At 44.2% G+C, this 144,179-nt stretch overlaps 4 protein-coding genes across 7 annotated transcripts in view; 2 read left to right on the top strand and 2 right to left on the bottom strand.

The window, feature by feature from the left end:
• The window catches only part of LOC130293487 (F-box only protein 6-like), a 34,747-nt gene extending 16,161 nt beyond the window's left edge, over window positions 1-18,586 (bottom strand). Inside the window, exons 1-2 of one of the 2 annotated variants that reach the window (XM_056542225.1) lie at window positions 18,394-18,586; window positions 1,965-2,224 (exon numbers count right to left, since the gene is read on the bottom strand). In XM_056542225.1, coding sequence (XP_056398200.1) covers window positions 1,965-2,223 — 259 coding nt within the window. In that variant the 5' untranslated portion in view covers window position 2,224; window positions 18,394-18,586. Of the gene's footprint in view, window positions 1-1,964; window positions 2,225-11,563; window positions 11,573-18,393 lie in introns of those variants that run through there. The other variant, XM_056542226.1, reaches the window with a different exon arrangement.
• Window positions 18,587-20,400: 1,814 nt separating this feature from the next.
• Window positions 20,401-36,305, bottom strand: MAD2L2 (mitotic arrest deficient 2 like 2). 2 transcript variants are annotated; one of them, XM_056542228.1, is made up of 9 exons: window positions 36,089-36,305; window positions 35,781-35,828; window positions 33,456-33,574; window positions 30,947-31,018; window positions 30,581-30,681; window positions 28,165-28,259; window positions 24,838-24,911; window positions 22,607-22,699; window positions 20,401-20,757 (listed from the first exon to the last, which is right to left on the bottom strand). In XM_056542228.1, exons 1-9 carry the CDS (start codon window positions 36,129-36,131, stop codon window positions 20,716-20,718), a joined length of 687 nt encoding a protein of 228 aa, XP_056398203.1. In that variant the 5' UTR covers window positions 36,132-36,305; the 3' UTR covers window positions 20,401-20,715. The 2 variants fall into 2 exon arrangements, with proteins under 2 accessions (XP_056398203.1, XP_056398204.1); XM_056542229.1 differs by having other exon boundaries at window positions 36,148-36,302.
• A 7,284-nt stretch (window positions 36,306-43,589) lies between these two features.
• Window positions 43,590-116,879, top strand: DRAXIN (dorsal inhibitory axon guidance protein). Of its 2 annotated transcripts, none has more exons than XM_056542219.1 (7): window positions 43,590-43,698; window positions 86,768-87,187; window positions 103,075-103,265; window positions 106,736-106,844; window positions 109,021-109,098; window positions 111,384-111,473; window positions 115,937-116,879. In XM_056542219.1, the coding sequence occupies exons 2-7, from the start codon at window positions 86,785-86,787 to the stop codon at window positions 116,047-116,049; spliced, it is 984 nt and encodes a 327-aa protein (XP_056398194.1). In that variant the 5' UTR covers window positions 43,590-43,698; window positions 86,768-86,784; the 3' UTR covers window positions 116,050-116,879. The 2 variants fall into 2 exon arrangements, with proteins under 2 accessions (XP_056398194.1, XP_056398193.1); XM_056542218.1 differs by lacking the exon at window positions 43,590-43,698 and adding an exon at window positions 86,513-86,659.
• A 23,894-nt stretch (window positions 116,880-140,773) lies between these two features.
• AGTRAP (angiotensin II receptor associated protein) overlaps window positions 140,774-144,179 on the top strand; it is a 19,569-nt gene continuing 16,163 nt past the window's right edge. Inside the window, exon 1 of the mRNA XM_056542237.1 lies at window positions 140,774-140,897. Within this exon, the coding sequence (XP_056398212.1) occupies window positions 140,871-140,897 (27 nt within the window). The 5' untranslated portion in view covers window positions 140,774-140,870. The remainder of the gene's footprint in view (window positions 140,898-144,179) is intronic.

The raw sequence follows: 144,179 nt of genomic DNA, 5'->3' as shown, positions 1-144,179 counted from the left end.
TACAGAAGTCGTAAAGACACAGTATGCTTGATGGTTACAGAAGTCGTAAGGACACAGTATGCTTGATGGTTACAGAAGTCGTAAAGACACAGTATGCTTGATGGTTACAGAGGTCGTAAAGACACAATATGCTTGATGGTTACAGAAGTCGTAAAGACACAGTATGCTTGATGGTTACAGAAGTCGTAAAGACACAGTATGCTTGATGGTTACAGAAGTCGTAAAGACACAGTATGCTTGATGGTTACAGAAGTCGTAAAGACACAGTATGCTTGATGGTTACAGAAGTCGTAAAGACACAGTATGCTTGATGGTTACAGAAGTCGTAAAGACACAGTATGCTTGATGGTTACAGAAGTCGTAAAGACACAGTATGCTTGATGGTTACAGAAGCCGTAAAGACACAGTATGCTTGATGGTTACAGAAGCCGTAAAGACACAGTATGCTTGATTGTTACAGAAGTCGTAAAGACACAGTATGCTTGATGGTTACAGAAGCCGTAAGGACACAGTATGCTTGATGGTTACAGAAGTCGTAAAGACACAGTATGCTTGATGGTTACAGAAGTCGTAAAGACACAGTATGCTTGATGGTTACAGAAGTCATAAAGACACAGTATGCTTGATGGTTACAGAAGTCGTAAAGACACAGTATGCTTGATGGTTACAGAAGTCGTAAAGACACAGTATGCTTGATGGTTACAGAAGTCGTAAAGACACAGTATGCTTGATGGTTACAGAAGCCGTAAAGACACAGTATGCTTGATGGTTACAGAAGCCGTAAAGACACAGTATGCTTGATTGTTACAGAAGTCGTAAAGACACAGTATGCTTGATGGTTACAGAAGTCATAAGGACACAGTATGCTTGATGGTTACAGAAGTCGTAAAGACACAGTATGCTTGATGGTTACAGAAGGCGTAAAGACACATTATGCTTGATGGTTACAGAAGTCGTAAAGACACAGTATGCTTGATGGTTACAGAAGTCGTAAAGACACAGTATGCTTGATGGTTACAGAAGTCGTAAAGACACAGTATGCTTGATGGTTGCAGACGCACAGCTAAACTCAACTTCCTCTCTTCTTGAGCCGTTCTTCTCTCTGGCTGGGGACTGTGTTATCCTCCAGTGCTCTATAGAGAGTCTGCGCTCAGAGTGGCTGTCGGCTTTCGCCCATCCTACAGTGCCGATGTGAGTCCTCGTTGGTGTTACCCCATATTCTCAGCCTGCCCAGCCTAGCCACCCTGTATACTTCTGGAGGCCTTGTGGGCATAAATGGGGAGATTTATCAATACTTGTGCAGTGGGAAAGTTGAATAGTTGTTTATAGCAACCAATCAGATTGCTTCTTTCATTTTTCAGAGGCCTGTGTAAAAATGAAAGCAGCGATCTTATTGGTTGTTATGGGCAACTGGTCAACTTACCTACCCTACCTCTGCACAGGTATTGATAAATCTCCCCAAAAATCTCTGAGAGACCGGGGACTGTGTAAGGAAGTGTTTTCCAATCAGGGTGCCTCCAGATGTTGCGAAAAGACAACTCCCAGCTTGCCTGGACAGCAAAAGGCTTCCACAGCAATACCATCGTGTGAAAAGTGCAGCAGAATCCTGGTGAAATCAATGGGATTCTGCTGCAGCGGAATGTCTGTGCGGAATATTCTGATGGAATTCTGCTGTGCAAACATACCCTAGCAGAGCTACCTAGTAGCAGCTTTCTCCTCTCTCTTTGTTGAAAACACATGTACTCTCAACCGAGCTGAGCGTGCATGCATATGGGGAATGAGGAGGAATTGCTTTCAGCTGAATGAGCATTTACAGTAATTTAATGTGCATGACTAGCTGTATGTATGTAAAGGGTATGTTCACATTGGGCAGACCCTCAGCAGAGCCCCACAGTGGCCCTATTACACCTGGTAATGTTTTTTCCCTCATATTTCAGACCAGACTATTATTCTGCGTTTCTTACCGGCTGCGCAGGGATTTTCTAGTAAATTCCTCTTCTTGCTGGATAAATAGTAGAAAACCTTCCAGTCTTTGGGGGTTCTTGTGCACTCCCTGGAGATGTACCCCATATCCTGACATTTCATTTTCCACAGTGTTGGAGACTTGATGACGTCCCTCCACAGGGTGCAGACCAGCGCACAGTGACGGATCAGGTCTGTAGCCGGGACCAGGGACAAGATCTGCAGCAGAACCTCCTCCGGGAGACGACTGGAATCAAACATACTGCGAGGGACAGAAACATAGTGGGACTTAGATACACCGGCTCACAGGACAGTATCGCACCTGGCAGGCTTAGCTACAAGGACAGTATCGACCCTGACAGGCTTAGATACACAGGCTCAAAGGACAGTATCGACCCTGACAGGCTTAGCTACACAGGCTCAAAGGACAGTATCGCACCTGACAGGCTTAGATATACCGGCTCACAGGACAGTATCGCACCTGGCAGGCTTAGCTACACCGGCTCACAGGACAGTATCGACCCTGACAGGCTTAGATACATCGGCTTACAGGACAGTATCGCACCTGACAGGCTTAGCTACACAGGCTCACAGGACAGTATCGCACCTGACAGGCTTAGATACACAGGCTCACAGGACAGTATCGCACCTGGCAGACTTAGCTACACAGGCTCACCGGACAGTATCGCACCTGACAGGCTTAGATACACAGGCTCACAGGACAGTATCGCACCTGACAGGCTTAGATATATTGGTCCCATAGGACAGTACTGAGTTAAAAAGATATCATCACGTCACATATGTGTCACACATCATAGACTTAGATCAGTGTTTCCTAGGGGTGTGAATCGCCAAGAATTTGGCGATTCGATTCGAATCGCGATACCAGTGTGGCGATTCGATATATCCCGATATATCGCGATACCGTCTAGGTGACGATACATCGCGATATATCGCCCACCTGGGAGCATTCATAGATCCCAATAGACGCCGCTGTCAGCTTTGACAGCGGCGATCTAGTACTCCGGCGCGCACTTTTCTCATGTTATCCCGTCCGGGCTGCAAAATAAAAGAAAACGCACTTTATCTTACCTGCCAACGAGCCCCCGGAGCTCCGGTACAGGTGTTCGGTCCCCGGGCTGTATTCTTCTTACTTCCTGTTAGTCCGGCACGTCACATGGAGCTTCAGCCTATCACCAGCGGAGGCGGGACATCGCTGCGGCCAGTGATAGGCTGAAGCTCCATGTGACGTGCCGGACTAACAGGAAGTAAGAATACAGCCCGGGGACCGAACACCTGTACCGGAGCTCCGGGGGCTCGTTGGCAGGTAAGATAAAGTGCGTTTTATTAAAAATTCCACATCCCTAAAAGAATCGATTCAAAAATATTTTGAATCGATTCTGTATCGGCAAATGAAAAATCGCGATTATCGCGAGAATCGATTTTTTCTTACATCCCTAGTGTTTCCCAACCAGGATGCCTCCAGCTGTTGCAAACCTACAACTCCCAGCATGCCCGGACAGCCGAAGGGATAGTGCTGGGCAGTATACCAGTTCATACCGAATACGGGAGTGTTTATTTTTTTTTTATGATATAAATTTTTCATATACTGCAATACCGGTGAGTGCATACAAAACGTTGGGAAAGCAGAGTGGTGGAACGTCGCGCCGCGGGACATTGTTTGAGAGGGGCCTGGTTTTGCAGTTGCACCAAACAAGCACCATGTGAGTGAAAACGCGGCAGCCTGAGCGGTGAACAAAATGGACAACCCCGGCGTAAACGGGCAGAAAATGAAACAGAAGAACTGGTACCAAAACGAGGAGCCATGTCTGTTGTATTAAACCTGTCTTAAAGGGGTACTCCACTGCTCAGTGTTTGGAACAAACCGTTCTGAACACTGGAGCCAGCAGCTTGTGACGTAATAGCCCGCCCCCTCATGACATCACGCCCCGCCCCCTCAATGCAAGTCTATGGGAGGGGGCGTGACAGCCGTCATGCCCCCTCCCATAGATTTGCATTGAGGGGGCGGGGCGTTACATCACGGTGGACGGAGCTATGACGTCACCAGCTCCCTGCGCCGGCTCCAACGTTCAGAACAGTTTGTTCCAAACGCTGAGCAGCGAAGTACCCCTTTAATACTAGGGTGAACATTTATGTTTTTCTACAAATATTCATGACAGTAAAATAGGTAATTGTAAGGCAATTTACTTAAGTAATTACTGTCTAAATTATTAGAAAATGTCGTACATGAGAAAAAAAAATACCGTTAAATACTGTGAAACCACCATCATTTAGAAAAGTTCGGTGCTATCCATTTTTGGTCATACCGCCCAGCACTATGCTGGGAGTTGTAGTTTTGCAACAGCTGGAGGCACCCTGGTTGGGAAACACTGACTTAGATATTGAACGACAGTGTCACACACAGCAGGCATGGATAAAGAGACAGCAAACAGTATCACACAACAGGCTTAGATACACCAGTTTAGCAGACAGTATCCTGCATTGCCTGCTTAGATACATAGGGTTGTCTGTGGCGTAGTCACGTGTATATATATATATATATATAAGCACTCATCTGGTAGATCGGCGCTTATTTACAGGGGTAAAGTCGGCCTCATAATAAACGTTATTTGCAGAAGGAGGAGGGTTAATACAGACTCCAGTGTCCAGTGACTGGAGTGTAACAACCCTTTAGTTAGATGACAGTTCACACTAACCACTACTTCAAATAAAGCAGCTGTCATGTCTGTCTTGGTCTGTCTTCAGACATGGCCATTGGATTTGGTTGTGTTTTAACAGTGATATGTTCCTCGGTCAGGAAATAGTTAAAGCCTTTGGCTTTCTATCCAACAGCTCTTAGGGTATGTCTAGATAAGGTGAGCTCAGTCTAGCTTCTGAGCTGGTGATTTACATATTGACTTCCTGACATCTTTTTATGCCTGACATGCTGCTATGGAGCTTTTGGTGAAACACTCCTTTTAATCTACTATCTCTGTTTTAGCATGCACCTTGCATTTATCTTTGATATGTTTTGGGCTTTTACCTATGGTTAGTTAGCATGCTCATAACAGATTTTAATCCGTGTTTGTATAGTCGGTTTTCGGATTTGTATGTCCTTTCTGCTATGTATCTGTTCACACTGTGTTTTCTCTTGTATCCAATTTCTGTGTTTCTATAACTAGATATTACCGGTCCGTGGGGACTCGGGGAGATTCATTCCTGTGTCTACTGGAGGTTTAGGGATTGTGATTATTTCCGTCTAGCGATAGATCCCGTTTTACCTTTGTGTGGGGGACTCAGAGGGTATTGTTATTCCTGTGTCTACCGGAGGTTTTCTAGGGGATTATGCTATATTCCTATCTGTTCCTGGAGTCTGTTTAGACTCATCCATTTTCCTGTCTTGTGTTCAGTGTGAATAGTGTTCTATAATTATTTCCTATTGTATCCGTGTTTCTGAGTTGTAACTAGGTATCCCTGTTACCGGTCCATGGGGACTCTGGGAGATTCATTCCTGTGTCTACTGGAGGTTTATTTCTGTTTAGTGATAGATCCCGTTTGCCTTTCTATGGGGGCTCTGGGGACTTGAGAATTAATTCAAGATATCTCTGTGCTCGATCCTGGACTCTGGGAGAATGAGTTTTAATGTCAAGACATTCCTGTGCCTACTGGAGGTTTTCTTTTGGATTTTGAACTCTATGGGGGACATTTATCAAAGCATTTAGTAGTTTTTTTTTTCTTGCTTAAAATTGTCGCAAAAAAATTTGCAAGTGCTACTACTCTCTTTTTTCTGCGACTTTTTGATTGTGCAGTGTCCTAAGCAAAAAATAAAAATCTTGCTTACCAAAGCAAAAAGTGATTTTTGACTTGCAGTGTTCAGATTTGTCATGTGCAAAAGTCACAAAAAAGTCGCATTGCATGAAAAAACCTTCTAAATTTACTCCAGCTCAGACATGGAGCAGAAAATGCCACTACCAAAGTAAAAAAAAAAAAAAAAAATTGCTTACGTGAAAGAAATTTATCAACAGGCTGAAACCAGTCGCACATAAGCAAAAAAAATTGTAAGAAAAAAATAACTAAAAAAAGGAATACATAAGCAAACATTGATAAATGTCCCCCTATATGTTTATTAGTTCTTCATTTCAGATCTTTGGAGATTTTGTTCATGCACTGATCATAGAGTACATGATCACTTAGCTGGTGTTTTCCTCTGTGCTTTACCATAGGTCTATAGTGTCCTCTGTGCTGCTCACTGATCTGTGTCCTCTGAACTTAATCTGTTTTGTGTTTATTATCGGAGTCCAGTTATTATAGAGTTCTATGTTCCTGTTATGCTTCTGGCTTGTGACCGACTGTTTATTAGTATGTGTTTTTAAGGCCACTGCACTTTAGCTCAGGGAGGGACCGGCGCCCAGTTGTTGATCCACCGTTTAGGGTGGATGGGCAAGTAGGCATGGAGAGATGTTTTAGGGTCAGTTTAGGGCTCACTCTCCCTGTCCCCTGGTCAGTCTCTGACATTATCCTTATCAAAGCCCCGGGAATAAATACTTCAAAAACCAGGATGTATAAATAACAACTTGTTCTTTACTACAGATCTAATACAGGAGAAGACACCTGTAATGATCCAGACTGGGGATACAGTACTTGGTATACACTTCGGAATTTGAAAAGTAACAGGTAACTTGTCACTGTCACAGTCCTTTAGTAATTTAACAGCCTTGAGAATTGGCACTATGTGACCTGTAGTCCTCCTTTGGTAAACTGGTTCTTTATCTATAGGGGTACATGCCGGGCTCAGAGACATGCAGTGGTTCTAGCCTTTACTACACTGCACTCACAGGATGAGACTTGACACATAAGACTTTTGGCTCCGGCTTGAGTTGACTTAGCTCAGCTTTCAGGCTCAAAGGCTTGGAGTCCTGGGATCTACTGCTACGAGTAACCTCTGTGGGTACCAGGTTTGCCCGTCACGGCCCTACATGTATCTATGGATACACCAAACTGTAGACCTTAGGCTGTACTTTTATTCTGGCAGGTATCCTAGTCTGGTAAACTTGCAAAGATCTCCTCCCTCACTTATGTTTCCTTAGGTCACTCTGAGACGTCACTGACCTGAGGACATCCCGATGGGGGTCTCCAGACATTAGTCTGTCACTTTAGACTGGCCAGCCCAGAGGATACCCGAACCTAATCCTAACCCAAAAGCATCCACTTGTGTTGGTACTGTCCCTGTAGCGGGACATGCCAGAAGGTGGCAGCTTGTTGCTGTAACAATCGTACCGGGCCAAGCTTTGCAGGCTGCCCTCTGGTAAGTTAGTAGTTACAAGCCCGGGCCAATCAGCAGCTGAAGCCGGGTATTTGATTTTTGCTTTCGGCTTTGTTCTGGTTTTAGTCCTGTTGGTTTCAGTACAGATTTGTTACTTTGTGCTTTGTATGTTTGACCCGTTTGACTAGTTTTTAACCTTTGCCTGTTAATCTAGTTGTCTGCACTGTCGTCGATTTAATCCTGTCTAGTGTGTTTCTGTGTTTAGAACCTACCCTATGCACCTGCCTTCCTGATATCTGTTACTACTTTGCATTACTGCTGTTTGCTCCCTGTCTGAATTTGCTCTAGCTTGTTAACCCTTCGTAATCCGGGCCCGTTTACCCGACCTCCGTACAGTTCTGTTTATAATTTTGACTTGACTCCCCGGGCCTTTGGTCCAGCAAAGAGACTGGCGCCCAGTTGTGGATCCGCTGTGTAGGGCAGAGACGCAAATAGGCAGGAAAAGGGGTCGTACAGGAAGCATTGACTCTTGGGTAAGGAAAGTTAACCTGTCACACTTGTAGAGGCTCAGCGCATGCAGAAAACACATAAAGACATAGAAACACACCTGCAATACAATACAAGGCAACAGCCACCCGAACAGTGCTCATGGCAGCAAAAGGTGACCCTGCTCCGGGACACCACACTTATATCTCCAGGACCTGGTTTAACACTCCATCATACATCGCCCTCACACTCCAGCACAGTGTTTCTCAACCAGTGTGCCTCCATCTGTTGCAAAACTACAGCTCCCAGCATGCCCGACAGCCTTTGGCTGTCCGGGCATGCTGGGAGTTGTAGTTTTGCAACAATTGGAGGCACATTGGTTAGGAAATACTGCTTCCACCATCACCGGCTTCTCACCTCCTCAGGTTCTAGTTGTTTCTCCGGCCTTGTCTATCTCTGATATGAGTCACAGCAGCACAGGCTCAGTTTGGCAGCACAGGCACAGTTTGGCAGCACAGGCACAGTTCGGCAGCACAGGCACAGTTTGGCAGCACAGGCACAGTTCGGCAGCACAGGCACAGTTCGGCAGCACAGCATCAGCTCGGCAGCACAGCATCAGCTCGGCAGCACACTGTCACTGTCCTGTGCATTCCTGTCATTCAGTATTTTGGGATGGGCTCTGCAGAGATTCCTGTAAATCCCCTGTGCACTGTATGGGGGTATTATATGAACTCTCATCTGCACACTGTATGGTGGTATTATAAGAATTCTTATCTGTGCAATGTATGGTGATATAGTATGAACTCCTATTTGTGCACTGTATGGTGGTGTTATATGAACTCTCATCTGTGCACTGTATGGTGGTATTATATGAACTCTCATCTGTGCACTGTATGGTGGTATTATATGAACTCCTATTTGTGCACTGTATGGGGGTATTATATGAACTCTCATCTGCACACTGTATGGTGGTATTATAAGAATTCTTATCTGTGCAATGTATGGTGATATAGTATGAACTCCTATTTGTGCACTGTATGGTAGTATTATATGAACTCTTATCTGTGCACTGTATGGTGGTGTTATATGAACTCATGTGTGCACTGTATGGTGGTATTATATGAACTCCTATTTGTGCACTGTATGGTGGTATTATATGAACTCATGTGTGTACTGTATGATGGTATTATATGAACTCCTATTTGTGCACATTATGGTGGTATTTTATGAACTCCTATTTGTGCACTGTATGGTGGTATTATATGAACTCATGTGTGCACTGTATGGTGGTATAGTATGAACTCTTATCTGTGCACTGTATGGTCGTATTATATGAACTCGTGTGTACTGTATGGTGGTATTATATGAACTATTTGTGCACTGTATGGTGGTATTATATGAACTCATGTGTGTACTGTATGGTGGTATTATATGAACTCCTATTTGTGCACTGTATGGTGGTGTTATATGAACTCCTATTTGTGCACTGTATGGTGGTATTATATGAACTCATGTGTGCACTGTATGGTGGTATAGTATGAACTCCTATTTGTGCACTGTATGGTGGTATTATATGAACTCCTATTTGTGCACTGTATGGTGGTATAGTATGAACTCTTATATGTGCACTGTATGGTGGTATAGTATGAACTCTCATCTGTGCACTGTATGGTGGTATTATATAAACTCATATCTGTGCACTGTATGGTAGTATTATTTATATGAACTCTTATCTGTGCACTGTATGGTGGTGTTATATGAACTCCTATTTGTGCACTGTATGGTGGTATTATATGAACTCATGTGTGCACTGTATGGTGGTATTATATGAACTCCTATTTGTGCACTGTATGGTGGTATTATCTGAACTCATGTGTGCACTGTATGGTGGTATTATATGAACTCATGTGTGCATTGTATGGTGGTATTATATGAACTCCTATTTGTGCACTGTATGGGGGTATTATATGAACTCCTATTTGTGCACTGTATGGTGGTATTATATGAACTCCTATTTGTGCACTGTATGGTGGTATTATATGAACTCATGTGTGCACTGTATGGTGGTATTATCTGAACTCATGTGTGCACTGTATGGTGGTATTATATGAACTCATGTGTGCACTGTATGGTGGTATTATATGAAGTCCTATTTGTGCATTGTATGGTGGTATTATATGAACTCCTATTTGTGCACTGTATGGTGGTATTATATGAACTCTCATCTGTGCACTGTATGGTGGTATTATATGAACTCATGTGTGCACTGTATGGTGGTATTATATGAAGTCCTATTTGTGCATTGTATGGTGGTATTATATGAACTCCTATTTGTGCACTGTATGGTGGTATTATATGAACTCTCATCGGTGCACTGTATGGTGGTATTATATGAACTCATGTGTGCACTGTATGGTGGTATAGTATGAACTCCTATTTGTGCACTGTATGGTATTATTATATGAACTCATGTGTGTACTGTATGGTGGTATTATATGAACTCCTATGTGTGCACTGTATGGTGGTATTATATGAACTCATGTGTGCACTGTATGGTGGTATTATATGAACTAATGTGTGCACTGTATGGTGGTATTATATGAACTCATGTGTGCACTGTATGGTGGTATTATATGAAGTCCTATTTGTGCATTGTATGGTGGTATTATATGAACTCCTATCTTTGCACTGTATGGTGGTATTATATGAACTCTCATCTGTGCACTGTATGGTGGTATTATATGAACTCATGTGTGCACTGTATGGTGGTATTATATGAACTCCTATTTGTGCACTGTATGGTGGTATTATATGAACTCATGTGTGCACTGTATGGTGGTATTATATGAACTCATGTGTGCACTGTATGGTGGTATTATATGAAGTCCTATTTGTGCATTGTATGGTGGTATTATATGAACTCCTATTTGTGCACTGTATGGTGGTATTATATGAACTCTCATCTGTGCACTGTATGGTGGTATTATATGAACTCATGTGTGCACTGTATGGTGGTATTATATGAAGTCCTATTTGTGCATTGTATGGTGGTATTATATGAACTCCTATTTGTGCACTGTATGGTGGTATTATATGAACTCTCATCTGTGCACTGTATGGTGGTATTATATGAACTCATGTGTGCACTGTATGGTGGTATAGTATGAACTCCTATTTGTGCACTGTATGGTGGTATTATATAAACTCTCATCTGTGCACTGTATGGTGGTATATGAACTCATGTGTGCACTGTATGGTGGTATAGTATGAACTCTTATCTGTGCACTGTATGGTGGTATTATATAAACTCTCATCTGTGCACTGTATGGTGGTATTATATGAACTCATGTGTGCACTGTATGGTGGTATAGTATGAACTCCTATTTGTGCACTGTATGGTGGTATTATATAAACTCTCATCTGTGCACTGTATAGTGGTATTATATGAACTCATGTGTGCACTGTATGGTGGTATAGTATGAACTCCTATTAGTGCACTGTATAGTGGTATTATATAAACTCTCATCTGTGCACTGTATAGTGGTATTATATGAACTCATGTGTGCACTGTATGGTGGTATAGTATGAACTCCTATTAGTGCACTGTATAGTGGTATTATATAAACTCTCATCTGTGCACTGTATGTTAGTTTTTAGATTTTTGTTAGACTATTGCAGGGCTCCTGGTCCTTTAACACAATGTATCATACACACATCTCTTGCTGGTTCACTTAACCCCTTCCTTCCCTCGTTCTCTATACAAGGTGTCTCCCCTACACTCACACTTGGTTCAGACCTTGCAGTTTTCCAGGAGCCCATATTGTGTAGATGCCCCATGATATCTCTTCTCACCTCGGAGCCTTGCTGTGACCTGTCCCCATGTCCGCACGTTTTCTCCAATCACCCCGGATCCTTTTTCTGCTCATACCAGACATAAGACCCCTGCTCAGCAGAAAGTGATCCAGCCGGGCGTCATACACGGGGCCGTCTGTGAGGGACAGCCTTCGTTATAAGGGGCGGCCTTCGTTATAAGGGGCGGTCTTCGTTATAAGGGGCGGCCTTCATTATAAGGGGCGGCCTTCGTTATAAGGGGCAGCCTTCGTTATAAGGGGCGGCCTTCATTATAAGGGGCGGCCTTCGTTATAAGGGGCGGCCTTCATTATAAGGGGCAGCCTTCGTTATAAGGGGCGGCCTTCATTATAAGGGGCGGCCTTCATTATAAGGGGCGGCCTTCGTTGTAAGGGGCAGCCTTCGTTATAAGGGGCGGCCTTCATTATAAGGGGCGGCCTTCATTATAAGGGGCGGCCTTCGTTATAAGGGGCGGCCTTCGTTATAAGGGGCGGCCTTCGTTATAAGGGGCGGCCTTCATTATAAGGGGCAGCCTTCGTTATAAGGGGCGGCCTTCGTTATAAGGGGCGGCCTTCGTTATAAGGGGCGGCCTTCGTTATAAGGGGCGGCCTTCGTTATAAGGGGCGGCCTTCGTTATAAGGGGCGGCCTTCGTTATAAGGGGCGGCCTTCGTTATAAGGGGCGGCCTTCGTTATAAGGGGCGGCCTTCGTTATAAGGGGCGGCCTTCGTTATAAGGGGCGGCCTTCGTTATAAGGGGCGGCCTTCGTTATAAGGGGCGGCCTTCGTTATAAGGGGCGGCCTTCGTTATAAGGGGCGGCCTTCGTTATAAGGGGCGGCCTTCGTTATAAGGGGCGGCCTTCGTTATAAGGGGCGGCCTTCGTTATAAGGGGCGGCCTTCGTTATAAGGGGCGGCCTTCGTTATAAGGGGCGGCCTTCGTTATAAGCGGCAGCCTTCGTTATAAGCGGCAGCCTTCGTTATAAGGGGCGGCCTTCGTTATAAGGGGCGGCCTTCGTTATAAGGGGCGGCCTTCGTTATATGGGGCAGCCTTCATTATAAGCGGCAGCCTTCATTATAAGGGGCGGCCTTCGTTATAAGGGGCGGCCTTCGTTATAAGGGGCGGCCTTCGTTATAAGGGGCGGCCTTCGTTATAAGGGGCAGCCTTCGTTATAAGGGGCAGCCTTCGTTATAAGGGGCGGCCTTCGTTATAAGGGGCGGCCTTCGTTATAAGGGACAGCCTTCGTTATAAGGGGCAGCCTTCGTTATAAGGGGCGGCCTTCGTTATAAGGGGCGGCCTTCATTATAAGGGACAGCCTTCGTTATAAGGGGCGGCCTTCGTTATAAGGGGCAGCCTTCGTTATAAGGGGCGGCCTTCGTTATAAGGGGCGGCCTTCGTTATAAGGGGCGGCCTTCGTTATAAGGGGCGGCCTTCGTTATAAGGGGCGGCCTTCGTTATAAGGGGCAGCCTTCGTTATAAGGGGCGGCCTTCGTTATAAGGGGCGGCCTTCGTTATAAGGGGCGGCCTTCGTTATAAGGGGCGGCCTTCGTTATAAGGGGCGGCCTTCGTTATAAGGGGCGGCCTTCGTTATAAGGGGCGGCCTTCGTTATAAGGGGCGGCCTTCGTTATAAGGGGCGGCCTTCGTTATAAGGGGCGGCCTTCGTTATAAGGGGCGGCCTTCGTTATAAGGGGCGGCCTTCGTTATAAGGGGCGGCCTTCGTTATAAGGGGCGGCCTTCGTTATAAGGGGCGGCCTTCGTTATAAGGGGCGGCCTTCGTTATAAGGGGCGGCCTTCGTTATCAGGGGCAGCCTTCGTTATAAGGGGAGGCCTTCGTTATAAGGGGCGGCCTTCGTTATAAGGGGCGGCCTTCGTTATAAGGGGCGGCCTTCGTTATAAGGGGCGGCCTTCGTTATAAGGGGCGGCCTTCGTTATAAGGGGCGGCCTTCGTTATAAGGGGCGGCCTTCGTTATAAGGGGCGGCCTTCGTTATAAGGGGCGGCCTTCGTTATAAGGGGCGGCCTTCGTTATAAGGGGCGGCCTTCGTTATAAGGGGCAGCCTTCATTATAAGGGGCAGCCTTCATTATAAGGGGCGGCCTTCATTATAAGGGGCGGCCTTCATTATAAGGGGCGGCCTTCATTATAAGGGGCGGCCTTCATTATAAGGGGCAGCCTTCATTATAAGGGGCAGCCTTCATTATAAGGGGCAGCCTTCATTATAAGGGGCAGCCTTCATTATAAGGGGCAGCCTTCATTATAAGGGGCAGCCTTCATTATAAGGGGCGGCCTTCATTATAAGGGGCGGCCTTCATTATAAGGGGCGGCCTTCATTATAAGGGGCGGCCTTCATTATAAGGGGCAGCCTTCATTATAAGGGGCAGCCTTCATTATAAGGGGCAGCCTTCATTATAAGGGGCAGCCTTCATTATAAGGGGCAGCCTTCATTATAAGGGGCAGCCTTCGTTATAAGGGGCAGCCTTCGTTATAAGGGGCAGCCTTCGTTATAAGGGGCAGCCTTCGTTATAAGGGGCAGCCTTCGTTATAAGGGGCAGCCTTCGTTATAAGGGGCAGCCTCCCAGGCCTAGGAAAAAACAAAAGTGACAAGTGGGGGGACAAGTGGTGGCGACCGAGCTCTAGTTTCGCACACTTGGTGTGCTTCGTCCGGCCATCAGACGGAAACTAGAGCTTGGTCGCCACCACTTGTCCCCCCACTCCCCTCTCTTCTGTACCCCGCATGTGAGTATGTCTCAATAAAGAAGACCCTGCAGCCACACTGGTGAGTGCCGATATTTTCATTTCTCTTCACGGATATCATGAACTTTGCTTATTATAGTATCTGAGCACCACCAGAGGCATTACAGCTACACCAACTCCCACCTGCCATTCCTAATCCAGCACACTCACGCAGTGCCGCACTACCTCCTTTGTGAGATTTGTAAATTACTTCTATTAAAAAATCTTAATCCTTCCAATAGTTATTAGCTTCTGAAGTTTTCTGTCTATCTGTTCAATGATGATGTCACGTCCCGGGAGCTGTGCATAATGGGAAAATATCCCCATAGGAGCTGGACAGCTCCCGGGACGTGAGTCATCAGAGAGCAGTTAGACAGAAAACAGCAACTCAACTTCAGAAGCTAATAACTATTGGAAGGATTAAGATTTTTTAATAGAAGTAATTTACAAATCTGTTTAACTTTCCGGAGCCAGTTGATATATAAAAAAAAGTTTTTGCCTGGAATACCCCTTTAATAACTCTGGAATGCTTTTACCTTTCATTCTAATTCCGAGACTGTTTTTTCGTGACATATTCTACTTTATGTTAGTGGTAAAATTTTGTCGATACTTGCATCATTTCTTGGTGAAAAATTCCAAAATTTTATGAAAAAAATTTAAAATTTAGCATTTTTCTAACTTTGAAGCTCTCTGCTTGTAAGGAAAATAGACATTCCAAATAAATTATATTTTGATTCACATATACAATATGTCTACTTTATATTTGCATCATAAAATTGACGTGTTTTTACTTTTGGAAGACACCAGAGGGCTTCAAAGTTCTGCAGCAATTTTCCAATTTTTCACAAAATTTTCAAAATCGGAATTTTTCATGGACCAGTTTAGGTTTGAAGTGGATTTGAAGGGCCTTCATATTAGAAATACCCCTAAAATGACCCCATTATAAAAACTGCACCCCTCAAAGTATTTAAAATGACATTCAGTAAGTGTGTTAACCCTTTAGGTGTTTCACAGGAATAACAGCAAAATAAAGGAGAAAATTCACAATCTTCATTTTTTACACTCGCATGTTCTTGTAGTCCCAGTTTTTGAATTGTTACAAGGGGTAAAAGGAGACAAATCCTCTAAAAATTTGTAACCCAATTTCTCTAGAGTAAAGAAATACCTCATATTTGTATGTGAAGTGTTCGGCGGGTGCACTAGAGGGCTCAGAAAGGAAGGAGCGACAGTGGGATTTTGGAGAGTTAGTTTTTCTGAAATGGTTTTTGGGTGGCATGTCACATTTAGGAAGCCCCTATGGTGCCAGAACAGCAGAAAAAACCCTCATGGCATACCATTTTGGAAACTACACCCCTCAAGGCACGTAACAAGGGGTCCAGTGAGCCTTAACACACCACAGGTGTTTGATGACTTTTCGTTAAATTCGGATGTGTAAATGAAAAAACATTTTTTTTACTAAAGTGAAGTTTTTTTCCCCAAATATACCATTTTTATAAACGGTAATGGGAGAAAATGCCCCCCAAAATTTGTAACCCCATCTCTTCTGAGTGTGAAAACACCCCAAGTTAGGACATAAAATGCTCTGCGGGCAAACTACAATGCTCAGAAGAGAAGGAGTCACATTTGGCTTTTTGAAAGCAAATTTTGCTGAAATGGTTTTTGGGTGGCATGTTGCATTTAGGAAGCCCCTATGGTGCCAGAACAGCAAAAAAAAAAAAAAAACATGGCATACTATTTTGGAAACTACACCCCTCAAGGAACGTAACAAGGGGTACAGTGAGCCTTAACACTTCACAGGTATTTCATGACTTTTTGTTAAATTTGGATGTGTAAATGAAAAAAATAAAAAAAAATTCACTAAAATGCTGTTTTTCCCCAAATTTTACATTTTTACAAGGGGTAATAGGAGAAAATTACCCCCAAAATTTGTAACCCCATTTCTTCTGAGTATGGAAATACCCCATGTGTGGACGTCAAGTGCTCTGCTGGCGCACTACAATGCTCAGAAGAGGAGGAGCGCCATTGAGCTTTTGGAAAGGGAATTTGTTTGGAATTGAAGTCAGGGGCCAAGTGCGTTTACAAAGCCCCCCGTGGTGCCAGAACAGTGGACCCCCCCACATGTGACCCCATTTTGGAAACTACACCCCTCACAGAATTTAATAAGGGGTGCAGTGAGTATTTACACTCCACTGGTGTTTGACAGATCTTTGGAACAGTGGGCTGAGCAAATGCAAAATAAAATTTTTAATTTTCACAGACAAATGTTCCAAAAATCTGTCAGACACCTGTAGGGCGTAAATGCTCACTGCACCCATTATTAAATTACGTGAGGGGTGTAGTTTCCAAAATGGGGTCACATGTGGGAGGGGTCCATTGTTCTGGCACTATGGGGGCTTTGTAAACACACGTGGCCTTCAATTCAGGACAAATTTTCTCTTCAAAATCCCAATGGAGCTCCTTCTCTTCTGAGCATTGTAGTTCGCCCGCAGAGCACTTTACATCCACATATGGGTATTTATATACTCAGAAGAAATGGGGTTACAAATTTTGAGGGGGCTTTTTTTTCCTATTTTCCCTTGCGAAAATGAAAAATTTAGGGTAACACCAGCATTTTAGTGAATTTTTTTTTTCCCCATCCAACCTGTGTGGTGTTAAGGCTCACTATACCCCTTGTTACATTCCGTGAGGGGTGTGGTTTCCAAAATGGGGTCACATGTGGGTATTTATTTTTTTGCGTTTATGTCAGAACCGCTGTAAAATCAGCCACCCCTGTCCAAATCACCAATTTAGGCCTCAAATGTACATCGTACGCTCTCACTCCTGAGCCTTGTTGTGCGCCCGCAGAGCATTTTACACCCACATATGGGGTATTTCCGTACTCAGGAGAAATTGCGTTACAAATTTTGGGGGTCTTTTTTTTCCTTTTACCTCTTGTGAAAATAAAAAGTAAAGGGCAACACCAGCATGTTAGTGTAAAAAATTTTTTTTTTTTACACTAACAGGCTGGTGTAGACCCCAACTTTTCCTTTTCATAAGGGGTAAAAGGAGAAAAATACCCCCAAAATGTGTAGTGCAATTTCTCCCGAGTACGGAAATACCCCATATGTGGCACTAAACTGTTTCCTTGAAATACGACAGGGCTCCGAAGTGAGAGAGCACCATGCGCATTTGTGCACTAAATTAGGGATTGCATAGGGGTGGACATAGGGGTATTCTACGCCAGTGATTCCCAAACAGGGTGCCTCCAGCAGTTACTAAACTCCCAGCATACCTGGACAGTCAGTGGCTGTCCGCAAATGCTGGGAGTTGTTGTTTTGCAACAGCTGGAGGCTCCGTTTTGGAAACACTGCTGTACAATACGTTTTTCATTTTTATTGGGGGGGGGGGGACATTGTAAGGAGTGTATATGTAGTGTTTTACCCTTTATTATGTGTTAGTGTAGTGTAGTGTTTTTAGGGTACATTCGCACTGGCAGAGGTTTACAGTGAGCTTACCACTAGGAGTTTTCACTGCGGCGCAGCTCATACTTGAAGCAGGAAACTTACTGTAAACCTGCCAGTGTGAATGTACCCTGTACGTTCACATGGGGGGGCAAATCTCCAGCTGTTTCAAAACTACAACTCCCAGCATGCACAGACAGACCGTGCATGCTGGGAGTTGTAGTTTTGCAACAGCTGGAGGCACACTGGTTGGAAAACCTTCAGTTAGGTTCTGTTACCTAACTCAGTATTTTCCAACCAGTGTGCCTCCAGCTGTTGCAAAACTACAACTCCCAGCATGTACTGATCGCCGAAGGGCATGCTGGGAGATGTAGTTATGCAACAGCTGGAGGTACGCAACTACAACTCTCAGCATGCCGAGACAGCTGTTTGCTGTTTGGGCATGCTGGGATTTGCAGTTTTGCAACATCTGGAGGTCTACAGTTTAGAGACCACTGCACAGTGATGTCCAAACTGTGGACCTCCAGATAATTTGACCCTAACTGTACTAGCTACATTGAGAACCGTACAACACTTTGATGTACGATTTTTACATATAGAAAAAGAAAGCGAGAGTATGTATAATGAATAGTTAAAGAAACTTAAGTGATAGTTAAAGAAACTTACCTTCCAAAACTTCTCACACCCCTCTGTGGTTTCCTCTGCAAGCTACAGAATCTTAGGGGAATGTCAGGGCGTCGTCAAGAAGTGAAGTCATTATTTTCACTGGAACGACGACTCCCCATCCACAATGTGACTGATCTCAATGATTAATAGGGCTGGAGCTGCAGATGACGCCTCTGATCTTCCCTTTACTACACGTATGTATCTAGAGGAGGAGGTGGAAATCTTGTGACAATGTTCATCGCTTCATTATTAACAGTAAATTATCTATTTCCCCTTATAACACATACCTGTACTTATAAGAGAATTAAAAAAAAACTTCCCTGGTTTTATTCGCTTTAGACTTCAGTGGTGACAAGGTGATGTTAATGGCGTCACGGCTGTCACTGAGCTCCTATGAGCCTCCTCCATGAAGCACACTGAACAGCTATTTCTCCTTCTCTCCATTTCAGGTAGCGGGCCAGAGCTGAGCCGTTTGCCAGTAGTACACACATAGTTACTTCCTCATTTTTTTTTGTCTGGTCAATCACAGCACAACACATTCTCCTCTCTGCTATGCCATAGTGCCACTAAAAATGCACTGCAAACCAGACTGTCATTGTGCTTCTGGTCGACTTAAAATAAAATACTATAGATGGCGTTTGCAAATAGAAACAGCACAAGTTACATCATAAAAGCAGCCCTGGTGCAAGCAAGTGAACTGCGAGATGAGAGGGAAGATTTAAAAGGGATACTCCGCCGCTAGACATGTTATCCCGTATCCAAAAGGATAGGGTTTGGGTGCTGGGGACCCCCGCGATCTCCATCGCAGCACACCAGTCATCCGGTGCATGAAGCGAACTCTGCTCCGTGCCGGATGACTGGCGATCACAGCCATCACGCCCCCTCCATTCATGTCTATTGGAGGAGGCATGACGGCTGTATACTAGCCGCCACGCCCCCTTCCATACACATGAATGGAGGGGGTATGGCACGACATCACGATCACAGAAGCCACAGGCTTCCATGACCGTAACACTGCAGCACCGATCCGGAGATTGTGTCTGACCCTGCGATCAGACATGTTGGGGGACATTTCCTAATCTAGTCTATTCTGGGCATGCTTATAGACCAGCGTATGTGGTCGTCTCCTGTCTATTGTGCTCCTAATTTATCAAAGGTCTCACAGCCCTTAATAAATTATGTGCACAGACTTCAGGGTCTACAGCTTAGACTGCATTTAGACCTGTTCCAACATGGTCGGACATTTCGGCGTATTTTGGGCAGATGCGACTTGTCGCACAAAAGTCGCACTTGATAAATTCAGCACCAATGCATTTTCCAATGCATTTATCCGTCTAAAATAGACTTGCATGCATCATGTTCTAAAAATCCTCTACAGCAAAAGTCGCAGAAAAGTCGCACATATTTAGACTGCGACTTTCTGTGTGACAAATTTAGACAGGAAAAAACAGTCTAAATCCTTTGATAAATCTCCCCCGTTATCCCCAATCCTTTGGATAGGTGATTAAAGTACCCCTTTAATCATGAAGCCTCTGGAAGAGGCAGACAGACTCAGTTGCATACACACAAGATAAGGCTCTCTCTTGTACACATCACAAGCTAAGCCCCACCCCCACTTCCTGTTTGCATTCTGGGATTGAAAAGTCACAACATCAGTATTTTTGGTGCCCCGTGATGCAGTTGCAAAATAGAGGGTTCTTAAACATGTCTTTTGCGTGCTTCTCCTTACAAGTGTAGTGATTCTTCAATAAAGTTTTACAGTGAAGAATGTGAAAAAAATGCCGCAAAAATTATAAAAAATAAAAAGCAGATCTTGCAAAACTACAACTCCCAGCATGCCCGGACAGCCAAAGGCTGTCCGGGCATGCTGGGAGTTGTAGTTTTGCAACAGCTTGAGGCACCCTGGTTAGGAGACATTGAACTAGAGGCTTGCGTGTATGGTACCTGCACAGCATGATGGGAACGTCCTCACTCAGAGAGGAAGAAAGTCTAAGACGATCAAGAAAGTACCTAGAGCTTTGTTTTAATAAGCCGAAACATGGCCGTCTGTACATTCACATCATAATACGGAGGACTTTAAACAGAATGTTTGTAAAAAGAAACAATGTATCATTCAAATACAAAGTAACAACAAGTAACCTATGTACAATAAATAGTCGTCAGTCTGGAAACGTCTTGACACGACCACATGATGTCACGTCAACGTCCAGTCTGCGCAGGTGGATGGAGGTCTGTCATACAGACACTAAAGAGGGAGGAGCTTCAGGTACCGCCACCTGATCACATGACACGCCTTGCGATAGATGCGGTCTCCTCTGGATGTCAGGTGCTCTTGCGTGCTCGCTCTTCTACATAAAGCTGCATCTACAAAACAAAGAAAAAAAAAAGTCATGGGCATATGAACTGATAACCGATAGCATATCACTAGGACCCCCAAAGAATAAATGAATAAGGGGCCGCAGTGCTGCACAGTCGCCCTCCTGACCACGTGGTTGTGTAAGGAACTGCAGCCAGACGCATTTATTCACAGTGAGCAGCCTATGTGCGAGGCAAACAGAGGACACCCCGGGGCTGCAACCCCTGCATTCTTAGGATCAGTGGGGGTCCCAGAGGTCAGACCCTCAAAAATCATAAACAGATATTGCAATTATGTTATAAAATAGGAAAACCCCTTTAAAGAATAGGAATATCTATAGGGGAGTATTCACACCTGGGAACAAGTACGTAAAGGGGTAATCCGGAGGAAAACTTAATTTTTTATTTTTTTAAATAAACTGGTGCCAGAAAACAGATTTGTAAATTACTTCTATTAAAAAAAAAATCCTAATCCTTCCAGTACTTATCAGCTGCTGTATGCTCCACAGGAAGTTCTTTTCTTTTTGAATTTGCTTTCTGTCTGACCACAGTGCTCTCTGCTGATACCTCTGTCCATTTTAGGAACTGTCCAGAGCAGGAGCAAATCTCCATAGCAAACCTATCCTACTCTGGACAGTTCCTGACATGGACAGAGGTGTCAGCAGAGAGCACTGTGGTCAGACCGAAAAGAACTGCACAACTTCCTTTGGAGCATACAGCAGCTGATAAGTAAAAGAAAGATTAACATTTTTTAATAGAAGAAGTCATTTACAAATCTGTTTTAACTTTCTGGAACAAGTAGAGTTCAAATAAATAAATACGTTTTCCACCGGAGTACCCCTTTAAGGAGCTAATAGCCCCTCTCCCCCATAGATGAGTTATAGAGCTGCTGGGACAGGTTTTCTATGTAATGTTTTTTCTCCTTTTCACTCTCAGGACTCTGCTTAAAAGGGTAACGGTCACTTGTTCACCCGCACTATAACCCGATACACCGAGTGCGGGTGAACGCGATACCGATGCCGGGTCTCAGACTGCTATACCTACCTGCAGTCCGGAGCCCCGATCCTCCGAAGGTCCCCCTCTTCCAGGGCTGACTTGTGCTTTGAGGCGGGCACGTCGGTTAGATTTAAATATTCATACTACCCAAACCATGTATCTGAATAGGCTTTGATACACAGCTCTGGGTAGTATCACACTGAATCAGCTTAGATACAAGGCTCTGGGTAGTATCACACTGAATCGGCTTAGACACAAAGCTCTGGGCAATACCACACTGAATCAGCTTAGACACAAAGCTCTGGGCTGTATCACACTGAATCGGCTTAGATACAAGGCTCTGGGTAGTATCACACTGAATTGGCTTAGATACAAGGCTCTGGGTAGTATCACACTGAATCGGCTTAGATACAAGGCTCTGGGTAGTATCACACTGAATTGGCTTAGATACAAGGCTCTGGGTAGTATCACATTGAATCGGCTTAGATACAAGGCTCTGGGTAGTATCACACTGAATTGGCTTAGATACAAGGCTCTGGGTAGTATCACACTGAATTGGCTTAGATACAAGGCTCTGGGTAGTATCACACTGAATTGGCTTAGATACAAGGCTCTGGGTAGTATCACACTGAATTGGCTTAGATACAAGGCTCTGGGTAGTATCACACTGAATTGGCTTAGATACAAGGCTCTGGGTAGTATCACACTACACAATCCACAATAATATAAGTTCCCCATTTCTCATCTACACAGGAGGTAAACAAACCAATCAATACATTTCTGAAGATCGGAAAACTGGGAAACCAAGGGGACACCTGCAGACAATACCCCGAGGAGAACCTACCCTGCCCTGCATACTGACCTTTAAGATGTCAGAGGTCATGGTTTTGAGAGGTATAAGGCGCGGCTCCTGCATATGGACGTCCTGTTCATCGGCCAAAATCCAGGGGAAATCCTAGAGAAGAAGGAGACGTTATATATATATATACACACAGCCATGACAGTCATCACATACACAGCACAACGTCCACACGGGAGACTGTGTCCCCCACCAGGGGAATCATTTTGTTGTATGTCAGATTAGACCCCTCTACAGGTATCATCCTGTCATGTCAGATTAGACCCCTCACACTACAGGTATCATCCTGTCATGTCAGATTAGACCCCTCTACAGGTATCATCCTGTCATGTCAGATTAGACCCCTCTACAGGTATCATCCTGTCATGTCAGATTAGACCCCTCTACAGGTATCATCCTGTCATGTCAGATTAGACCCCTCTACAGGTATCATCCTGTCATGTCAGATTAGACCCCTCACACTACAGGTATCATCCTGTCATGTCAGATTAGACCCCTCTACAGGTATCATCCTGTCATGTCAGATTAGACCCCTCTACAGGTATCATCCTGTCATGTCAGATTAGACCCCTCTACAGGTATCATCCTGTCATGTCAGATTAGACCCCTCTACAGGTATCATCCTGTCATGTCAGATTAGACCCCTCTACAGGTATCATCCTGTCATGTCAGATTAGACCCCTCTACAGGTATCATCCTGTCATGTCAGATTAGACCCCTCTACAGGTATCATCCTGTCATGTCAGATTAGACCCCTCACACTACAGGTATCATCCTGTAAAAAAGCTCCGTTATAACTCCCAGCAAAAAACGGCCATAAAAACGTCCATAAATAAATCCCATTCGTGTCAATGGGATTTTTTGAACATCCTTTTTGCATCAGTTATGTCTGTTTTTTTTACTAATGTCCTTTATTTTTGCCGGCACAAAAGACGGTGCATGCACTAATTTTTGGTTCGGCAAAAAAAAAATAAAAAAATAAAAATGGTGAAAAACCAGATGTTAAAATTTAAAGGTGAAGTCTATGGGAACCGGATGTTAAAAAACCTGACAATAACGGATAACAGATTATTATTTTTTTTAGTATACGTTTTTTTGTACTGAGCATGCTCAGTACAGCTTTAGGCCCCTTTCCCACTACAGGTATCATCCTGCTTTTTTACTGCCGTTATTTAACAATAACAGATGGAAAAAAAGAACGGATGCAATAACGGATGATAAATGATGACCATCATCCATTATTCTTAAAAAACCGGATGTTGTTCATCCGTTATCATCCGTTTTTAGTAGTTACATCAGTTTTTTTCAGGTTTTAAACTTTTTTTTTGTAAAGCTGTAAAAAACGGATGTTAAAAAAAATCTGACAATAACTGATGATAACGGATGTTTTTTTTGAGAACTTCCGGTCCCCATAGACTTCAATGTTAAATTTTAACATCTTGTTATTCACCATTTTTTTTTGCTGGACCAAAAATTAGTGCATGCACCGTCTTTATAATCCGTTATTACCAGTTATTGCATCCAGTTTTTTTTCATCCGTTATTGTAAAATAACAGCAGTAAGAGAGCAGGATGATAACTGTGGTGTAAAAGGGGCTTTAAAGGGGTTCTCCGGCGCTTAGACATCTTATCCCCTATCCAAAAGGATAGGGGATAAGATGCCTGATCGCGGGGGTCCCGCCGCTGGGGACCCCCGTGATCTTGAACACCGCACCCCGTTTAAAATCAGTCCCCCAGAGCGTGTTCACTCCGGGTCTGATTACTATCGAACACGGGGCCGGAGCGTTGTGATGTCAAGGCTCCGCCCCGACCAAGCCTCTCATCTGTTGTCACGCCCCTCCCATAGGCTTGCATTGAGGGGGGCGGAGCGCAACGTCACACTGGGCGGAGCCTTGACATCACAACGCTCCGGCCCCGTGATGGACAGTAATCAGACCCGGAGCGAACACGCTCCGGGGACTGATTTTAAACGGGGTGCGGCGTGCAAGATCACAGGGGTCCCCAGCGGCGGGACCTCCACGATCAGGCATCTTATACCCTATCCTTTGGATAGGGGATAAGATGTCTAAGCGCCAGAGAACCCCTTTAAATAGATTTCTGGACAATCAGATGCCGGATGAATGGAATTTTACCGTATTGTAAAGCACAGGTGCTATTGATGAAGACCATGTCCAGTGCACGTTAACAAGCAGAAATGTGATGAAGATAAGTGCTGAACCGTACGTCACACGTTACCTTTATAACCTGAATCTTCTCCATGTTCCTTGTAGCCGCTTCTCTCGTGTGAACCAGTAAAGTGAATGTGCAACCTGCAAAAAAACAAAACAAAAAAAATTTAAAAAACACAAAGTGATGACGGTGAAGAATAAGAATTGAACCAATGGCCCCTGCACCCACCTCGCTTGCCCGGACCCCAATGTGGGAAACTGGGGGTTTCATATGTACATGATAGAAAGACTATTTGGATTATTTAACGTGACCACGTACATGATTATTTTATTAGTCTTCACTAGAGATGAGCGAACTTACAGTAAATTCGATTCTTCACGAACTTCTCGGCTCGGCAGTTGATGACTTTTCCTGCATAAATTAGTTCAGCTTTCAGGTACTCACGTGGGCTGGAAAAGGTGGATACAGTCCTAGAAGACTCTTTCTTAGGACTGTATCCACCTTTTCCAGCCCACCGGAGCACCGGAAAGCTGAACTAATTTATGCAGGAAAAGTCATCAACTGCCGAGCCGAGAAGTTCGCGACGAATCGAATTTACTGTAAGTTCGCTCATCTCTAGTCTTCAGGTTCTATACAACACAATTACCACTATACAGAATAACTATCCACATTTGTAAATATTCTGGATATTGCAATGTAATTAATCTTTAACCCAGTGTTTCCCAACCAGGGTGTTGCAAAACTACAACTCCCAGCATGCTCGGACAGCCAATGGCTGTCCGGGCATGCTGGGAGTTGTAGTTTTGCAACAGCCGGAGACACCCTGGTTGGGAAACACTGCTTTACCCTGTATGGAGGGTGGTAGATGCCACAGAATGCTGTACAATGCAGTAATGTACTTTCATATATTCTGTCCATAAGGATCAGGGGGACACCAGTATAGGAGGATGAACTACATAGTAACATAGTTCATAAGGTTGGGAAAAAAAAAAAGATAAAATAAAAAGAGTCCATCAAGTTCAACCTATAACCCTAATGAGTCCCTACTGAGTTGATCCAGAGGAAGGAAAAAAAACCCTCATACTAGAGGTAAAAATTCCTTCCCGACTCCAAATATGGCATCAGAATAAATCCCTGGATCAACCTTCTGTCCCTATAAATCTAATATACATAACCAGCAATGTTATTATTCTCCAAAAATGCATCCAGACCCCTTTTGAACTCTTTTACAGAGTTCACCATGACACCTCCTCCAGGAGAGAATTCCACAGTCTCACTGCTCTTACAGTAAAGAACCCCCGTCTGTGCTGGTGTAGAAACCTTCTTTCCTAGACGTAGAGGATCCCCCCTTGTTATAGATACAGTCCTGGGTATAAATAGATCATGGAGAGATCTCTGTACTGTCCCCCGATATATTTATACATAGTTATAAGGTCGCCCCTAAACCTTCTTTTTTCTAAACTAAATAATCCTAATTCTGATAATCTTTCTGGGTACTGTAGTCCTCCCATTCCCCGTATTACCCTGGTTGCCCGTCTTTGAACCCTCTCCAGCTCCACTATATCTTTCTTGTACACTGGTGCCCAGTACTGTACACAGTATTCTATGTGTGGTCTGACCAGTACTGTACACAGTATTCTATGTGTGGTCTGACCAGTACTGTACACAGTATTCTATGTGCGGTCTGACCAGTACTGTACACAGTATTCTATGTGTGGTCTGACCAGTACTGTACACAGTAGTCTATGTGCGGTCTGACCAGTATTGTACACAGTATTCCATGTGTGGTCTGACCAGTACTGTACACAGTATTCTATGTGCGGTCTGACCAGTACTGTACACAGTATTCTATGTGTAGTCTGACCAGTACTGTACACAGTATTCTATGTGTGGTCTGACCAGTACTGTACACAGTATTCTATGTGTGGTCTGACCAGTACTGTACACAGTATTCTATGTGTGGTCTGACCAGTACTGTACACAGTATTCCATGTGTGGTCTGACCAGTACTGTACACAGTATTCCATGTGTGGTCTGACCAGTACTGTACACAGTATTCCATGTGTGGTCTGACCAGTACTGTACACAGTATTCCATGTGTGGTCTGACCAGTACTGTACACAGTATTCCATGTGTGGTCTGACCAGTACTGTACACAGTATTCCATGTGTGGTCTGACCAGTACTGTACACAGTATTCCATGTGTGGTCTGACCAGTACTGTACACAGTATTCTATGTGTGGTCTGACCAGTACTGTACACAGTATTCTATGTGTGGTCTGACTAGTACTGTACATAGTATTCTATGTGTGGTCTGACCAGTACTGTACACAGTATTCCATGTGTGGTCTGACCAGTACTGTACACAGTATTCTATGTGCGGTCTGACCAGTACTGTACACAGTATTCTATGTGTGGTCTGACCAGTACTGTAGACAGTATTCTATGTGTGGTCTGACCAGTACTGTACACAGTATCCCATGTGTGGTCCGACCAGTACTGTACACAGTATCCCATGTGTGGTCCGACCAGTACTGTACACAGTATTCCATGTGTGGTCTGACCAGTACTGTACACAGTATTCTATGTGTGGTCTGACCAGTACTGTACACAGTATTCTATGTGTGGTCTGACCAGTACTGTGCACAGTATTCTATGTGTGGTCTGACCAGTACTGTACACAGTATTCTATGTGTGGTCTGACTAGTGATTTGTACAGCGGTAGAATTATTTCCTTGTCGTGGGCATCTATGCCCCTATTGATGCCCACATGATTTTATTTGCTTTGGCAGCAGCTGCCTGACACTGGTCACTACAGCTAAATTTACTGTTAACTAAGACTCCTAAGTCCTTTTCCTCGTCAGTCGTCCCAAGTGTTCTCCCATTTAATACATAATCCCAGCCCGGATTTTTCCTCCCCATGTGCATTACCTTACATTTATCAGTGTTGAACCTCATCTGCCACTTCCTAGCCCAAACCTCGAACCTATCCAGATCCATTTGTAACAGTGCACTGTCCTCTATAGTGTTACCTACTATACACAGTGCACTGTCCTCTATTGTGTTTACCGCTTTACAGAGTTTTGTATCATCTGCAAAGATTGCTACTTTTCTATTCAAACCCTCTACAAGGTCATTAATATATTAAATAGAATAAGGACCCAAGACTGACCCCTGTGGTACCCCACTAGTAACAGTCACCCAATCAGAATAAGTACCATTAACAACCACCCTCTGTTTCCTATCACTGAGCCAGTTACTTACACACATTCTCCCCCAGTCCAATCCTTCTCATTTTATACACCAACCCTTTATGTGGCACCGTATCAAATACACCAGTTACTTGCTGGGTAATCACTGCCTCCTGTTGGATGATATTGGGCGGGGGTTTACCTGGAGGGTTGTTGTCCAGGACGGCATCACAAACGCTGATCTTCAGGATGAACGCCCGCAGTAACTGCTCCACGTGAGACAGCAGCGAGTCCGAGCTGTGAAGACATAAGAACAAGGAGCACTCACTAATGTATGACCACTACAGAAATCAGCCTGGCCTTGGCTATTGTCATTAAAGAAGCACTCCGGGATTTTTTTTTTCTATTTATTTATATATTTTGCTTATATAGTGTATAATTACATTATTTGCTAATAACAGCCAGAGGTTCTTGTGTATGCCTTGTGCTTACCTGTGTTAGCTGATATGGCAGGCATGGGATAGGCTCCATGTTGGATGCACACAGAATCTCTAAAATGACTTTGTATCCAGCCTACATTTCCCCTCAAATTCTTTGGCTTTGGTGGGGCATTTGATCACTGCACCTGGTCATCTCTTCAGGCTGCTAGTGCCGGAGGTCACCCAGGTGAACTTATAAATAGGTAGAGCTCACACTGTACATTTTTCTTTTTTTATTAAATTTATTACATTTTTTTAAATTTTTTTTTTTTTTAAGAGAAATGTTTCTACGAAAAGAAAGTGATTTGACCTATAATTACAGTTGAGGTGTTTTATAAAGATTTGACATCTTTAGGTTATTGAGACATGTTGAATTCTTATTGCATTTACCTTTTTTTCAAAAAAAAATTGTTAAAAAGTAATGTTTTTTCCAGATTTTGCACAATTGCAGTACAATAGCTCAATTTTTGCCATGATTGGGGGGAATCAAAGCAAAAACTAAAGAAAACAAAAAAAGCAGCAAGAGATGCAATGTGTGAATACAGCCTCGGGGGAGGTGTATAACTACTATAGAGATAGCAGCAGTATACAGATAGAGCTGGAGGAGAGGTGTATAACTACTATACATCCTGATCCCATAGAGATAGCAGTATACAGATAGAGCTGGAGGAGAGGTGTATAACTACTATATATCCTGATCCCATAGAGATAGCAGCAGTATACAGATAGAGCTGGAGGAGAGGTGTATAACTACCATACATCCTGATACCATAGAGATAGCAGCAGTATACAGATAGAGCTGGAGGAGAGGTGTATAACTACTATATATCCTGATCCCATAGAGATAGCAGCAGTATACAGATAGAGCTGGAGGAGAGGTGTATAACTACCATACATCCTGATACCATAGAGATAGCAGCAGTATACAGATAGAGCTGGAGGAGAGGTGTATAACTACCATACATCCTGATACCATAGAGATAGCAGCAGTATACAGATAGAGCTGGAGGAGAGGTGTATAACTACTATATATCCTGATCCCATAGAGATAGCAGCAGTATACAGATAGAGCTGGAGGAGAGGTGTATAACTACCATACATCCTGATACCATAGAGATAGCAGCAGTATACAGATAGAGCTGGAGGAGAGGTGTATAACTACTATATATCATGATCCCATAGAGATAGTAGCAGTATACAGATAGAGCTGGAGGAGAGGTGTATAACTACTATATATCATGATCCCATAGAGATAGTAGCAGTATACAGATAGAGCTGGAGGAGAGGTGTATAACTACTATATATCCTGATCCCATACAGATAGCAGCAGTAGTATACAGATAGAGCTGGAGGAGAGGTGTATAACTACTGTATATCCTGATACCATAGAGATAGCAGCAGTATACAGATAGAGCTGGAGGGGGTGTATAACTACTATATATCCTGATCCCATAGAGATAGTAGCAGCAGCAGTATATAGACAGAGCTAGAGGGGAGGTGTATAACAGCTTTACATCCTGCTTACATAGAGCTGGCAGCAGCAGTATACAGACCGAGCTGGAGGGGAGGAGTACAACTACTTTATATCCTGATCTCACAGAGGTAACAGGTGGAGCTTGGAGGGGTCTGGTAGCTGATGATGTCATCCTAAAGTCCACAGGAAGTCAGAAACCAGAACCGACATCCTATCACTCCCATTAAAGGGTTACTCCGCTCCCCAGCACCCGGAACATGGAGTCCCGAACGCTGGGTGCGGGCTTCTGTGTTCACGCCCACCCTCTCAATGAAAGTCTATGAGAAGGGGGCGCGATGGCCGCCTCCCCCTCCCATAGACTTGCATTGAGGGGGCGGGGCGTGACGTCACGAGGGAGCGGGCGTGAACACGGAAGCCAGCACCCAGCGTTCGGAACTCTATGTTCCGGATGCTGGGGAGCAGAGTAACCCTTTACTTTTTTTTTAGTCAGACTGGTGATCACATGACAAAGTGATAAAACGTATAAAGCTACAGCTGCGCTGGAATAAGACAAATGGCGCTGTATGACTAGTGTGCCTGATACAAGCAAATAAATTAATAAATCTGGAGTGCTTCTTTAATGGTCAATCCTGCATCACAGAGGGCGATTCTGGTTTTTGGGTTACCTGATGGACAGCAATGGTGGCTGAGCAATCTCAAAAACGAATCTCTCCACCGGGTGGTGCTCTTTATCCAGGATCACAACCACCACCTTCTCCACATCGTTCTGCAAAAGGAAAATAAAACCATCATGAAGAGGACGGACAGACCGGACGGGAGGTGACCGCCATCTATGTAACAGCTCAGTGTTTCCCAACCAGGGTGCCTCCAGCTGTTGCAAAACTACAACTCCCAGCATGCCCCGACAGCCGTTGGCTGTCGGGGCATACTGGGAGTTGTAGTTTTGCAACAGCTGGAGGCACCCTGGTTGGGAAACACTGTCATAGCTACATATGACACAAAAACCACAGACAGCCCCCCCCCCCCCTCACCTTCTCTATAAGGGGCTTCACACAGTGCAGGGTGTCCTGGATGTAGCGGTTCAGCTCAGGGTGACAGGACATCTATAGAGAGAAAGAATCACTTAAATAACAAGTACAGTGGTCCCTCAAGTTACAATATTAATTGGTTCCAGGACGACCATTGTATGTTGAAACCATTGTATGTTCAGACCAGAACTCTATGGAAACCTGGTAATTGGTTCTGGAGCCACCAAAATGTCATCCAAAAATAGGAAAAAGTGAGAATTAAAGAAAAATAAGTAGATAACTAATAGAGATAAAGCAAATCCTTATATATAAAAGTAAGAAAGATGTGCTGGGAGCTGTAATCACTGTCTATGTAGAGGACAGGAGCTTCTTCAGGGTCCTGTACAGAACACAGTGTCCTAAAAATGTAATGGAGCCGCCCTCACCTGGTGTCCAAAGGAGCAGCTAACCCTGGTACAGGTAAAGAGTACAGAACATGTAATACCTCCCTGTACTGTAGGGGGCGCTACCAGACACCAGTCAGTGCATACACTACAGTAATACAGGTAAAGAGTAGTACAGAACATGTAATACCTCCCTGTACTGTAGGGGGCGCTACCAGACACCAGTCAGTGCATGCACTTCAGTAATACAGGTAAAGAGTAGTACAGAACATGTAATACCTCCTTGTACTGTAGGGGGCGCTACCAGACACCAGTCAGTGCATACACTACAGTAATACAGGTAAAGAGTAGTACAGAACATGTAATACCTCCCTGTACTGTAGGGGGCGCTACCAGACACCAGTCAGTGCATACACTACAGTAATACAGGTAAAGAGTAGTACAGAACATGTAATACCTCCCTGTACTGTAGGGGGCGCTACCAGACACCAGTCAGTGCATGCACTTCAGTAATACAGGTAAAGAGTAGTACAGAACATGTAATACCTCCTTGTACTGTAGGGGGCGCTACCAGACACCAGTCAGTGCATGCACTTCAGTAATACAGGTAAAGAGTACAGAACATGTAATACCCCCCTGTACTGTAGGGGGTGCTACCAAACACCAGTCAGTGCATACACTACAGTAATACAGGTAAAGAGTAGTACAGAACATGTAATACCTCCCTGTACTGTAGGGGGCGCTACCAGACACCAGTCAGTGCATGCACTTCAGTAATACAGGTAAAGAGTACAGAACATGAAATACCTCCCTGTACTGTAGGGGGCGCTACCAAACACCAGTCAGTGCATATACTTCAGTAATACAGGTAAAGAGTAGTACAGAACATGTAATACCTCCCTGTACTGTAGGGGGCGCTACCAGACACCAGTCAGTACATACACTTCAGTAATACAGGTAAAGAGTAGTACAGAACATGTAATACCTCCCTGTACTGTAGGGGGCGCTACCAGACACCAGTCAGTGCATACACTTCAGTAATACAGGTGTAAATGTCCATTCTGATTGGTCAGTTCTTCAAGCCATTGATACGTCTCACAGATCTGGACTGTCTGTACATTGTATGTTGAGTCTGGTTTCAAGTTACAATGGTCCAGAAAAAAACATTGTATGTTAAAACTATTGTACATTGAGGGTTCACTGTACATTTATTTTCAATACTCCATTTAGGTGAGAGAATGATCCTTGTTTAGGCCGGGTTCACACCACGTTTTTCCAATACAGTTCCCGCATCAGGTTTTTTGATAAAATATGAATAAAGTTTCACTTGTTTGAAAATGTAAACGGTTTAATACGGTTTTTCACCCGAACCAAAAACCGTGGTAGGCTACGATTTTGGATACGGGTAAAAAAAAAAACGTATATAAGACGCAAAACGGACTAAACCGAGTTATGCGTTTGACATACGGTTCACAGTGTTAAAGGGGTACTCCGCCCACAGACATCTTATCCCCTATCCCCTAATCTTGCACGCAGCACCCCAGTTAAAATCAGTCCCCGGAGCATGTTTGCTCCGGGTCTGATTACCGGCGACCACAGGGCGGGCGGTGTGTGACGTCACGCCTCCGCCCCTCAATGCAAGCCGTGTCACGCCCCCTCCCGTAGGCTTGCATTGAGGGGGCGGAGCGTGAGGTCACACGGGGGCGGAGGCGTGACGTCACACGCCGCCTGCCCGTGGTTGCTGGTAATCAGACCCAGAGCGAACACGCTCCGGGGACTGATTTTAACTGGGGTGCTGCGTGCAAGATCACGGGGGTCCCCAGCGGCGGGACCCCCTCGATCAGGAATCTTATCCCCTAACCTTTGGATAGGGGATAAGATGCCTAAGCGCCGGAGTACCCCTTTAAGTCAATGCATACGGTTTTCTATACGGTTCAGTACGGTTTTTAACTTGAAACCGTATACGGGAACTGTATAGCAAAAACGTGGTGTGCGTGCACCCTAACTACGGTATACCCCCAATCTATATACCGGTAATGAAGCGGGGGGAAGCAGTGATAAATCCGCCATAAGGTCAAGGTGACGGCAACCAGTAAGCTAAAGAATACAGATCCCCTAGGGGGCGCTACCTGCACCGGGACATTGTACTTCTTCCTCTTCTGGAAGATCCCGATGGGATAGACTTCTCTGACGTACAGGATCAGATGGACGGCCACCTCCAGGAACTCGCACAGTATGTCCGCCACCACTAGGGGGAGCAATGAACAGGTCATCAGTCTGCACAGTGTCAGTGTTTATCCCTAGAACCCCCAACCAGCTTTCCTAGGATTCTGAATGGCAAAGTGGTCCTTACAGTCTGTATTACAATGGACCACAACCTGTTGCAAAACTAAAACCCCCAGCATGTCCTGACAGCCTCCAGATGGGAGTTGTAGTTTTGCAACATCTGGAGGGCCACAGGCTGGGGAACACCGCTGTGAGGGGTCATACCTGTGTAATGTGACAAAACAGAAGTATATAACATTATCCGTAACAGTTCAGTGTATCTAGGCCAGTGTTTCCCAACCAGGGTGCCTCCAGCTGTTGCAAAACTACAACTCCCATCATGCCCGGACAGCCGAAGGCTGTCCGGGCATGATGGGAGTTGTAGTTTTGCAACAGCTGGAGGCACCCTGATTGGGAAACAGTGATCTAGGCTAATAGGGTCTCACAGAATTAAAGCATCCTGGTGTATCTAAGTTCATCATCTGAGATACTGAAAAAATGTATTAAAAAGCACACTTGTGTATCTAAGCATATCATGTGTGATACTGGCTGGGTGTATCTAAACACCCAGACAGTGTTTAGATACAAAATGTGCTTAGTGTTTAGATACAAAATCTTATCCCCTATCAAAAGATCGCCGATCCCCTTTCGGCTGCAGCACCCAGGACATCCGGCGCACCGCGCGAACTCCGCTCCATGCCGGATGACTGGCGATGCGGTGAAGAGGCTCGTGCCGTCACGCCCCCCCTCCCACAGACTTACATTGAGGGGGCGTGGCCATAACGTCCCGAGCCTCCGGCGCTGCACCCGACGCTCTAAGGGTGTGTTCACACTGAGGAATAGGAGAGAAATCCTCACGTAAAAATTCCGCCGTGGAATTTACGTTTTTTGTTTCGCACAAAATTTGGTCGAATTCTGCACGGAATATAGGAGGAAACTTTTTTTTTTTTTTTTTTTGCTGGATGACAACCACCAATTGGAATTTCCCTTATTATTTATTTTTTCGTGCGGAAACGATTTCAAGTGGAATTTTTTTTTTTTTTACCATTGACTTCAATGGACTTCTGTTTGCGTATTCCGCGAGAAGACTGAACATGTGCTTTCTCCTAGCAACACGGAACTCCGCGAGCGGAATTTACGCAGTGCGAACAGTGCAGAGTAAAACACATTGAAGTCAATGGCAAAGCAGAGGTTAATTATTTCTAAGCGGAGAATTCAAGAGGATGTGCGAACGCGCCCTAAACAGGGGGGGGGGAGGTCCCAGCAGCGGGACTCAGGCAGACATCTTATCCCCTAGGGGCAGAGTACCCCTTTAAGTCAACCAGTCCTGTCCAGGTTTATGACGCAGAATGATGTATCTAAGCCTTTTGTATCTAACCCATCATGTGGGATACCTTTTGTATCTTACCCATCATGTGGGATACCTTTTGTATCTAACCCATCATGTGGGATACCTTTTGTATCTTACCCATCATGTGGGATACCTTTTGTATCTAACCCATCATGTGGGATACCTTTTGTATCTAACCCATCATGTGGGATACCTTTTGTATCTAACCCATCATGTGGGATACCTTTTGTATCTAACCCATCATGTGGGATACTGTCTCAGAAAACCCTAATGTCCTTGTGTTTGTATCACGTGTAATTCTCTCTCTAGGAGCTGGAATGTCCTTTTGTATCTAATTTCTCTTGTGCGATACAGTCTCAGATCTGGAAAGTTTTGGTGTATCTAAGTCTATATATTACTGTATATGGAATGTACTGGTGTAGAGTTAACCCTATGATGTGTGACACTATATTTAGATTGTGCCATTGTATCTAAGCTTATGACGTGTAGTACAGTATGTGGAATGTACTACTGTATCTAAGCCTATTATGTATAATACTATATGTGGAATGTACTGGTGTATCTAAGCCTAGTATGTATAATACTGGGTGTGGAATGTACTGGTGTATCTAAGCCTAGTATGTGATACTATATGTGGAATGTACCGGTGTATCTAAGCCTAGTATGTGTGATACTATATGCGGAATGTACTGGTGTATCTAAGCCTAGTATGTGATACTATAAGTGGAATGTACCGGTGTATCTAAGCCTAGTATGTAGATGGACGCGTACAGTCCTGCAGCTTTGTATATGTGACCAGAGGGTGGACGGTGCCCTGTATCCCCCATACTTTACCTACCCTGCCCAAAGTTCAGATCCTGACGAGTGATCGTGGTCATCGTTCCATCTGTGAAGTAAAGAACAAGACAGGACCGCAAAGCTTGCTGTCAGTGAATGGAAGCAACCACTATTTACATCTACAGCAGTGTTTCCCAACAAGGGTGCCTCCAGCTGTAGCAAAACTAAAACTCCCAGCATGCCCGGCCAGCCGAAGGCTGTCCGGGCATGCTGGGAGTTGTAGTTTTGCAACAGCTGGAGGCGCACTGGTTGGGGATCACTGATACATAACAGAACAACATAATGAATTCTGGGTAAAGAGGTACTGACAGCAATGTAATGATCTATAATCGCGATAGTCACGATACAGCATCGCCCATTATACGCACCGGTGTTGCCCCAGCTCCTCCGCACCGGCCGCGACCTCCCCCTCCAGCGGCGCAGGAATGATGACGTCACGATAACCGCGCCGCCCCCTGTCAGGTGTTAGCCCCGCCCACCCGTAACGCGTTACTTTTTAGTTTCGCGGTCCTAGCGCCGTTGACTTCTACCGCTCCTGTTTGTTTTTTCTGCTGGCGGCTGTGTGCGTGTGCTGGGACTTGTAGTTCCTCTATACAGCCACTGTGTGCGTGTGTGTGTGCGCGCGCGCGCGCGTGTGCTGGGACTTGTAGTCCCTCTATACAGCCATTGTGTGCTTGGAGTTGTAGACCCTCTATACAGCCATTGTGTGCTGGGACCTGTAGTCCCTCTATACAGCCATTGTGTGCTTGGAGTTGTAGACCCTCTATACAGCCATTGTGTGCTGGGACTTGTAGTCCCTCTATACAGCCATTGTGTGCTGGGACCTGTAGTCCCTCTATACAGCCATTGTGTGCTGGGACCTGTAGTCCCTCTATACAGCCATTGTGTGCTTGGAGTTGTAGACCCTCTATACAGCCATTGTGTGCTGGGACCTGTAGTCCCTCTATACAGCCACTTTGTGTGTGTGTGCTGGGACTTGTAGTCCCTCTATACAGCCATTGTGTGCTGGGAGTTGTAGACCCTCTATACAGCCATTGTGTGCGTGTGCTGGGACTTGTAGTCCCCCTATATAGCCACTGTGTGCGTGTGCTGGGACTTGTAGTCCCTCTATACAGCCATTGTGTGCTGGGACTTGTAGTCCCTCTATACAGCCATTGTGTGCGTGTGCTGGGACTTGTAGTCCCCCTATACAGCCATTGTGTGCGTGTGCTGGGACTTGTAGTCCCCCTATACAGCCATTGTGTGCTGGGACTTGTAGTCCCCCTATACAGCCATTGTGTGCGTGTGCTGGGACTTGTAGTCCTTCTATACAGCCATTGTGTGCTGGGACTTGTAGTCCCTCTATACAACCATTGTGTGCTGGGACTTGTAGTCCCCCTATACAGCCATTGTGTGCTTGTGCTGGGACTTGTAGTCCCTCTATACATCCACTGTGTGCGTGTGCTGGGACTTGTAGTCCCTCTATACAGCCACTGTTTGCTGGGACTTGTAGTCCCTCTATACAGCCACAAACAGGACCACGCTAAGTGTTAATTCGTTGGAGTTTAAGTTATTGTGGAGAATGCGCTGGTGTATCTAAGAGTGTTGAGTTGGATACCGTCTCAGATTTGAATGCTCTAATGTATCCAAGCCTTTAGTGTGGGATACTTGTCCTGGAGAACTGGGATGTGATGATGTGTCACTCAGAGATCCGAAATGTACAGATGTATCTAAGTGTATCTTTGTGTGATACAGTCTTCGAGAAGCTGGATGGCCTTATGTATCTAAGCCTATCATGTGTGATACCGTGTACAGAATGCACATGTGTATCTATGCCTATGAAGTATTACTCTGTTTCAGACAATGATGGGTTCCGAAGAGTATCAGGTGTGATAAAGAACAGTGTATCTAATCCTACAATTTGTGGTACAAAATAACTAGTGTATCTAAACTTATATGTGATACTGTGATGTATCTCAGCCTATCATGTGTGATGCAGTTTTACAGATCTGGAGTGTCTAAATGTGTTATGTTGGCTAAACAAAAAGTACTGGAATGACCTGATGTATCTAAGCATATTGTGATACAGTCTCAGAGAACCATAGCCTCCTTGTGTAAGTCAGCTAATATGTTGGATACATTCCTAGGGGACTGCAATATACTGGTGTATCTAAGCCTTTCATTTGTGAAACAGTCTCAGGGAACAATAATAAAAATAACCACAATATACCAGTATATCTAAGCCTCGGTATGTGATACAGTCTCTGGGGAACAGAATATACTGGTGTATCAAAGCCCTTCATATGGGATACATCTCAGGTAACCTGAATATACTGGTGTATCTATGCTTCTTGTATGTGATACAGTCTCAGAACCAGAATATACTGTTGTATCTAAGCCTTTCATATGTGATACATCTCAGGGAACCAGATAATACTGCTGTATTTATACCTCTGATATGTCATACAGGTTCAGGAGACCAGAATATACTTCTGTATCTAAGCTTCATATATGTGATACAGTCTCAGGAAATGAGAATATACTGGTGTATCTAAGCTTCTCATGTGGTACAATCTCAGGGGACCAGAATATTATGGTTTATCTAAACTGTTCATGTGTGATACATCTCAGGAAACCAGACTATACTGTTGTATCTAAGCCTTTCATATGTGATACATCTCAGGGAACCAGATAATACTGCTGTATTTAAACCTCTGATATGTCATACAGTCTCAGGGTTCCATAATATACTGGTGTATCTAAGCCCTTCATAGGTGATACATCTCTGGGAACCAGAATATAGGTGTCTAAGCCTCTCATGTGATAGTCTACGGGAACCAGAAAATACTGCTGTATCTAAGCTTCTTACATGTGATACAGTCTCAGGAAACCAGAATATACTGGTGTATCTAAGCTTCTCATATGTGGTACAGTCTCAGGGGACCAGAATATTATAATTTATCTAAACCTTTCATATGTGATACATCTAAGGAAACCAGAATATACTGGTGTATCTAAGCTTTTCATATGCGATACAGTCTCAGGGAGCCAGAATACACTAGAGTATCTAAGCCTTTCATATGTGATACATCTCAGGGAACCAGATAATTTTGCTGTATTTAAACCTCTGATATGCCATAGAGTCTCAGGAGTCCAGAATATACTGCTGTAGCTAAGCTTCATATATGTTATACAGTCTCACTGAACCAGAATATACTGGTGTATCTAAGCTTCTCATATGTGGTACAGTCTCAGGGGACCAGAAATTATGGTTTATCTAAACCTTTCATATCTGATGCATCTCAGGGAACCAGAATATACTGGTGTATCTAAGCTTCTCATATGTGGTACTGCCTCTGGACCAGAATATTATGGTTTATCTAAAACTTTCATATGTGATACATCTCAGGGAACCAGAATATACTGCTGTATCTAAGCTTTTCATATGTGATACAGTCTCAGGGAGTCAGAATATACTAGAGTATCTAAACCTCTCATATTTGATAGTCTCATGGAACCAGAATACATCAATGTACCCAAGCCTCTTGTGTGATACATCCTCAAGGAACCCCAATACACCAGTGTATCTAAGCCTATGAGAAAGTAGTCTTAGGAACCAATATTCAGTGGTATTCCAGCCTCTCATGTGTGATACCAACTCAATGAGCTTTAATTCCCTGGTGTATCTAAGCCTATCATATGATAGTCTCATGGAACCTCAATACACCGATGTATCTAAGCAGGATACATTTTTGCAGGTATTTTCCTCAGCCAGGAGACATCTTATACTTAATATTGCTAAAATTAGCCACCGGGCGCCTGTCACCGGTCAGACCACGCCCACTTAACAAGGTAAACACGGCCGTTGCCATGGTAACCCCAAGGCAGACAGATGCCCTAGTCAGTCATTACTGTCCGTCAAAAAAATAGCTTTTTACGTGAAAACGCGGATTCGATGATCGTGGTGATTGTTAACCCCTGAAGCCCCGGAGTCGCAGACTGTGTCCAATGGAGTGGTCCAACTGCTGCCCCCCCCCCCCCAACAATCTCCATTCACCCTCTATGGAAGTGTTTCCCAACCAGGGTGCCTCCAGCTGTTGCAAAACTACAACTCCCAGCATGCCTGGACAGCCAACGGCTGTCCAGGCATGCTGGGAGTTGTAGTTTTGCAACAGCTGGGGGCACCCCGGGTGGGAAACGCTGCTCTTAGAAACTGATGGAGATGGAACGGGAGTTGGGACCACCACCTATCGGACAATCATGACATACATAAGGCTACGTTCACACCACGTTTTTGCAATACAGTTCCCGTATCAGGTTTTTGATGAAAAACTGATTCCTCAAAACTGGAATAAACTGTATCAAAACGTGTGAACAAATTTTAACCTGTATACGGTTTGAAAAATGATGTCCGGTTGCATCAGTTTTTTTTAAGACAAAAACTTATACGTTTTTAACTTTTCACTCCATTATGAATAAAGTTTCACTTTTTTGATTGAAATTCCAAGAAAAAAAAAACTGTGCAGTCAAAAACCGTATGGTGAAAACCTGATGGAACCGTACGCACATACAGTTCTGTACGGTTCCCATTGACTCCCATGTTAAAAAAAAAAAAAAACGCATACGGTTTAATACAGTTTTTCACCCGGACCGAAAACCTACAGTTTTGGGGACAGGGGAAAAAAAACGGACAAAACCGTACAGGATGCATTGTTTGGCACAAGGTTTTCAATGGAGAGTCAATGCATACAGTTTTCAATACGATTCCGTACGATTTTCAAATTGAAAACGTATACGGGAACTGTACTGCAAAAACGTGGTGTGAACCCGGCCTTATACTGTAAAGTGAGACGTGACCTGCAGTGTAGCTTGTTTGGCCACTAGATGTCAGCACTGGAGGTGAAGCTTAACCCCTTAAGGACAGAGCCAATTTTATTTTTGCATTTTCGTTTTTTCCTCCTCGCCTTCTAAAAAATCATAACTTTTATATTTCCATCCCCAGACCCATATGAGGACTTGTTTTTTTTTTTTTTTGCGCAACCAATTTTACTTTGTAATGACATCACTCATTTTACCATAAAGTGTACGGCAAACCCTAAAAAAAATATTATTTGTGTGAGGATATTGAAAAGAAAATTGGAGGGTTTCGTTTTCACGCTGTACACTTTACGGTAAAAATGACATGTTTTGTTTATTCTGTGGGTCGATACGATTAAGATGATCCCCATAATTACATAATTTTCTATTATTGTAACAATTTAAAAAAAATAAAATTGCCCTATTCTGATCACCTATAACTTAGTAATTATTTGCCAAAACCAGTTTATTTATTTATTTTCTATACATTGAGGACATAAAAGAAAATGGCTGCAAAAGTTTTATGAATTGGCGCCAGGTGTCTCAGTTACTGCAGGCGACAGTTGCCCATAGCAACCAATCAGATCACTTCTTTCATCTTCAAATAGACCTCTGAAAAATTAAGGGTACGTTCACACATACAGATTTGATGCGCAGGATTTGATGCTGCCGATAAGAAGCTGCGCTCAGTCATATCATTTACATTGAAATCTGCAGCATCAAATCTGCGAACGTGTGAACGTATCCTAAAGAAGCGATCCTATTGGTTGCTATGGGCAACTGCACTGCTTCTTCTCTTCACAGGTTTTGATAAGTCCCCCCCTGTATGGATAAGGCCGGGCCCAATGGTGGGGCCCCTGATAGGGCGGACGTGAGGACACAGGGGTCAGCCTCTGCCTGAGAGATAATTGTCAGTGTCCTGCTCAGAGGTCCAGGCTGGGGGGCTACAAGGTCACTGTCCAGATGTCCAGACAGATGTGCTGACCCCTGGGTAACAGGAGGACACAGGGGCCACATCCAGATCCGGTCGTCTTTTGTCTCCCCTGCACATTCTCTCCTTTGTTTGCTCTTTCCTGATTCTGCCTTTTTAGCAGAAGAGACAATAGTGACAGATTATATCCTGCAGAGCCCAGAAATAAGAATATCTATATATCTATTTATCTACCTATCTCATATCCATCTATCTATCTATTTATTTATCTATCTATCTCATATCTATCTCATATCTATCTATCTCATATCTATCTATCTCATATCTATCTATCTCATATCTATCTATCTATCTATCTCATATCTATCTATCTATCTATCTCATATCTATCTATCTCATATATATCTATCTATCTATCTCATATCTATCTATCTCATATCTATCTATCTCATATCTATCTATCTCATATCTATCTATCTATCTATCTCATATCTATCTATCTATTTTCCAATTTCTGCTCAGTCCTTTCATTGTTACATCTCTGGTTCCATGTTTCCTCTCTGCATTTCCTTCCCCTAACAATAATACAATATAGATTGTCAGCATTTGGGACAAGCCCCCCTCTCAGTGCTGAGTGCAGAGTCCTGGACTTCTCTTAAATTTCCACCATAATTTTCCCATCACTGTGGTCCCCTCTTCTCCCCATCACTGTGGTCCCCTCTTCTCCCCATCACTGTGGTCCCCTCTTCTCCCCATCACTGTGGTCCCCTCTTCTCCCCATCACTGTGGTCCCCTCTTCTCCCCATCACTGTGGTCCCCTCTTCTCCCCATCACTGTGGTCCCCTCTTCTCCCCATCACTGTGGTCCCCTCTTCTCCCCATCACTATGGTCCCCTCTTCTCCCCATCACTATGGTCCCCTCTTCTCCCCATCACTATGGTCCCCTCTTCTCCCCATCACTATGGTCCCCTCTTCTCCCCATCACTATGGTCCCCTCTTCTCCCCATCTCTGTGGTCCCCATCACTATGGTCCCCTCTTCTCCCCATCACTATGGTCCCCTCTTCTCCCCATCACTATGGTCCCCATCACTGTGGTCCCCTCTTCTCCCCATCACTGTGGTCCCCTCTTCTCCCCATCACTGTGGTCCCCTCTTCTCCCCATCACTGTGGTCCCCTCTTCTCCCCATCACTGTGGTCCCCTCTTCTCCCCATCACTGTGGTCCCCTCTTCTCCCCATCACTGTGGTCCCCTCTTCTCCCCATCACTGTGGTCCCCTCTTCTCCCCATCACTGTGGTCCCCTCTTCTCCCCATCACTGTGGTCCCCTCTTCTCCCCATCACTGTGGTCCCCTCTTCTCCCCATCACTATGGTCCCCATCACTATGGTCTCCTCTTCTCCCCATCACTATGGTCTCCTCTTCTCCCCATCACTATGGTCCCCATCACTATGGTCCCCTCTTCTCCCCATCACTATGGTCCCCTCTTCTCCCCATCACTATGGTCCCCTCTTCTCCCCATCACTATGGTCTCCTCTTCTCCCCATCACTATGGTCTCCTCTTCTCCCCATCACTATGGTCTCCTCTTCTCCCCATCACTATGGTCCCCATCACTATGGTCCCCTCTTCTCCCCATCTCTGTGGTCCCCATCACTGTGGTCCCCTCTTCTCCCCATCACTGTGGTCTCCTCTTCTCCCCATCACTGTGGTCTCCTCTTCTCCCCATCACTGTGGTCTCCTCTTCTCCCCATCACTGTGGTCCCCTCTTCTCCCCATCACTGTGGTCCCCTCTTCTCCCCATCACTGTGGTCCCCTCTTCTCCCCATCACTGTGGTCCCCTCTTCTCCCCATCACTGTGGTCCCCTCTTCTCCCCATCACTGTGGTCCCCTCTTCTCCCCATCACTGTGGTCTCCTCTTCTCCCCATCACTATGGTCCCCATCACTATGGTCCCCTCTTCTCCCCATCACTATTGTCCCCTCTTCTCCCCATGTACCTGAGCACCTGCTGCTGATATTTTAGGATTCCCCCCCTCCCCTTCCTCCTCCTCTCCTCCTGCCCCTCCTCCATCTCTCCCCTCATCCCCTGCTGATGCTGGAGAGGATTTTAGTGGAGCTGAGGACAGGTAGACAAGGAGGAGACAGAAGAGTCCGAGCTGGTGAGTGCTTCCATCTCTATACATTGTGTTTGTCTGGGATTTTATTATCTTATTCCTTAGTTATTTTCTGTTTTGCACTTGTGTTTCCCAGCCCCCCTCTCCCCACAGACTGCGCCTGGTTTAGGGGGCACCCCACCCCATTAGGCATTCTGTCCTCTCCACTGACACATTACTTATTACTGATACATTGTAGCAATGATTCTCTCTTCTTACAATCCTTCTGTATGGAGGGGGGTGGGGAGACATCTTCAGTGTTATCCTTATTGTTTTACAAGGGTTGTTAACCCTTACAGATGTAGCAGAGCGGAATTTACTATTCAACGTGAATGTTTGTGCAAAATAATCCTGTGAAGCAGTGGTCTCCAAACTGTGGACCTCCAGATCTTGCAAAACCACAATACACAGCATGCCAGGAGTTGTGATTTTCAAGATCTGGAGGTCCGCAGTTTGGAGACCACTGTTGTAGACTTTATCTGCAGTTCTATATAAAACTAATAAGGACAACGGTTTGTTATTTGTAAGTTGTACCAAGTGACAAACCCAGCTCTACCACATCTTATGGTGCTCAAATGACAAACCCAGCTCTACCACATCTTTTACTTCACATTTTAGCGCTCAGGAAACATGTGAACAAATTGCAAACCTAGTTCTGCTACATCTTATGGTTCATAAATCACAGACTCAGCTCTGCTACATCTTATGGTTCACAAATGACAGACTCAGCTCTGCTACATCTTATGGTTCACAAATGACAGACTCAGCTCTGCTACATCTTATGGTTCACAAATGACAGACTCAGCTCTGCTACATCTTATGGTGCACAGATGACAGACTCAGCTCTGCTACATCTTATGGTTCATAAATCACAGACTCAGCTCTGCTACATCTTATGGTTCACAAATGACAGACTCAGCTCTGCTACATCTTATGGTTCACAAATGACAGACTCAGCTCTGCTACATCTTATGGTTCACAGATGACAGACTCAGCTCTGCTACATCTTATGGTTCACAGATGACAGACTCAGCTCTGCTACATCTTATGGTTCACAAATGACAGACTCAGCTCTGCTACATCTTATGGTTCACAGATGACAGACTCAGCTCTATGACATCGTTTGGTAAATAATAATCTTAGCTCTGCTACATATTTTGCTGCACATTTATGTTGGTGTTATATGGAGTCATTGGGTGTATGTAGGTTGGAGCCTGTGAATTATAATGGTGTTGATGAGATTTATATACATTTATCTCCTACTGATGTCTATGTATGTTGTGTATGTGTGATGGGAGGAATTCATTGGAAGGGATTGAGTCATTAAACTTCTTAGTGATAGGAAACATGCTAAAATATATATTTATTATGTGTGTATATATATAGATAGATAATATTTTTTTGTTAATAAATTATAAGATAAAATCTTAAATAAAAAAAATTTAAATAAATTTAAAATATAAACTAAATTTAAAATATATGATCATGAAAAGGTAATAAAATATAGGAACATATGTATCGTGCATGCAATATTTAAAGTAAATACAAAAATATAATAATAATAATAAGAAATATAGGACAGGAAATAATGATAATAAAAGTGTATGTGTGTGTGTATATATATACACTAAAGAATAATGAAATTATCTGTTGTATACAGTAAAATGCTTAAAATAACTTAAAAATATATATAATACAGTTCTACTTAAAAAATATATAAAAAAGAACTATATAATAAAGTATTGGACAAAATGTATGACATATAATTTTAAATAAAATATAGAATACATAAAACATAAATAATACATTATAATAAAAGATAATTTTTGCCAACAGTGTGTTATGTAATAGTATATAAGTAATAAAATGGGGCCATAGATGGGAGGTAAAGTACAATAAAGGACGTCTTCTCATTGCTGTGCACTTAGACCGTGATACTTTTTGGACTGGATGAATCGAAGTCTATTTAGTCTTTGCCAAAATGTATCGTTTTGGAAGTATCCCCCCCCCCCCCCCCCCCCCCCCATTAGGGGTATAGGAGCCTCTACTGTTGTAATGCATTTTGGCTGAAGTCGGGAGTTGATCTTTGACTAGGTGGGGTTATCTAGGATAGGAAAAAAGAGAAGAGAAATCTCCCAAAAACAGCGCCACCCGTCTTTAGGTTAGGTGTGGTATTGCAGCTCGGTTCCATTGAAGTTGTAATACCACACAATCTAAAGACAGGGGTGGTGCTATTTTGGGCAGAAATGAGCTCTGATATACTATTCCTGGATAGTCCGTCTTTAGGATCTTGGGGCAGTCAACTTCTTCCACCCTAAACATGGCGATAGAGATGAACGAACTTACAGTAAATTCGATTCGTCACGAACTTCTCTGCTCGGCAGTTGATTAATTTTCCTGCATAAATTAGTTCAGCTTTCCGGTGCTCCGGTGGGCTGGAAAAGGTGGATACATTCCTAAAAAAGAGTCTCCTAGGACTGTATCCACCTTTTCCAGCCCACCGGAGCACCGGAAAGCTGAACTAATTTATGCAGGAAAAGTCATCAACTGCCGAGCCGAGAAGTTCGTGATGAATCGAATTTACTGTAAGTTCGCTCATCTCTACATGGCGCATTACACACAGTCACCTCACACGGAACAATTCAGGAAAGGATCACCCCAGACTGTCACCCCTCTCGTTGCAATTCTGTAGAGCAGTGGTCTTCAACCTGCGGACCTCCAGATGTTGCAAAACTACAACTCCCAGCATGCCCGGACAGCCAACGGCTGTCCGGGCATGCTGGGAGTTGTAGTTTTGCAACATCTGGAGGTCCGCAGGTTGAAGACCACTGCTGTAGAGGAACCATTATCCCTCCTCCTCCATCCATGATCACTGCCTATGCCCCTCTGGTGTCCAACCTGTGACTCCCCATCTGTTGCAAAACTACTACTCCCAGCAGCATGCCCCGACAACTAGTGTTGCTCACGAATATTCGCAATTCGAATATTCGTAGCGAATACATTTTCGTCTTTTTTTCAAACTGTTTTAAAAACTGAGCACATTGTAGGGATCTTCTTCGACTGATAAATGCAAGGCTTGTATCATTTCATTAAAGACCCAGGGATGAGACTGTGAGGCGAAAGGTTTATGCATGTGAATATTCGCATTGCGAATATTCGCAATACGAATATTCGCAATGCGAATATTCATGGGAATTTCACCCTACTTATGCCTGTGAGCCAATGAGAGTTCTGCTAGCACAGTTGTCAGAGCTTAGCAACGTCCCTAGCAACGTCCCTCGCATGATGTTATAGCGCGCATGCGCAGACAAGCGAAATTTCGCCATTAATTTTGCATTCGCAATAGCGAAATTTCGCAATTCCAAAAAAACGTCACAAATATAACGAATTTTCGAATTTCACGAATATGGCATATGCCGCTCATTACTACCGACAACCAAAGGTTGTAACGGCTCCGTGGGAATTATAGTTTTGCAGCAGTCAGGGGCCACTGCCTTTCCGGCCGATGTTTGGTACCATGCTTGGTGTTCTCAGTCTTGTGTGTGTGTGTGTGTGTGTGTGGCTGCTTAAAGGGGTATTCCAGGAAAAACTTTTTTAATAGATCAACTGGCTCCAGAAAGTTAAACAGATTTGTAAATTACTTCTATTAAAAAATCTTAATCCTTTCAGTACTTATGAGCTTCTGAAGTTGAGTTGTTCTTTTCTGTCTAACTCCTCTCTGATGACACCTGTCTCGGGAACCGCCCAGTTTAGAAGAGGTTTGCTATGGGGATTTGCTTCTAAACTGGGCGTTTCCCGAGACAGGTGTCTTCAGAGAGCACTTAGACAGAAAAGAACAACTCAACTTCAGAAGCTCATAAGTACTGAAAGGATTAAGATCTTTCAATTGAAGTAATTTACAAATCTGTTTAACTTTCTGGAGCCAGTTGATATATAAAAAAAAAAGTTTTTCCTGGAATACCCCTTTAACCAGGGAGACCCCAAACCATGATGCTCGTAAAACCTTACATCCAGAGAAACTTTGAGACTAAAACATAGTTACATAGTTCTTAAAGGGGTACTCCGCCCCTAGACATCTTATCCCCTATCCAAAGCATAGGGGATAAGATGTCCGATCGTTGGGGTCCTGACGCTGGGGACCCACCGCGATCTTGGCTGCAGCACGCCAGACATCTGGTGCAAAGTTCGACTGGATGACTGGTGATGTGGGGCGGAGGCTCGTGACGTCATGACCACGCCCCCTCAATGCAAGTCTATGGGAGGGGGCGTGACGTCCGTGACTACTATGTCCCTACTGTGTTGATCCAGAAGAAGGCAAAAAAAAACTTATGAGGCTGATGCCAATTGCCCCATACTAGGGGTAAAAATTCCTTCCCGACTCCAAATATGGCATCAGAATAAATCCCTGGATCATCGTTCTGTCCCTATAAATCTAATATACATAACCAGCAATGTTATTATTCTCCAAAAATGCATCCAGACCTCTTTTAAACTCTTTTACCAAGTTCACCATGACACCTCCTCCGGGACAGAATTCCACAGTCTCACTGCTCTTACAGTAAAGAACCCCCGTCTGTGCTGGTGTAGAAACCTTCTTTCCTCTAGACGTAGAGGATGCCCCCTTGTTATAGATACAGTCCTGGGTATAAATAGATCATGGAGAGATCTCTGTACGGTCCCTGATATATTTATACATAGTTATTAGGTCTCCCCTAAGCCTTCTTTTTTCTAAACTAACTAACCCTAATTCTGATAATCTTTCTGGGTACTGTAGTCCGCCCATTCCCCGTATTACCCTGGTTGCCCGCCTTTGAACCCTCTCCAGCTCCACTATATCTTTCTTGTACACTGGTGCCCAGTACTGTACACAGTATTCCATGTGTGGTCTGACCAGTACTGTACACAGTATTCCATGTGTGGTCTGACCAGTACTGTACACAGTATTCCATGTGTGGTCTGACCAGTACTGTACACAGTATTCTATGTGTGGTCTGACCAGTACTGTACACAGTATTCCATGTGTGGTCTGACCAGTACTGTACACAGTATTCTATGTGTGGTCTGACCAGTACTGTACACAGTATTCTATGTGTGGTCTGACCAGTACTGTACACAGTATTCTATGTGTGGTCTGACCAGTACTGTACACAGTATTCTATGTGTGGTCTGACTAGTACTGTACACAGTATTCCATGTGTGGTCTGACCAGTACTGTACACAGTATTCTATGTGTGGTCTGACCAGTACTGTACACAGTATTCTATGTGTGGTCTGACCAGTACTGTACACAGTATTCTATGTGTGGTCTGACCAGTACTGTACACAGTATTCTATGTGTGGTCTGACCAGTACTGTACACAGTATTCTATGTGTGGTCTGACCAGTACTGTACACAGTATTCTATGTGTGGTCTGACCAGTACTGTACACAGTATTCTATGTGTGGTCTGACCAGTACTGTACACAGTATTCCATGTTGTGGTCTGACCAGTACTGTACACAGTATTCTATGTGTGGTCTGACCAGTACTGTACACAGTAATCTATGTGTGGTCTGACCAGTACTGTACACAGTATTCTATGTGTGGTCTGACCAGTACTGTACACAGTATTCTGTGTGTGGTCTGACTTGAGTGTGGATTTCTGGGCCTCCTATGGCCATGTTGGCGGTTGACCCCTTTATTCTTGTAGTGTTTGTAGTGACTCTTGCCTGTATACGGGATTTTGTTTATAGGAAGGCGTGCTTGTATCTGTGTGCGCACATGGTGCTTCTGTTCAGGTCATTGATCTTGTTTGACTCCCATTGGTTGGGATTGGTCGTGACCCCGTGAAGAGACCTAAAAACCAGCTGATGGGTCCCCTGATGTCAGCCATTGTGTATGATCCTTTGGGGAATGACCTTCTGGTATCCCAAATACAATGTTCCTCCCCCCACCCCCACGTCCCCCTATTAGCCAAACAGTGAAGCATCGCAAATTGGACCATTAAATTCAATGGTCATCTTGAAAAGCTTCAAAAATGAGTTATTCAGCTAGGGGGCCCCTATAGCAAATAATCAGGGGCCCCCCACCCACAATGGGTTCTGACTATATTGGACTAAAAGCAACACCACCATAGAGTTGGTGCCTAAACCAGTATTTACCAATTAGGGTAGCGCCAGCATGCTGCAAAACTACAACTCCCAGCATGCCCGGACAGCCGAAGGCTGTCCGGGCATGCTGGGAGTTGTAGTTTTGCAACAGCTGGTTGGGAAACACTGTGAGCCACTGTGTTCTACTTTTGGGTGTATTTCTTCTTTAAAGGGGTTATCCAGGAAAAAAAAATTTTTTTATATATCGACTGGCTCCAGAAAGTTAAACATATTTGTAAATTACTTCTATTTAAAAATCTTAATCCTTTCAGTACTTATGAGCTGCTGAAGTTGAGTTGTTCTTTTCTGTCTAAGTCCTCTCTGATGACACGTGTCTCGGGAACTGTCCAGAGTAGAAGCAAATCCCCATAGCAAACCTCTTCTACTCTGTGCAGTTCCCGAGACAAGCAGAGATGTCAGCAGAGAGCACTGTTGCCAGACAGAAAAGAACAACTCAACTTCAGCAGCTGATAATTATTGGAAGGATTAAGATTTTTTTTTTAATAGAAGTAATTTACAAATCTGTTTAACTTTCTGGAGCCAGTTGATATATAAAAAAAAAAAAGTTTTCCTGGATAATCGCTTTAGGACATGATGTAAAATCCCACTGATGTCCACCAGTAACCCTTTAGATGCCATGATCAATGACTTGACCACGGCATCTAAAGCAGTTCCTATGCTTAGTGACGCTCATCAGACCACCTGCAACACGATCATGGGGGTCTGATGAGTGAACATTACAGCTAGAGGTCTCTTACCCTCTTCCACGCCGCTCTCTGGGGATCATCATGTAGAGTCTGCCGTCAGACAGGCAGTACAAGTGGATCGCCGATAATAATGATCAGTGCTATGCCAATGCCTAGCACTGAACATCTCCTATGGGAACTTAAAAAATGTGAAACAAATTGGAGTGGGGGGGGGACTTTAAAAAATATATAAATTAGCCCCTCCTTTAATAAAAATGGAAATTGCCCCCTTTTTCCATTTTACAAATAAAAAATGTAAAGAAATAAATAAAAAAGTTAAACTTATGTTATCAAACTATTAAAATATAAAGTTAATGCCCTGTTAAGGTGAACAATGTTTACATAAAAAATACATAATAATGATGATGATGATAATTATAATAATAATTAATTATAAAAAAAAAAATCACATCCCAGGAAAAAAAAATGGTATAAAAAAACAATTAAAAGTCATATATGTGCAAATATGGTACCGATAAAAACTACAGATCATTGCGCAAAAAAATTATACAGCTGCTGTATAATACAGAGGAAGTTCTTTTCATTTTGAATTTCTTTCCAGTCTGACCACAGTGCTCTCTGCTGACACCTCTGTCCATGTCAGGAACTGTCCAGAGTAGGAGAAAATCCCCATAGAAAACCAAACCTGCTCTGGACAGTTCCTGAGATGGACAGAGGTGTCAGCAGAGAGCACTGTGGACTCTGTATTATACAGCAGCTAAGTACTGGAAGGATTAAGATGTTTAAATAGAAGTAGTTTAGAAATCTGTGTAACTTTCTGGCACCAGTTGATAAAAAAAAAAATGTTTTCCACCGGAGTACCCCTTCAAGGGTGTGTTCATACTGAGACATTGGCGAGGAATTCTTGCTTAAAAATTCCGCTGCAGAATTTCCGTTTTTTTTTCTACACAGAATCTGCATGGAATTCCATGCGGATTTTCTGCATGGAATACAGGAGGAAACTGTTTTTTTTGTTTGTTTGTTGGACGACAACCACCAATTCGATTTTCCCCTATTTGTTTATTAATTTTTTTGAACGGAATTTCCGCGTGCATTCCGCATGAAGAAAGAGCATGTTCATTCTTCATGCGGAATGGAATTCAGCATCGGAATTCCGCTTGCAGAAATTCCTCAGTGTGAGCTGAGGAGCGGAAATACAGTTAAACTCTATTAAGTTTTTCACTGCTGACTGAATTGGAGAGGAATAAGCGAGCGGAATAACTCAAGTAAATTCCTCTCCAATTCCTCAATGTGAACAAACCCTAACACAGAGTCTGACCCCCCCCCCCCCCCCCCCCCCCTCCGCCTCCGCAGAATCGCTTACGTAGATGATCTGGATGAAGACCTGCACCCCCTCCCCCGGCCACGTATTGATTATGTAGATGTCACATGTGATATTGGACGTCTCTGTCTCTATTATTACTGCTGAGGCATCCAGTTCTTATAGGTGACCGCAGCACTGGGGGTCCGGGGGGTCCAATCTGACCAAGGGGCAGGGGAGTCTGTAGGACAGTGGACTCCAAACTGTGGACCTCCAGATGCTGCAAAACTACAACTCCCAGCATGCTTGGAAAGCCAAACTGAGGACCTCCAGCTGTTGCAAAACTACAACTCTCAGCATTCCAATGATGAGATTTGTAGTTTTGCAACAGCTGGATGTCCTCGGTTTGGCTTTCCAAGCATGCTGGGAGTTGTAGTTTTGCAACAGCTGGATGTCCTCGGTTTGGCTTTCCAAGCATGCTGAGAGTTGTAGTTTTGCAACAGCTGGAGGTCCTCGGTTTGGCTTTCCAAGCATGCTGAGAGTTGTAGTTTTGCAACAGCTGGAGGTCCTCGGTTTGGCTTTCCAAGCATGCTGAGAGTTGTAGTTTTGCAACAGCTGGATGTCCTTGGTTTGGCTTTCCAAGCATGCTGGGAGTTGTAGTTTTGCAACAGCTGGAGGTCCTCGGTTTGGCTTTCCAAGCAAACTGGGAGTTGTAGTTTTGCAACAGCTGGAGGTTCTAAGTTTGGGACCACATCTGTATGTCCTCCCTAACAGTTGAAGGTTCTCAGTTAGTTTTTTCCGGGCATGCTGGGAGTTGTCGTTTTGCAACAGCTGGAGGTCCTCAGTTATCTGTCTGGGCATGCTGGAAGTCCTCAGTTTGGGACCACACATTCTAAAAGGGGTAACCTTCCTATGAAAATGGGGGTGGCATGTTTTAGGCTTTGGGGTGTTATGTGTTACGATAATTGTACTTATTGCAGGGTTTCGCTACTTCAGCATGTTCATCACCAAAAATGCCCAAAAAACTAAAAATTAAAAAAGAACAAACTCCCAAATCAACTTTATTTTTTTTCTAAAATCACAGCTATCTAAATACGAAATATTGTGGTGGGGGGGGGGGTGGTTTACCATTGGTGTTTTTTTTGGCACCAGTCCAGATGCCCATCAGCGCCATTTTTTAATTTTTGATGACCAACAGCACCAGAAAGCGTGTGCAGTAATAATAGAGCAGTCCGGGCATGCTGGAAGTTGTGGTTTTGCAACAGCTGGAGGCACCCTGGTTGGGATATACTGTTGTAGATCTGTATACTGTGCCATGCATCCACCAGGAAAGGACATTTGGGAGGAAGATGGCAAAGCTCATCCCATATGCCCTGTTCAGCTAGATGCCAGGCATAGTATCTAATCCTGTATAAATAGAGCAGTGCTTCCCAACCAGGGTGCCTCCAGCTGTTGCAAAACTACACCTCCCAGCATGCCCGGACAGCCGTTGGCTGTCCGGGCATGCTGGGAGCTGCAGTTTTGCAACAGCTGGAGGCACCCTGGTTGGGAAACACTGTAATAGAGTGCCACATACTATACTATGTGAAGGTTGAAGAGCTGAAATAACCTACCCCCCCCCCCCCCCCCTCACACATCCCGAGATTATAGGAACAGCGCCCCAGGCAAACTTATAAATTACTTATGTGTGTGATGGGCGTCCCTGGCGGCGCGGGGTCACCAATGTCTTCGTGCTGTGATTTTCCATTAATACAAAGTCGTGGAGAGCAAAAGGAGTCAAGTATGTGAGCAGCCTGGAGGTACGGGGTATAGTGCGCAACGTGTGTATACTGCGTCTGTGACCGCCATAGAGGGATCAGTCCTATGGAAAGAAAGCTTAGAAAGTTCTGTAACGTTCTACTATACTTAAACATATATAGATCAATTGTGCAAGCGAATATAAGAAGCTTTGTAATATATCTTAATAGACAAAAATGCTTGTTTCTCCTGTTATCAAACGTTGTTCTGTGTCTGCAAGACAAGCAATTAAAATCTATGGAGGGGGGGGAGGGAGCTCAAGACAAGCAATACAAGTCTATGGTGAGGTGGAAGGAGCTCAAGACAAGCAATACAAGTCTATGGTGAGGAGGAAGGAGCTCAAGACAAGCAATACAAGTCTATGGTGAGGTGGAAGGAGCTCAAGACAAGCAATACAAGTCTATGGTGGGGAGGAAGGAGCTCAAGACAAGCAATACAAGTCTATGGTGGGGAGGAAGGAGCTCAAGACAAGCAATACAAGTCTATGAAGGAGTAGGAGGGAGTCCAACACAAGCAATACAAGTCTATGGTGGGGAGGAAGGAGCTCAAAACAAGCAATACAAGTCTATAAGGGGGGGGAGCTCAAGACAAGCAATACAAGTCTATGAAGGAGTAGGAGGGAGTCCAACACAAGCAATACAAGTCTGTGGTGGGGAGGCAGGAGCTCAAGACAAGCAATACAAGTCTATGAAGGGGGAGGGAGCTCAAGACAAGCAATACAAGTCTATGGTGGGGAGGAAGGAGCTCAAGACAAGCAATAAAAGTCTGTAAGGGGGGGGGCTCAAGACAAGCAATACAAGTCTATGGTGGGAAGGAAGGAGCTTAAGACAAGCAATACAAGTCAATGAAGGAGTAGGAGGGAGTTCAACACAAGCAATAAAAGTCTATGGAGGGAGAGGAGGGAGCTTAACACAAGCAATAAAAGTCTAAAAGGGGGGATCTCAAAACAATCAATAAAAGTCTATAGAGGGAGGAGGAGATTGCTCAAAACAAGAATTACAAATCTATGGAGGAGAAGGAGGTAGTTGAAGGCAAGCAATACAAGTCTATGGAGGGGGGAAGAGGGAGCTCAAGACAAGCAATACAAGTCTATGAAGGAGTCCAACACAAGCAATAAAAGTCTATGGAGGGAGAGTAGGGAGCTCAAGACAAGCAATAAGTCTATAAGGGGGGGGGGGAGCTCAAGACAAGCAATAAGTCTATAAGGGGGGGGAGCTCAAGACAAGCAATAAGTCTATAAGGGGGAGAGCTCAAGACAAGCAATAAAAGTCTATAAGGGGGGGAGCTCAAGACAAGCAATAAAAGTCTATAAGGGGGGGGGAGCTCAAGACAAGCAATAAGTCTATAAGGGGGAGAGCTCAAGACAAGCAATAAAAGTCTATAAGGGGGGGAGCTCAAGACAAGCAATAAGTCTATAAGGGGGAGAGCTCAAGACAAGCAATAAAAGTCTATAAGGGGGGGGGAGCTCAAGACAAGCAATAAAAGTCTATAAGGGGGGGGGAGCTCAAGACAAGCAATAAAAGTCTATAGAGGGCATAGGAGATTTCTCAAAACAAGCATTACAAATCTATGGAGGGGGAAGAGGTAGTTCAAGACAAGCAATACAAGTCTATGGAGGGGGGAAGAGGGAGCTCCACCCACCAGCTCTGGGAGAACTGCAAATGATAAATAGAGCCTACAGAGCATAAATCTGCAAAAATAATACCATATACAAGTTATATAATGCCCATAAATAATACTTCTCATGTACACACACAGGGCGGCTTATCCTGAAAAGTCACCTGAAATGACAGCTAAGCTTTTAACGCTTCAGATTCTCATCTGTTTCAAGTTGTATGCCAGTGGTCTTTAACCTGCGGACCTCCAGATGTTGCAAAACTACAACTCCCAGCATGCTGGGAGTTGTAGTTTTGCAACATCTGGAGGTCCGCAGGTTGAAGACCACTGGTTTATGCTGTCTGTGAATGGAAGCATTGTTGTTTACATCCAGACCTAATACTTCTTACTGATGTAGAGTTGTTACAATTGTATCCAGCCTAGTCCTCTCTAGTACATTTCTCTCCTAATAGTTTGCAACATTGTATCAGTGCAGGTAAAATGTTTCAGTCTGGAGTCCTGGTCGTTCTGCTAGGGGTGTATCCACACTACGGCATTCCGCACGGTGAACTTTCACATGAGTGTGAATGGGTTTCTGCGAGACCCGTTCACACTGAGCAATTTCAGCTGCAGAAAATTCCGCCACTGAAATTGTTCCGCACAGAGAATGAACATACTCATTCTTTGTGCGGAATTCCGCGAGTACTGCATAGCCATCAATATTGACGGCGCAGTGCCACCGGGTCCTACCGCCGACGGCGGCTGCCAGGCTGAATCTCCGCTCACTGAATTCAGCATTCATTCCGCAGTGTTAACGCATTACAGAAGATTAGAGGAGATGAAGTTTGCAGCAGTCTGCCCACAGTGCTCTCTGCTGACACCTCTGTCCAAGTCAGGAACTGTCCAGAGCAGGAGAGGTTTTCTATGGGTATTTGCTCCTACTCTGGACAGTTCCTGACATGGACAGAGGTGTCAGAAGAGAGCACTGTGGTCAGACAGAAAAGATATTAAAAAAGAAAATAACTTCCTCTGTAGTGTACAGCAGCTGATAAGTACTGGAAGGGTTAAGATTTTTAAATAGAAGTAATTTACAAATCTGTATAACTTTCTGGCACCAGTTGATTTAAAGGGGTTATCCAGGGAAAAAACTGTTTTATATATATATCAACTGGCTCCAGAAAGTTAAACAGATTTGTAAATTACTTCTATTAAAAAGTCTTAATCCTTTCAGTACTTATGAGCTGCTGAAGTTGAGTTGTTCTTTTCTGTCTAAGTGCTCTCTGATGACACCTGTCTCAGGAACTGTCCAGAGTAGAAGCAAATCCCCATAGCAAACCTCTTCTACTCTGTGCAGTTCCTGAGACAGACAAAGGTGTCAGCAGAGAGCACTGTTGCCAGACAGAAAAGAACAACTCAACTTCAGCATCTGATAATTATTGGAAGGATTATGATTTTGTTAATAGAAGTAATTTATAAATCTGTTTAACTTTCTGGAGCCAGTTGATATATAAAATGTTTTTCTTTTTCCTGGAATACCCCTTTAAAAAAAAAATTGTTTTCCACTAGAGTACCCCTTTAAGCAGAGGAGCCGACAATCTTGTAATGTTAGTGAGAACAGGGTTGCTCCAGCAGCACAGAGTATTTCAGGTAGAGACTTATCCAAGCTTCAGTGCAAAATCTGTATCAGAGCTGTGGACCTCCAGCTGTTGCAAAACTACAACTCCCAGCATGCTGAGAAGTGGATAAAATTGTATCCAGGCAATGCTCTGTGAGCACAAATAAATAAATAAATACAAATAATAAGCAGCTGGAGTTTGCTACAATGTATCCCTCTGAATTCCATTGTTCAGACTTTAGGGATTACATGAAGTGTCTTAGGCTAAATTCACACAGCCGTTGGTTCCTGTCCCGATATTCACCCGTTCAAGTAAAATAACGGAACATGAAAAAAACGGGTTACCAACGGGTGCAAACGGATTGCAGACTGGTCTAGTAACCCGTTTTTTTTTATGGGTTGAAAACTCCTATATTATATCCGTTTACACCCGTTTTAATCTGTTAATCCTTTAATCCGTTAATTCCTGGTTCATGCTACCTCTTCTGAGCACGCTCAGAAGAAAATAGAGGTGAAAAACGGATTGAAATTAACAGGGACAAACGGGTTCATTAAAGGGTAACCCGTTTGTAACCCGTTTCCCGTAGACTTCAATGTTAAATTTAAAAGACCCGTTTTTCACCCGTTATTTTTGACGGGCAAAAAAATTGTGCATGGAACGTCTTTTGGCCGTCAAAAATAACGGGTTAGAAACATAACAGGTGCAAACGGGTGATAAAGGACTGTAAAAAAAATCCCATTGAGATCAAAGGCATCCGTATACAGCCCTTTACAAAATTAGCTAACGGGTTGCATGACGGGCATTTTTGGACGGGAGCCGGCGGCTGTGTGAACGAGCCCTTACTACAATACTCTGGTAAGATGTGCCATATAGAGAACCCCAGTGCCCAAATCATAGTGCCTTACAGTTACTAAATAATAGCATCATATAATGCCGCCATACGGTGCCTACATAGTGCCATACAGTGACAAATAAGGCTGCACGCACACCACGTTTTTGTTATACAGTTCCCGTATACGGTTTCAAGTTAAAAAACCGTGTGGAACTGTATAGAAAACCGTATGCATTGCCTTAACATTGTAAACCGTATGTCAAACGCATCATCCGGTTTAGTCCTTTTTGCGTCTTCTACGGTCTTGTACGTTTTTTTTTTTACCCGTACCCAAAACCATAGACTACCACGTTTTTTGGTCCGGGTGAAAAACCGTATTAAACCGTATACGTTTTTTTTTTAACATGGGAGTCAATTTGAACCCTACAAAACCGTATGTGCATACGGTTCCATCCATTTTTCAACGTACGTTTTTTTTTTTTTTTTTTTTTTTTTTTTAGGAATTTCAAACAAGTGAAATTTTATTCATAATGGAGTGAAAAGTTAAAAACATATAAGTTCTTTTTTCTTAAAAAACGGATGCAGCCGGAAATCATTTTTCAAACCGTGTACAGGTTGAAATTTGTACACACGTTTTGATACAGTTTAGTCCGGTTTTGAGGAATCAGTTTTTCATCAAAAACCTGATACGGGAACCGTATTGCAAAAACGTGGTGTGAATGCAGCCTAAACGCAGCCATATGTTACAGTGTCATTGATTTGACTGCAAAATGTAAATTTGCATAATTGTTATAAAAATTTTAATTATTTTATACTGTAGAGAGGTATTCACTATGGGGGAAGTAGGGAGGTGCACAGGCATTTTGGGGGGCAGAGCCTGGACTTGGTATAACTATTTAGATAAAATGCCCACACGACACCAGACTGTCCAGGGCACTTATAGGAGGTACAGTGATCCCTCAACTTACAATGGCCTCAACATACAATAGTTTCAACATACAATGGTCTTTTCTGGACCATCGTAACTTGAAACCAGACTCAACATACAATGTTATGGAATCTGTGAAACGTGTCAATGGTTGGAAGAACCGACCAATCAGAATAGACATTTCACTGGTAAAACCCCTGTATTCCTGAAGTGCATGTACTGACTGGTCTCTGGTAGCGCCCCCTACAGTACAGGGAGGTATTACATGTTCTGTACTCCTCTTTACCTGTATTACTGAAGTGCATGTACTGACTGGTGTCTGGTAGCGCCCCCTACAGTACAGGGAGGTATTACATGTTCTGTACTACTCTTTACCTGTATTACTGAAGTGTATGCACTGACTGGTGTCTGGTAGCGCCCCCTACAGTACAGGAAGGTATTACATGTTCTGTACTCTTTACCTGTTTTACTGAAGTGTATGCACTGACTGGTGTCTGATAGCTCCCCCTACAGTACAGGGAGGTATTACATGTTCTGTACTACTCTTTACCTGTATTGCTGAAGTGTATGCACTGACTGGTGTCTGGTAGCGCCCCCTACAGTACAGGGAGGTATTACATGTTCTGTACTACTCATTACCTGTATTACTGAAGTGTATGCACTGACTGGTGTCTGGTAGCGCCTCCTACAGTACAGGGAGGTATTACATGTTCTGTACTACTCTTTACCTGTACTACTGAAGTGTACGCACTGACTGGTGTCTGGTAGCACCCCCTACAGTACAGGGAGGTATTACATGTTCTGTAGTACTCTTTACCTGTATTACTGAAGTGTATGCACTGACTGGTGTCTGGTAGCGCCCCCTACAGTACAGGGAGGTATTACATGTTCTGTACTACTCTTTACATGTATTACTGAAGTGTATGCACTGACTGATGTCCGGTAGGGCCCCCTACAGTACAGGGAGGTATTACATGTTCTGTACTCTTTACATGTATTACTGAATTGTATGCACTGACTGGTGTCCGGTAGGGCCCCCTACAGTACAGGGAGGTATTACATGTTCTGTACTCTTTACCTGTGCCACGGTTAGCTGTAGAGGGCGGCGCAATTTTACTTTTTTTTTTTTTAGGACATTGCGTGTTCTGTAAAAGACCCTGAAGATGCTCCTGTCCTCTACATTGATCAATGTTTCCCAGTGTTTTCCAGTGTTGCAAAACTACAACTTCCAGCATGCCCGGACAGCCTTTGGCTGTCCGGGCATGCTGGGAGTTGTAGTTTTGCAACAGCTGGAGGCACCCTGGTTGGGAAACACTGACATAAACAGTGATTTACAGCTCCCAGCAGATCTTTCTTACTTTTATATATAAGGATTTGCTTTATCTATATTAGTTATCTACTTATTTTTCTTTAATTCTCACTTTTTCCTATTTTTGATGACATTTTGGTGCCTTTAGAACCAATTCCCAGGTTTCCATAGAGTTCTGGTCTCAACATACAATGGTTTCAACATACAATGGTCGTCCTGGAACCGATTAATATTGTAACTTGAGGGAGCACTGTACATCGACAGGGCAGGGGCTCAAGACCCCCTTTCTAGTCAACCCATGCAGGTCCCTGTATGGAAGAATAGGGGCGCACAGGCCCAATAGTGATGATAACAGCAGGTGGTTCCTGATTTTATATTTACTTTATTTAGTTGTGGTCTCCAATCTGTGGACCTCCAGCTGTTGCAAAACTACAACTCCCAGTATATGTCCGGGCATGCTGGGAGTTGTAGTTTTGCAACAGCTGGAGGTCCACCGATTGGAGACCACTGTCCTATAGCAGCACAGAGTATTTCAGGATTTGTCTGATATTGCAAAAAGCAGTTTGCATGAAGCGTGGCCCCCGCTCCTCCAGTCGCCCATGAGGCTGTGTGTGACAGAACGCGGTGACGGCTTCATCCCCGAGCGCCGCAGACAGATGGACGGAGCGCCAGCCGTTCCGCATTTGTCACACTCTCCTGCCCCATTGTGTGGTCCCAGTCTGGCGGCATTATCTGGTCCGGCGGCCTGTGTTATCTGGGGGAATCTCTCTCGGCTTTAGCCGTAATTACATGTGTAATTAATCATCGGCGCTGACGGCGCATCCATCACCTTTATTATTAAAATGCCGATTTTTGCATCTCTGATAAGCAGCGGGCGAGGGAGGAATGTCAGGGCGATCAGGGGGCATTATTAAGGAGCAGGCGGCGGTGGTGGCGAAGATTCAGGGGGGTCCGGATCGGCGGCGGGTGGCATCTAGCTTTCCATAATAATTAAATAAAATCCCATAAATCACAGATGGCATCGCGGAAACCTATTTATGTTCATAGCAACAGGCGGCGGGTTTGACTTCTGCGAGTCGCGCGGGGGGGTTGGGGGTCGTGTAGCTTCTCTTATTACCACGCTGCAGATTTATCAAAGCGTCACGTGGAAATTCGTATGTTTGTCGCGGTTTGACCTGATGGGGGGGACAAGGGGAAAACAACTGGCAGGAAATGTAACATCCATCATCCATATTCCCTGTTGTGCACAAAAGGTCGATAGAAATGGCGCACAACGTGTCTTCCATATTTCCTCACATTTCCATGTGTCCTGTACGTTAGATACATGCGGTATAAGAATACTATACCCCTCCCCCTCCTGCCACTACATATCCCCCCTCTTTATCTGTCAATAGGTGATTATTACAGCTCAGGTCATAGAGCATGCCCACTATACTCTCCCATAGGTGATGGTCACAGCTCACCTTCTCCCCATTGCTGAACAGTGGCATCTGAACAGGTCACACAGCATACTTACAACACTCTCCGAAAGAAATCAGATAATAATCACAGTTCACCTCTCTCCCATCCCTGCACAGGTCACAAAGCATGCCCACAACACTCACCCACAGAAGTCCATAAGTTAGGGTCACAGCTAATCTCAAAAACTCAGTACAATTACCTCTGCATAGATCAAAGAACATACAACACTTTCCCATAGAAATCAGGTGATGTTTCAGTTAACTCCTCCCCCCCCCCCACACACCCTGCAGAGTAATTCCTAAACAAGTCACAAAGCATGCCCACAACATTCTCCCAAAGAATTCATTAAGTGATAGTCACAGCTCATCTCCTTTCCCTCCCCACTCTATTAACTCTGCACAGTCATAGACAGACAATGTAATAGAGCAGCAGGAAACGCTAGCGGAATTCTTGGGTGTACAGGGAGAGGTATAAGCAGTATAGAGAGAAGTGCTCAGAGGTGTATAAGGAGAGGTATAAGCAGTATAGAGGGAAGTGCTCATAGGCGTAGAAGGAGAGGTATAAGCAGTATAGAGGGAAGTGCTCATGGGTGTATAAGGAGAGGTATTAGCAGTAGAGGGAAGTGCTTATAGGTGTAGAAGGAGAGGTATAAGCAGTATAGAGGGAAGTGCTCATGGGTGTATAGGGAGGGGTATAAGCAGTATAGAGGGAAGTGCTCATGGGTGTATAAGGAGAGGTATTAGCAGTAGAGGGAAGTGCTTATAGGTGTATAAGGAAAGGTATAAGCAGTATAGAGGGAAGTGCTCATAGGTGTATAGGGAGAGGTATAAGCAGTATAGAGGGAAGTGCTCATGGGTGTATAGGGAGGGGTATAAGCAGTATAGAGGGAAGTGCTCATGGGTGTATAAGGAGAGGTATTAGCAGTAGAGGGAAGTGCTTATAGGTGTATAAGGAAAGGTATAAGCAGTATAGAGGGAAGTGCTCATAGGTGTATAGGGAGAGGTATAAGCAGTATAGAGGGAAGTGCTCATGGGTGTATAGGGAGGGGTATAAGCAGTATAGTGGGAAGTGCTCATGCCGCTGTACAGAACACTGGTGAGACCTCACTTGGAGTATTGTGCGCAGTACTGGAGGCCGTATCTCCAGAAGGATATAGATACTCTAGAGAGAGTTCAGAGAAGATACTAAACTAGTACATGGATTGTAGGATAAAACTTACCAGGAAAGGTTACAGGACCTGAACATGTATAGAAGAAAGAAGAGACTGAGGGGATATGATAGAGACTTTTATATATAAAGGGAATCAACACGGTAAAGGAGGAGAGAAGATTTACTGTATATAGGAGAAAAACTAACACAAGAGGACGTATTGTTATATAGAGGACATAGTGTTATATAGAGGACATAGTGTTATATATAGAGGATATAGTGTTATATATAGAGGACATAGTGTGATATATATAGAGGACATGGTGTTATATATAGAGGACATAGTGTTATATAGAGGACATAGTGTTATATATATAGAGGACATGGTGTTATATAGAGGACATAGTGTTATATATAGAGGACATAGTGTTATATAGAGGACATAGTGTTATATATAGAGGACATAGTGTTATATATAGAGGACATAGTGTTATATAGAGGACATAGTGTTATATATAGAGGATATAGTGTTATATAGAGGACATAGTGTTATATATATAGAGGACATAGTGTTATATAGAGGACAGTGTTATATAGAGGACATAGTGTTATATATATAGGAAGTATTACTTTACTGAGAGAGTAGTGGATGCATGGAATAGCCTTCCTGCAGAAGTGGTCGCTGCAAATACAGTGAAGGAGTTTAAACATGCATGGGATAAGCATAAGGCTATCCTTCATATAAGATAGGGATAAGCATAAGGCTATCCTTCATATAAGATAGGGATAAGCATAAGGCTATCCTTCATATAAGATAGGGATAGGTATAAGGCTATCCTTCATATAAGATAGGGATAGGCATAAGGCTATCCTTCATATAAGATAGGGATAGGTATAAGGCTATGCTTCATATAAGATAGGGATAGGTATAAGGCTATCCTTCATATAAGATAGGGATAAGCATAAGGCTATCCTTCATATAAGATAGGGATAGGTATAAGGCTATCCTTCATATAAGATAGGGATAGGTATAAGGCTATGCTTCATATAAGATAGGGATAGGTATAAGGCTATCCTTCATATAAGATAGGGATAGGTATAAGGCTATCCTTCATATAAGATAGGGATAGGTATAAGGCTATGCTTCATATAAGATAGGGATAGGTATAAGGCTGTCCTTCATATAAGATAGGGATAGGTATAAGGCTGTCCTTCATATAAGATAGGGATAGGTATAAGGCTATGCTTCATATAAGATAGGGATAGGTATAAGGCTATCCTTCATATAAGATAGGGATAGGTATAAGGCTATCCTTCATATAAGATCGAGATAGGCATAAGGCTATCCTTCATATAAGATGGATATAGGTATAAGGCTATCCTTCATATAAGATAGGGATAGGTATAAGGCTATCCTTCATATAAGATGGAGATAGGTATAAGGCTATGCTTCATATAATATGGAGATAGGTATAAGGCTATGCTTCATATAATATGGAGATAGGCATAAGGCTATCCTTCATATAATATGGAGATAGTTATAAGGCTATCCTTCATATAAGATAGAGATAGGCATAAGACTATCCTTCATATAAGATAGAGATAGGTATAAGGCTATACTTCATATAAGATAGGGCCAGGGACTATTGATAGTATTCACATTATTGGGCTGACTAGATGGGCCAAATGGTTCTTATCTGCACATTCTATGTTTCTATGACTACAACACTCTCCCATGAAACAAAATGAGATGATGGTTACAGTTCACCTCCTTTTCCTCCCTGCACAATTACCTCTGAACAGGTCATACAGCATGCACACAACACTTTCCCATAAAAAAATTAGATGATGCTTAGAGCTCACCACCTTATCTTCCCTACCGAATGACCACTGTACAGGTCACAGAGCATGCCCACAACACTCTCGTATAGAAATCAATAGGTGATGGTTACTGTTGATCTCCTCCCCCTCCCTATATAATGACCACTGTAGAGGTCACAGAGCATGCCCACAACACTCTCCCTTAAAAAAAAATTAGATGATGCCTACAGCTCCCCTCCTTTCCTACCCTACCAAATGACCACTGATGGTTCATCTCCTCCCCCTCCCCCTCCCTACTCAATGACCACTGTAGAGGTCACAGAGCATGCCCACAACACTCTCCTGTAAAAGTCATCTACAGACTACAGCTTCTTACAGTCCATGTAGCTGCTGTAAAGAAAATCTCTAAACGCTGTTAACAGCAGCCTAGGCAGTATGGCTGCCCCCATAATATTGTACTGAAAATAGAATAAGAAATCAAGAGGAAATTAAAACAATTACATATAACAAAAAAAGAATCTTTCACTTCTTGGTAAGATACATTCTTTTAAGTAACATATTCCTTTTATTCCTAAAATTTGGAAGGTTTTAAGATCCACCCATGCTACCTGTTCACCTAATTCCTCACCCAACTCAATGACCCCCTACACCGGTCACAGAGCATGCCCACAACTCCCACAGAGTCAACTCCAGACTACAGATTCCTATGGTCCATGTGGGTGCTGTATAAAAGCATATTTCTGAATGCTGGGAACTCCAGTTTAGGGAAGATGACAAGTTAGCCCCAGACCCCCCCCCCCCCCCCCCCCCAAAAACATCTCCAAAATTAGTGGACTCCTGCCCCTTTGGTAGTCCTGTTACAGTAAATTCACCAACCTATATAAAGTGGGAGCTATTATGTCCCAAGCTCAAAGATGGAAGGACATCATAGCTATGCCTCAATCATAGGCAGTGTTTTCCAAACCGTGTGTCTCCAGCTGTTGCAAAACTACTACTCCCAGCATGCCCGGACAGCCTTTGGCTGTCCGGGCATGCTGGGAGTAGTAGTTTTGCAACAGCTGGAGGCACCCTGGTTGGGAAACACTGCCGTAGTAAGAGGCTGAAGGCTATCCCTCCATACTGGGAGTTGTCGTTTTGCAACAGCTGGAGGCACCCTGGCTGGAAAACACTGCATTTATGCAAAGTAGCCCTGAAAGCGGAGGGTTGTGGACTGCAACAGGAGGCGGATTTGGGCCCCTTCAGGCCCAGGGGCCCAGGTGCAGTTGCTACTTCTACACCTAATATTGCTACACCTGTAAGTACGCGGTTGCCTTCACGCATAGTATTTTTTATGGGTCCGACACAGATAAAAAAAAATATAATGGAAAGATTCACATCTTTTATCTGTGTTTTTGATCCATTCGTGATTTGGGCAAAAAATACTGACCAAAATACAGAGCAAATACCAGGTGTGAATCCAGTCTTACTATACCTTCTGCAGCATTTTTGTAAAAAAAAAAAAAAAAAAAAAAAAAAAATATATATAATATGTGTGTGTATATATATATATATATATTATATGATTTATTATCTGAAAATATGTATTTTTCTTATTATTTCTTGATTATTTTTATTTTATTTATATTTTTTTTATTTGTATACTATATTACAACGTTATTGCTTCGTAAGTATTGATGTATTAAATCGAGTGAACTTTTTTTTCTAAATAATTTTTTTTATGTCATTTTTTAAAATCTACCACATTTATGTTTTGCTGTAGGCTGCAAACCGACACAACCTTATTTTTTTCCTCCACGATGCAGGTTTTTTTGTTGTTGGTGTTTTATGTTTTTGTTTTTTTTAAAACACTTGTTTTGTTTTACAAGTCATATGATCCTTTCCAGAATATCTATTGAGCTATCTATAGAATTTAGAGGGCGGGGGGGGGGGTCAGAAAAACAACAACATCCATATACACACAGCGTTTTCTCTGCGGAGGGAAAAACGCCAAAATACCTTGAAAAAAAACGCCACAGCCAGAGCGTGCCAAGATTTTAAAAAAAATTGCCACTAAGCGTAGAAACGCAAAAAATAAAAAGAAATAAATAAAAATTAAGAAAACACTCCATGTTAATATGGTGTTTCATATGTTTATAGTTACTTAATTACTTCCAGGTAACATCTGGACGCTGCGTTTTTTGCCTTTAAAATTGTATACATGTCCAAAAACAACATGTATGATATCATTCTTATTTTGTTCCAATTTTTGTATTCAATTTTTCTGGCCACAATGTTTTTGGCTTAAAAAAAAAAAAATAAAAAAAAAATGTGGGGGCATTTTTAGGTCATTTTTAAGGAGTATACAAATTTTTTTTTGTTTTTTTTTTAACAAAAATGCCTTGTCTAATTTCGTCCTTATTTTTTATTTTTGTATTCGATTTTTTTTCCCCGCCTTTTATTTATCACTCTCCAGAAAATTCAGATTCAGGAAGGGTTAAACACAAAGCAATTTTATTTTTATTTTTTTATATGGTTCCAGCATCCAAAACCTAAGTAAAAGAAGGGGGTTGACTTCCATTACTTGGGCCCTTTATGCAATTTTAAAAAATGTTATAAATTTTTTTCCTTTTACAAAAAAAAAACAATTTTTGCATTCGATTTTTCACGTTTTTTTTTTTTTTTTCATGCTGTTTTATAAATCATTCCCCAGAAAAGTCCGTCTCCTGAGGGGTTAAACACAAAGCTATGTTTTTAATGTTTTTTTTTTTTCATATATGGTTCCAGATGGCAGCATCTTTTGTATTTCCCTATATAAGAGAAGAGGTCGGTGGCCATTATTTGGGCCCTTTATACCATTCTGAGCAACATGAAAAAAAGTAAGGAAGAAAAAAAAAGAAAACAACAAAAAAAAAACAACAAATAATCGTCACGGCGCTTTGTAGCCTGTAGCGCTGTACACGGGTCATTCTCTCTAGTCGGTCGATTCCTCGTAAAATCCTCTGCGGAGCATGGGAAGAGAGGAGAACAAAGGGGCCCGAGCCCTCGTCTGACCACCCCAGCTGCCTCTTCTTCTCCGTCGCCAATGTTTTCTCGCCGAACCCCCCTCCTCCCCTTTAATTTCGGATCCAGAAAGTGACAATGCGGCCACCGCAGAGCAGACGCAGCGTGTGCACGGGATCGGGAAGACGTCTTTGATGTTTAATGAGAATTTAATTCCAGCTCCCTGTGAAGTCCTTGGTCCTTGCCAAGTCCCTTGTCTCCTTATTTATAGGGCGTAGAAGGAGACTCATCCTGGTAATAAACGCGATAAAAAATGGCGGGGCCCCCCGAGGTCTGATTTATACAGAAAACACTTTGGTCTTCGCGACGTCTGACAGAAAGACAACGGGTAACAAGGCGACGACCCTGCAGCTGTAAAACAGAATATACTGCCGAACACCATGAGAATCCCTTATAATGAGGACTTAGGAGAAAACATAGGTCCTTAGGGCAGTGGTCTCTAATCCATGGCCAACCAACTACTGAGAAACTAGAACTCCCAGCATGCCCTGACAGCCGCAGGCTGTCAGGGCATGCTGGGAGTTATAGTTTCCCAGTAGCTGGATAACCACTATTTAAAGGGCTACTCTGGGGGGAAAACAAATTTTTATATATATTTTTTATTTTCAAATCAACTGGTGCCAGAAAGTTCTACAGATTTGAAAATTACTTCTATAAAAAAAAAAAATCTTAAAGGGGTACTCCGGTGGAAATTTTATTTATTTTATTTTATTTTTTTTAAAATCAACTGGTGCCAGAAAGTTAAACAGATTTGTAAATTACTTCTATTAAAGAAAAATAAAAAATCTTTAATCCTTCCAGTACTTATTAGCTGCTGAATACTACAGAGGAAATTATTTTCTTTTTGGAACACAGAGCTCTCTGCTGACATCATGAACACAGTGCTCTCTGCTGACATCTCTGTCCATTTTAAGAACTGTCCAGAGTAGGAGAATAGAATCCCCAGAGAAAACATATGCTGCTCTGGACAGTTCCTAAAATGGACAGAGATGTCAGCAGAGAGCGCTGAGCTCGTGATGTCAGCAGAGAGCTCTGTGTTCCAAAAAGAAAAGAATTTCCTCTGTAGTATTCAGCAGCTAATAAGTACTGGAAGGATTAAGATTTTTTAATAAAAGTAATTTACAAATCTGTTTAACTTTCTGGCACCAGCTGATTTAAAAAAAATAAATAAATAAAAAAGTTTTCCCCCGGAGTACCCCTTTAACCCTTCCAGTACTTATCAGCGGCTGTATGCTCCAGAGATAGTTGTGTAGTTCTTTCCAGTCTGACCACAGTGCTCTCTGCTGACACCTCTGTCCATGTCAAGAACTGTCCAGAGCAGTATAGGTTTGCTGTGGAGATTTGCTCCTGCTCTGGACAGTTCCTGACACGGACAGAGGTGTCAGCAGAGAGCACTGTGGTCAGACTGGAAAGAACTACACAACTTCCTCTGGAGCATACAGCAGCTGATAAGTACTGGAAGGATTAAGCTTTTTAAATAGAATAATTTACAAATCTGTTTAACTTTCTGGCACCAGTTGGTTGGAATTTTTTCCCCTTTAAGACCATCTATCATCTCTCTAGGACCAACAATTGATTTTTATCTATTGTAATTTCTTATTTCACCTGTGGTGTCACTGTAGGAAAATGAATACTTGGGTTATCCCATAGATCCCAGGTGATCGCTTTAGGACCCCCCCCCCCCTCCCCCCAGCGAGCATAAGTTCGGAACTCCGTTACGTTATAACTTCATTCGATTGTTTCACTTCAACTCAGTCAATCTGTTTCTAGAAAAACTGGGTGACAACCAATATGGCCAAGGTTACATTTACCAGCAGGTTGTCACCTGGACCTTCCTAGACTTGAGATTGTCCAAGATGAAAAAAAGACCTTGCTTTTTTTTTTTTCAGAAACAGCGCCTCTGTTGTCCATGGGTTGTGTCTGGTATTGCAGCTCAGCTCCATTCACTGAAGGTGTATCTTAAAGTTCACATAACTTCTGACATGTCCTAGAGACATCGGTGGGGGTCTGCTCATTTATTTTTATTTATTTCTATAGCGCCTACAGATTCTGCAGCGCTTTAAGAATGGACAATAATCCATCCTACCTAGGCTGACCATATTTCCTTGAGACAAAACAGGACATTTGTATAGCAAAACCGGGACTGGGGTTATATATAGTTGTGGGCTCCTGTGCTGGCTCCATATAAATGTAAGTCCCAATACTGCCCCCATATATAGTTGTAGGCCCCTATACTGCCCCCATATATAGTTGTAGGCCCCTATACTGCCCCCATATATAGTTGTAGGCCCCTATACTGTCCCAATATATAGTTGTAGGCCCTTATACTGCCCCCATATATATAGTTGTAGGCCCCTATACTGACCCCATATATAGTTGTAGGCCCCTATACTGCCCCCATATATAGTTGTAGGCCCTTATACTGCCCCCATATATATAGTTGTAGGCCCCTATACTGACCCCATATATAGTTGTAGGCCCCTATACTGCCCCCATATATATAGTTGTAGGCCCCTATACTGCCCCCATATATAGTTGTAGGCCCTTATACTGCCCCCATATATATATATATAGTTGTAGGCCCCTATACTGACCCCATATATAGTTGTAGGCCCCTATACTGCCCCCATATATATAGTTGTAGGCCCCTATACTGCCATCATATATAGTTGTAGGCCCATATACTGTCCAAATATATTGTTGTAGCCCCCTATACTGTCCCAATATATAGTTGTAGGCCCCTATACTGCCCCAATGTATAGTTGTAGGCCCCTATACTGCTCCCATATATAGTTGTAGGCCCCTATACTGCCCCAATATATAGTTGTAGGCCCCTATACTGCTCCCATATATATATAGTTAAGCCCCTATACTGCCCCCATATATAGTTGTAGGCCCCTATACTGCCCCAATATATAGTTGTAGGCCCCTATACTGCCCCCATATATAGTTGTAGGCCCCTATACTGCCCCAATATATAGTTGTAGGCCCCTATACTGCCCCAATATATAGTTGTAGGCCCCTATACTGCTCCCATATATAGTTGTAGGCCCCTATACTGCCCCACTATATAGTTGTAGGCCCCTATACTGCTCCCATATATATATATATATAGTTAAGCCCCTATACTGCCCCCATATATAGTTGTAGGCCCCTATACTGCTCCCATATATAGTTGTAGGCCCCTATACTGCTCCCATATATATATATATATATATATATATATATATAGTTAAGCCCCTATACTGCCCCCATAAATAGTTGTAGCCCCTATACTGCCCCAATATATCATTTTAGCCCCCTATACTGCCCCAATATATAGTTGTAGGCCCCTATACTGCCCCCTTATATAGTTGTAGGCCCCCATACTGCCCCAATATATAGTTGTAGGCCCCTATACTGCCCCAATATATAGTTGTAGCTCCCTATACTGCTCCCATATATATATATATATATATATATATATATAGTTAAGCCCCTATACTGCCCCCTTATATAGTTGTAGCCCCCTATACTGCCCCCATAAATAGTTGTAGCCCCCTATACTGCCCCCATATATAGTTGTAGCCCCCTATACTGCCCCCATATATAGTTGTAGCCCCCTATACTGCCCCCATATATAGTTGTAGGCCCCTATACTGTCCCCATATATAGTTTTAGCCCCCTCTTTCCTCTACGCCCCCATATTTAGTTGTAGTCCACTATACTGCCCCCATATAGAGTTGTAGGCCCCTATACCGCTCCCATATAGAGTTGTAGGCCCCTATACTGCTCCCATATAGAGTTGTAGGCCCCTATACTGCCCCCCATATATAGTTGTAGGCTCCTATACTGCTCCCATATATAGTTGTAGCCCCCTATACTGCCCCCATAAATAGTTGTAGCCCCCTATACTGCCCCCATATAGAGTTGTAGGCCCCTATACTGCCTCATGTATAGTTGTAGATCCCATACTGACCCCATATGTACTTGTAGGCTCCTATACCATCCCATATATGTTTTTTTGCCCCCTCTTTCCTCTACGCCCCCATATTTAGTTGCAGTCCACTATACTGCCCCCATATATAGCTGTTGGCCTCTATACTGCTGCACTATATAGTTATAGGCTCCCTTTGTGCCCCCATATAGTCGGAGCCCTCTGTGCACCCATATTTAGTAGTAGGCCACCCCATACTGCCCCATATATAGCTGTAGGCCCTTATACAGTTATAGGCCCTCTCTGTGGCCCTATATATTTATAGGTCCCCTTTCCTCTATGCCCCCAGATATAGTAGTAGATAGGCAATAACTGAGCCATAGCAGTTAGCCCCCGGACCTACTGGAGCACTGAAGGTGATGTGGCCGGTAGTTTACCGTCCCGGTGCCTGCTCCTTTGGGCCGCAATGCCAGAGGGTTACTCATCACAAGTATCGGCAACAAAATTGATACGTTAAATAAAAAGATGGGACAACAATAAACAAAAAACTGAACAGATGTTTCTGGGAAAGCTGGGTGACGGACAATACATTCTCATTGAGCACTTCAACAGGCATGTTGGGCTATGTTTACAAGGAGCATTACACACAAGGATAAGTGGCAGGTGACCTCCGGCTGTCCGGGCATGCTGAGAGTTGTAGTTTTGCAACAGCTGGAGGCACCCTGGTTGGGAAACAATGGTATTTTGGCACAGAACATAGCCTTATAGTGAACATAGCCTTATAGTGAACATAGCCTCATAGTGAACATAGCCTTAAAGTGAACAGAGCCTTACAGTGAACAGAGCCTAATAGTGAACATAGCCTTATAGTGAACATAGCCTTATAGTGAACATAGCCTTATAATGAACATAGCCTAATAGTGAGCATAACCTTATAGTGAACATAGCATAATAGTGAACATAGCCTAATAGTGAAACATAGCCTTATAATGAACATAGCCTAATAGTGAACAGAGCCTTATAGTGAACATAGCCTAATAGTGAACATAGCCTTATAGTGAACATAGCCTAATAGTGAACATAGCCTTATAGTGAACATAGCCTTACAGTGAACATAGCCTAATAGTGAACATAGCCTAATAGTGAACATAGCCTTACAGTGAACATAGCCTTGTAGTGAACATAGCCTTATAGTGAACATAACCTAATAGTGAACATAGCCTTATAGTGAACATAGCCTTATAGTGAACATAGCCTTATAGTGAACATAGCCTTATAGTGAACATAGCTTTATAATAAACATAGCCTAATAGTGAGCATAACCTTATAGTGAACATAGCATAATAGTGAACATAGCCTAATAGTGAAACATAGCCTTATAATGAACATAGCCTAATAGTGAACATAGCCTTATAAAGAACATAGCCTAATAGTGAACATAGCCTTACAGTGAACATAGCCTAATAGTGAACATAGCCTTATAGTGAACATAGCCTTACAGTGAACATAGCCTTATAGTGAACATAGCCTTATAGTGAACATAACCTAATAGTGAACATAGCCTTATAGTGAACATAGCCTTACAGTGAACATAGCCTTATAGTGAACATAGCCTTACAGTGAACATAGCCTAATAGTGAACATAGCCTTATAGTGAACATAGCCTTATAGTGAACATAGCCTCATAGTGAACATAGCCTTAAAGTGAACAGAGCCTTACAGTGAACAGAGCCTAATAGTGAACATAGCCTTATAGTGAACATAGCCTTATAGTGAACATAGCCTTATAATGAACATAGCCTAATAGTGAGCATAACCTTATAGTGAACATAGCATAATAGTGAACATAGCCTAATAGTGAAACATAGCCTTATAATGAACATAGCCTAATAGTGAACAGAGCCTTATAGTGAACATAGCCTAATAGTGAACATAGCCTTATAGTGAACATAGCCTTACAGTGAACATAGCCTAATAGTGAACATAGCCTAATAGTGAACATAGCCTTACAGTGAACATAGCCTTGTAGTGAACATAGCCTTATAGTGAACATAACCTAATAGTGAACATAGCCTTATAGTGAACATAGCCTTATAGTGAACATAGCCTTATAGTGAACATAGCCTTATAGTGAACATAGCTTTATAATGAACATAGCCTAATAGTGAGCATAACCTTATAGTGAACATAGCATAATAGTGAACATAGCCTAATAGTGAAACATAGCCTTATAATGAACATAGCCTAATAGTGAACATAGCCTTATAATGAACATAGCCTAATAGTGAACATAGCCTTACAGTGAACATAGCCTAATAGTGAACATAGCCTTATAGTGAACATAGCCTTACAGTGAACATAGCCTTATAGTGAACATAGCCTTATAGTGAACATAACCTAATAGTGAACATAGCCTAATAGTGAACATAGCCTTACAGTGAACATAGCCTTATAGTGAACATAGCCCTACAGTGAACATAGCCTAATAGTGAACATAGCCTTATAGTGAACATAGCCTTATAGTGAACATAACCTTATAGTGAACATAGCCTTAAAGTGAACATAGCCTTACAGTGAACATAGCCTAATAGTGAACATAGCCTTATAGTGAACATAGCCTTATAGTGAACATAGCCTTATAGTGAACATAGCCTTACAATGAACATAGCCTTATAGTGAACATAGCCTTATAGCGAACATAACCTTATAGTGAACATAGCCTTAAAGTGAACGTAGCCTAATAGTGAACATAGCCTTATAGTGAACATAGCCTTATAGTGAACATAGCCTAATAGTGAACATAGCCTTATAGTGAACATAGCCTAATAGTGAACATAGCCTTACAGTGAACATAGCCTAATAGTGAACATAGCCTTATAGTGAACATAGCCTTATAGTGAACATAGCCTTATAGTGAACATAGCCTTATAGCGAACATAGCCTTAAAGTGAACATAGCCTTATAGTGAACATAGCCTTATAGTGAACATAGCCTTATAGTGAACATAGCCTTATAGTGAACATAGCCTTATAGCGAACATAGCCTTAAAGTGAACATAGCCTTATAGTGAACATAGCCTTATAGTGAACATAGCCTAATAGTGAACATAGCCTTACAGTGAACATAGCCTTATAGTGAACATAGCCTTATAGTGAACATAGCCTTATAGTGAACATAGCCTTATAGTGAACATAGCCTTAAAGTGAACATAGCCTTATAGTGAACATAGCCTTATAGTGAACATAGCCTAATAGTGAACATAGCCTAATAGTGAACATAGCCTTATAGTGAACATAGCCTTATAGTGAACATAGCCTTATAGTGAACATAGCCTTATAGTGAACATAGCCTAATAGTGAACATAGCCTAATAGTGAACATAGCCTAATAGTGAACATAGCCTTATAGTGTAAGGGAGAGATTTATTAAAACCTGTGTAGAGGAAGAGTGGTGCAGTTGCCCATAGCAACCAATCATATTGCTTCTTTCAGAGGCCTTTTTAAAAATGAAAGTAGCAATATAATTGGTTGCTATGGGTAACTGCACCGCTCTTCCCCTGCACAGACTTTGATAAATTTACCCCTAAGATTTTAGGCAAGCTGTATTGGTGACCCTACACCAGTGTTCTGCAACCTCAAGCAATTGCAAAACTACAACCCCCACCTTGGACAGCGCCAAAGGGATGCATGATGGGAGTTGTAGTTTTGCAACAGCTGTAGATTTACAGGGCTGTCTATAGTTTTGTAGCATCTGTAGAGCCACAGGGCTATCTGGGCATGATGGGAGTTGTAGTGTTTCAACAGCTGTAGAGCCAAAACAGCTGTAAACTGTGCTGTCCATGTGTGTTGTCCTGGTACCGTATTGCATACCGTACCTTGTATGGTGGTCCCCAAAGTCAGAGTTACTACGCTCAGGTAGGGTCCCCCAGGTGGGATAATCCCTAGTCACCTCTCTTCTACTCTAATTTCATAGTGTTTATATGTACATATATAATAATAATGTATATTTAATATAATGTATAGTATACTTACCTTGTTTAGCGTTGCAGGACCTTCGGTCGTGTGACTATGTTAATTCCTCTATGGTATGTTAGAGGACCTTTGGAGGTCCTTGGGTCACATGCTACCCATAATTCTGTGTAAAGGTAATTGACAGCAGTAATGAACCAATTAGCGTTAGTCCAGCCCCTGCCCATATACGGGAGCTGTAGCCAATTATCGCTCTCTTGGATTGCTGCTCTCGTGGATGCCGGACTAGCAGGACGGATCTGCACAACTTTCAAAGACACGCTAGGCCAGAAAACCTACCGGCCTCAGCCTAAACTAAACCGTGAGTTCTAAACTAATCCCCGCTAAAGCTAGCGTGACTACTGGACCGAAACTAAATCCCCTAAATCCAGTGGATCAGCGCATATCAGTCTACGGACTCTAAATTGCTTAATGTCCCAACCTTTGTCAATCTCCAAGAGACTTTGCCTGTATAGAGTCTGTTCCTGTTATGAAGCTTGCATAAAATCTTCAGTAAAAGTTCCAACTGTTTTCAGCAAACTCTCCGGTTGTGGACATTCAATTATTCTCTACCTCCCTATCGCTCTTGGGAAGGGTGGAGGTAGGACAAGCATTACAGAGGAGCCCTCACCCTGGCGTCACGAATAACAAGGTTTAACCCTTTAATTACCGCACAGCTACACCCCCTATACCCTACTCCCCCAGGCTATCACACATGCATAATAGGAATTGTAGTTTTGCAACAGCTGTAGAACCGCTGCGCTGTCTGGGAATGATGGGAGTTGTAGTTTTGCAACAGCCGGAGAGCGACAGGTTGGAAAGCTCTGGTATACGTTTTTCACCTATCGCAGTATGGCTTTCCTTCACCTGGGGCAAAGGTTCAGGTCACCCTATACAAGTGGTCCTCACCCTGCGGACCTCCAGATGTTGCAAAACTACAACTCCCAGCATGCCCGGACAGCCAACGGCTGTCCGGGCATGCTGGGAGTTGTAGTTTTGCAACATCTGGAGGTCAGCAGGTTGAAGATCACTATACCCTGCTCAATGCAAAATGTTTCGGTGAACCCTCCCCCTTGCCTGGCACCCAGCACCCCGACACATGCTGCACCATAGGCCGTGCCTTACAGTTCCCACTCTCTGTATTCAGGGATCACATTCAGGATGATGGATTCCGAGGGTCCTCAGTGAACCGAAAACGTGTGATCTGATGACTTCCAGATAGAGAACGGTGTTTAATGTTTAATAAAACATTTATATAAGGTGATATAACACAGGGGGCAATGAATGGATGAGCACTAGGGGGGGCTGGAGAGCAGGCAGAGTGGTGCCAGGATGCGGTGCCAGCTGGGTGGAAGGCTGGTGACTGCAGCAGCTGTGCAAGCCTGGCAGAAGTCTCAGTACATTGGAGAGCACCCAAGGGAAGGAGGCGCTCTAGCCAAATAAGTCGAGCAGCAGGGAAGGAATAAATTGGAGAGAAGGAAATGAAAAGGAAACATCACAATGATTAATGACATTAATTTACATGTGAATCTGGAGCACAATTTATATCAGCAGATTGTACCCGGGTCTGTTCATGCCAGGATACACCGCGTTCCAGATACCCCCGTATCGTCACTATCATCCCCACTGGATCCTTTACACTACCTGACGCCTAGTTATAATCCATATTATGGTCCCTTCATATCTTAATCCCCTCCCCCCCCACTACCCCCCTCCTTGGCTATAAGTTGGCACACACAGGTGGGTACATCTCCAGTCCTGGGTTCATGCCCAGTGGGACCAGCTTGGTGGAACTATGCAAATCAGATGGCCCGTTTCCAACCTGCATCAATTTTTTTCGGATAACATATTTGGTGACAATGTGTCTTTCAATTTTCCTCCCATTATCGTTATTAGTGGCATTGGTTTTTTTTTTACGAGGTGCCAGCTCCGCTCTGGAGGAATGCGGCTCCCCTGGATGGAGATAGCGATGCAAAGGGGGGGGGGGAATTGATTGTAAGGGTGTGTTCACACAGGACTTGGATTTAATGGGTTAGAAAAACATGGCCGCTGTCTTCTAAAAGGGGTACTCAGAGTTTGGAACAAACTGTTCCCAAAGCTGGAGCCGGCGCCGGGAGCTTGTGACGTCATAGCCACGCCCTCTCATGATGTCACGCCCCGCCAACTTCTGGGGATTCCGCAAGTGGAAATCAAGAAGTGTGAATGGGAGTGCGGAATCCCATAGAAGTCTATGGGCCTTAGGCTTGGTTCACACTGTGGAATTTCTGGGCAGAATTTCTGCCGGAGATCAAGCCGGCGGCACTAGGACCGCACGGACTGCATTGCCGTCCCCACAGATGGCAATGCATTTCTGAGCAGATCTCCCAAAAGATCCACCCAGAAATGCATTGCAGTCTATGGGGACGGCAATGCAGTCTGCTCGGTCCTAGCGCCGCCAGCTCCATCTCTGGCAGAAATTCTGCCCAGAAATTCTGCAGTGTGAACCCAGCCTTAATTTGAGGTGGAATTCCGCAAGTGGATATTCTGCCATGTAAATAGACCCTTAGGCTAGGTTCACACTGTGGAATTTCTTCGGCTCGATCTCCGGCAGAAAATCTGTCCAGAAATTCTGCAGTGTGAATCCAGCCTTAGACCGGCCCATCTGGCTCCAACAACCACGTTACATTTAAAGTCACTTAAATCCCCTTTTATCCCCATTTTGAATTACAGCAAGTTGTCTTGACCGCATCTACTTGCCTAAATGTATTGAGTTGTTGTCGTGTGATAGGTGTGGCCAGTAAATTAAAAAATAATAATAAATATATACATACAACAACCAGTTCAATTGCAAACAGTGTAGCGCAGAGATTTCCTTAGAGCTCAGTCCCCAGACATAAATACAGTTTCTTCAGATTTGTAGTGAGTTTGTAATTGGCAGGAAGAGGAATGACCCCGCTTGTATTACAGCGCTCATTACACGTCTGCAGGATCAAGTCACCGCCCGGGATCTTATTACTGTCTGACGGGAAATCAGCTCCATGATCTGCAGCAGGCGCAGCCTTGTCATCTGTCTGCGGGGGGGGGTAATGAGACTGTACATTCCAATAGAAGGACACAGAGAAGACTGTGTACAGTACTGGTCAGACCGCACATAGAAGACTGTGTACAGTACTGGTCAGACCACAACATGGAATACTGTGTTCAGTACTGGTCAGACCACACATAGAATACTGTGTACAGTACTGGTCAGACCACAACATGGAATACTGTGTTCAGTACTGGTCAGACCACACATAGAATACTGTGTACAGTACTGGTCAGACCACACATAGAATACTGTGTACAGTACTGGTCAGACCACACATGGAATACTGTGTACAGTACTGGTCAGACCACAACATGGAATACTGTGTTCAGTACTGGTCAGACCACACATAGAATACTGTGTACAGTACTGGTCAGACCACACATAGAATACTATGTACAGTACTGGTCAGACCACACATAGAATACTGTGTTCAGTACTGGTCAGACCACACATAGAATACTGTGTACAGTACTGGTCAGACCACACATAGAAGACTGTGTACAGTACTGGTCAGACCACACATAGAATACTGTGTACAGTACTGGTCAGACCACACATAGAATACTGTGTACAGTACTGGTCAGACCACACATAGAATACTATGTACAGTACTGGTCAGACCACACATAGAATACTGTGTACAGTACTGGTCACACCACACATAGAATACTGTGTACAGTACTGGTCAGACCGCACCTAGAATACTGTGTACAGTACTGGTCAGACCACACATAGAATACTGTGTACAGTACTGGTCAGACCACACATAGAATACTGTGTACAGTACTGGTCAGACCACACATAGAATACTGTGTACAGTACTGGTCACACCACACATAGAATACTGTGTACAGTACTGGTCAGACCACACATAGAATACTGTGTACAATACTGGTCAGACCGCACATAGAAGACTGTGTACAGTACTGGTCAGACCACACATGGAATACTGTGTGCAGTACTGGTCAGACCACACATAGAATATTGTGTACAGTACTGGTCAGACCACACATAGAATACTGTGTACAGTACTGGTCAGACCACACATAGAATACTGTGTACAGTACTGGTCAGACCACACATAGAATACTGTGTACAGTACTGGTCACACCACACATAGAATACTGTGTACAGTACTGGTCAGACCGCACAAAGAATACTGTGTACAGTACTGGTCAGACCGCACATAGAATACTGTGTACAGTACTGGTCAGACCACACATAGAATACTGGGTACAGTACTAGTCAGACCGCACATAGAATACTGTGTACAGTACTGGTCAGACCACACATAGAATACTGTGTACAGTACTGGTCAGACCGCACATAGAATACTGTGTACAGGACTGGTCAGACCACACATAGAATACTGGGTACAGTACTAGTCAGACCGCACATAGAATACTGTGTACAGTACTGGTCAGACTGCACATAGAATACTGTGTACAGTACTGGTCAGACCACACATAGAATACTGTGTACAGTACTGGTCAGACCACACATGGAATACAGTGTACAGTACTGGTCAGACCACACATAGAATACTGTGCACAGTACTGGTCAGACCACACATGGAATACTGTGCACAGTACTGGTCAGACCACACATGGAATACTGTGCACAGTACTGGTCAGACCACACATGGAATACTGTGCACAATACTGGTAAGACCACACATGGAATACTGTGCACAGTACTGGTCAGACCACACATGGAATACAGTGTACAGTATTGGTCAGACCACACATGGAATACTGTGTACAGTACTGGTCAGACCACACATGGAATACTGTGTACAGTACTGGTCAGACCACACATAGAATACTGTGTACAGTACTGGTCAGACCACACATGGAATACTGTGTACAGTACTGGTCAGACCACACATAGAATACTGTGCACAGTACTGGTCAGACCACACATGGAATACTGTGCACAGTACTGGTCAGACCACACATAGAATACTGTGTACAGTACTGGCCAGATCACACATAGAATACTGTGTACAATACTGGTCAGACCACACATGGAATACTGTGTACAGTACTGGTCAGACCACACATAGAATACTGTGTACAGTACTGGTCAGACCAGTTTTCTGAATCGGGAGAAATTGGGCTTCAAATTTTGAGGGGTATTTTCTGCTTTTACCCTTTTTAAAAATGTAAACATTTTGGGAAAACAAGCATTTTAGGTAAAAAAAAATTTTTTTTTACATATGCAAAAGTCGTGAATCACCTGTGGGGTATTAAGGTTCACTTTACCCCTTGGTAAGTTCCCAGAGGGGTCTAGTTTCCAAAATGGTATGCCATGTGGTTTCTTTTTTGCTGTCCTGGCACCATAGGGGCTTCCTAAATGCGGCATGCCCCCCAAAAACCATTTGTCGCTCCTTCCCTTCTGAGCCCTCTACTGCGCCCGCCGAACACTTTACATAGACATATGAGGTATGTGCTTACTCAAGAGAAATTGGGTTTCAAATACAAGTAAAAATTTTCTCCTTTTTACCCCTTGCAAAAATTCAAAAATTGGGTCTACAAGAACATGCGAATGTAAAAAATGAAGATTTTGAATTTTCTCCTTCACTTTGCTTCACTTTCTGTGAAACACCTAAAGGGTTAATACACTTACTGAATGTCATTTTGAATACTTTGGGGGGTTTAGTTTTTATAATGGGGTCTTTTATGGGGTATTTCTAATATGAAGACCCTTCAAATCCACTTCAAAACTGAACTGGTCCATGAAAAATAGCGAGTTTGAAAATTTTGTGAAAAATTTCAAAATTGCTGCAGAATTTGAAGCCCTCTGGTGTCTTCCAAAAGTAAAAACTCATAAATTTTATGATGCAAACATAAAGTAGACATATTGTTTATGTGAATCCAAAAAATATATATTTTGAATATCCATTTTCCTTACAAGCAGAGAGCTTCAAAGTTAGAAAAATTCAAAATTTTCATTTTTTTCATCAAATTTTGGGATTTTTCACCAAGAAAGGATGCAAGTTACCATCAAATTTTACCACTAAGTTAAAGTAGAATATGTCACGAAAAAACAATCTCGGAATCAGATTGATAACTAAAAGCATTCCAGAGTTATTAAAGGGAACCAATCATCAGATTTTACCCTATATAACACTTGGCAAAGCGTTATATAGGGTAAAATCTTAATTTTCACCATTCCCGGGGGACGCTCCTGCCCCCAGGGATGGTGAAGATATGAAGTTATAAACTAGTCACCGCTGCCCCCGTAAGTAGTCACCTGGGCGGGGAGCTCCTCTCACCTACTCCCGTTCTTCGGCCGGCAGCGACGCCCCCTCCGCTTGATTGATGGGCCGCGTCATTGTTCCGCTCACTGAACAGACGGAGCAGAGTGATGACGCGGCCCATCAATCAAGCGGAGGGGGCGTCGCTCCCGGCCGAAGAACGGGAGTAGATGAGAAGAGCTCCCCGCCCAGGTGACTACTTACGGGGGCAGCGGTGACTAGTTTATAACTTCATATCTTCACCATCCCTGGGGGCAGGAGCATTCCCCGGGAATGGTGAAAATTAAGATTTTACCCTATATAACGCTTTGCCAAGCGTTATATAGGGTAAAATCTGATGATTGGTTCCCTTTAATGTTTAAAGTGACAGTGGTCAGATTTGCAAAAAACGCTCTGGTCCTTAAGGTGTAAAATGGCCTGGTCCTTAAGGGGTTAAAGCGGTATTCCAGGAAAAAACTTTTTTATATATATCAACTGGCTCCAGAAAGTTAAACAGATTTGTAAATTACTTCTATTAAAAAATCTTAATCCTTTCAGTACTTATGAGCTTCTGAAGTTTAGGTTGTTCTTTTCTGTCTAAGTAATCTCTGATGACACGTGTCTCGGGAACCGCTCAGTTTAGAAGAGGTTTGCTATGGGGATTTGCTTCTAAACTGGGCGGTTCCCGAGACACGTGTCATCAGAGAGCACTTAGACAGAAAAGAACAGCCTTAACTTCAGAAGCTCATAAGTACTGAAAGGATTAAGATTTTTAATAGAAGTAATTTACAAATCTGTTTAACTTTCTGGAGCCAGTTGATATATATAAAAAAGTTTTTTCCTGGAATACCCCTTTAATGTAACTCTATAAGACTAACTGAGTAGTGTTGGGTGCGAATATTTGCATTTCGAATTTTTATTGCGAATATCGCAAATTTGTGAATATTGCGAATATATTCGCTATATATTCGAAATTATGAATATTCACTTTTTTCCCGCATATTCCTTCTTTTCACTTGTGCGCCAATTAGAATGATGCAAATACACTTGTCAGAGGTTATCAACAACATCCTTAGCAACCAATAGTTAAGTTGCCCACCCCCCTCACTGTTTTCTTCCTCGAATACGCGAATATAATGAATCTGCTAAATTCGCCATTATAGGACAAATATTCGTCTATATATTCGCGAAATATCGCAAATTCAAATATGGCCAATTCCGCTCATCACTATAACTGAGTGTGTGGTAAAGTTACATTGAGAAAGTCACTTCTGGTCTTCACAGTAAGCGCCGTGTGAATCGGCAGGACAGAGGGGGAGCGAGGCAGCCATGTACCCTCACCTCGCTTGTGCTGGAAGGATAAAATACTATTTCGTCCAGAGTATATGTTCTACCTACGCGCCACTTCAGATTATTTACTGCGTTCTTGGGGTGTTACTTTGCTTTCTACACAAATGCGAAGATAATCCAGTACAGTGACCCCCCCCGACCTACAATGGCCCCGACATACGATCATTTCAACATGCGATGGCCTCTCAGAGGCAGCATCAACATACGATGCTTTTGTATGTCGGAGCCATCGCATAAACGGCTATCCGGCAGCGCAGACTACTTTAGCTGCCGCCGGATTGCCATTTACGGTGCCCCGCGTGGTCCGGTGATGATCACTTACCTGTCCCCGGCTCTCGGGACCGTTCTCTTTAGGATCCCCTGCATCGCCGTCACTCTCCTTCGTCGTCATCACGTCGCCGCGCACGCCGTCCCGTCATCCAATAGGAGCGGAGTGTGCAGCGACGTGATGACAGCGATGAAGAGCGACAATCCCGGGCAGCAGAGACGGTCCGGAGCGACGGGGACACCCCAGGGACGAGGCTACAGCGATGGAGGGCGACATCCAGGGCAGTGGTGACGGTTCGGAGCGGCGGGGACGGGTGAGTATAACGTCCTACACATTGCACGGATCCCTCAACATACGATGGTTTCAACTAACGATGGTTCATTTGGAACGAATTATCATCGTATTTTGAGGGACCACTGTATTATCTGGACCTGTTATATATAGTTCAAGGGTCTTATAGACAGACAGCTGATTCTGCACCACTAATGACCATGGGGAACATTTATGAAACATTGCTATTGGTGTCCATTTTTTAGTAATTTTTTTTTTTCAACTACTGTTTGGCTTACGTGCGACAAATTTGTCGCACGTAAGCCAAACAGTAGTTGAAAAAAAAATTACTAAAAAATGCAAAAGCGGGAAAATCCCTCCACGTAAGCAAACGCTGCGAGGTAAGCGCCAGAGATTGCTCTGTTGTTCCCGCGTTAGCTAAAGAGGCGGTTCTCTGCTGTCCTCACTTGTTTCTCGGGATCATAATCATCCAGCGTTGCCTAACCCGTTGCGATGGCACAAGTAGGTGGTAAGAGGAGGTTCAGATCCAAACACATTTCCCAGCCTAGTGCCGCAGAAGAAATATTACAAAGTATGTCGTCCGCCATTGCCACAACCCAACCTGTAGGAGACTCTATTCCGCCAAACTCACCCAATAAATTTGGCAAAGATATTTTGAGGGGTTATCCAGGAAAAAAACTTTTTTTTATTTTTATCAACTGGCTCCAGAAAGTTAAACAGATTTGTAAATCACTTTTATTAAAAAATCTTAATCCTTCCAATAATTATCAGCTGCTGAAGTTGAGTTGTTCCTTTCTGTCTGGCAACAGTGCTCTCTGCTGACATCTCTGCTTGTCTCGGGAACTGGGAGTAGAAGAGGTTTGCTATGGGGATTTGCTTCTACTCTGGACAGTACCCGAGACAGGTGTCATCGGAGAGCACTTAGACAGAAAAGTAGTTTTAACACACTTTCATTAAAAAAAGAATACCATTTATAAAAGAGGACAATTCATTTTAGAGAATGTAAATTTAAAGGGGTACTCCGGTGGAAAACTTTTTTTTTTTTTTTAAATCAAATGGTGCCAGAAAGTTAAAAAGATTTGTAAATTACTTCTATTAAAAAAATTTTAATCCTTCCAGTACTTATCAGCTGCTGAATACTACAGAGGAAATTATTTTCTTTTTGGAACACAGAGCTCTCTGCTGACATCACGAGCACAGTGCTCTCTGCTGACATCTCTGTCCATTTTAGGAACTGTCCAGAGCAGCATAGGTTTGCTGCGGGGATTTTCTCCTACTCTGGACAGTTCTTAAAATCGACAGTGATGTCAGCAGAGAGCACTGTGCTCGTGATGTCAGCAGAGAGGTCTGTGTTCCAAAAAGAAATACATTTCCTCTGTAGTATTCAGCAGCTAATAAGTACTGGAAGGATTAAGATTTTTTTTAATAGAAGTCATTTACAAATCTGTTTAACTTTTTGGCACCAGTTGATTTAAAAAAAATAAATAAGTTTTCCACCAGAGTACCCCTTTAAGCAAAGTTTTCCTCTATAGCGACTTTTTAGCGACAGTCGCATTTGATATATCTCTTACTACTGCAAGTTCATTTCTAAAACTTGCTTACATAAGCAAAAATCTATTTTCTTGCTTTTCTTGCTCTTAGGGATGATTGTCACACAGAAAATTGGGTAGTCGCGACTTTTTTTGCGACAATTATATGAAAGAAAAAACGGGTAAATGCTTTCATAAATGTCCCCCCATAAAGGTCAACTTCATTGTAAAGCTCCCAGAATAAGAGTCTATAACAGTGGTCTCCAACCTGCGGACCTCCAGATGTTGCAAAACTACAATTCCCAGCATGCCCGGACAGCCAACGGCTGTCCGGGCATGCTGGGAGTTGTAGTTTTGCAACATCTGGAGGTCCGCAGGTTGGAGACCACGGGTCTATAAGATTGTACACTGTGCCTGGCATCTGGCTGAACAGGACACAGGATGCACAGTGCAGTATACAATCCTTTAGATTTAGGATCTAGGGAAGTGTATCCCAACCAGCGTGCCTCCAGCTGTTGCAAAACCACAACTCCCAACCATTGGAAGACATTTTGGAAAACATTTTTTTTTTTTTTTTTTTAAATCAAGTGGTGCCAGAAAGTTATACAGATTTGTAAATGACTTTTAATAAAAAAAATCTTAACCCTTCCAGTACTTTTCAGCTGCTGTATTCTACAGAGGAAGTTCTTTTATTTTTGAATTTCCTTTCTGTCTGACCACAGTGCTCTCTGCTGACACCTCTTTCCATGTCAGGAACTGTTAAGAGCAGGAGCAAATCCCGACGGCAAATTTCCATGCGGTCCTAGTGCCCCCAGAATCGTTCAAATGTGCGGAATGTCCGCCCTTGTTTTCCATTTTCTGGACATTTTTGGCCACATGAACCTGGCTTAAAGGGGTTATCCATGAATTTTTATATATATATATATATATATATTAACATTATATATATATATATATATATATATATATATATATATATATATTGACTTGCTCCTGAAAGTTAAACAGATTTGTAAATTACTTCTATTAAAAAATCTTTCAGTACTTATGAGCTGCTGAAGTTGAGTTGTTCTTTTCTGTATAAGTGCTCTCTGATGACACCTGTCTCGGGAACCGCCCAGTTTAGAAACAAATCCCCATAGCAAACCTCTTCTACTCTGTGCAGTTCCCGAGACAAGCAGAGATGTCAGCAGAGAGCACTGTTGCCAGACAGAAAAGAACAACTCAACTTCAGCAGCTGATAATTACTGAAAGGATTAAGATTTTTTAATAGAAGTAATTTACAAATCTGTTTAACTTTCTGGAGCCAGTTGATATAAAAAAAAATGTTTTTCTCTTGGAATACCCCTTTACTAGTAATAGCTCCCCCCCCCCCCCATTATTTTAACCCTTTATGGGCATCGTACAGATACAGCCCTGTTTCGATCCACCATTTCCCGACAGGCGTTTTAAGGCGTCTTTTCTACCTACGCTCCACTTCAGATTATTTACTGGGTTCACAGACTTCATTACTTCTCTTTCTACACAAATCAGAAGATGATCTGGAATTATCTGCCATCAAGCGCTTGTGTTTTGTAACGCGTCCGCACCATCTGAGCGCCGTCTCTTTATGCGACTCGGTAAAAACCTCCTAATTAATTCGCAATTTGTTAAAAAAATAAAAAAAAAGCAGATGTTCTCCCTTTCTCGGCATGTCCTTGCTAATGACTCTCTTGATGTATCTACAGGTGCGAGGCTTTGAACGATGCCGTCTCCCGTCAGCGCATTTCTCCAGCTTTTCCTTGTGCTGCTTTTAATTATGAATCTCTTCACGGGCGCCGACGCCTTCGAGCCCAGAGCCAAACGTAAGAGGATTTCGGAGAACAAGTACAGTGAAGACCTGTGGCATCAAGAACACCACGAGAGGCCACACAGGAGGCCAGGAGTGGCCAGGAAAGATAGGACTCGTGGTGGGGCGCCATCTTTTACGGCCGGAGAGGATGTAGGACAGTCGGGGGACACCGGTCACCTGAGCGCTCGGAAGCAAGAAGGGTTTCAAAGTTTCCAATTTCCTTACGAGAGAGAAAATCAACCACCGGAGATTCACTCCAAGGGACGGAAACACAAAGAGCAAAGAAGGGTCAACCACAAGACCAAACACCATAGAGGTATTTATTTATATATTTATTTATATATAGCGCCTACAGATTCCGCAGCGCTAACAATTATGGGGTACAAGCAAAGACAAGTATCAGACATAGTATTACACAATAACTATTCAAACAAGAGGTATGGGGATATGTTGGGGATATGTTGGGGATATGTTGGGGATATGTTGGGGATATGTTGGGTAAATATTGAGGATATGTTGGGGATATGTTGAGGATATGTTGGGGATATGTTGGGGATATGTTGGGGATATGTTGGGGATATGTTGAGGATATGTTGGGGATATGTTGGGGATATGTTGAGGATATGTTGGGGATATGTTGGGGATATGTTGAGGATATGTTGGGGATATGATGGGGATATGTTGGGGATATGTTGGGGATATGTTGGGGATATGTTGGGGATATGTTGAGGATATGTTGGGGATATGATGGGGATATGTTGGGGATATGTTGGGGATATGTTGGGGATATGTTGAGGATATGTTGGGGATATGTTGGGGATATGTTGAGGATATGTTGAGGATATGTTGAGGATATGTTGGGGATATGTTGGGGATATGTTGGGGATATGTTGGGGGTATGTTGGGGATATGTTGGAGATATGTTGGGGATATGTTGGGGATATGTTGGGGATATGTTGGGGATATGTTGGGGGTATGTTGGGGATATGTTGGGGATATGTTGGGGATATGTTGGGGATATGTTGGGGATATGTTTGGGGATATGTTGAGGATATGTTGAGGATATGTTGGGGATATGTTGGGGATATGTTGGGGATATGTTGGGGATATGTTGAGGATATGTTGAGGATATGTTGGGGATATGTTGGGGATATGTTGAGGATATGTTGGGGATATGTTGAGGATATGTTGGTGATATGTTGGGGATATGTTGAGGATATGTTGAGGATATGTTGGGGATATGTTGGGGATATGTTGGGGATATGTTGGGGAAATGTTGGGGATATGTTGGGGATATGTTGGGGATATGTTGGGGATATGTTGAGGATATGTTGAGGATATGTTGAGGATATGTTGGGGATATGATGGGGATATGTTGGGGATATGTTGAGGATATGTTGGTGATATGTTGGGGATATGTTGAGGATATGTTGGGGAAATGTTGGGGATATGTTGGGGATATGTTGGGGATATGTTGGGGATATGTTGAGGATATGTTGGGGATATGTTGAGGATATGTTGGAGATATGTTGGGGATATGATGGGGATATGTTGGGGATATGTTGGGGATATGTTGGGGATATGTTGAGGATATGTTGGGGATATGTTGGGGATATGTTGAGGATATGTTGAGGATATGTTGAGGATATGTTGGAGATATGTTGGGGATATGTTGAGGATATGTTGGGGATATGTTGGGGATATGTTGAGGATATGTTGGGGATATGTTGGGGATATGTTGGGGATATGTTGGGGATATGTTGAGGATATGTTGGGGATATGTTGGGGATATGTTGGGGATATGTTGGGGATATGTTGGGGATATGTTGGGGATATGTTGAGGATATGTTGGGGATATGTTGGGGATATGTTGGGGATATGTTGAGGATATGTTGAGGATATGTTGAGGATATGTTGAGGATATATTGAGGATATGTTGGGGATATGTTGGGGATATGTTGGGGATATGTTGGGGATATGTTGGGGATATGTTGGGGATATGTTGAGGATATGGTGAGGATATGTTGAGGATATGTTGGGGATATGTTTGGGGATATGTTTGGGGATATGTTGAGGATATGTTTAGGATATGTTGAGGATATGTTGAGGATATGTTGGGGATATGTTGGGGATATGTTTGGGGATATGTTTGGGGATATGTTGAGGATATGTTGGGGATATGTTTGGGGATATGTTTGGGGATATGTTGAGGATATGTTGAGGATATGTTGGGGATATGTTGAGGATATGTTGGGGATATGTTTAGGATATGTTGAGGCCAATTAGAGACTGTTATAGGCCTGTCTGAAGAGATGTGTTTTTAGGCCACATTTGAAACTATGGATGTTGTACTATGGTATTGTACTTGTCCATAATTCACCCAAAAACTGTTGGTTTGGAGACCACCACGTAGTACTACTCTACCCATATTGGGGGAGATTTATCAAAACCTGTGCAGAGGAAGAGTGGGGCAGTTGCCCATAGCAACCAATCAGATCGCTTTTTTTTTTTTTTTTTTTTTTAAAGGGGCCTGTGAAAAATGAAAGTGGCAATCTGTTTGGTTTCTATGGGAAACAGCATCACTCTTCCTTTGCACGGGGTTTGATAAATCTCCCCCCATTGACTTGGAAACCACCAGGATATTCTACAATCCTAGATGTATTGGTATATATGTTAAAATGGGTACTCCACTGGAAAAAAAATCTTTAATTCAGCTGGTGCCAGAAAGTTAAACAAATTTCTAAATTACTTCTATTTAAAAATCTTAATCCTTACAGTACTTATCAGCTGATGTATGCCACAGAGGATGTTCTTTTCTTTTTGTCTGACCACAGTGCTCTCTGCTGACACCTCTGTCCATGTCAGGAACTGTCCAGAGCAGGAGAGGTTTGCTATGGGGATTTGCTCCTAGTCTGGGCAGTTCCTAAAATGAACAGAGGTGTCAGCAGAGAGCACTGTGCTCAGACAGAAAGAAAATCCAAAAAGAAAAGAACTTCCTGTGGAGCTAATAGCAGCTGATAAGTACTGGAAGGATTAAGATTTTTTAATAGAAGTAATTTACAAATCTGTTTAACTTTCTGGCACCACTTGATTTAAAAAAAAATATGTTTTCCAGGGGAGTACACCTTTTATCCTACATCTACAATGACATCCCTTTGTTCCTTCTCTGAATTTCGGAGGAGACTCCCTTGAATATATATATATATATATATATATATATATATATATATATATATATATATATATTTATTTTTTTTACAAATTTTATTCTGCAGCCAAAGAAATCAGATAAAATCCCTCCCTCGAAATCTTCGCATTTCGGCTTGAGCGTTGTAATCATGCATAACCTCTTAATACTACTCTTTGAAAGAAAAATCCCAAAATGTCACCCGCCCTCATGTGTCCTCCTCCCTTCCTCTCCCAACTACGTACAGTAATATTTTGATGTGAGGCTTGGATCCCGGTGGTGACATTTAAATACATAAAACATAAAATTATAGGGCATCAAAGACAGAAATGGAGAATGTTTTCTTGGAGGAGCCGCCTGTGCCGGAAATGGCAGGAACGTCAATGGAAATTCACAACAATCAGCAACCTAGTGTTGGCATTATTGATGGGCATAACAAGAGGCAAAGAAAGCGTATAGATCAAACAACAGCATCATTTTATTAGATATAAACGCTCAATAGACATACATTTAAAAACACGTAAAAATTGCGTACAACAAGAGAGTACAGCTGATGGAAACTGAAAATGGAGACTGGCAATTCGATGTGACCACAATGTAAAAGGCTTATATTAGGGATATACAACTTTCCCGACAATCATCATTATCGGTAAGTATAAGGGGCATAGTGCAAAGAATCACATAAAGAATGCAAAGCAGGGAAGGAAGAGTATCACCTAATTAATAGCAGCAAGGAATAAAGACAGTCATTACCCAGTGGACTCTAAGATTGGACCAGCCTCCACCACCCGACGTTTCGCTCCAAGGCTTCTTCCGGGGCGTCACGTTCTAGAAGGGAAGTTATTTTGTACTCAATTGGCCCAGAAAAAAACTGCAAAGGGGCCTGAAGAAGTCAGAGGACACCTCAGCAAAACAGGTCCCTATCCTTCACCTTATATAAGCTGCCATTCTGCAAAATCAGAACTCTGCAGGGGCCAAAAATGTAGTAGTGCTAGTGCTTTAAAGTGGTACTCTGCCCCTAGACATCTTCTCCCCTATCGAAAGGATAGGGATAAGATGTCTGATGGAGTGGGGGTTCCGCCGCTGGGGACCCACACGATCTCCCTGCTGCACCTGGCTATCCTTTATCCTTCAGCGCCGGAGGCTCGTGACGTCACGGTGGCTCGGGACTTCATGGCCACACCCCCTCAATGCAAGTCTATGGGAGCCGGATGACTGGCAATGCTGGGCGGAGGCTTGTGACGTCACGGTCACACCCCCTCCCATAGACTTGCATTGAAGGGGCGTGGCCATGACGCCACGAGCGGGGTGTGACCGTGACATCACGATTCTCCGCCCCGCATCACCAGTCATCCGGCACGGAGCAAAGTTCACTCCGTACACCAGATGTCTGGGGTGCTGCAGCCGAGATCGTGGGGGTTCCCAGCGGCGGGACCCCCGTAATCAAACACCTTATCCCCTATCCTTTGGATTGGGGATAAGATGTCTAGGGGCGGAGTACTCCTTTAACACCATCTTCACATCAAGAACAAATTTTGGGGACCAGAATTGGCTTCTGAGAAAGCAACATGTCATGACCTTCATCGGAGTATGATAAAATGCCAACCTATGTACAGACTGGGAAACCATCAAGTCAAGGGCCCTGATTTACTAAGAGTGTTGTGTGGGTTTCTTTGTGGGTTTTAATTCCATACAAAAGTTTTTTCCACGGTATTTAGGTTTCCCTACATTTTGATTTTTCTTTTTCACACATGTTCTGATCTGTCGGGTTTTCCTCGGCTCAAATCCACCACATTTTCTGTGGAAACCTTAGTAAATATGTTGGGTTTTTGTGAAAATGTCAGGGTAACGCCCCCTTTTCAGTGGCCATGCCCACTTTACCCAGCGACTACTCCCTCCTTTTTTTTTTCTCTGTAAAATGGAGAGTTAGTCAGGTTTTTTTCAATTCTGGCGCAAATTCTGACGCACAACTCAACAAAACATGTCAGGTTTACAATAGCAAATCTGGGCCATTGAGTACCATTGGCAAGTTACTCATAACATAATTATGTGGTAGCCCTAGGGGGGGTGTATGGTAGTGGTGGTATGGTATAGGTATAGAAGGGGCTAATGTTAACCCTAGAGTTTGTGACGCCAGGCTGAGGGCTGGTATGCTGAATCAATGTTCCGGCCTATCGCCGACCCTTCCCAGTAACGATAGGTGCATAAAATAACTGAAGGTCCACAAGGAGATTGATCTTGAACTTGAATAACTTTTTACTGAAGTGCTTACAATATCCACGGCACAGTAACAGTCTCATACAAACAGTCCTTAGGTTGTTTAGTGACTGACAGTTGTAGCGGACCTTGAGCTAGATATACAGTCTCTGAATTTAGGGAGAGATTTTTAGATCCGTCCGTATTTAGGGGAATTATTAGGTCCGGTGATGCTGCAGAGTGTCTGGGAATTGATACACTCTATAATTAGATTGTTCAGCTGTCACCGCAAGGCTCGGGCCTAACTCACTGTGATAATTGCTGCGCAGGTCTTGCTTGCCCAGGAACAAGAGAGCTGTTGCTAGTTTAGCAACCCAGGAACAAGAGAGCGAGAAGATGGCCGCCGCTCCCTTATATGGGCAGGGGGCGGGGCGAATCTGATTGGTCCGAACATCTGCCATTCACCATTACATGGAGTAATGGGATTGCTTACGTCACAGGGCCTCCAAAGGTCCTTAAGCTCAATACCATAGAGTTCACCTAGTCACATGACCCGCAGGTCCTGCAATGCTATGGAAACAAGTAATTAACCATTTATTTGCATATGTTATTCTATTTACATTAACCTTTGAATAACTTAGTGATTTATACACTAGAATAGAGGCGACTAGGGGTTAAATAAGTGACAGGGATCCCTACGTCCTAGGGACTCTGGCTATGGAGACCCAAACATACATAGGTACCGTATAGGATGCGGTACCGGGACACCACAATTATGCCCAGCTACATCATGATCATGGAAAACAACCCCTTTTAGAGACCATTGGAGAATATAACCAGCCTACAAGTGTTGTTATGGGACCACTCAGAGCCCTAAGAGTATTGATACTGAGAACACCCCAGAGGGTTGGTTTGGGGACCACCATGTAGTACTAGGTGCGTAAACGAATTGACTAGGAAATTACCAGGATAACCAGGATCCTCTACCATCCTAGGTGTATCGGTGTAGTATACGTTCACTTGGACACAGTTGGGAAACTCTTCTAACCTAAGTGAGATGACTGGGAAGAATATGATCAGCACAAAAGGGTTGATTTCAAGACCACAACAGAGCACTACAACCAGACTTCAAATCCCCCAGAAGCACTTCTATCCAAAGGGTTTTCATTAAAGGGGTATTCCAGGAAAAAACTTTTTTTTTTTTTTTATATCAACTGGCTCCAGAAAGTTAAACAGATTTGTAAATTACTTGTATTAAAAAATCTTAATCCTTTCAATAATTATCAGCTGCTGAAGTTGAGTTGTTGTTTTCTGTCTGGCAACAGTGCTCTCTGCTGACATCTCTGCTTGTCTCAGGAACTGCACAGAGTAGAAGAGGTTTGCTATGGGGATTTGCTTCTAAACTGGGTGTTTCCCGAGACAGGTGTCATCAGAGAGCACTTAGACAGAAAAGAACAACTCAACTTCAGCAGCTCATAAGTACTGAAATGATTAAGATTTTTTAATAGAAGTAATTTACAAATCTGTTCAACTTTCTGGAGCCAGTTGTTATATAACATTTTTTTTTCCCTGGATAACCCCTTTAAGAAACCTAAAAGGTGCTGATCTGGAAATCATCAGGGAGTACTAGTAGGCCACATGTATTGACTTTGAGATACTAGGATATACTTCCAGCTTAGGTGGCATGTGCCATTTATTTTGATGGTCCAAAGTTTGTTATCTAGTATTGTTGAATGCGAATATTCGCAATTTGAATATTTATTGCGAATTTCGCATATTCGCATAATAACTAATATGGCGAATATAGCGCTATATATTCGCAATTAGGAATATTCGTAATTTATTTTTTCCCACAGAACACATCCCAGTGATCTCATCCCTCCCGGCTTCCAGCTTGTGGTCTGAAGAAGCCTCCTATACGATTTACTGTATTAGGCTGGGTCCACACTACGTTTTGTCCCATACGGGAGCGCACACGGCAGGAGGGAGCTAAAACCTCGCGCTCCCGTATGTGACCGTATGTGCTCCCGTATGCCATTCACTTCAATGAGCCGACCGGAGTGAAACGTTCGGTCCGGTCGGCTCATTTTTGCGCCGTATGCGCTTTTACAACCGGACCTAAAACTGTGGTCAACCACGGTTTTAGGTCCGGTTGTAAAAGCGCATACGGCGCAAAAATGAGCCGACCGGACCGAACGTTTCACTCCGGTCGGCTCATTGAAGTGAATGGCATACGGGAGCACATACGGTCACATACGGGAGCGCGAGGTTTTAGCTCCCTCCTGCCGTATGCGCTCCCGTATGGGACAAAACGTAGTGTGGACCCAGCCTTAGACTGGAAAGCGAATTGTCGCAAATATGAGAATATGCAAAAATCCTCACATTTGCGAATATCGTCACTAAAGAATATTAGGAGATAGATAATATAGATAGGTAGGTAGTTATCCGCATGCGCACCCAAAAATAACCACGAATATATTGAATATGCGAATTTCGCGAATATAGAATAAATATTGGTCCATATATTCGTGAAATATCGCGAATTCAAATATGGCCTATACACATCACTATTATCTAGTGGCTCACTTATTAAAGGGGTTATCTTGGAAAAAAACTTTATATATATATATATATATATATATATATATATATATATATACAGTACTCGTACTCTCTGATGACACGTGTCTTGGGAACTGTCCAGAGTAGAAGCAAATCCCCATAACAAACCTCTTCTACTCTGTGCAGTTCCCGAGACAGACAGAGGTGTCAGCAGAGAGCACTGTTACCAGACAGAAAAGAACAACTCAACTTCAGCAGCTGATAATTATTGGAAGGATTAAGATTTTTTAATAGAAGTCATTTACAAATCTGTTTAACTTTCTGGAGCCAGTTGATATAAAAAAAAGTTTTAACTTTCTGAAGCCAGTTGATCCGCACTAACACGCTGATCAGTTTGATGCCTACCGTGCCCGGACCCACCCCACCGTTTAGCTGAAATCTTCATTTTTCCATATATGCTAATTAGGCGCTAACTGGCACAGGTGGTGTAACTGGCACTCTGACGTCAGCGGCCATCAGCCGCAGCGCCGCCCGACTCATCTATATTCCTCCCCTCCCTCCGCCTCTCCCTCTTCATTACAGAGCGGGGAGAAGAGGGAGGAATATTAATGAGCTGGGCGGTGCTGCAGCCCAGTTGGCACCTATTTAATTAATTAATTATTTAGTTAATTAGTTAGCACCTATATAATTGCAACGCCATCCAGGCGTCTGACTTCGCCTTGCTGGCCATTTTAAAGCACTGAATGAAAAGAAAATGAAGAATTACCTGGGAACACGGACATGGTAAGCGGCCTCTCACTTTCTTTTCCTACTAGAAAAATGTAATAAAAGCAGCACACCATCAGAATTTTAAAGTAGTGGGTGCAACTCAGTGAGGGACCCAGGTCCCGGGACTCCAAAAATTCCAAGAAGTAAAGAACACTGCAGCACTCCAGGGATGTAGATAGAAAACTTGTGAAAAGTGTTTATTCCATCAAAAATGCAGAAGGCAACGTTTCTGCTGCTAACATGCAGCCCTTCTCAAGCAATTACACATACAGAGGTATAAATAGGGCGAACATAGTGATGTCACAACTGACATCATACATTAGCATATAAATAACAACAAAGGGATATCAAGTGACATTAAAAGTGCATTAAGAGTACAGAGTTGTACATAATACAATGTGCCATCATAACATAAGAACAACGATCAATAATATACAGTATTATATGTGAGTGCTCACAGAGGCGGGGATCACAGGCGGGCCCATCATGATTAATAAACGTCATATTATATTATCACATCATATTAGACGCGCAAACGCTGACGTGACCGGATATAAACAGAAACCACGAGGATACAGCTGGAAGTGTAGAGGGAGCGCATGCGCACACATATAGGAGCGCCGCGCTTTTCCTACTATCTACTCAATGCCTTAGCTGCTGGGGCCCCTCGGTACTAAACACTTCTCCCCAGAACTCCATACGTACTTTATACAACATAACCTTTTTACCTCTATATACAGCATTTCTGTCACTCTACTTGCTTTACTTAAGTTGCAGGGGAACCCTCTGGCCAGGAGAGCACCCTGTACACGGGGACAGGAAAAATGTTAGATACATAAACACTTTGACAATATGGACTGGGAATGTAAATGTTAGATACAGTCCTAACTAAGCATTTTGACTAGATTATATACTACATTATATAGACTGACTAAATTAATTGGACTATGTGTGATACTGACAATTTTATACAGGTATTACTATTGTTCCCTATACCTAGTGGGTAATTGTCCTTACGGTGAGGCAATGGTTACGCTTCTCCCGACCGGGTCAGGATACCTCCTATATAAATCGCCATATATAAAAGACTCTGCACACTTGAACATTTTTGTACAAACATATTATATACATTTTATTACAGCACACCATAAACATTATAGTGCACTAACATGAATTCTCACTTGTACAAAGATATGAGCAAAAATATATTACTTGGACAATATTTAACCTCTTCAGGACACAGGGTGTATGGATACGCCCTGCATTCTGAATCCTTAAGGACGCAGGGCGTATCCATACGCCCGTGGGAAATCCGGTCCCCATCGCTAGCCGGTTGGGGACCGGAGCCGGATGCCTGCTGAAATCATTCAGCAGGCACCCCGGCACATCGCCCAGGGGGGTCCTGAGACCCCTCCATGTCGGCGATCGGAGAAAATCGCATGTCAATTCAGACATGTGATTTTCTCCAATTCCGGCCTGATCGGGTCTCTGGTGACCCGATCACCCGGAAAATAGGGCTGATCGGAGCTGTCAGCCACAGCCCTGATCATCCTGAGGGATAGGAGGGAGGTCGCTAAGCTGTGATCTCCTCCTATCCCCTGCCATTAGTCAGAACGGAGTTCTGACCAATGGCAGCGCAGGACAGGGGGTTGCCATGGCAACCCCCCGTTCTGCCCGCCCCTGGATATCGAAGGGGTCTGGGAAGAAGATGGAGGCCGTACCTGCAGGAGAAGATGCCTGGGGACCTGGGATCTTCGCTGGAGCCTGCTGGATCTTTGCTCAGGTAGGGAATCAACAGTGGGGGGGGGGGGGGGGGGGAATTGAAAGTGAAAGTAAATCGATCTTTACTGTGGCAACCACTAGGAAGGCCAAACTGCAACTCCCAGCATGCCCAGACAGCCAAAGGCTGTCTGGGCATGCTGGGAGTTGTAGTTTTGCAACATCTGGAGGGTCACAGTTTGGAGACCACTGTTACAGTGGTGCCCAAACAGTAGCCCTCCAGATGTTGCCAAACTACAACTCTCAGCATGCCTCGACTGCCCAGGCATGCTGGGAGTTGTAGTTCTGTAACATCTGTCCCTTCAGATTTAGCAATTTTCATGACATTTATGAAAATTGCTGCTCTACTTTGAAGCCCTCTAATTTTTTCAAAAAGCAAAAATATGTCCATTTTATGATGCCAACATAAAGTGGACATATTGTGTTTGTGAAGAAAAATAAAATTTATTTGGAATATCCATTTTCCTTACAAGTAGAGAGCTTCAAAGTTAGAAAAATTAAAAATTTTCTAAATTTTCATGAAATTTTGGGATTTTTCACCAACAAAGGATGCAAGTAACACCGAAAATTTATCACCAAAATGAAGTAGAATATGTCACGAAAAAACTCTCAGAATCAGAATATTCGGTAAAAGCATTTTCGCGTTATTAATTCGTAAAGTGACGGTGGTCATAATTGCGAAAAAGGGCTCAGTCCTTAAGGTGAAATAGGGCTGCATCCTTAAGGGGATATATATATATATATATATATATATATATATATACCGTATTTATCGGCGTATAACATGCACTTTTTAGGCTAAAATTTTTAGCCTAAAGTCTGTGTGCGTGTTATACGCCGATACCCCCCCAGGAAAGGCAGGGGGAGAGAGGCCGTCGCTGCCCGCTTCTCTCCCCCTGCCTTTCCTGGGGTCTAGAGCGCTGCTGTCGGCCCTTCTCACCCCCTGGCTATCGGCGCCGACAGCCAGGGGGAGAGAAGGGGCAGCGGCACCCATTGCCGGCGCCGCTGCCCCGTTGCCTCCCCCCATCCCCGGTGGCATAATTACCTGAGTCGGGTCCGCGCTGCTCCGCTGCTCCAGGCCTCCGTCGTTGCTATGCGCTGAACGACGTCATGCGCCGCGCCGTGCATAGCAACGACGCTGGGGACGCACGATGGAGGCCTGGAGCAGCGCGGACCCGACTCAGGTAATTATGCCACCGGGGATGGGGGGGAGGCAACGGGGCAGCGGCGCCGGCAATGGGTGCCGCTGCCCCTTCTCTCCCCCTGGCTGTCGGCGCCGCTTCTCTCCCCCCTGGCTATCGGCGCCGGCACCGATAGTCAGGGGGACAGAACAGGCAGCGGCGCCGATAACCAGGGGGTGAAAAGGGCCGACAGCAGCGCTATAAACCCCAGGAAAGGCAGGTGGAGAGAAGCGGGCAGCGACGGCCTCTCTCCCCCTGCCTTTCCTGGGGTATATCGGGGTATACACGCGCACACACGCACCCTCATTTTATCATGGATATTTGGGTAAAAAACTTTTTTTACCCAAATATCCTTGGTAAAATGAGGGTGCGTGTTATAGGCCGGTGCGTGGTATACCCCGATAAATACGGTATATATCCAAGTGGTGTAGGTCACAGCAAGAAGTATGCAGACTCCCAATATCAAAAAGGCTGTGGTCTTTATTTAGGTCATCAGTAGTGCAACGTTTCGGCTATAGTGTAGCCTTTGTCAAGCATGCTTCCACAGTTCTGGTACGCTTTAGAGTTCTTAGTAAAGAATCACGGCTAAAAGCCGGGCACGTACACTTACGCAAATGGTTACAAATAAACTTCTTGACAAGTTCGTCAGGCACTTCTTCTTAAACGTTGCATAACCTGTAGACAACACAAGTACTTCACAAGGTAAAGTTAGTTACGCAAAGCAGATTCTTCAACCTGGAAACTTGCCATCCCAGCCTCGCCGATCGGACTGCTTCCGAGGCTGGGACATGTAGCGGGGTCCACGGGACTGTGCCCCTCCATTGGACTCACTCAGGTGTTCCAGTTCACCCATGACAAAGTGGACTCTGTAATGGTGGGGCTGACTTTGACCACCATTTGTACTGCAAAGGCTTGCGCCACTGGGGGAACGGCAGTTGGTGCCTGTTGGGCCGGCCAAACCTCCTCTTCGGGAGCAGGCCGAGGCACTTCAGTTGGTGCCCGCTGGTTAGGCCTTTCTGTCTGACCACAGTGCTCTCTGCTGACACCTCTGTCCATTTCAGGAACTATCCAGAGTAGAAGCAAATCCCCATAGCAAACCCATCCTTCTCTGGACAGTTCCTGAAATGGACAGAGGTGTCAGCAGAGAGCACTGTGGTCAGACAGAAAAGAAATTCAAAAAGAAAAGAACTTCCTCTGTAGTATAAAGCAGCTGATAAGTACTGGAAGGATTAAGATTTTTAAACAGAAGTAATTTACAAAATCGGTTTAACTTTCTGGCACCAGTTGATTAAAAAAAATGTTTTTCAGTGGAGTACCCCTTTAAGCAGGGTCACAGGTCTAATCTAATCTCTATATAGGGTAGTGCCCAATTGTAGAAGAGAAGTGGGCAGTAATAAAGGGGCTATGCATGTAGATGAATGCATCTTATGTGTCTCTTCATAGCAAAAAACCAAATAATTGTAAAAGATATTCTACCATACTCATTGTGTTAGCTTAGAGACCAGCGGAGCCTTTTTCCTGCACATTTCACAAATGTTCCGCTTCCTATTGTCCTCTATGGACCTATGAAGTTCCCACCACTGTTGCATTACCTGCTCATAATATACAGTGGTCCCTCAACATACGATGGTAATCCGTTCCAAACGGACCATCGTATGTTGAAACCATCGTATGTTGAGGGATCCGTGCAATGTAAAGTATAGGACAGTGGTCTACAACCTGCGGACCTCCAGATGTTGCAAAACTACAACACCCAGCATGCCCGGACAGCCAACGGCTGTCCGGGCATGCTGGTAGTTGTAGTTTTGCAATATCTGGAGGTCCGCAGGTTGAAGACCACTGGTAGAGGTAGTTGTACTCACCTGTCCCCGGCGCTCCGGACCGTCACCGCTGCCCTGGATGTCGCTGTCCATCGTTGTCGCCGCGTCCCCTTCGGCAAGGCCTCTGCTTCCCCGGCATCCTCGCTCTCCGTCGCCGCCATCACGTCACCAGGCAAGCTGCTCCTATTGGATGACGGGACGGCGTGCCCAGCGACGCGATGACGACGATGGAGAGCGCCGACGACGCAGAGGATCCCGAAGAGGTCGCGCCGGAGCCCCGAGGACAGGTAAGTGATCGTCAGCGGACCACACGGGGCACCGTAAACGGCTATCCGGTGGCAGCTGAAGCAGTCTGCGCGGCCGGATAGCCGTTTATGCGATGGCCCCGACATACAAAAGCATCGTATGTTGATGCTGCCTCTGAGAGGCCATCGTATGTTGAAATGATCGTATGTCGGGGCCATCGTAGGTCGGGGGGTCACTGTACAACGCTCCATCGCCGAAACCATTCATCGACCCTCATCCTCAATCAGATTGGGATGAACCATTCTCACTGCTGCAAAGAATCCGATCCTGCAGATAAAGATTTCACATTGATGTTTTTAATGTCAACCCAGAGCATCAAAGAGGGGTTTACAGACCCCCAGAGTGAGATTATCCGGATGCCAGACCGCTCCTCGCCGTGGATTAGTCGACAGCTCCCTGCCCCCCCCCCCCCCCCCTTATTTTTAGCAGCCTAGCATCAAATAAAATTGAGCAATAAAATATCTCTCCTCTGTTTCCCTTAATTGCAATAACTGAGCGGGTAGATGAACGCGCTGCACTTTGGCGAATGCGCCGCCCAGGTAGAAAGCTTTATTAACCGAGATTTGCTTACTGGATTCTAAGGAGAACTTGGAAATCATTAAGGGAATAGTCGGCAGCAGAGCGCTAATCGTCACCACTGGAGACATCTTTTCTGTCTGGCTGCGTTTGCTTACGAGACGCGTTCTCGCTTCCTGGGATGATCGGAGTCTGTGAATTGGTGAACACAAGCAGTCAGTGGGGAGCATTCATTTAGACAAATGAATGCAATTACGCACAACCTAACAGCTAGGCTGTAATTGCTGATAACCCGGCGTAGACGCCACCGGAGACCGCGACAACATAGGGTTATAATTAAGGAAATATACCACGAGCGAAACGCGTGGTCCCCGCTGTTATGTGCGCCTCCGCCTTATACATAGAGATCATTTAGCTCATGGTTAATTGTCCCATTGGTCTGTATTTCTTGGGAAGGAAAGGGCAGCGCATCTCCTGAGGGGGACGGACGGGGGTGGGGTGGAGAGTAAAATAATGCGCACAATTTGTGTTAAACTAACAGTGCGTTGTTATGTAGCGTGTATATACTGTATGGGTATAAAGAGACCTGCCGGCTGGTATTTTTGCCACATGCCAGCAATCGTATGTTAGTTGAGGTTGTAGGATGGCGCTTTATTGTTTTGTGGAAATATATTTAGGGGTTCCTGGCTCAGTTTCATCCTGATCCCCATCGCTCTCACCACCTTTTATTTTATTTTCATATTTTTAATTTGTAAAAACAGATTTTTTTTTCCAGGTTGTTGTAACAAAATTTCAGGAAGTTTCAGCAGATCGCAGCTTCTACCAATCAGGTCATGTGATCTGTCTTCTGTAAATCAGGTCATGTGATCTGTCTGCTACCAATCAGGTTATGTGATCTGTCTTCTGTAAATCAGGTCATGTGATCTGTCTGCTACCAATCAGGTTATGTGATCTGTCTTCTATAAATCAGGTCATGTGATCTGTCTGCTACCAATCAGGTTATGTGATCTGTCTTCTATAAATCAGGTCATGTGATCTGTCTTCTAGAAATCAGGTCATGTGATCTGTCTTCTGTAAATCAGGTCATGTGATCTGTCTGCTACCAATCAGGTTATGTGATCTGTCTTCTATAAATCAGGCCATGTGACCTTTCTTCTACCAATCAGTCAGGTCATGTGACCTTTCTTCTACCAATTAGTCAGGTCATGTGATCTGTCTTCTATCAGTCAGGTCATGTAATCTGTCCTCTAGAAATCAGGTCATGTGATCTGTCTGCTACCAATCAGGTCATGTGATCTGTCTTTTACCAATCAGGCCATGTGATCTGTCTTCTACCAATTAGTTAGGTCATGTGATCTGTCTTCTACCAATCAGGTCAAGTGATCTGGAATAATTCATTTTGGAAATTCCATTGCCAGAGAAATTCCAGTTCCGAGCTCCGCGGAAGGAATGAACATGTCAATTCTGTTCAGAAATGCATTGCTGTCTATGGATACTCTACATTTTTGAATGCCCTTGTTATGCCAGCACCTTTACGGCCAGAGATTCCACCATGTGAATGGGGCTTTAGTGTTGCTTACACCGTGTTTTCAATGGGACTGAGATACATTGTCATCAGGGGACATGGCCGGTCTGCATACTATTCTGTCACACGGTGTGTGTCCCCCCCCCCCCCCCCCCCCCCAGGTCTGCAGACGTATTGTACATTCCGGATATAACATTAAGCGATTGTTGTGTATTCTTCTTTATTCAGTGTTCTCCTCCTATCTGTAATCTCAGTGTACGCTCCCCGCCGCTGCTCTGTTCTCCTCAGGTGACGGCGCGGCCCCTGGATACACTGATCGGGGGCCAATTTCTTCTCTAATCCTCCTTTCCTCTGTATTCGCAGGCCGAGGCTTTGAAGCCGAGCCCAGTGGCCTCCTGAAAGAAGATTTAAGCCTCCGAGATCCCACCCAGCCCATTCACGCTGAGATGTCCCCCGCCGTGTCAGCCACCAGACCGCCATCGGCCATCACCAAACCGGTGTATATTAACGAGCAGCAGCCCACGGCGGCGGTGGAGACGCCACGCCGCGCCAAGGTAGAGATGTCCGCACCTGATCAACAAACTGTACCCCCCCCCCCCCCAGTCCAATGCCATATCACAGAAGTATGTTTATCATGTAATGCAGCCTGTGCTCCCCGCGCCAATTAATGACGCTCAAGCGGAGATCATAAGCCGCCGGATTAATATTAAAAAAAAAGTTTTCTCCAGGCGACGGTCGGACATGAGTGAGGGGGGTATGGGATGAAATCTTTTGAAAAAAAAAAAAAACCTTTGTTCTCTGCGGCTGAGTCTGAGGCCCGGCACGCAGCGTCCGACCTCTGATCATTCCATCTGTCGGCTCCAGTCACACTGCTCCGGAGCGCCGGCTGCTCCGCTCTCTTGGTGATACTCGCTCGTCTGATTTGGCGCGGCGCTAATATCTTATCAAACAATAATATCTCATCAAACGCAATATCACAAAATATTAATCGTCTCATGTCAAGTTGATACAATTTTCGAATACTTTATTTATTTATTTATTTTTTTGTTTGACAGCACCTGCCCATAGGATGGGTCTAAAACGGTGTTTCCTCAATCAGGGCGCCTCCAGCTGTTGCTAAACTACAACTCCCAGCATGTGCCGTTGGCCGTCCAGGCATGATGAGAGTTGCAGTTTTGCAACGGCTGGTTGAGAAACACTGGTTTAGCACAAGAGAACAGTCCTATTCACATCTATAAAGCTGAGCTGCAATACCAGACACGGCCTGTGGGGCAGGTGTGGCGCTGTTTTTTGTGGAACCAAACAGCCATGTTTCTCTAAATCATCACAAGCACAGCAGCACCTGCTCATAGGATGGGTCTAGTACAGTGTTTCCAAACAGGGTGCCTTCAGCTGTGGCAAAACTACAACTCCCAGCATGCCCGGACAGCCAACGGCTGTCCGGGCATGCTTGGAGTTGTAGTTTTGCAACAGCTGGTTGGGAAGCACTGGTGTAGTATTTCAGTGCAGTCCTATTCACGTCTATAAAGCCAAGGTGCAATACCAGACACATTCTGTGATGCAGGTGTGGCGCTGTTTTCTTTTTGTGGAACAAACAGCCATATCGCTGGGAGTCATTCTGGGAGTTGTAGTTTTGCAACAGCTGGAGGCACCCCAGTTGGGAAACACCAGTCTAGTATATCACTGCAGTCCTATTCACGTCTTTAAAGCTGAAGTGCAATACCAGACACAGCCTGTGGGGCAGGTGTGGCGCTGTTTTTATTTTTATTTTATATGATGAAGAAAGGCTTGTAAAAAATGGTGAGAACTTGACAAAATATTCATATTTCGTGATATTTCGAACCTTTAAACTAACCATAGGCCTCAGCTTCATAGAAGTGAATGGGGCTGAGCTGCAATACCACACACAACCTGTGAACAGTTGTGGTGCTGTTTTTAGAGAAAAAAAAAAAAGACATGGAGGACATTTCTCAAAAGGAAAAGTTGCCCAGTTGCCCATAGCAACCAATCAGATCGCTGCTTTCATTTTTCACAGGCCTTGTTAAAAAATGAAAGAAGAAATCTGATTGGTTGCTATAGGCAACGGCTCTACTTTTTATCTGCACAGGTTTTGATAAATCTCCCCCCATGTTTTTCTGGTTCCTTTAAAACAGTGGTCTCCAAACTGCGACCCTCCAGATGTGGCAAAACTACAACTCCCAGCATGCCCGTACAGCCATTGATTGCCCGGGCATGCTGGGAGTTGTAGTTTTGCAACATTTGGAGGCAATCTGGTTGGGAAACACTGACCTGGTACTTCAGTGCAGTCTTATTCACGTCTATGAAGCCGGGAACAATACCAGACACAGCCTGTGGGGCAGGTGTGGCGCTGTTACAACAATGGGTCTGTTACAGAAACACAATGAAGAAAGACTTAGCTTCATGGAAGTAAATTGGGCCGAGCTGCAATACCGTACACAACCTGTGGACAGCTTTGGCGCTTTTTTTTTAGAAAAAAGAAAACATGTGCCAGAAAGTTATAGAGATTCATAATTTACTTCAATTTTGCTGTAGGCTCCAAAGGAAGTTGTGTAGTTCTTTCCAGTCTGACCACAGTGCTCTCTGCTGCCACCTCTGTCCGTGTCAGGAACTGTCCAGAGCAGGAGAGTATCCTTATGGGGTTCCCAATGTTACTGCTGTGGACAGTTCCTGACACGGACAGAGGTGTCAGCACAGAGCACTGTGGTCAGACTGGAAAGAACTACACAACTTCCTCTGGAGCATACAGCAGCTGATAAGTACTGGAAGGATTAAGATTTTTAAATAGAAGTAATTTACAAATCTGTTTAACTTTCTGGCACCGGCTGATTTAAAAAAAAAAAATAATGTTTTCCACTGGAGTACCCCTTTAAGGCTGGGAACAGACAAAACCTTTGAGGGGCATTTTTTGGCCAAAAAACTACCCCCTTTTTTATGCGTTTCATCCCCTGTGTTTTTTTTATTTTAGTGTGATGTAGGCTGAGTTTCCATTCATAATTTTTTGACCTGAAAATAAAATGCGCAGCAAAAACGCAGAAAAACTTCCCTGCTATTTTAAACTCCCAAAATGCAGTTTTTGTGGCTTTTTCCCCCTTTTCATAAATAGTGGGTTTTAGTCTTGGTGTTGTTTTCTTTGGTATTTTTTTTCCTGCATCTTTATCATGACAAGTCATGTGAGTCTTTCATCATGTGACTTAAAGGGGTACTCCGCTGCTCAGCGTTTAGAACAAACTGTTCTGAACGCTGGAGCCGGCATCAGGAGCTCGTGACATCATAGACCCGCCCCCTCATGACATCACGCCCCCTCAATGCAAGTCTATGGGAGGGGGCGTGACGGCAGTCACGCCCCCTCTCATAGACTTGCATTGAGGGGGCGGGTGTGACATCATGAGGGGCGAAGCTATGACGTCACAAGCTCTTGGTGTCGGCTCCAGCGTTCGGAACAGTTTGTTCCAAACGCTGAGAAGCGGAGTACCCCTTTAAGGATTTCTGTTGAAAAAAGGGGGAGAAAACTGCAGAAAGAACGCCAATGCTAAACCCACATGGCGTTTCTGGCATTTCATTATTCCCTATTCCGCAGCAGCAGGCGCCAGCAGAACGTGTCATTGCTCAGAAATGCGCCGTCTCCATAGACAGCAATGCATTTCTTAGCGGGTTCCGGAGAAAGAACAGACATGTCAGTTCTTTCTGCGGAGGCCAGAATTGGAATTTCCGCGCCAGATGTTTCCACCACAGAAATTCCACCATGTGCACGGAGAAGCAGAATTCCATTATAAACAATGGGACCCTGCTGCTTTGGAATTTCCAAGTGGAACTTCTCTGCCAGATTCCGCTGGAAATTCTGTCATGTGAACGGGGGCTGAGTGGGGTCTGTCTCCCTCCCTGTCCGGAGTATCCGGTAAAACCCACCCAAAATGGAGTTTGTGTGGAGTTCCGGCTAAAGTATACTTATAATTCTGCCGATGACAGAAGCGATTCATACTGACTTATTGTTACTATTTCCTAGTCCCATGGAAAGAAGGGAGGAGACGTGATGCCGACATTGGACATGACCTTGTTTGACTGGACGGATTATGAAGACATGAAGCCTGACACTTGGCCATCGCCAAAAAAAGGTACTCAATAGAGTTATCCAGAATATCCTTAAAGGGGTACTCCGGTGGAAAACTTTTTTTTTTAAATAAACTGATGCCAGAAAGTTAAACAGATTTGTAAATGACTTCTATTAAAAAATCTTAATCCTTCCAGTACTTCTTAGCTGCTGAATACTACAGAGGAAATGGTTTTCTTTTTGGAAGACAGAGCTCTCTGCTGATATCATGACCACAGTGCTCTCTGCTGACATCTCTGTCCATCTTAAGAACTGTCCAGAGTAGGAGAAAATCCCCATAGGAAACATATGCTACACTGGACAGTTCCTAAAATGGACAGAGATGTCAGCAGAGAGCACTGTGTTCCAAAAAGAAAACAATTTCCTCTGTAGTATTCAGCAGCTAATAAGTACTGGAAGTATTAAGATTTTTTTTAATAGAAGTAATTTACAAATCTGTTTAACTTTCTGGCACCAGTTGATTTAAAAAAAAAAAAAAAGTTTTCCATGGGAGTACCCCTTTAAAGGGGTACTCCGTGGATCAAGAGGAAATTATGTGGCACAGGGGGTAAAAGGGGGTGAAAAGACACAGGGGGGATAAAGTGGCACAGGGGGGATCAGGGAAGGAGGGGGGTGAATGATGTGGCCGGTGGATGTACAGGAGCATGAGACCACTGAGGTCTTCTGCTTCTGTGCTGGAGCTGCTACAGGGGTCTGCAGTGGGGGCCTGGGTCCCCTGGGATTCTGGGCCCCTTACTGGGGTATTAGCTGTACCCCCTGACAGCGACCCTGTGTACAAGGTAGGGCAGGCACATAAGCCTGGTTGTCTCCTATTGGGAGTGTTTTGTCCCCTATTGGGTGTGCCCGCATCCACAACTGGGAATGTCCCCTCTTCGCAGAGTGCCAATACATTAAAGGGGTACTCCGGTGGAAAACTTTTTTTTTTTTTTAAATGAACTGATGCCAGAAAGTTAAACAGATTTGTAAATGACTTCTATTAAAAAAAAATCTTTACCCTTCCAGTACTTTTTAGCAGCTGTATGCTACAGAGGAAATTCTTTTCTTTTTGAATTTCTTTTTTTGTCTTGTCCACAGCGCTCTCTGCTGACACCTCTGTCCATGTCAGGAACTGTCCAGAGCAGCATAGATTTGCTATGGGGATTTTCTCCTGCTCTGGACAGTTCCTGATAGGGGCATCAGGTGTCAGCAGAGAGAACTGTGGACAAGACAAAAAAGAAATAGAAAAGAATTTCCTCTGTAGCATACAGCTGCTAAAAAGTACTGGAAGGGTAAAGATTTTTTTTAAATAGAAGTCATTTACAAATCTGTTTAACTTTATAGCACCAGTTGATTTAAAAAAAAAAAAAACATTCCACCGGAGTACCCCATTAAGTCCTATGGGACTCTGCCGGGGAATTAAAAACTGTCCGCTATTTGGAGGTGTCCACTAAGGCTGGGTTCACACCACGTTTTGTACTTACGGTTCCCGTATACGGCTGGGAGGAGGGGGGCGGGGCTTAATCATGGCACCCGCACTCAGCCGTATAGGGGAACCGCATTTAATCTATGTCCATGAGCCGACCGGAGTGAACCGCAGCCTCCGGTCGGCTGCGTTTTCGGCCGTATTCAGATTCCCGACCGCGTTTTTGCCTACGGTCGGGAAACCGCATACGGCCAAAAACGCAGCCGACCGGAGGCTGCGGTTCACTCCGGTCGGCTCATAGACATGCATTAAATACGGTTCCCCTATATGGCTGGGTGCGGGAGCCGCGATTAAGCCCCTCCCCCCTCCTCCCAGCCGTATACGGGAACCGTCAGTACAAAACGTGGTGTGAACCCAGCCTTAAGGAGATTTCACTGTATAGGGAAATGAGGGGAGAAATGGAGTTCCCTTTACCTATAAACATAGCTTCTACCAGGGTGCCTTCAGCTGTTGCAAAACTACAATTCCCAGCTGTTGGCTGTCCGGGCATGCTGGGAGTTGTAGTTTTGCAACAGATGGAGGCCCCCTGGTTGTGAAACACTGTCTTAAAGGCACAGACCTTTGAGCGGTCATAGGCGGATTATGAAAGAGTTAAAATGTTTGGCAAATGTATATTAATCTATAACATTTGCTGCATGGATGTTTTAAAAAAAAAATTTTTTAAATTTTACGTACAAAAAAAAAAGACAAATTGTATCTATCAATGTATCTGCAACAGGTAAACAGCGAGAAAAACTAAATGCAACCTCATTGGGCGAAGAAGAACCATGTGACCATCACCTGGACTGTCTTCCAGGTAGGAGTATAGCGCCTGTTTTTGTAGATCCGATACAGGCCGAAGCCTGAGGCTGTACTACTGAGAGATTCTGAGTGGAATGTTAGTGTTGTCATGGAAACTACACATCAATGTTCACAACCGTATACACGCGCTACTACGGTTAATTGGGGGAGATTTATCAAACCCTGTCCAGAGGGAAAAGTTGCTGAGTTGCCCGTAGCAACCAATCAGATCGCTTCTTTAATTTTTTTTAAAAAGGCCTCTGAAAAATGAACAAAGCGATCTGATTGGTTGTTTTGGGCAAAGCTCCACCAATGTGTTTAGTGATTTGGATCCACACATGGGGGGAGATTTATCAAAACCTGTGCTGAGGAAAAGTTGACCAGTTGCCCATAGCAACCAATCAGATCGCTTCTTTCACTTTTAAAAAGGCCTCTGGAAAATGAAAGAAGTGATCTGATTGGTTGCTATGGGCAACTGTTCAATTTTTCCTCAGTACAGGTTTTGATAAATCTCCCCCATGGTCTCCATGACGACACTGTACTAGACAGGAGTCAGGAGGAGCATGTTATTATCAGTCTCAGTAGTGCAGCCTCAGGCTTGGGCCTGCGAATATAAGTGAACATATCTTGAGCTATATATTGAAGTAAAGTTTTCACATTTGTGATCTACAGCCGAGGCTTTTCTATCTATCTATCTATCTATCTATCTATATATATATGTATATATATATATATATATATATATATATATATATATATACTAGCTGAGTACCCGGCGTTGCCTGTTGGGGAGGAAAAGAAACAAAGGAGGAAGCTTTTGACTTCATATCCCGTCCTCATATATTGTTGTCATATCCCGACCTCCTATCCCGTCATCATATCATGACCTCCTATCCCAACCTCCTATCCCGACCTCCTATCCCGTCCTCCTTTCCCGTCCTCCTATCTCGACCTCCTTTCCCGTCCTCCTTTCCCGTCCATCTTTCCCGTCCTCCTTTCCCGTCCTCCTATCCCGGTCCTCCTATCCCTTCCTCCTTTCCCGACCTCCTATCCCGTCCTCCTTTCCCGTCCTCCTTTCCCGTCCTCCTTTCCCATCCTCCTATCCCGATCCTCCTATCCCGTCCTCCTTTCCCGACCTCCTTTCCCGTCCTCCTTTCCCATCCTCATATCACGACCTCCTTTCCCGTCCTCCTTTTCCGTCCTCCTATCCAGTCCATCTATCCCATCCTCCTATCCCGACCTCCTATCCCGACCTCCTATCCCGTCCTCCTATCCCGTCCTCCTATCACAACCTCCTATCCCGACCTCCTATCCCATCCTCCTATCCCGACCTCCTATCCCGACCTCCTATCCCGTCCTCCTATCACGACCTCCTATCCCGTCCTCAAATCTCGACCTCCTATCCCGTCCTCCTATCACAACCTCCTATCCCGTCCTCCTATCACGACCTCCTATCCCGTCCTCATATCTCGACCTCCTATCCAGTCCTCCTATCTCGACTTCCTATACCGTCATCCTATCACGACCTCCTATCACGACCTCCTATCACGACCTCCTATCACGACCTCCTATCCCGTCCTCAAATCTCGACCTCCTATCCCGTCCTCCTATCACGACCTCCTATCACGACCTCCTATCACGACCTCCTATCCCGTCCTCATATCTCGACCTCCTATCCCGTCCTCCTATCCCGTCATCCTATCACGACCTCCTATCCCGTCCTCATATCCTGACCTGTAATATGTGTACCAGGTATTGAAATATCTCCAGCCGTACAGAAGTTATGTGGGAACATACATTTCCCATTGATTTTCATGGGACTTTAAACAAAAACCCCGACCCTCACAAATGGGGGTAGTTAAGGGTTAAATTAACTATCCTATATTTTAAGTGGACATATAAGTAACATGTGGCCAAGTTTCATGTTAATATCTTTAGCTGTACACACATACATACATACATACACACACATGTTGAGTTTTATATATATATATATATATATATATATATATATATCGTCTAAGGCAGTGGTCTTCAACCTGCGGACCTCCAGATGTTGCATAACTACAACTCCCAGCATGCCCGGACAGCCAATGGCTGTCCGGGCATGCTGGGAGTTGTAGTTATGCAGCATCTGGAGGTCCGCAGGTTGAAGACCACTGGTCTAAGGGGTCTCTCTATGGGTTGGATGTGCAGTAGTGGTGTTTCTCATGTAGTTTCGGGAGAGGGCCGGATCAATGCGTCCTTAGGCTACAATTTTATTGCCGTATATTTCTTATATTGTGAATCTTCTGCTCTCAGGATCGTGCTGTGATTTACGGGAACATCTCTGCAATCCGCACAACCGGGGGCTCAATAACAAGTGTTACGACGACTGCATGTGCACTGAAGGTCAGTACAGGCTCGCTGTCATCTGTGGGGTGACTCCGCCAGTAAAGTCAGCGCAACCTTGAGGAAACCCGAGCCATGATTTATGTATTCAATCACCATATAGAATGAGACACAGTATGAAGGGACTATGAGAGCGAGGGGCCATGAGGTTGCCATGGGGCCTATGGGGAGAAGGATTCCAACCCTTTGTTATTAAGTGGCTGCGACATATGCAGGACCCCCCTTCATAGGGGATCGGCAATATTAATGGAGGTGCAGAATTGGCCCAGGGGTCATGGAGGCGGAGCTAACCACTAGGCACTTCCATGTATGGAAGGGCGGTTTTGCCCTAAAACATTTGGGAATGCCATTGAATGGCCACTTTTGGGATCATTGGCATAACCATGATGTCCCACTCTAGTCAGAGCTGTTGGCAGGGGTACCCTAGTGTCCTGGTTGGAGGACCACGGGCACCATAATGGAGGGCCCATTTTCATCTCTATTATGGGGCTCTTTAATGTCTGATTGCATTTACATTTTTTCATTGTACATGACCCTGTTTACACATGGAGGTTATAGAGGGGGGGGGGGGGGGTCTCCATTTGGGAACCTTCTCCTGTTGGCACCAGACATTGCTTAAGAGGCTGATAAACTGGGCAATCGCTCAGTGACTCCATTTCCTAGAAGGCCCCAAAGACTGACTCCAAGAAAGAACCTAACAGTGTCATTGGCCTAATCCACCAGGGGCTCTACCTTTGACCCCTTTGCTGCCGTAGGCCACCAGGGGTTTATCCGTTAACCCTTTCTCTGTCCTAGGCCTCCAGAGGCTCTACCAAAGGCTTTGCTTAAACACCTCACTACCCTAGGCCACCAGGAGCTCTACCTTTAACCCCTTTACCGCCCTAGGCCACCAGGGGAATACCATTAATCCCTTTACTACCCTAGGCCACCAGAGGCTCCAGCTTTAATCCCTTTACTGCCCTAGGCCTCCAGGGGCTCATCCTTTAACCCCCTCTTTGGCCTAGACCCCCAGGGGCTTTCCTTTTAATTCCTTTTCTGCCTTAGGCCACAGGGGCTTTGCTTTAAATGGGTACTCTGGCGGACAACATTTTTTTATTTTTTTTAAATCAACTGGTGCCAGAAAGTTAAACAGTCTTAATCTTAATCCTTCAAGTACTTATCAGCTGCTATATGCTCCAGAGGAAGTTGTGTAGTTCTTTTCAGTCTGACCACAGTGCTCTCTGCTGACACCTCTGTCCAGAGCAGTAGAGGTTTGCTTTTGGGATTTGCTCCTACTCTGGACAGTTCCTGACACAGACAGAGGTGTCAGCAGAGAGCACTGTGGTCAGACTGGAAAGAACTACACAACTTCCAGTGGAGAATACAGTAGCTGATAAGTACTGGAAGGGTTAAGATTTTTATATAGAAGTAATTTACAAATCTGTTTAACTTTCTGGAGCCAGTTGATTTAAAAAAATGTTTTCCACAAGAGTACTATTTTAATACCCTCACTACCATAGGCCACAAGAACCTCTACAATTAGCCCATGTATTGCTTTAGGCCACTAGTGGCTCTGCTTTAACCTCTTCAGTACCCAGGCCCACCAGGGAATATTCCTTAATCTTCTTCGCTCCTCTAGTCCTAAGAGGCTTTACCTTCAATCTCTTCACTGCCCTAGACCACCAGGAGCATTACTTTTAACCTCAGTGGGCACCATTTAATAAGTAAATGAATAGCAAGTGGATCAGAAGACTATATCTATGCTAGAGCTTTAAAGGGGTACTCCGGTGGAAAACTTTTTTTTTTTTTTAAATCAACTGGTGCCAGAAAGTTAAACAGATTTGTAAATTACTTCTATTAAAAAATCTTAATCCTTCCAGTACTTATTAGCTGCTGAGTACTACAGAGGAAATTCTTTTCTTTTTGGAACACAGAGCTCTCTGCTGGCATCACGAGCACAGTGCTCTCTGCTGACATCTCTGTCCATTTTAGGAACTGTCCAGTGTAGGAGAAAATACCCATAGCAAACATATGCTGTTCTGGACAGTTCCTAAAATGGACAGAGATGTCAGCAGAGAGCACTGTGCTCGTGATGTCAGCAGAGAGCTCTGTGTTCCAAAAAGAAAAAAATTTCCTCTGTAGTACTCAGCAGCTAATAAGTACTGGAAGGATTAGGATTTTTTAATAGAAGTAATTTACAAATCTGTTTAACTCTCTGGCACCAGTTGATTTTAAAAAAAAAAGAAAAAAGTTTTATACCGGAGTAACCCTTTAACCCCTTAAGGACGCAGGACGTAAATGTACGTCCTGGTGAGGTGGTACTTAACGCACCAGGACATACATTTACGTCCTGTGCATAACCGCAGGCATCGGAGCGATGCCCGTGTCATGCGCGGCTGATCCCGGCTGCTGATCGTAGCCAGGGACCCGCCGGCAATGGCCGACGACCGCGATCTCGCGGGCGTCCGCCATTAACCCCTCAGGTGCCGGGATCAATACAGATCCCGGCATCTGCGGCAGTGCGCGATGTGAATGAATGATCGGATCGCCCGCAGCGCTGCTGCGGGGATCCGATCATTCATAACGCCGCATGGAGGTCCCCTCTCCTGCCTCCGTCCGGCTCCCGGCGTCTCCTGCTCTGGTCTGTGATCGAGCAGACCAGAGCAGAAGATGACCGATAACACTGATCTGTTCTATGTCCTATACATAGAACAGATCAGTATTAGCAATCATGGTATTGCTATGAATAGTCCCCTATGGGGACTATTCAAGTGTAAAAAAAATGTAAAAAAAAAGTGAAAAATCCCCTCCCCCAATAAAAAAGTAAAACGTCCGTTTTTTCCTATTTTACCCCCAAAAAGCGTAAAAAAATTTTTTATAGACATATTTGATATCGCCACATGCGTAAATGTCCGAACTATTAAAATAAAATGTTAATGATCCCGTACGGTGAACGGCGTGAGCAAAAAAAAAAAGTCCAAAATTGCTACTTTTTTTATACATTTTATGAAAAAAAAATTATAAAAAATTAATTAAAAGTTTTTTATATGCAAATGTGGTATAAAAAAAAGTACAGATCATGGCGCAAAAAATGAGCCCCCATACCGCCGCTTATACGGAAAAATAAAAAAGTTAGAGGTCATCAAAATAAAGGGATTATAAACGTACTAATTTGGTTAAAAAGTTTGTGATTTTTTTTAAGGGCAACAATAATAGAAAAGTATGTAATAATGGGTATCATTTTAATCGTATTGACCCTCAGAATAAAGAACACACGTCATTTTTACCATAAATTGTACGGCGTGAAAACGAAACCTTCCAAAATTAGCAAAATTGCGTTTTTCGTTTTAATTTCCCCACAAAAATAGTGTTTTTTGGTTGCGCCATACATTTTATGATATAATGAGTGATGTCATTACAAAGGACAACTGGTTGCGCAAAAAACAAGCCCTCATACTAGTCTGTGGATGAAAATATAAAAGAGTTATGATTTTTAGAAGGCGAGGAGGAAAAAATGAAAACGTAAAAATTAAATTGTCTGAGTCCTTAAGGCCAAAATGGGCTGAGTCCTTAAAGGGTTAAACTTATAGGCCAGTTTAGGCTCAGGGAACATGAAGAGTCTTGCTTTTTTTCGCTCAAGATCTCAAGCACACATGGAGCCATAGGCCTTCTGTGTGCTGCCATGTATTGACTACAAAAGTGTTTCCCAACCAGGGTGCCTTCAGCTGTTGCAAAACTACAACTCCCAGCATGCCCAGACAGCCTTTGGCTGTCCGGGAATGCTGGGAGTTGTAGTTTTGCGACAGCTGGAGGCACCCTGGTTGGGAAACACTGGACTACAGGCTTATAGTGGTACAATACAATTGTATGGGTATTATATTACACACTTTCATGGGTGCCAGATTACAGAGAGAATGTTATGGTTTCAAAAAACTAGTAGCTTGTATGTAACATTAGACCAAAACTAAAAAATAATTCAGTAGACTAAAATCAAAATTTGGTGTCAAAATTAAAGGGGTATTCCAGGAAAAAAGTTTTTTTTTTTTATATCAACTGGCTCCAGAAAGTTAAACAGATTTGTAAATTACTTCTATTAAAAAAATCTTAATCCTTTCAATAATTATCAGCTGCTGAAGTTGAGTTGTTGTTTTCTTTCTGGCAACAGTGCTCTCTGCTGACATCTCTGCTTGTCTTGGGAACTGCACAGAGTAGAAGAGGTTTGCTATGGGGATTTGCTTCTAAACTGGGCGGTTCCCGAGACAGGTGTCATCAGAGAGCACTTAGACAGAAAAGAACAACTCAACTTCAGCAGCTCATAAGTACTGAAAGGATTAAGATTTTTTAATAGAAGTAATTTACTAATTTGTTTAACTTTCTGGAGACAGTTGATATATATATATATAAAAAATGTTTTTCCTGGATAAACCCTTTAATTCTGGTATGTAGACACGTTAACATGGATTAATGTCTTTTCTCCCGTCCAGGGCTGCGCTGCTATGCTAAATTCCACCGCAATCAAAGAGTAACCAGGAGGAAAGGACGATGTGTGGATCCAGAGTCCATCAACAAAGATCACGGATCATTTATTTCTGTCTGAACTGCGACTAAGCGACCCAGGGAGCAGCATTCGCTGGGACACCTGACATCCGCCTATGACCATGCAGTTATGTAGATGGCGTCCTCTAGTGTCATTCAACGAGATTGACAAGGACGAATCTGTACATTAAAATTCCAGTTATTAGGACGTAAATGACAGCGGCTCATTCGCAGATATCGCTGCACACATTTCCGACGGGACTGGGCTCTGTATTCTCAATCAGGTGTTAAATAGCTTCTATGGCAGAGAAAATGAGACGCTGTCAGCGAAAAATAAGAGATTCTGCAGAAATTTCAATGAAGAAACCTTCAGAGGCGTCTGGCAATGTATAAAGACATTTCAATAGTCACCGAGAATTACTATAAAAGAGAAATAGGATATAGTGACACCTACTGGTACCGATGGGTGTTACACCCTAAGAACTGAAAAATCGTATACACGTCCTTATATGATCTGCATTTATTTTATTTTTTATTTTTTTAAAGAAACAGCTCCACTTTTGTCCATAGGCTATGACTGGTATTGCGACTCAGTCCCATTCCCTTGAAGGCTGCAGTACCCTATATGGCCACATATATAGGAGCGGTGCTGTTTTCGGAGAGGAATTACTGCAGTACTTTAATTTAAATCTCATACGACCTCCTTATGTCGTCCTGTTCTGTAAGGCTGAATTCTATTCAGACATTCTGTGGCTTATATGTTTCTAGAAAGAAATCAAAGTGGGTTCGACCCAGATTTTTTAGACTCCTGAATGGCAAATATGCCTATACAGTATTGTTGTCTTGTGTTCTTCTGGATCCTAACTAATATTGCAGCCACTACAGCTCTCACTGGGTTTGTATCCTGCTTTCTTAGATTCCATAACAGCAGCCCTATGCAAGTATGCAGAGAAAAATGAGTGAAGGATGTATCACTGCCTATGGCTTATTGTTGACAGATCTTGGTGACATCTTAAAGGGGTACTCCGCCCCTAGACATCTTATCCCCTATCCAAAGGATAGGGGATAAGATCTCTGATCGCAGGGGTCCCGCCGATGGGACCCCCGTGATCTTTGTGCAGCACCCGTCTTGATTTAGAATGCTGGGTGCGGGGGTCATGATGTCACGCCACACCCCCTCAATGCAAGTCTATGAGAGTAGGCATGGCGGCCACCACACCCCCTCCCATAGACTTGCATTGAGTGGGTGTGGCGTGACTTCACTAGGGGGCGTGGCCGTGACGTCACGACCCCCGCCGCTTGCTCCAAACGCTCGGAACAAAATGTTCCAAACGCTGGTGCAGCGGAGTACCCCTTTTACATTGACCCAACTTTCCTAGACTACTGAGCAGCAAATTTGTCCACATTGGAGGGGAGATTTATCAAAACCTGTCCAGAGGAAAAGTTGCTGAGTTGCCCATAGCAACCAATCAGATCGCTGCTTTCATTTTTCACAGACCTTTTTAAAAATAAAACAAGCGATCGGCAACTCAGCAATTTTTTCTCTGGACAGGTTTTGATAACCCATTCTTCCCCATTAAGTCTACCCTGTCATTTGAGAAAAACTGTTGACATGTCACAGAGACATTTCAAAAGTTATGATTGGTTGGGGTCTCAGTGTTGAGACCCTGACCAATCATTACACTAGTGGGGAGAAGTGCGCTTTACTCCATGGATGGCCTCATACACTAATAATGTGTGGTAGCGGGGTGTGATGAGGGCAGATGTTGTTACCCTAGGGGCAGATGGCATTAACCCCTTGTATTCGTGATGCCAGGGCATGGTTTAGCCTAAAACCACCCAAAGGTATACCGCTGGATCCTGGGCTAGGCACAGGGGGCAAAAAAGACTCCAACGCCAAGTTACGGACATCGGTAGCTTTACTGAGGGTAGACAGATGGTAAAGTCTATACAGTTCAGCCAGGGCCCAAGGAGGTGACCAGTGATGCAGAGACCTTAAGGGCTTGCTGAGACTTGTAGTAGGACTGGACAATTGAATGCAGACCACGCTGACTTGACAAATGACAGGAACTGACTTGACTGGACTCATAAAGCTGTGACTTTATCTTACTTGAATTGATGGTGGCTGCAGGACTGGACTTTGAGGTCTCCAACACTCTGGACACACACACTAGACAAGACTGCACTGGACCTCAGCAGGAAGCAAGAGCTAAGAGAGAAGGGAGAGAAGCTAGCTCCACCCAAGGTTTATATGGGGGAGACTAGCAGGGAGCCCATAGGTCACTCTTGGGATCACCTGGTTACTGGTACCTCCTGAGTATCAATCACATGACATAACTTTTAAAGATACAAACATTTTATAATACAATACACTGCAGAACATATGTTCAGGGGGGGGGGGACAGGTGCAAGGGGCCCTAAGGACACTAAAACAGGGCAGCAAGTGTATGGGGTAACATCTCCCATATTGGGCCACCACAAACTCCCCCTCTTAAATACAGTCGTCCTCAATGCCCAGTCCTGGAGGGCGGAGGACTGAAGTGGCCACTGGGGCCTAGTGACAGTTCCTGGGGCATTATGCAAAATGTCCTTCACAAGTCTGGTTATAGAACAAGGTGGAAACGAGTCCATGTAGCACTGTAAATGTCCAGACATGGTTTGGTAAACATGTGGGATTAACGAGTTTGCAACTGCTCTAGGAACACATTTTAGACCATAATAAACACAAGGCTATCCACCCAATGCTTTGGCTGCTGGGGTCCCTTCGGTTCTTAACACTTCTCGCCAGAACTCAACAAGTACTGTGATACTATATAACCATTTTACCTCTGCATAATTAACTCTGCCTCTACACGTGTATTACTTTTAGCTTCAGGGGAACCCTCTGGCCAGTAGAGTACCCTGTACACGAGGACAGAAATATGTATAACAGATATATATACATTGGACATTTGTGGACTGGGACTACAAGTAATGTTACAGTCCTAACTTAAGTGTTTACATATGAACTGACTATGTGTGGAACATAACCTTGTACACAATATTGTGAGCTAATCTTTGTACCTTGCGGGAATTTGTTCTTGTGTTGACCTTTGGGACCTGCGCAACACCACTTCTGGAAAGTCTGGAATGCCTTCATCTTCGGGAGCTCTTGGAAGAGTTGGGCCTCAAAGGCCATTCCTCGGTCCATTAGGACAGACTCCGGACATCCAAGGATTTGCACCCATTTGGAGTACAACATCTTGGCCGCTGTCTTGGCTGTGAGATCTTTGACAGGGACAACGACAACCCATTTAGAGTAGTGATCCACCATGATGAGAGCATAAGTATACCCGGACCGGGTAGGAGACAACTTGACATGGTCTAGCATGACCAACTGGTTAGGCCTTTCACTCTGGATGGAATGGAGGGGTGCTCTTGCATCCTTGTACACGTTCTTGGTGACGTTACAGACAGCACATTCACTGCACCATTTCTCAATGTCGCTCCGCATTCCGATCCAATAGAATCTTCGCCTGACAGTAGCTTCAGTCTTGTGGACTCCGAAGTGTCCCGACTGATCATGCTATGCGTAGAGGACCATTGCCGTATCTCTTCGGGGAACCAGAATCTCGATCACCAGAGACCGGATCCAAAGGATTTCGGTACAACAGCCCTTTGTGCACAAACAGTCGCTTCCTCTGTTGCCACAGACATTTCAGCTCGTAGTCACACTGGGCCCGGCGTAGATGGGTTGGTACCTTTTTCGCCAGAAGGTAGTCCAACAGATGCTCCATGACTCAACTTTCATCCTGAAGAGTCTTCCAGGTGTATAGGTCTTCTTTAACCTTTTCGAACCTGGGTTCACCTCCATGCGGGTGGTCACAACATTCTGGTTCACGAACCGTTGGTAGAATGGGGGCATCTCCACGTCTTCCCACACGTCTTCGACAGGGGGGTCATCTGAGACAGTACATCGGCATTGACATTCGACTTGCCGCTTCTGTACTTGATGGTGAAACTGTAATTGGCTAATCTTGAAGCCCAACGCTGCTCGATGGCACCCAACTTGGCAGTGTTCAGGTGGGCGAACAGGTAATTATCCGTGTGGACAGTAAATGACGTGGCGGCCAAATAGTCTTTGAACTTTTCGTCCACGGCCCACACCAGGGCGAGAAGTTCCAACATGAATGAGCTGCAATTCTCATTCTTCTTCTCTGCTCCTCGCAGGTTACAACTGGCATAGACAATCACTCTCTCTTGCCCTTCCTGGACTTGGGACAAAACAGCACCCAGACCTTCAAAACTGGCATCAGTTTACAGCCGTAACGGCTGACTGTAGTCTGGATACGCCAAAATGGGTAGTTCTGTCAGCAGACTTTTGATAGCTCGAAACGCCATCTCTTGCTCTTCGGCCCATTCAACAGGTAGTCTTCCATTGTAGTTCTCCTTCGCCGTACTCCATAAGAGAGCTGTCAGGGGTTCTGCAATCTGGGCGAAGTCTGAAATGAAACGGCGGTAGTAGCTGTAAAACCTCAGTGTTACACAATGACATTGTCCAGGTACAATAGGACACTTTGAAAATTCAGATGGCCCAGGCACCTTTCCATCAGACGCTGGAACATAGCAGGGGCATTGCACAGCCCAAACGGCATACTTTTAAACTCGATGTTCACAAAGGTGGTCTTCTCCCGATCTTCCACGGCCATGGGCACTTGCAAATATCCACTGGTTGAGTCCAGGGTGGAGAAGCAAGCAGCCGACCCGAGGACGTTGAGTGACTCCTCGATCCTTGGCAATGGTTAAAGGAGTAGTCCAGGAGTAGTCTTAGGATAGTGGATAAGTTTGAGTTGGGGGGGTCCGACCGCTGGGGCCCCCTGCGATCTCCTGTACAGAGCCCCGACAGCCTGCGGGAAGGGGGCGTGTCGACCTCCGCACGAAGCGGCGGCCGACATGCCCCCTCAATACAACGCTATGGCAGAGCCGAAGCGCTGCCTTCGGCAATCTCCGGCTCTGCCATAGAGATGTATTGAGAGGGCGTGTCGGCCGCCGCGTCGTGCGGAGGTCGACACCCGCTATCTGGCTGGAGAGCCTGGCCCCCGTACAGAGAGATCGCAGGGGGCCCCAGCGGTCGGACCCCCCGCGATCTCAAACTTATCCCCTATCCTTAGGATAGGGGATAAGTTTTTCACCACTGGACTACCCCTTTAAGCGTCCTTATTTGAGACATTGTTCAATTTCCTGTAGTCAACACAGAAGCGGATGGTTCCGTCCTTTTTCTAGAGTAGAACAAGTGGTGCCGCCCAGGGGCTCTCACTTTCTTAGATTACTTCTGCCTCTTTCATGTCGGCCAGTATCTTCTTGACAGTCTAATACATGCTGGGCGTGACCAGACGGTGTCTTTCCTTGATAGGTGGGCTATCACCTGTGAGGATTCGGTGCTGGATCATTGAAGTCTGCCCGAAGTCTGTGGGGTGCTTGCTGAAAGCCTCATGGTACCTCTTGGCAACATTGATGATTCCATTGACTTGGTCCCTTGGGGTAGTGTCGTCTGCAACCTGGAGTTGCGCCCACCAGGCTCTGGAAGACTCACACTGGATCCTTCGGTCACTTTAGCTGCACACTGTCGAGCCACCAGACGTTCTGTCACAATGTCTTTCGACTCGTTAACTAACCGCACCGGGACTCCCCCATTGGTGACAATGAAAAGGCTTCTCGCAACTTGAACAAGAGGATAATCTTCCAATTGCATAGGTTCCAGCAGGGCTTGATAGTCTCTATTCTTGACTCCGGGACGTGCGCGACACCAGATGATGGTCTCCATGTTGGGTTGTTAGGTCACCGACCCTAGGGGCAGATGGCATTAACCCCTTGTATTCGTGACGCCAGGGCGTGGTTTAGCCTAAAACCACGCGAAGGTATACTGCTGGATCCTGGGCTAGGCATGGGGGCAATAAAGACTCCGATGCCAAGTTACTGACAACGGTAGCTTTACTGAGGGTAGACAGATGGTAAAGACTATACAGTTAAGCCAGGGCCGAAGGAGGTGACCAGTGACGCAGAGACCTTAAGGGCTTGCTGGGACTTGTAGTAGGACTGGACAATAGAATTCAGACCACGCTGACTTGACAGATGACAGGGACTGACTTGACTTGACTCATAATGCTGTGACTTTATCTTACTTGACTTGATGGCGGCTGCAGGACTGGACTTTGAGGTCTCCAACACTCTGGACACACACACTAGACAAGACTGCACTGGACCTCAGCAGAAGAGAGAGAAGCTCCACCCAGGGATTATATGTGGGAGACTAGCAGGGAGCCCATAGGTCACTCTTGGGATCACCTGGTCACTGGTACCTCCTGGGTAACAATCACATGACATAACTCTTAAAGATACAACACATTTTATAATACAATACACTGCAGAACATATGTACAGGGGGTGAAACAGGTGCAAGGGGCTCTGGGGACACTGAAGGAGGCTGCCTGACAGGACAGCAAGGGTACGGGGCAACATCTCCCGTACTGGGTCACCACAAATGGAGCCATCAAGTAAAGCTGGACAGCAATAGCTGCAAGACAGAGTTCTACTGCACACTTCAATGTCACAATGATCAGGGGCAGTCTCATCATTCCAGCCCCTAAAACATATCCTGACAGGATAGAGGATGAGGTCCTGATTCTGAGGGTCCGACCTGATTGCTCTCCATAGTGCAATAGAAAATAATTGGAGCAAATGCTGATCTTGCCCCCTCTTCATTCAGCGGGAAGAGTTGAGTCCCCGTTCTACCGATCATGGAGGGTCTCAAAGGCACTTATCCCTTATTCGATGGATGGGGGATACGTTTTTAGGGGCTGGAATACTTCTTTAACATTATCCGTAACAGTTCAGTGTATCTAGGCCAGTGTTTCCCAACCAGTGTGCCTCCAGCTGTTGCAAAACTACATCTCCCAGCATGTTGGACTATATAGTAGTATATAGTGTAGGTCAGTGTTTACCAACGGGGTGCCTCCAGCTGTTGCAAAACTACAACTCCCAGCATGCCCGGACAGCCAACGGCTGTCCGGGCATGCTGGGAGTTGTAGTTTTGCAACAGCTGGAGGCGCTCTGGTTGGGAAACGCTGGTTTAGTATATGGTGCAACATTCCAGGAGTTGGAGGATTGGTTGGATAAATACTGGCAGGGCGGCCAAAATACCGTCTGTGCTGGTAAAATACTTGTCAGGTGGCAGCCCTGGAGGGCTGGAGGGGCCTGTGTGAGCGATACTTATATTTAGTGACTTAGATATCAGACTTTTGTAAAGTAAATAAAACGTACATGGCGCACACCCCTCGGGACACGTGTGTTACTTTTGTGTAAGAAATGTAGACGGAAACCATAGCAACCCACCGACCGTTTTGTAGATTTTGTTGCAAAGAAAGCCAAGATGGCGGCCCGATGCTTATTAATGTGATTTTTCTATGTAAATAAAGTATGATGGATTACTGCGCTGTTATTTGTGTGAAAGACGCCAGAAAGGGTTGAGAAAGTTGAGTCATGTGTGATGGGCGACCTCAGGGCCACGTTCTGCGTCCACATCTGTATTCTCCTGCACATCTGATCTAGACAAGGGGTGCCTCCAGCTGTTGCAGAACTACAACTCCCAGCATGCCCGGACAGCCATTGGCAGGGGGCAATAGGTGGGGGTCACAAACCCATGTTTTCCTAAGTGGTCCCATGGTGGGATTCCCTTCAATGAACCATCATCTGTAGGACCACCAACTATCAGACATTTATGGCTTATCTGTAGGATCTATCCTGGACCCCACTATAAGACATTTATAATATATCTGTAGGATCTATCCTGGACCCCACTATAAGACATTAATAATATATCTGTAGGATCTATCCTGGACCCCACTATAAGACATTTATAATATATCTGTAGGATCTATCCTGGACCCCACTATAAGACATTTATGATATATCTGTAGGATCTATCCTGGACCCCACTATAAGACATTTATAATATATCTGTAGGATCTATCCTGGACCCCACTATAAGACATTTATAATATATCTGTAGGATCTATCCTGGACCCCACTATAAGACATTTATAATATATCTGTAGGATCTATCCTGGACCCCACTATAAGACATTTATGATATATCTGTAGGATCTATCCTGGACCCCACTATAAGACATTTATAATATATATGTAGGATCTATCCTGGACCCCACTATAGGACATTTATAATATATCTGTAGGATCTATCCAGGACCCCACTATAAGACATTTATAATATATCTGTAGGATCTATCCTGGACCCCACTATAAGACATTTATAATATATCTGTAGGATCTATCCTGGACCCCACTATAAGACATTTATAATATATATGTAGGATCTATCCTGGACCCCACTATAGGACATTTATAATATATCTGTAGGATCTATCCTGGACCCCACTATAAGACATTTATAATATATCTGTAGGATCTATCCTGGACCCCACTATAAGACATTTATAATTTATCTGTAGGATCTGTCCTGGACCCCACTATAAGACATTTATAATATATCTGTAGGATCTATCCTGGACCCCACTATAAGAAATTTATAATATATCTGTAGGATCTATCCTGGACCCCACTATAAGACATTTATAATATATCTGTAGGATCTATCCTGGACCCTCCTATAAGACATTTATAATATATCTGTAGGATCTATCCTGGACCCCACTATAAGACATTTATAATATATCTGTAGGATCTATCCTGGACCCCACTATAAGACATTTATAATATATCTGTAGGATCTATCCTGGACCCCACTATAAGACATTTATAATATATCTGTAGGATCTATCCTGGACCCCACTATAAGACATTTATAATATATCTGTAGGATCTATCCTGGACCCCACTATAAGACATTTATAATATGTCTGTAAGATCTATCCTGGACCCCACTATAAGACATTTATAATACATCTGTAGGATCTATCCTGGACCCCACTATAAGACATTTATAATATATCTGTAGGATCTATCCTGGACCCCACTATAAGACATTTATAATATATATGTGGGATCTATCCTGGACCCCACTATAAGACATTTATAATATATCTGTAGGATCTATCCTGGACCCCACTATAAGACATTTATAATATATCTGTAGGATCTATCCTGGATCCCACTATAAGACATTTATAATATGTCTGTAGGATCTATCCTGGACCCCACTATTGTTACGCCTAGCGCTCCGGGTCCCCGCTCCTCCCCGGAGCGCTCACGGCGTCTTTCTCCCTGCAGCGCCCCGGTCAGTCCCGCTGACCGGGAGCGCTGCACTGTCATGGCCGTTGGGGATGCGATTCGCACAGCGGGACGCGCCCGCTCGCGAATCGCATCCCAGGTCACTTACCCGTCCCGGTCCCCTGCTGTCATGTGCTGGCGCGCGCGGCTCCGCTCTCTAGGGCGCGCGCGCGCCAGCTCTCTGAGACTTAAAGGGCCAGTGCACCAATGATTGGTGCCTGGCCCAATTAGCTTAATTGGCTTCCACCTGCTCCCTGCCTTTATCTGATCTCCTCCCATGCACTCCCTTGCCGGATCTTGTTGCCTTGTGCCAGTGAAAGCGTTTAGTGTGTCCAAAGCCTGTGTACCTGAACTTCTGCTATCCATCCTGACTACGAACCTTGCCGCCTGCCCCCGACCTTCTGCTACGTCTGACCTTGCCTCTGCCTAGTCCTTCTGTCCCACGCCTTCTCAGCAGTCAGCGAGGTAGAGCCGTTGCTAGTGGATACGACCTGGTTGCTACTGCCGCAGCAAGACCATCCCGCTTTGCGGCGGGCTCTGGTGAAAACCAGTAGCCTCTTAGAACCGGTCCACTAGCACGGTCCACGCCAATCCCTCGCTGACACAGAGGATCCACTACCTGGAAGCCGAATCATGACAGTAGATCCGGCCATGGATCCCGCTGAGGTGCCGCTGCCAAGTCTCGCTGATCTTCCCACGGTGGTCGCTCAGCAATCGCAGCAGATTGCCCAACAAGGACAGCAGCTGTCGCAGTTGACCGCCATGTTACAGCAACTTCTGCCTCTGCTACAGCAGCAACCATCTCCTCCGCCAGCTCCTGCACCTCCTCCGCAGCGAGTGGCCGCTCCTAACCTCCGCTTGTCCCTGCCGGACAAATTTGATGGGGACTCTAAACTCTGCCGTGGATTTTTGTCTCAGTGTTCCCTGCATATGGAGATGTTGTCGGACTTGTTTCCTTCAGAACGGTCTAAGGTGGCGTTCGTAGTAAGCCTTCTCTCAGGAAAGGCCTTGTCTTGGGCCACACCGCTCTGGGACCGCAATGATCCTGCCACAGCCACAGTCCAGTCCTTCTTCGCTGAAGTCCGGAGTGTCTTCGAGGAGCCAGCCCGAGCTTCTTCTGCCGAGACTGCCCTGTTGAACCTGGTCCAGGGTAATTCTTCAGTGGGCGAGTACGCCATACAATTCCGTACTCTTGCTTCCGAGTTATCATGGAATAACGAGGCTCTCTGCGCGACCTTTAAAAAAGGCCTATCCAGTCGCATCAAGGATGTGCTGGCCGCACGAGAGATTCCTGCCAATCTGCAAGAACTCATCCATCTAGCTACCCGCATTGACATGCGTTTTTCTGAGCGACACCAAGAGCTCCGCCAGGAAAAAGACTTAGATCTCTGGGCACCTCTCCCACAGTATCCGTTGCAATATTCGCCTGGGCCTCCCGCCGAGGAGGCCATGCAAGTGGATAAGTCTCGCCTGACCCAGGAAGAGAGGAATCGCCGTAGGGAAGAAAATCTCTGTCTTTACTGTGCCAGTACCGAGCATTTCTTGGTGGATTGCCCTATCCGTCCTCCACGCCTGGGAAACGCACGCACGCACCCAGCTCACGTGGGTGTGGCGTCTCTTGGTTCCAAGTCTGCTCCTCCACGTCTCACGGTACCCGTGCGGATTTCTTCTTCAGCCAACTCCTCCCTCTCAGCCGTGGCCTGCTTGGACTCCGGTGCCTCTGGAAATTTTATTTTGGAGTCGTTTGTTAATAAATTCAGCATCCCGGTGACCCGTCTCGTCAAGCCGCTCTACATTTCCGCGGTCAACGGAGCCAGATTGGACTGCACCGTGCGTTACCGCACAGAGCCCCTCCTCATGTCTATTGGACCCCACCTTGAGAGGATTGAGTTCTTCATTCTCCCCAACTGTACCTCTGAGGTCCTCCTCGGTCTGCCTTGGCTCCGGCTTCATTCCCCCACCATTGATTGGACCACCGGGGAGATCAGGAACTGGGACTCTGCCTGCCACAGGAAGTGCCTCTCCCCCCCTCCCAGTCCCGTCAGGCAAGCCTCTGTGCCTCCCCATGGCCCCCGTCCTGGTGTCACACTGCCCCATGCCAGGCCTCGCCCTCTGCCCTCCCTCCCCATTCCCACTCCTGCTGTACTGCCTGCCGTTGAGGAAACCCTCCATTCTTTCCCGGTGTCCTCATCCCAGGGGAGGCAGTTACCGGACAAAGAGAAGGGAAGACCTAAGGGGGGGGGTACTGTTACGCCTAGCGCTCCGGGTCCCCGCTCCTCCCCGGAGCGCTCACGGCGTCTTTCTCCCTGCAGCGCCCCGGTCAGTCCCGCTGACCGGGAGCGCTGCACTGTCATGGCCGTTGGGGATGCGATTCGCACAGCGGGACGCGCCCGCTCGCGAATCGCATCCCAGGTCACTTACCCGTCCCGGTCCCCTGCTGTCATGTGCTGGCGCGCGGCTCCGCTCTCTAGGGCGCGCGCGCGCCAGCTCTCTGAGACTTAAAGGGCCAGTGCACCAATGATTGGTGCCTGGCCCAATTAGCTTAATTGGCTTCCACCTGCTCCCTGGCTATATCTGATCTCCTCCCATGCACTCCCTTGCCGGATCTTGTTGCCTTGTGCCAGTGAAAGCGTTTAGTGTGTCCAAAGCCTGTGTACCTGAACTTCTGCTACCCATCCTGACTACGAACCTTGCCGCCTGCCCCCGACCTTCTGCTACGTCTGACCTTGCCTCTGCCTAGTCCTTCTGTCCCACGCCTTCTCAGCAGTCAGCGAGGTTGAGCCGTTGCTAGTGGATACGACCTGGTTGCTACTGCCGCAGCAAGACCATCCCGCTTTGCGGCGGGCTCTGGTGAAAACCAGTAGCCTCTTAGAACCGGTCCACTAGCACGGTCCACGCCAATCCCTCGCTGACACAGAGGATCCACTACCTGGAAGCCGAATCGTGACAACTATAAGACATTTATAATATATCTGTAGGATCTATCCTGGACCCCACTATAAGACATTTATAATATATCTGTAGGATCTATCCTGGACCCCACTATAAGACATTTATAATATATCTGTAGGATCTATCCTGGACCCCACTATAAGACATTTATAATATATCTGTAGGATCTATCCTGGACCCCACTATAAGACATTTATAATATATCTGTAGGATCTATCCTGGACCCCACTATAAGACATTTATAATATATCTGTAGGATCTATCCTGGACCCCACTATAAGACATTTATAATATATCTGTAGGATCTATCCTGGACCCCACTATAAGACATTTATAATATATATGTGGGATCTATCCTGGACCCCACTATAAGACATTTATAATATATCTGTAGGTTCTATCCTGGACCCCACTATAAGACATTTATAATATATCTGTAGGTTCTATCCTGGACCCCACTATAAGACATTTATAATATATCTGTAGGATCTATCCTGGACCCCCCTATAAGACATTTATAATATATCTGTAGGATCTATCCTGGACCCCACTATAAGACATTTATAATATATCTGTAGGATCTATCCTGGACCCCACTATAAGACATTTATAATATATCTGTAGGACCTATCCTGGACCCCACTATAAGACATTTATAATATATCTGTAGGATCTATCCTGGACCCCACTATAAGACATTTATAATATATCTGTAGGATCTATCCTGGACCCCACTATAAGACATTTATAATATATCTGTAGGATCTATCCTGGACCCCACTATAAGACATTTATAATATATCTGTAGGTTCTATCCTGGACCCCACTATAAGACATTTATAATATATCTGTAGGTTCTATCCTGGACCCCACTATAAGACATTTATAATATATCTGTAGGATCTATCCTGGACCCCACTATAAGACATTTATAATATATCTGTAGGATCTATCCTGGACCCCACTATAAGACATTTATAATATATATGTGGGATCTATCCTGGACCCCACTATAAGACATTTATAATATATCTGTAGGATCTATCCTGGACCCCACTATAAGACATTTATAATATATCTGTAGGATCTATCCTGGACCCCACTATAAGACATTTATAATATATCTGTAGGATCTATCCTGGACCCCACTATAAGACATTTATAATATATCTGTAGGATCTATCCTGGACCCCACTATAAGACATTTATAATATATCTGTAGGATCTATCCTGGACCCCACTATAAGACATTTATAATATATCTGTAGGATCTATCCAGGACCCCACTATAAGACATTTATAATATATCTGTAGGATCTATCCTGGACCCCACTATAAGACATTTATAATATATCTGTAGGATCTATCCTGGACCCCACTATAAGACAGTTATAATATATCTGTAGGATCTATCCTGGACCCCACTATAAGACATTTATAATATATCTGTAGGATCTATCCTGGACCCCCCTATAAGACATTTATAATATATCTGTAGGATCTATCCTGGACCCCACTATAAGACATTTATAATATATCTGTAGGATCTATCCTGTACCCCACTATAAGACATTTATAATATATCTGTAGGATCTATCCTGGACCCCACTATAAGACATTTATAATACATCTGTAGGATCTATCCTGGACCCCACTATAAGACATTTATAATATATCTGTAGGATCTATCCTGGACCCCACTATAAGACATTTATAATATATCTGTAGGATCTATCCTGGACCCCCCTATAAGACATTTATAATATATCTGTAGGATCTATCCTGGACCCCACTATAAGACATTTATAATATATCTCTAGGATCTATCCTGTACCCCACTATAAAACATTTATAATATATCTGTAGGATCTATCCTGGACCCCACTATAAGACATTTATAATATATCTGTAGGATCTATCCTGGACCCCACTATAAGACATTTATAATATATATGTGGGATCTATCCTGGACCCCACTATAAGACATTTATAATATATCTGTAGGATCTATCCTGGACCCCACTATAAGACATTTATAATATATCTGTAGGATCTATCCTGGACCCCACTATAAGACATTTATAATATATCTGTAGGATCTGTCCTGGACCCCACTATAAGACATTTATAATATCTGTAGGATCTATCCTGGACCCCACTATAAGACATTTATAATATATCTGTAGGATCTATCCTGGACCCCAGTATAAGACATTTATAATATATCTGTAGAATCTATCCTGGACCCCACTATAAGACATTTATAATATATCTGTAGGATCTATCCTGTACCCCACTATAAGACATTTATAATATATCTGTAGGATCTATCCTGGACCCCACTATAAGACATTTATAATATATCTGTAGGATCTATCCTGGACCCCACTATAAGACATTTATAATATATCTGTAGGATCTATACTGGACCCCACTTTAAGACATTTATAATATATCTGTAGGATCTGTCCTGGACCCCACTATAAGACATTTATAATATATCTGTAGGATCTATTCTGGACCCCACTTTAAGACATTTATAATATATCTGTAGGATCTATCCTGTACCCCACTATAAGACATTTATAATATATATGTGGGATCTATCCTGGACCCCCCTATAAGACATTTATATTACATCTGTAGGATCTATCCTGGACCCCACTATAAGACATTTATAATATATCTGTAGGATCTATCCTGTACCCCACTATAAGACATTTATAATATATCTGTAGGATCTATCCTGGACCCCACTATAAGGCATGTATAATATATCTGTAGGATCTATCCTGGACCCCCCTATAAGACATTTATAATATATATGTGGGATCTATCCTGGACCCCACTATAAGACATTTATAATATATCTGTAGGATCTATCCTGGACCCCACTATAAGACATTTATATTACATCTGTAGGATCTATCCTGGACCCCACTATAAGACATTTATAATATATCTGTAGGATCTATCCTGGACCCCACTATAAGACATTTATAATATATCTGTAGGATCTATCCTGGACCCCACTATAAGACATTTATAATACATCTGTAGGATCTATCCTGGACCCCACTATAAGACATTTATAATATATCTGTAGAATCTATCCTGGACCCCACTATAAGACATTTATAATATATATGTGGGATCTATCCTGGACCCCACTATAAGACATTTATAATATATCTGTAGGATCTATCCTGGACCCCACTATAAGACATTTATAATATATCTGTAGGATCTGTCCTGGACCCCACTATAAGACATTTATAATATATCTGTAGGATCTGTCCTGGACCCCACTATAAGACATTTATAATATATCTGTAGGATCTATCCTGGACCCCCCTATAAGACATTTATAATATATCTGTAGGATCTATCCTGGACCCCACTATAAGACATTTATAATATATCTGTAGGATCTATCCTGGACCCCACTATAAGACATTTATAATATATCTGTAGGATCTATCCTGGACCCCACTATAAGACATTTATAATATATCTGTAGGATCTATCCTGGACCCCACTATAAGACATTTATAATATATCTGTAGGATCTATCCTGGACCCCACTATAAGACATTTATAATATATCTGTAGGATCTATCCTGGACCCCACTATAAGACATTTATAATATATCTGTAGGATCTATCCTGGACCCCACTATAAGGCATGTATAATATATCTGTAGGATCTATCCTGGACCCCACTATAAGACATTTATAATATATCTGTAGGATCTATCCTGTACCCCACTATAAGACATTTATAATATATCTGTAGGATCTATCCTGGACCCCACTATAAGGCATGTATAATATATCTGTAGGATCTATCCTGGACCCCACTATAAGACATTTATAATATATCTGTAGGATCTATCCTGGACCCCACTATAAGACATTTATAATATATCTGTAGGATCTATCCTGGACCCCCCTATAAGACATGTATAATATATCTGTAGGATCTATCCTGGACCCCACTATAAGACATGTATAATATATCTGTAGGATCTATCCTGGACCCCACTATAAGACATTTATAATATATATGTGGGATCTATCCTGGACCCCACTATAAGACATTTATAATATATCTGTAGGATCTATCCTGGACCCCACTATAAGACATTTATAATATATCTGTAGGATCTATCCTGGACCCCACTATAAGACATTTATAATATATCTGTAGGATCTATCCTGGACCCCACTATAAGACATTTATAATATATCTGTAGGATCTATCCTGGACCCCCCTATAAGACATTTATAATATATCTGTAGGATCTATCCTGGACCCCACTATAAGACATTTATAATATATCTGTAGGATCTGTCCTGGACCCCACTATAAGACATTTATAATATATCTGTAGGATCTATCCTGGACCCCCCTATAAGACATTTATAATATATCTGTAGGATCTATCCTGGACCCCACTATAAGACATTTATAATATATCTGTAGGATCTATCCTGGACCCCACTATAAGACATTTATAATATATCTGTAGGATCTATCCTGGGACCCCACTATAAGACATTTATAATATATCTGTAGGATCTATCCTGGACCCCACTATAAGACATTTATAATATATATGTGGGATCTATCCTGGACCCCACTATAAGACATTTATAATATATCTGTAGGATCTATCCTGGACCCCACTATAAGACATTTATAATATATCTGTAGGATCTATCCTGGACCCCACTATAAGACATTTATAATATATCTGTAGGATCTATCCTGGACCCCACTATAAGACATTTATAATATATAAGTGGGATCTATCCTGGACCCCACTATAAGACATTTATAATATATCTGTAGGATCTGTCCTGGACCCCACTATAAGACATTTATAATATATCTGTAGGATCTATCCTGGACCCCCCTATAAGACATTTATAATATATCTGTAGGATTTATCCTGGACCCCACTATAAGACATTTATAATATATCTGTAGGATCTGTCCTGGACCCCCCTATAAGACATTTATAATATATCTGTAGGATCTATCCTGGGACCCCACTATAAGACATTTATAATACATCTGTAGGATCTATCCTGGACCCCACTATAAGACATTTATAATATATCTGTAGGATCTATCCTGGGACCCCACTATAAGACATTTGTGGTGCCTTGGGGGGGTGTATGGCAGTTGGGGTGTTGCTGTGAGGTATATCACGGTTATAATTAACTCTTGTCAATCGTGACGCCAGGGTGGGGTTAATACTATGATGCTTGGCCTATTGCCACCCTTCCCAAAAGCGATAGGGAGATGTAGAATAAATGCAATGTCCACAACCAGAGCTTTGCTGAAAACTTTCGGAAACTTAACTGAAGATTTTCTGTAACATGGGATAACAGGAACAGTCCTTATAACAGAGTCTATGTACAGCTCAGCTGAGATTGACGTATGGTTGGGACTTTTGTAAGTTCTTTAGATTATTAGGATTTTGTAAGCATAGATCCGCTGGATTTAGGGGTATGTTTAGGTCCAGAGGTCTCGCTAGCATAAGCGGGGAAGTTGTAAGAAGTCACTGTTTCGTTTCAGGCTGAGGCCGGCAGGCTGTGGCCTAGTAGCAGTCGTTGTAAATTGCGGAGGTCTGTCCTCATGAAGTGTCAGCAACCCAAGAGCAAAGAGATGCTGCTTGCTTTGCAGCGCAGGAACAAGAGAGCGTCTATTGGCTAAAGCTCCCTTATATGGGCAGGGGCTGGCCATTTTAGGATTGGTCCACACCATCTGTCAATCAGCTTTACAACGTCTTATGGGTAATCCCCTGACCCATGAACCTCCAAAGGTCCTTTAACCTACCATAGAGTACTAACCCGAATCACATGACCTAAGGTCCTGCCTGCGACGCTATGCAGGTAAGCATACATATAATATACAGCATTTACATATAATTCACTAGAATATTAACTATTTGAGGGGTGACTAGGGGATGACTAAAGAAGCGGACCCCCACAGTTACTAGGAACTCTGACTTTGGGGACCCCTAACCAAGGTACGGTATGCAATACGGTGCCGGGACACCACACATTCATAATATATCTAGGATTTATCCTGGGACCCCACCAATCAGTTACTTATGACATATCCAGGTAGGCGCTGCCGGCTGTGTGATCAGGACGTGTGCTGGAGAAGCCATTAATAACAACGGCGCTGCTGTGTCCTGGGTCATAGCACAAAGCGCAGGTAGAGTTATGGCCCTTAAATACCCTTTAAAATAAAATACACTAAATATTAGGTGTCCTCTCATAATTCTGTATTACACATAAGTATAAACACATCTTTTCCAGGCTCCTGAATGGCAAAACTGACACTGCAGCACTTTAAATATGTTATATAACATAGGGACTAGAGATGAGCGAACTTACAGTAAATTCGATTTGTCACGAACTTCTCGGCTCGGCGGTTGCTGACTTTTCCTGCATAAATGAGTTCAGCTTTCAGGTGCTCCCGTGGGCTGGAAAAGGTGGATACAATCCTAGAAGAATCTTTCTTAGGACTGTATCCACCTTTTCCAGCCCACCGGAGCACCGGAAAGCTGAACTAATTTATGCAGGAAAAGTCAGCAACCGCCGAGCTGAGAAGTTCGTGACGAATCGAATTTACTGTAAGTTCGCTCATCTCTAATAGGGATCATGGCGTTAGGGCAGTGTTTCCCAACCAGGGCACCTCCAGCTGTTGTGAAACTATAACTCCCAGCATGCCCGGACAGCCTTCGGCTGTCCGGGCATGCTGGGAGTTATAGTTTCATAACAGCTGGAGGCACCCTGGTTGGGAAACATTGGGTTAGAGGATTATGGACTTATTGAAGAACACTGCACACAGCTTCTCCCCAGCATAAATGACTGATAGCAAAGGACAATAAAATTATCAGGCGTCAGGTTTAATGTCCCTTTAAAGGGGTTCTCCAAAGGAAAATAATGTTTTTAAATGAACTGGAGCCAGAAATGTATACATATTATAAATTACTTCTTAATATAAATATCTTAATCCTTCCAGTACTTATCAGCTGCTGTATGCTTCAGAAGTAGTTGTGTAGTTATTTCCAGTCTGACCACAGTTTTCTCTGCTGCCACCTCTGTCCATGTCAGGAACTGTCCCATTTTTTTTTCTCTCTCTCCCTCTCTCTCTTTTCCTTTCCTCTCCCTTTTCCCTTTTTCTTCTTTCCTTTTTCTTTTAACACAATGGCCCTTGACCTGTTTTATGTCTCACACTATACGGTGTGTGTTGTTTGTCTATTTGTATGTTTTTTCTTTAAAAATCATTGAAAAACATGAATGGAAGAAAAAAGGAACTGTCCAAATCCCCATAGCAAACCTCTCCTGCTCTAGACAGTTCCTGACATGGACAGAGGTGTCAGCAGAGAGCACTGTGTTCAGACTGGAAAGAACTACACAACTTCCTTTGGCGTATACAGCAGCTGATAAGTACTGGAAGGATTAAGATTTTTAAATAGACATAATTTACAAATCTGCATAACTTTCTGGCACTAGTTGATTTGCAAACGTTTATTTTCTTCTTCCGGAGTACCACTTTAACAGCAGTTACACAGCAGATTAGCTCTGACACAATGGCGCTCACAGCTTTGTTGCCATTGTGGTTAGTGAACAAAAGCATCTTTCTTCTGATCAGTCATGGGTTGTGATGACATCGGGTGAAGATATCAGATGATTTCCTCACATGCCGGGAAGCGTCCCCTGCAGGAAAGGTTAGGGTTACCCTATGTCACTGCTGTTTCCAAAATTCTAACACATGCTTATAGACAGAGTTGCAAATGGAGACCAAGTTGCTGTTGACAGATGCTTTCTGTTTATTATGGGACTCAGGGTAAATTATTGTGCATTGATATGTGGTAGCGGGGTGTGATGAGGGCAGATGTTGTTACCCTAGGGGCAGATGGTATTAAGCCCTTGTATTCGTGACGCCAGGGCATGGTTTAGCCTAAAACCACCCGAAGGTATACCGCTGGATCCTGGGCTAGACACGGGGGCAATAAAGACACTGACGCCAAGTTACAGACAACGGTAGCTTTACTGAGGGTAGACAAATGGTAAAGTCTATACAGTTCAGCCAGGGCCCAAGGAGGTGACCAGTGACTTCAGAGACCTTAAGGGTTTGCTGGGACTTGTAGTAGGACTGGACAATTGAATGCAGACCACGCTGACTTGACAGATGACAGGGACTGACTTGACTCATAAAGCTGTGACTTTATCTTACTTGACTTGATGGTGGCTGCAGGACTGGACTTTGAGGTCTCCAACACTCTGGACACACACACTAGACAAGACTGCACTGGACCTCAGCCGAAGAGAGAGAAGCTCCACCCAGGGGTTATATGGGGGAGACTAGCAGGGAGCCTATAGGTCACTCTTGGATCACCTGGTCACTGGTACCTCCTGGGAAACAATCACATGACATATCACATGGTATAACTCTTAAAGCAACATTACATTTTATAACACTTTACATGGTAAAACATATTTACAATGGGGAAACAAGTGCAGGGGCCTTGGGGACACTGAAGGAGGCTGCCTGACAGGACAGCAGGAGCGCGGGGTAACACCTCCCGTACTGGGCCACCACAGAGTCCTAAGTCTGTGTTCATGCGGGGCATTAAATTAGCATTACCGCCACTAATCACTGCTGCAATATTCCGCAATCACTAGAAAATTGTGCATTTTTTACAGCGATTTCGGAATATGGTGGAAAAATTGTGGTGGTAATTCGCTGCGGAGACGCTTATTAAACACCCTGTGTTAACAAAGGTCAGAGCTGTACAATGTGGAAGTGATGGTTATTATAGTAGCGCTGTGCGAATCCAGCTAACATCTTGTGTAAAGACTTCAAACACATGGGTTTAGTTTTTCCTAAATCCCTATTTTGACTTTCAGCTAACTTTTTCAATGAGAAAACACTTGGGGAGATTTATCAAAACCTGTGCAGAGAAAAAGCTGAACGGTTACCCATAGCAACCAATCAGATCGCTTCTTTCATTTTGCAGAGGCCTTGTTAAAAAGGAAAGCAGCTATCTGATTGGTTGCTATGGGCAACTGGGCCACTTTTCCTCTGGACAGGTTTTGATAAATCTCCCGCACTGTGCAGTTGTTGTGGGGTTTTTTGTGCATTTTTTTTTAAATAAATACAAAAAAAAATTAATAAAATAAAACAAGTGGAAACCTAGCCTAGGGCTATGCAGCAGAGTCCCATTGATTTCAAGTCAATGGGCTTGGGTTGATTTAAATGGAGCTGTTGTAGAGGGTCCCTCCCCAAATATATATGAATAACCTAATGGGTCATTTCTTGTAAAGTGATAAATGCCCATAAATGAATTAATTCACAATTTGTATTCAACATTAATCTTGTTCACCCGCCCCCCCCCCCCCCCCCAAACCAGTCACATTTAGCGCAGTTAAGTGGCGCCAATTTTTCATTACCCATACCGGGCTCCTCAGCTCCCTTATATATAGAGTAAGGTCAGACACGTGAGTCCGAGTGAAGACCCCTGGGCTCTGGGATAATGATGGGACTTTCAGGGGGATTTGCTAATTTTGCGCCTCACTGATTCCGTCCTCTTCTATTATCAGTGACATTTTTAGTCCAAGGAAGTGAAATCGTATCTGGTTTATTAAAGTCCTTTTAAGTGCCCGTCGCCATAATAACCATTTTATTCATCGCCCCGTACAATGCTGCAAATATTGCGGGGTCTGACTTTCATCATAGCTGGTGAACCGAAACAATGTACGAATGTCATAAATATGACAGCCTAATAGGATTCTGCACATCCCTTTAATGCAGCATCTCTGGGTAGTGCAGCGCTCTAGTTCTTATCGTGCTATTGGCAGAGGTCACCCATAGACCTGTACGGTAGGAAGGGTTGCCACCTGGCCGGTATTTTGGCCACCCTGCCGGTATTTTTATATTAAAAATACAGGCAATGCAATGGCCGGTATTTATCCAACCAATCCTCCAACTCCCGGAATTTTGCACCATATACTATATCAGTGTTTCCCAACCAGAGCGCCTCCAGCTGTTGCAAAACTACAACTCCCAGCATGCCCGGACAGCCAATGGCCAAGGGGTTAATGCCCTCTGCCCCTAGGGTAACAACATCTGCCCTCATCATACCCCGCTACCACATAATCACGAAACATTACTAGCCAGCAAATGTGCGGAATATCCGCACACAAAAAAAGTCCTCACATTTGACTTACCGGCGGGCACTAGTACCACTCTTAAATAGACGGCAATGCTTTTCCTTACAGACTCCACAGAAGGAATAGCCTAGTCTGAATCCTGGCATGAAAAATTCTGCTGGGTGAACAGTGCAGCAGAATTCCATTGCTTCGGAATGTCCGTGCGGAATATTCAAGTGGAATTCAGCACACAAACATTCTGCTGTGTGAATATAGCCTTGGATTGACCCTGGGGTACTCCGCCCCTAGACATCTTATAAGATAAGATGTCAGATCGCCGCGGTCCTGCTGCTGGGGACCCCCGGAATCTACCAATCAGCACCCACCTTTAACGGCTTCCAAACCGCTGGAGGTCCTCAGGCTGAGTCCATCTCAACCACGAGGACGGAGCATAGTGACGTCATGGCTCCGCCCCCGTGTGATGTCATGCCCCGCCCCCTCAATGCAAGTCTATTGGAGGGGCGTGGCAGCTGTCACGCCCCCTCCCATAGGCTTGCATTAAGGGGGCGGAAGGGTGACGTCACACGGGGCGGAGCCGTGACGTCACTATGCTCCGTCCTCGCCAGTAATCAGACCTGGAGCGAACACGCTCTGGGGACTGATTCTAACAGGGTGCTGCATGCAAGATCATGGGGGTCCCCAGCGGCGGGACCCCCGCGATCAGGCATCTTATCCCCTTTCCTTTGGATAGGGGATAAGATGTCTTAGCGACGGAGTACCCCTTTAAAGGCGTAGTCCGGGGAAATTATCTTATTCCGTATCAGGCTAGAGAATAAGTATCTGTTCACTTGGAGGGTCCAATTACTGGGACCCCCTGTGATCTCCGGATTGGAACCCCGACTCTCAGAGAGAAAGAGCTTATTGTAAATGGCATGTACTCCATTCATTTGTGTAGGAGCGCTAGAGATGCACGAGTGCTGTACTGGGGTATCTTCTGCCCAGTCTAAGAATGAATGAAGAGGCGGCGATCACAGGGTTCCCCAGAGAGTGCGAGCCAGAGGAAGCGCCTACGTGCGCGAAACTAGTTGCCGCCCCCTGCCTGTTTCCACCTACAGCTCCCTGTGCACCTTTGTACCTGATGATTTTCTGTACAGCACGCTGCGGTTAAAGAAACGAAAGTGGTGAGTGCGTCTTTCATTCTGCTCCTTCCCCAGCGATCAGACTATTATAAGATCACTGTCACCGGACAACTTCTTTAAAGGGGTTATCTAAAATGACATAGCTGCTTTCTTCTACACGCAGCGCCCCTCTTGTCCACAGTTTGAGTGCGGTATTGCAGCTCAGTTCTATTGCACTGAATAGAAGCAAGTTTAAATACCACACACAACCTAAGGACGGGGGTGACGCTGTTTAGCGAGAAAAAAAGCAGTCACATTTTACTGATTCTGGATAACCCCCTTTTAATATGGCCTTCTTTGGTTGTCAGGGCACAATGGGAGTTGTAGTTTTTTAACAGCTCTGGAGCAGCAGGTTGTCTGCATAACTGGGTACTCTGGTGGAAAACTTTTTATTTTTTTTTATTTTTTATCAACTGGTGCCAGAAAGTTAAACAGATTTGTAAATTACTTCTATTAAAAAATCTTAATCCTTCCAGTACTTATTAGCTGCTGAATACTACAGAGGAAATTATTTACCTTTTGGAACACAGAGCTCTCTGCTGAATCACGAGCACAGTGCTCTCTGCTGACACCTCTGTTCATTTTGGGAACTGTCCAGAGCAGCATATGTTTTCTATGGGGATTTTTTCCTACTCTGGACAGTTGCTAAAATGGACAGAGATGTCAGCAGAGAGCACTGTGCTCATGATGTCAGCAGAGAGCTCTGTGTTCCAAAATAAAAATAATTTTTTCCGTAGTATTCAGCAGCTAACAAGTACTGGAAGAATAAAGATTTTTTTAAATAGAAGTGATTTACAAATCTGTTTAACTTTCTGCCACCAGTTGATATAAAAAAAAAAAAGTTTTCCACCGGAGTACCCCTTTAAGTGTGATTGTGAGTTTGCATCTCTGTGTTTCCAAACAAGTGTGCCTCTAGCTGTTGCAAAACTACAACTCCCAGCATGCCCGGACAGCCTTCGGCTGTCCGGGCATGCTGGGAGTTGTAGTTTTGCAGCATGCTGGCGGTACCCTAATCGGTAAACATTGGTTTTGCAACAGCTGGAGACACACTGGTTGGGGAACACGGCCCAGTGCATCTCCTCTATCTCACCCCGTGACACCAGTGAACACATGGGTGGCCTCAGCAAAAACATCTAGCAGTAGGGACGCCGTCTCCTAGCAACGGCCGCCGCCGCCGGTCACCTGACCCCTGCGCGCACCACGTGACCGCGCATTGCTCCACACCTTCGGCTGGGCTCGGCGGGGAGGTCATGTGACGCAGCTGATCGTTGAACTCGGTAGCGGAGACATGGAGGTGCCGGCTCTCAACCTCAAGGTACCCCTCCCCCCCAAACTTCATAAACTCTGGGGTCTACTTTATATAATGTACTTTATTATTACTTTATTATAACTTGGGGGTGACTTGTGCAAGAGTCACAGTCCATAGGAATGCGTTATATAAATACTATTATTTTTAAAAAAATTTTTGTTTTTTTTCACGTAAGCCACATGACAAGACCTGTGCCTTGACGATAGTCACGGCACAGGTCTTGACATGTGACTTGGGTGAAAAAAAGTCACATGACTGCGCTTGCTGCGCATGATAGTCACATGACTGCGCATGATAGTCGCGTGACTGGGCTTGCTGCGCATGATAATCGCTTGCTGCGAATGATAGTCGCGTGACTGCGCTTGCTGAGCATGATAGCCACGTGACTGCGCTTGCTGAGCATGATAGCCACGTGACTGCGCTTGCTGCGCATGATTGTCACGTGACTCCGCTTGCTGCGCATGATAGTCACGTGACTGGGCTTGCTGCGCATGATAGTCACGTGACTCCGCTTGCTGCGCATGATAGTCGCATGACTGGGCTTGCTGCGCATGATAATCGCTTGCTGCGAATGATAGTCGCGTGACTGCGCTTGCTGAGCATGATAGCCACGTGACTGCGCTTGCTGAGCATGATAGCCACGTGACTGCGCTTGCTGCGCATGATAGTCACGTGACTGGGCTTGCTGCGCATGATAGTCACGTGACTGGGCTTGCTGCGCATGATAGTCACGTGACTCCGCTTGCTGCGCATGATAGTCGCATGACTGGGCTTGCTGCGCATGATAGTCACGTGACTCCGCTTGCTGCGCATGATAGTCGCATGACTGGGCTTGCTGCGCATGATAATCGCTTGCTGCGAATGATAGTCGCGTGACTGCGCTTGCTGAGCATGATAGCCACGTGACTGCGCTTGCTGCGCATGATTGTCACGTGACTCCGCTTGCTGCGCATGATTGTCACGTGACTGGGCTTGCTGCGCATGATTGCCACGTGACTGCGCTTGCTGAGCATGATTGTCACGTGACTGCGCTTGCTGCGCATGATAGTCACGTGACTGCGCTTGCTGCGCATGATTGTCACGTGACTGCGCTTGCTGAGCATGATTGTCACGTGACTGCGCTTGCTGCGCATGATAGTCACGTGACTGCGCTTGCTGCACATGATAGTCACATGACTGCGCTTGCTGAGCATTATAGCCACATAGCTGTAATTTGCACAGTAATAAAACATGATAACTTAAAGATAATGCGGCAAATTTGTCATAAAATTGTGATTTTTCTAGCTGTTACACAGAATTGGTGTGAAGGGAGAAGTCGCGTGTATGATTTCGTACGCATTTTGGACGCGCACATATAGTAGGGGCCAACATGTTCTAAAAGAGCGTTCCGGGACATTAAAGATGGTGGGATGTCGGGCAGAGGCGTGAGCTTGTAAAAGTGCAAGAACTGCAACAGGGCCCCATATACCAAATATAATACTGGTCTATTATGGGGCAGACGGGCTTTGGGGCCCCCAGTGCGACTGCTACCTCTATAGCTACGTCCTTGATGTCAGGTATTCTAGATCAGTGATCTTTAGTCTGTTGTAGAACTACAACTCCCAGGCTGTCCTGACAGCCTGGGAGTTGTAGTTTTGCACCTGTTGCAGAGCCGCAGGTTTCAGTCACAGACTCTCAGGACATGCTGGGAGTTGTAGTCCTTTGCCAGCTGTTTAGGGGGGGGGGGCACTTTGTCACACACTGCAGTTGCAGCCACAGACTGTCAGGACATGCTGGGAGTTGTAGTTCTCTTCCAGCTGTTGGGGAGGGGGGGGGGGCACTTCGTCACACACTGCAGTTGCAGCCACAGACTGTCAGGACATGCTGGGAGTTGTAGTTCTCTTCCAGCTGTTGGGGAGGGGGGGGGGGGCACTTCGTCACACACTGCAGTTGCAGCCACAGACTGTCAGGACATGCTGGGAGTTGTAGTTCTCTGCCAGCTGTTGGGGGGGGGGGGGCGGGCACTTCGTCACACACTGCAGTTGCAGCCACAGACTGTCAGGACGTGCTGGGAGTTGTAGTCCTGTACCAGCTGTTGATTGACACTATGTTAGACACCGCAGTTGCAGCCCCAGACTGTCAGGACATGCTGGGATTTGTAGTCCTCTGCCAGCTGTTGGGGGGGCACTTTGTCATACACTGCAGTTGCAGCCACAGACTGTCAGGACATGCTGGGAGTTGTAGTTCTCTTCCAGCTGTTGGGGAGGGGGGGGGGGGCACTTTGTCACACACTGCAGTTGCAGCCACAGACTGTCAGGACATGCTGGGAGTTGTAGTTTTGTACCAGCTGTTGATTGACACTATGTTAGACACTGCAGTTGCATCCCCAGACTGTCAGGACATGCTGGGAGATGTAGTTCTGCGCCAACTGTTGGGGTGGGAGGGGGGGGGGGGGCGAGACACTTCTTTAGACATTGCAGTTGTAGCCACAGACTGTCAGGGAATGCTGGGTGTTGTAGTATTGCATATGCTGTTAATGGAGACTTCTGTAGATACTGTGATTGCAGCCACAGACTCAGGACATGCTGGGAGTTTTAGTTCTGCACCAGCTGTTGGGGGGGGGGGGGGGCACTTCTTTAGACACTGAGACTGTCAGGGCATACTGTCCCTTCTAGCTAGTTATTTGGGGTTGGGTCAGTGGAGATTGTTCCCTCTCTACTGACTTATTTACCATGATGTTACACACAGTGCTGCCTGGGTCTTTATCTGGGGCCTTACTGCTTCTCTGACTTCCCCAAACGTGACATTTCAGGAAATAAAACTAAGAATTATTACACAACGCTGTATTTTCCATATAGCAGGATGATCCCCGCACTGTGCGTTTCAGGGATTTTCCCACCAGAGGACATAACCCTGACAATTCTTGGGCCATAAGAGATTACCATTTGGTGCAATGTTACCTAACCAGTGTGCCTCCAGCTGTTGCAAAACTACAATTCCCGGCATGCCCGGACATGATGTCATCCAATTGTCTCTAGTGCAGCCTCAGGGGTTGCGCCTTTCTTCTGGTACAGTGTTCTCCAAACTGGCCCTCTGGGAGTTGTAGTTTTGCAACAGCTGGAGGCACACTGATTGGAAAACACTGACTTAGAGCACTGGTGTGCCGCTGTTACAAAGCCAATGACTGTCTGGGCAATGCTGGTGGGGTGTTGTAAATGAGCGCAGCTCACTGCAGCTTGTATGTAGGATACAGCCATGGAACTGCTTGTGGCTACCAAAGAAGAAGAATAAACTCCAGTGTCCGTCAGT

Source organism: Hyla sarda, chromosome 10 (genome assembly GCF_029499605.1).
Source record: "Hyla sarda isolate aHylSar1 chromosome 10, aHylSar1.hap1, whole genome shotgun sequence".
NCBI lineage: Eukaryota > Metazoa > Chordata > Amphibia > Anura > Hylidae > Hyla > Hyla sarda.
The sequence above is the reverse complement of the archived record's forward strand: the minus strand, read 5'-3'. Positions and strand labels throughout refer to the sequence as shown.

What these genes read in the sequence shown, in the direction of transcription:
- MAD2L2 (XM_056542228.1), bottom strand. Translation starts at nt 36,131, where the DNA reads ATGCTGTATCGTGACTATCGCGATTATAGATCATTACATTGCT. An exon ending in AGTACAATGTCCCGGTGCAG is followed by an intron (nt 31,019 to 33,455) that starts GTAGCGCCCCCT and finishes TTCTCTCTATAG; the next exon opens with ATGTCCTGTCACCCTGAGCT. An exon ending in CCTGGACAACAACCCTCCAG is followed by an intron (nt 24,912 to 28,164) that starts GTAAACCCCCGC and finishes GTTTTTTTGCAG; the next exon opens with GTTGCACATTCACTTTACTG.
- DRAXIN (XM_056542219.1), top strand. Translation starts at nt 86,785, where the DNA reads ATGCCGTCTCCCGTCAGCGCATTTCTCCAGCTTTTCCTTGTGCTGCTT. An exon ending in CAAGACCAAACACCATAGAG is followed by an intron (nt 87,188 to 103,074) that starts GTATTTATTTAT and finishes CTGTATTCGCAG; the next exon opens with GCCGAGGCTTTGAAGCCGAG. An exon ending in TTGGCCATCGCCAAAAAAAG is followed by an intron (nt 106,845 to 109,020) that starts GTACTCAATAGA and finishes TATCTGCAACAG; the next exon opens with GTAAACAGCGAGAAAAACTA.